The 144,179-nt window shown below is 32.3% G+C and overlaps 3 protein-coding genes and 1 long non-coding RNA gene across 4 annotated transcripts; 3 read left to right on the top strand and 1 right to left on the bottom strand.

The window, feature by feature from the left end:
• Positions 1-5,998: 5,998 nt before the first annotated feature.
• LOC139511299 (single-strand DNA endonuclease ASTE1-like) lies at positions 5,999-12,341 on the bottom strand. The gene is made up of 2 exons (XM_071297923.1): positions 12,251-12,341; positions 5,999-8,356 (listed from the first exon to the last, which is right to left on the bottom strand). The coding sequence occupies exon 2, from the start codon at positions 8,354-8,356 to the stop codon at positions 6,443-6,445; it is 1,914 nt and encodes a 637-aa protein (XP_071154024.1). The 5' UTR covers positions 12,251-12,341; the 3' UTR covers positions 5,999-6,442.
• Positions 12,342-22,777: 10,436 nt separating this feature from the next.
• Positions 22,778-62,036, top strand: LOC139510422 (uncharacterized). Its single transcript, XM_071297004.1, has 14 exons — positions 22,778-22,856; positions 27,101-27,148; positions 36,787-36,824; positions 38,152-38,214; positions 39,362-39,464; positions 40,481-40,519; positions 41,834-41,889; positions 42,710-42,772; positions 46,889-46,991; positions 52,480-52,541; positions 54,549-54,614; positions 55,952-56,021; positions 59,410-60,276; positions 61,885-62,036. Exons 1-14 carry the CDS (start codon positions 22,823-22,825, stop codon positions 62,016-62,018), a joined length of 1,746 nt encoding a protein of 581 aa, XP_071153105.1. The 5' UTR covers positions 22,778-22,822; the 3' UTR covers positions 62,019-62,036.
• An 18,469-nt stretch (positions 62,037-80,505) lies between these two features.
• LOC139510420 (uncharacterized) lies at positions 80,506-133,689 on the top strand. The gene is made up of 22 exons (XM_071297003.1): positions 80,506-80,586; positions 84,257-84,304; positions 91,943-91,998; positions 93,019-93,081; positions 94,284-94,383; positions 98,409-98,482; positions 98,795-98,854; positions 99,235-99,334; positions 100,716-100,777; positions 102,119-102,190; positions 103,183-103,270; positions 104,546-104,625; positions 105,154-105,213; positions 108,233-108,332; positions 109,759-109,820; positions 112,930-112,989; positions 114,017-114,101; positions 128,770-129,036; positions 129,655-129,801; positions 131,961-131,987; positions 132,649-132,792; positions 133,661-133,689. Exons 1-22 carry the CDS (start codon positions 80,553-80,555, stop codon positions 133,687-133,689), a joined length of 1,818 nt encoding a protein of 605 aa, XP_071153104.1. The 5' UTR covers positions 80,506-80,552.
• A 3,965-nt stretch (positions 133,690-137,654) lies between these two features.
• On the top strand, positions 137,655-140,944 carry LOC139511298 (uncharacterized). The gene is made up of 3 exons (XR_011661994.1): positions 137,655-137,785; positions 138,638-138,676; positions 140,786-140,944. It is a non-coding gene; the product is annotated as an uncharacterized lncRNA (long non-coding RNA).
• The last annotated feature ends 3,235 nt before the right edge of the window (positions 140,945-144,179 follow it).

Below are 144,179 nucleotides of genomic sequence, written 5' to 3'. Positions count from 1 at the left end.
CATAACAGGTGCATAGCATTGCTGAATAACTCCTTTTAAAATCGGAATGCTAGGAAGTTTAACACTTTACTTTTACAAATATTGAAGGTGTACATGTGGTGACGGTATTGATTTCAATTACTAGTTATATTGCTCTTTTGGGAGATAATTGAATTTTGTCATGTTTTGGAGTATTATACTTGCATTCGAGGTGCTTAGCATTTCCTTTTTTAAAGTAACACTTTGCATCTGCGGGGGCATCATCAGTATCTCCAAGATATAACAATATCTCAAAGGAAGTCCTTCATTGACTTTGTTAAAAGATCTTATAAAACAGTGAGAATGGAGTGCGGGGGCATTAGGTTGTCTGGTTTAGCTTTGATTCGGTCTGATCTTAGGGTTGTACGGTCGTAAACATGTTTAACACTGCCATATTCTTAATTTAGCTGTTATTAGATCTTGTGATACATTGGATTTCGTTTGTTACTGTAAATCATATTTGTTTTTCGTTCATTGCTTTGCACATACATCATGCCGTTTGGTTCTCGTCGAATTGTTTAAATAGATATAGGAAGATGTGGTGTGAGTGCCAATGAGACAACTCTCCATACAAATAACAATTTAAAAAGTAAACCATTATAGGTTAAAGTACGGCCTTCAACACGGAGCCTTAGCTCACACCGAACAACAAGCTATAAAGGGCCCCAAAATTACTAGTGTAAAACCATTCAAACGGGAAAACCAACGGTCTAATCTATATAAACAAAACGAGAAACGAGAAACACGTATATATTACATAAACAAACGACAACTACTGTACATCAGATTCCTGACTTAGGACAGGTGCAAACATTTGCAGCGGGATTAAACGTTTTAATGGATCCAAACCTTCTCCCTTTTTCTGAAACAATAGCATAACATCACAACAAAGAAAAACATACGATAAAATATCAATTGGCAGACTTAACTCAATCAAAAAACGTATGATTAAACAATGAACGAATAAATTTGATCTGCGATATCTGAATACAAATGCACAGTTAATTAAATATTAGAGACAAACATTCATGACCAAAAAGCTAAACTTTATTATCGTGAGGCCTTTTATAGCTGACTATGATGTATGGGGTTTGTTCATTGCCGAAGGCAGAACGATGAACTATAGCTGATAACTTCTATGTTATTTGGTCTCTTGTAGAGAATTTGTCATATTGGCCATCATACCCCATCTTCTTATTTCTATGCATATTTGACATGCTTGCAATATGTTTACCGACGGCGCGGATTTTTTTTTTATATCATTTAACCAATAGTGTTAAACACTTTAAAGGTGTACACCAACATGTTTTATAAATAAATAAATTAAAAAGACAAGTAAATTAACCTTTCAGTGTTTACCTCCCCTTCATCTTTTAACATAGCTATACTTATATATATATTCCAATCTCATTACTGCAATTGTTATGATATACATTTTGTAGTCTACAATTTAACAGTTTTGATTTCTTATTAAGGATATCTTATTATCGCACAACTTCCTTTTTTTTTTTTTTTTTTAAAGAAAATGATATAAGGTCCATACACTTTGTCAGAGTCATAAATGTCCGTGGATGACCTGTTGCAAGGCGAAATATGTGTCCCTATTCAATATACCATAATTTCCGATTAACCCCCGGACGCCTCTATAATAGAACCTACTACATGTAATTGTATGTATTATAAGTTAGTTTTCGTCCTGAATATCCATGAAATATTTGTCACTTGACGTTCAGCAAGCAACATCAGTCAATCAGATAACGAGTTTTTCATATCGAGGATATCATTATATATCAAAGTGAAAAGATAAATATTTCAGATGCAAACAGCGAAATCACCCACAACGATGAAAGGAAAATAATTCTACAAGTATTGTATGTAGTTCATAAAGATCATTTAATTTCTTTTTTCATTAGTTTAACACATTAAATAGTTAACCGACCAAAACTGACAGGAAACTTCAAAGTTCTATTAATTCGAATGTAAATTAATCATTATATGTATGATATGCAAAGGCTTTCATATATATCAACACAAATATTATATAGATCTTTTATTACTGTTCATATGTATACATTTTCATATTAGAACTGTTCACCCATTGATTCTTATTATGTCTTACAAACACCACCCAGCCCAAAGAATTAAAATGTAAGGAGGCATTGAATTTCTGTTTTCGAATTAAATAATTCAATACGTACACGTATAAAGCAGTACATTGAAATTACTTTGTATTTGTTCATGATATAAACAAAATTTGGAAAACAACCAATCTGTAGCTTGGATGAAGAAAACAAAAACTTGCCCGATTTCGATGAAAGAGGTATTAACGTTTTGTCAAAAATTACTGTAACTATAGAAGAAGTTAAAGATATTATTTTTACTTTTGATCGGGAAGCTGTTGGACCAGACACAATCAGTAATATAATTCTGACAACAGTAAAAAAGGAAATTGCACTTCCCCTATCATATGTCTTCCATTTAACAAACCGCTCTCTCAAAATATATTTCTGTAAGATTGGAAATTGGCATATGCTATTCCTTTATTTTAAAATGGAGATAAGTCAATGCCGTCTTATTATAGGTCAGTTTCAGTTCTTTCTTGCGAGAGCACGGTACCAGAAAAAAAAAAAATATAAACATATGTTCAATCATTTTGTTTATAATAAACTCAAGTCTGGTTAAATACTCGGTTGCTCTACTTTTTATCCCCTAATTCAGATGTACCATTCTATCTTGTATGCTTTAGACAATAAATTTTATACAAGTTTAACTTTTGCTGATGTAAGCAAGGCATTTGATCGAGTCTAGATAAAGGGCCTATTTCTCAAGTTAGAAAGATATGGTATTAAAGGCAATCTGTTACTATGGCTTTAAAGTTACCTATCAAATATAACTCAGGGTAATATTAACAGAGGCGACTTCCGCATTAGGTAATATTAAAGCTGGTGTTCCACAGGGTTCAATACTGGGTTCCCATTTCATTTCTAATATTAATTAATGACATTGCAAAAGATATGATTGGATTAAGTAGAATGTTTACAGACGATATACCAATTGGACATACTGCTCCAGATGAAATTACTCTTCAATCTATGATGAATATCGATGTCGAAAATACTAATTCCTGGGCAAATGATCAATCTAGTTAATGTCAATCATAATAAAACTAATATCATGTTGTTTAGTATCAAAAATAAAAAAATAAATAACTTGATTGTTGATTTTGGTGGAGTTCAGGTAGATACAGTTACTAGTCACAAACATTAAGGTATATTTTTTAGCAGTAACTGTAAGTGGACCAAGCATGTTGATTATTTAATATAAAAGGTATCAAAACAATTAAATGTTCTTATACGTTTGAAATTCCGACTCAAAAAGGAATATTTAGAAAAAATATAGTTAACTTTTGTTAATAGGCCCGTTCTGGAATTTTCTTCTGAAGTTTGGGATAATTGCGGACAGTTAAAATCTGAATGATAAGAAGAAAAAAAACAACTGGAAACAGCACGTATTGTCACTGGTCTTAGCTATGCTAGCACTCAATCACTTCATTTGGAGACGGGACGGGGAAAATTAAAGATTAGACGGGAAGTTAAAAAAATAACTTTATTTTACAAAATAAGGAAAAAAAGACACTCCAGAATACTTATTAGAATTAATACCCCTTACATTTCTAAGTAGCAACATTCCAGCAGCACCTGCATACGGGTATATATCTCCCAATTGATACGATATTCCCTTGCTTGCATTTTCTATCATGATTTTCTTGATAGAGGGTTGCTGCTCACAAGGAAGCTATTAAACCAAGAGTTCCAAATGGTGAAGTTGAAATCATCCCTTCGTAAATTTTACGGACGCCATTACGAGTTGGTTGACCGTTATGGTATAACCGTTTCACAAATGATATCGGATATGTTCCTTACGTCGTAACTACAATCCCCTTCCCTTTCATGAATGTGACCTACCGAATTAGACTATTTAACGGATTTGTTATCACATAAGCAACACGACGGGTGCCGCATGTGGAGCGTTGTAAGTTTGTTTTAGATTTATGAGTTTGACTGTCCCTTTGGTATCTTTCGTCCCTCTCTTGCAGAAACAAACAATTACAATCTACGAGGTAATCAAAATATATACCAAAACTCAAGCAGAATGTCCCTTTATCAAGAATCACTTAATCCATCTTCATGTAGTATCAAACTGGAGGATTCGTTCGATTCAAGTATTAGTATTATGAACTCTCTTAAATATGTATAAATTAAAAATCAAATTTAAAACATCATGATGTAATTCTAAACGTGAAAGCAATAAAAGGAATTGGCAAATCAGCATTACGAAATAACAAAAAAAGGTTATAAAAAAAAAATGTCCAGAAAATTGTCATCTTCAAATTTACGGAAGGCTTAGATTGTCACTTTTCAGCTATATATGTTGTATTTCCATCTGGCACTTTGGGCCCTCTGTAAACATAGAAGACAGGAAGTCTACCGTTAAGTCACGTTTGTATCTTCTTATTAACTTGTTGTCTGCTTAAAATACGACAGATTTTGAGAGATCAAGTGGCTCCCACCTTTGCCCTGCGCCATTAGTCCAGAAATTTCGACAATTTTATCTATTATAAACAGGCGTATAAGCCTTTGAGTTTCTAGATTTGTATACGAGTTATTGCCCATAAAAATGACACCACAGACGTAAATAAACAAAATGGCAGCATTAACGTTACACTTGAAGCCCATCGACAGACGAGAGAAAAAGGCGCTGGACATGAATCTTGTTCCAGCAGCCGATGATATCTCTTATAAAGGGTCCTTTTCAGGGCCACCGATATTTTACAAAAAGATTTTACCTTTCTTGTACATTCGAGAATTACTAGAACACAAATGTGTATTTTCAAACGTCAGCCTGTGTTTGCTACTAAAAGTAAAGAATACAGTCAGTGTTCAAAAGGCACTTCCTCTGTTACTTATGTATTATAAAACAATGGTGCTCCGTTTAAAAGGTGTATACACTACAAACTGCTCAGAGTCTGAATTGACCAGTTTTTGTGCTCGACCAGTAAAATCGAGCACACATTTTACTCGACATTGTCTCGACTGTACTTAACTGTACTTAAGTGTACTCGACTAGGTCTCGACTTTACTTAATTAGTCTGATTCAGTACTTGATGCTCTTTGTGTAGTCTGAAATGGTCTTGACCAAGGCTCGACCTGTCTTGACCTGTCTTGACTAGTCTCGACCTGTCTTGACCAGTCTCGACCAGTCTCGACTAGTCTCGACTCAGTCTCAACCAGTCTCGACCGTTCTCAACTAGTCTTTACCTTCAAATTTAGTTTTGACTGGTGTAAATCAGCTTACCTAACTTAATTAAATATTGATCTTACAAAATTCAAGCTTATTAGGTAGTTTGATTTATTGCTGTGTTAATTTTACAATAGGTAAAAATAAAAATTATTATATAAATTCAGATAGTACACTTTAATTTTTTTTTTAATAACTTTTTCAAATCAACTTGGATTTTCTTCAAACTATGCAGCTATCTAAGATAAATCTAAAGCTTACTGAATCCCATGTCATTTAGTTTTTTGTTGTATTGCTGTAAAATTTATAAGAATTAAAGTAATCTTGTTCTACATTTGAAAATGCCTGTACCAAGTCAGGAATATGACAGTTCTTGTCCATTCGTTTTTTATGCGTTTTGTTATTTGATTTTGCCATGTGATTAGGGACTTTCCGAATTGATTTTCCTCAAAGTTCAGTATTTTTTGTGATCTTACCTTTTTTATGCTTGATTGTGGTTAGTTTCAACACGTGAGATTGTGTTTGATCTTTCAGATACCTGCAACCTATCTGCTGATTTTTGGAATTTTCAAAATGTTTAAAGAACTTTTAAAATTTTTGTCCAACATTACTGGCAGACACATACCTCTTGTTTAAAGAGACTTAAATAACGAGTGGGCAATGACTAAAACGAAAACGAGTGCCTTTTGTGATCTATTTTCTTTTTCAGTTGATATTTTTTAGATTAAACTTTTCATTAATACGAGTTAAAATTGAGGCAACCAAATCATGCAGATTAAACAAATGTACTTCATAAAAAAAAAATCACAAACCTACTTGTCTATTGAGTGAATCCTGTCATTATTTACTATAGTTTATTTAATCTTTACTCTATAACTATTACAATGAAAAAAATATAATGACCCGCCGATGCACATTTGACATCTTCTTTTGATCAATTGACCACAACATGTATAAGGATACAGTTGATATTATAGGTAAACATATCAGTACGAAAACGTGAAAAGAATATGTCATCGATATACATTAGTTCCAAGCACATGTATAATGTATTGGTTCACCGAAAAATTCCATAAACTTTTGTCTATAGTAAAATTGATCCTATTTCATAATTTGGTTGTTTATCTCAGGCTTCAACATCCCTTCTAAGTAGACTAAATATGTTAGAACAGAAAATTCTAGAACCTCTCGTAAAAGGTGACCTGTTGACACTCTGTGGTATTCTTTTCACTTCCCATCTCGCGCTGTTTACATTTTTTTTTATTGCGGATACTAAATCGTCGTAAAGTTTTCCCAAACTTTCGTTATTTTGGAAAATTGTCTTAATTTTTCTGTCAACCTTTTCTTCTTCGTAGTTTTTACAACGTACATAGATATTATGAAGGAAAGTACCATTAAAAACTTCTTGTGGACTTAACAGTGGAATTGGATTTCCTAAAAGCTGATTCAGATAAGTTCCAAAAGCAAAACAAGATTGATATTGCGAAAAACCGTGCACAATATTCATTGATAAATTACTTAAATCTAATGAGAAATATTTTTCAGATCTTCTTAATAGATTTTTCAATTTGTCGCCACATAATTTGTGCATGTTTAACAAAATCTGGACAATCGAGTTTCCAGAATGGTAGTGTTTTGTATTCACAATTGTTCTTGCGGTAAGAACAATGTGACACAAAATCAAACTCTTTATGTAAATTGAATCCACATTCGGTTTAGCGTGCTTTGCCCAGTACGTTAAGAAGAGGACAAACAATTTTGTATTACCACTGAAGTCATCTAAAACCTCTTTGTTTTCAAATCTAAAGATTAAACATAGAATATCTATTTTCTCATGATCCTTTGTTATTTCCTTATATTTAGGCATTTGCACTCGGTCAAGCGATGTCGATGTACAATTAAAGCGCACAAGTGATCCACCATACCGATCGTACTCAAATATGTTTGTATCTTCAGTTCCCAACAACATTGCATATATTGCTTTTCGTAATCGAAGAGTAGATCTGTGTATTGATCTTTTTCTAGAAATGTTTTCTACTTGACACAGAAGAAAAATTTCTTGCAAATTAAGGATATTCTGAGCGCATACAGGTATTTTACCTGTTCGATGTCTTTCCTTTAATTTGCTTGTTGTACTCGTATCCTTATTCGAAAAATATTGAACAAGATCGAAGCTTTCAAAACATTGTGTATCTGAATACATTTTTAGGGATATTTTCACAAATTTACGTAATGTTTCCGGAAGACTCTCTTCCAATCTTGATAGATCATCGTCAAGTGAAGCACCTATAGACCAACGAATCGCTTTCCTTTGAATCACGGTTAGATCTATTATACTAGGATCATCAGGTAAAGTTGAGTAAAATTTATATAAGTTCTTCCTTTTAATGTAATCATTTCCCAACGTTACAGCTAATACGGGTAATCTCGATATTTGCAAACCAGGGAAAACCTTCTGCATGTATTTTGCATAATAGACTTTGCCTATGCAGGACGATTCTGAGACAAACAATGTCTCTAAAGGTATATATCCTTTTATTAAATCGTACACAAAGAAATCACTGTCATTTGATAATACTGGACATTTGAATGCATTTGCAAGAGTTGCAATGTCGTGATCGGCTTCAAAATCACATACCACAAAAGGTATTTTCATTGTACCAATCACCTCAAGGAAAGTTAAACGGGAGAGCATAGGAGCAAATGTAGTCTCAGAGCTATTGATTTCTCTAGATTTACTTATTCTTTCCCTTGCTCTACGTACATGTGTTTCATGTTTTCGTCTGTCGGTTTCGTACCCACCATCAAACACAACATATGGACATATTTGGTTGGACCTCAGAGCACTGAAGAAGGCTTTAATTATGTCAGCATAATTGTTATAATCGCCGCCATGTTTAAGGTTAATATTCCTGTTCTGATATAAGAAATAAACCAGACTATCGCCATCAATTACCAGTTTTGTTTTTATAATATCCTTGTCTTTCAACAAAATCGCTGCATTTTTATTTACAATTGTTGTTAATCCTTGAACACCCATCTTTAAAGAAAAAAAATGTTATATACACATCATAATAAAATACTGTACTCCATAAATCATTAATCGAAAACTATACATTTAAATGTATTGATATTTCTTATAAGATTCCATGCAGAAAAACACCTTTTAATATGATACTCACTAATGCCGGAATATACAATATTATGCACTGAAATTGATTTATTTTAATACAACGACAACCATTTAATTACAGTACTTTGGACAAGTAAATGAAAAATATGGCATGGTTGAAAATATTTGCAGGCGCACCATCTCTCGATGCTTAGTTCAATCTAATTAGTATAATGAAAGAAAATCACAATTGGTCAACAATGATGAGTTTCTCTCAATTGATTGTATTTACTGTAAACTTATTTTGCGTTTATCCTTTATAGTCCAGTTCGCGGCGATTAATTATCGCGATTTGCCTATTTACTTGATGGAATAAGATAAGAAAAGATCCAAGTCTTATATATTCGCGACGATTCATATTCGCTTTATGTTTGTACTCACGAACGTCGCGAATATAAATCGCTAATGAAATTACTTAGTAAGTTGGTTTTCAGTACTTTAATATCATATCATTACGCACCAACTATTGCATTATTTCCTGAAAGGAACATCATATCAAAAGTATAATTGTCTTCACGAGAAAGTTAATAATCAAGGCGATGTCAGTTTATTTTCGTTTTATAAATTGACATTTCCTATTGGTATCCTTCTCTATTTTTTCATGCAAGTTACCAAAAAAATCACGAATGTTGAAATTCGTGACATTTGGTTTATTTATATAGGTATGTGCATTTTAACTTACAAAATATCGAACGTGAAGATAAACAAAAGCAATAAACTTAAGCAAAGAAAAGTATAGACCTGTATTGAATATTCATATTCCTCATCCAAGATGTCCGTTTTTATTCCGCAGTTTACATGTTGAAATGAACTACATTATTTATGTATGTGTTAAAATGTGCTGAGTATATTTGTGTGTACTGTATTCCTGTCACGTAGTGTTGTCATATAAGCAATATTTCATAACCTTGCCATATAAGCGGGAGTTTTGCTAGTCATGAAACCAGGTTTAATTGTCCTGTACCAAATCGGAAATCTGGCAGCTGTTATCAAATAGTCCGTTTCTCTGCATATTGGCGTTTGTTATTGTCGCACTTCAGTATTATTGTTTCTCTGCATATTGGCGTTTGTTATCGTCGCACTTCAGTGTTATTGTTTCTCTGCATATTGCCTTTTGTTATTGTCGCACTTCAGTGTTATTGTTTCTCTGCATATTGGCGTTTGTTATCGTCGCACTTCAGTATTATTGTTTTTCTGCATATTGCCTTTTGTTATTGTTGCACTTCAGTGTTATTGTTTCTCTGCATATTGGCGTTTGTTATCGTCGCACTTCAGTATTATTGTTTCTCTGCATATTGCCTTTTGTTATAGTCGCACTTCAGTATTATTGCTTCTCTGCATATTGCCTTTTGTTATCGTCGCACTTCAGTGTTATTGTTTCTCTGCATATTGGCGTTTGTTATCGTCGCACTTCAGTATTATTGTTTCTCTGCATATTGCCTTTTGTTATTGTCGCACTTCAGTATTATTGCTTCTCTGCATATTGCCTTTTGTTATCGTCGCACTTCAGTATTATTGTTTTTCTGCATATTGCCTTTTGTTATAGTCGCACTTCAGTATTATTGCTTCTCTGCATATTGCCTTTTGTTATCGTCGCACTTCAGTGTTATTGTTTCTCTGCATATTGGCGTTTGTTATCGTCGCACTTCAGTGTTATTGTTTCTCTGCATATTGCCTTTTGTTATTGTCGCACTTCAGTATTATTGCTACTCTGCATATTGCCTTTTGTTATCGTCGCACTTCAGTGTTATTGTTTCTCTGCATATTGGCGTTTGTTATCGTCGCACTTCAGTGTTATTGTTTCTCTGCATATTGCCTTTTGTTATTGTCGCACTTCAGTATTATTGCTTCTCTGCATATTGCCTTTTGTTATCGTCGCACTTCAGTATTATTGCTTCTCTGCATATTGCCTTTTGTTATCGTCGCACTTCAGTGTTATTGTTTCTCTGCATATTGGCGTTTGTTATCGTCGCACTTCAGTGTTATTGTTTCTCTGCATATTGCCTTTTGTTATCGTCTCATTTCAGTGTTATTGTTTCTCTGCATATTGCCTTTTGTTATCGTCGCACTTCAGTATTATTGTTTCTCTGCATATTGCCTTTTGTTATCGTCGCACTTCAGTGTTATTGTTTCTCTGCATATTGGCGTTTGTTATCGTCGCACTTCAGTGTTATTGTTTCTCTGCATATTGGCGTTTGTTATCGTCGCACTTCAGTATTATTGTTTCTCTGCATATTGCCTTTTGTTATCGTCGCACTTCAGTGTTATTGTTTCTCTGCATATTGCCTTTTGTTATCGTCGCACTTCAGTATTATTGTTTCTCTGCATATTGCCTTTTGTTATCGTCGCACTTCAGTGTTATTGTTTCTCTGCATATTGGCGTTTGTTATCGTCGCATTTCAGTATTACTGTTTCTCTGTATATTGCCTTTTGTTATCGTCGCACTTCAGTGTTATTGTTTCTCTGCATATTGCCTTTTGTGATCGTCGCATTTCAGTGTTATTGTTTCTCTGCATATTGGCGTTTGTTATCGTCGCACTTCAGTATTATTGCTTCGTTGTTTTCCTCTTGTAGTCACTATTTGATGTGTGTCCCCTGGTTTTATGTTGTGGCTCGGATTTATTTCTATCTATCGATTTGTGACTTTTAAACAACGGGATACTACTGTTGCCCTCATTAAGATCTATATTGCGTAAGCCAATTTGTCGTTTTTCCCTGATCGGGATTCGAACCCCTGCTTCATAAATATATGTTTATCCCAACAGCACGACAAATGCAGAACAAAAGATTGCTTCCGCAAATTTGCAGATATAAGATCGCTGTGATGATATTTAAAGTAATTGTGAATATAATATGTGTTTTCAGCATTGGATCACCTTCATTGGTGATCCAATGGATGGAGCTGTCATAGTGATTTCACTTGTTTAGACGTATTTATCACTGAATCTTCCTATCCGTTACGACAGATATTTAGCTAATATGTAATCAATTCCATCTTCATGCCTTATATATCATGTACTATCTTACAACTTTACCCTTCCGGAGCACCTGATTTCACTCCCGGCTTTTAGTGGAGTTCGTGTTGTTTCTTAATTATTAATTAATAACTGTTGATGTAAATGTCCTTTGGTTTTGTGAGTCTTTGTTTACTCCTTGGTTTTGATTGTTATTATCCTAGACTCTACTGACGATTAACTGTAACATCGAAAGCTTAATTATTCGTTTATGTAGTTCGTATGATCTTAGTTCTTCATGGGTCAAATTTCGATTATAACGTCGAATTTTCTTTCGTTTCTCTGAATTTCCAAATGTGTCGGCACGAAAAAAGGTGACCACGACTGATGACGTCATATCTTTTTGCACATTATTTGAAAAGAAGGAATAAGTTTGGCTGCATATTAGAGAAACAGATTTCAATGCCTAATTTCGTGTAATACGATATTTATCCCATCTCGACAGTTAAACTTAAAAAAAGTAATTATTGTCTCGAATAGATAAATATCGTACCACACGTGATGTAGTGGTAAAATCTGTATATATATACACATATATATCGGTGCTATTACCTAAATATATGTCATTTCAAACAACATCCAATATTTTTTTTCGAAAAAATACAATACAGAGGTAGTGCGAAACAGTCATCAGCAATCATCTAGTTAGCTACATTTTTTTTTAGATTTAAAATGAAAGAAATAAGTTAATACAGCATGAGAAACAAAATATAAGTAAAGCTTATTGCATTGATTCCTCAATACTTACCTGTTAGTTTCATTTATGAAGTTTTCTTTTAAATGTTCAACCTAACTGGTATCCTTGTTTAAAAAAGTTAAACGTTTATTATGCACACAAGGTTTTCGTTTTATTACTTTAAATCATTATTTCGATTTAAAGTAATGTATTACCTGTTACGTATTGAACTTTGTAGTTAAAAAAATCAATGCATACTTACACCTCAATACTTTGGACTAGAAGGCGTTTTGTTAGACAAAGTAAATGTAGTATAATAGATCTTTCAAGTCAGAAAGAAATAACTCAATAATATTTTTCAATACAATTCAATATAAACGTTAAACGATAAGTATGAAATATCCCTTTAGATATTTACTGCAGTTGGACTACTTCCACAACAATTCTCTACTTATATTTGTGACCAAAATCCGATACACGTTTTGTCCAATTAATGCTATCTTTATATATTCACATTTCTAAACATATCGTAGTTAACCTGAATATTACTCTACTAAGAGATTTATTATCAATTATTTATAAGTGGATAAAAAAGTATGGGTACTTATTTGTCTGCATTCGCTAGGTGAATATAACATATTATAGCCAAGTCAAGTTTGTTTTCTATCATTCCTGAAAACTGATCTCTTCAGATGTTCCTTTCATTTAAAAAACTGTCTTCAACCAACAATTTATCCATGTCGACGTTTCGCATATATTTTATGCGCACAATCAAGGTTGTCTTATCATGGAATTGTGATGGAGTCAATAAGGAGTCGTGAATGGTCGAGTTAAAGTCGTTGACAGTCGGTTGGGTAGATGTCGTAGACAGGATCGATCAAGCAATTGCTTACACTTGTTCGTGGAAAATTGAACAATCGGGATCACGAGTTGATCTAATTGGCAGTGTGAACATAGCTTAAGCTAGCTATTGACCAAAAATATCTATTTGGAATGTCAACACATTTTTTTAATATATTTTCCAAAACTTGTATCTTTATCTTATTTCTTTACGGATATTTGAATTAAACCAGATTTTATCATTAGATCGAATAATTACTTCTATTTGCGGAATGCAAGATTCAGGCACTTTCAAAAATTCGTGCATTAATATATTGCAAGATTCATGGACGTCAATATCATTATCAAGTATTAGTAATTTCTTCCATTAGACCTCCAAAACCTTCAGTTTCATTAAGTTTTAATTCCTTCTTTTAAAGTATCATATTGTACTTTGAAACTCTTGGAGTTACTGAACCCGCTTTTATCGTTATGAAAGTACCTTCATGATCATTTAAATCTCTACTGATAAGAAAATTACCCGAGTCAATAAAATAACTGGAATCAGTTTTTAATACTGGGTCTAATAAGGACAACGAACAAGTTCGTGAATCAATATGAGAAGCATCGTTATTTGTATTAAATATACCATTTATAAATAATATATCACTTATACAGGTAGGTTTAGTAGGAATGTTTTATGTAGATCACCCAAACAAATAATAAGATTAGTTTCGTGTAATGCCGTTTTCAACACCATAACGTACAGCGACCAAATAGTTATCAAAGGTACCAGGGTTATAATGTAATACGTCATACGCGCGTTTCGTCTTCATAAGACTCATTCATGACGCTCAGATCAAAATTGTCATAAAGGCAAACAAATACAAAGTTGAAAAGCATTGAGGACCTAAAATTCCAAAAAGTTGTGCCAAATACGGCTAATTTCTGGGATAAGAAAATTCAAAGTTTTTTTTTCGAAAAATTCAACGTTTTGTAACAGGAAATTTATAAAAATGACCATACATTAATTGATATTCATGTCAACACCGAAGTGCTGACTACTGTGCTGGTGATTCCCTTGGGAACGAAACGTTTACCAGTAGTGGCATCGACCCAGTGGTGTAAATAATTATCAAAGGTATATGGGTTATATTTTAATGCGCCAGACGCGCGTTTCGTTTTCATAATTGAACGATGAAAAGAGTTAAGATCAAAAAGTCATGTTAATCAATATCACGTGCAATTTTGTTTTCAATTTAAACCTCACAATTTCTAGACTATCATGCTGCAAATCTAGGCGCCGCTTTATTTCAATATTAATAGAGAATAATAATTGGAAAAATCTGTATCATATGCCGTATCATCCCGAGATACCAATATCAGTCAGAGGGTCTTTAAGCCCGAGTGATGATATTGATCGAAGGTGATACGGCATGTGATATGGATTTTGCCATGTTTTTTACGCTTTATCATATATTTCAACAGGATAGTATATATGAACTGCTTTCTGGTCCCTAGCACCTTGGTTACCTTCAGTTCTACTTTTGTCTTGTTTTAAAAGCTTTTAAAGAACTGCTCAATTACTCAGCCGACGCACCTGGGTTACCTTACAATATGCGTGCTGTTGTTTTAAAAATATGTTGTTTATTTTGTCACGTCCGAATGACCGTTCATTTATTTTCAAGAATTTTTTTCTAGAGAAGCTTGCATCAATAAAAACGGAGTTAAAAAAAAATAGAAAAAGAAAAATGAGTAAGGGTGTGATAAAGGGTGCGATAAAGGGTAGGGGTGTGATAAAGGGTATGATAAAGGGTGCGCATCAAACTTGCCCGATATGGATTAAACAGCAGGCCATTTATCAAATATAAAGAACTATTGTACACATGTATTTACTACTAAATGTATGATAAAACATAATAATTCTATCTCCATCGGATATCCTGTCTTTCCGTATTGGTGTTAAAAATCCCAGGAATGCTATGTTTTCGTTGGGAAGAATAGGGACCCGATGAGTTTAAGAAAAAGATATGATATCGAAGTATTCTATAACACTTGAAATATAATCCAGTTTGTTTTTCAAACTGCGTATTTTACAGTGGAAAATTGATATACTTTGGTCTGAAATGTCAACTGTATTCGCAGGGCCTGGAATTGATTCAACATCTCCTGTCAACATCACCATATTTACGTATATCAGACAAATAAACAATGGTCGGGTTGTTGTCGCTTTGACACATTCCCCATTTCCTTTCTCAATTTTTTTAGAATGTTAAAATGTTTTTCAGCATGGATAATTGTTTTTCAACTAAGCTACAAAACCATAGTATAAATTAAAATTATATACATCATACATATTGACATGTATTTTTACCACTTTTCTTGTAAATACTCCACTAGTTTTCCGTAAAATAGCCCTGATGTAATTCTATGTGTGATGGCGTCACTACTCATTAAAAAAATTTGATCTGACACTAATGTCTAAAAAGGGCTGTTTAAAAGAAAAGAGATTTAATCGTTGACTTTGAATGGTAAGAATGAAAACATATGAAAATATAAAAAAACAGTGCATGTACAAGGATCACTTGCAAGTATCAAATTTGGAAAAAAAGGTTATATTGGCAATCATACCACATTTTCTTTTTTTCTTATATATATAATATACTTTTTTAACTGTAGATCAAATCAATCTATAAAGTACAGAGCCCCTTAAGTGCCAAAGATGAAATTTAAATCTTGTGAGCACAACTTTTAAACTTGTGCGCACAACTTTTTGAAAAGAGGGACGAAAGATACCAAAGGGACAGTCAAACTCATCAATTTAAAATAAACTGATAATGCCATGGCTAAAAATGAAAAAGACAAACTAATAACAGCACACATGACACAACATAGAAAACTAAAGAATAAACAACACGAACCCCACCAAAAAACTAGGGGTGATCTCAGGTGCTCCGGAAGGGTTAGCAGATCCTGCTCCACATGTGGCACCCGTCGTGTTTCTTATGTGATTACAAATCCGGTGAACAGTCTAATTCGGTAGGTCACATTCATGAAAGGGAAAGGGAATGTAGTTGCGATGTAAGGAACATATCCGATATCATTTGTGAAACGGTTATTCATTAACGGTCAACCAACTCGTGATGGCGTCCGTAAAACATACGAAGGGATGATTTCAACTTCACCATTTGGAACTCTTGGTTTAATAGCTTCCTTGTGAGCAGCAACCATCTATCAAGAAAATCATGATAGGAAATGCAAGCACGGGAATATCGTATCAATTGGGAGATGTATATTCCGTATGCAGGTGCTGCTGGAATGTTGCTACTTAGAAATGGAAAGTTCACAATTGGAAAGCTGAAATCATCTCTTTTGTCGTAAAGTTTTGTTTTCAACCGACCCTCATTGTCAATTTCTAGATGTAAGTCAAGATATGAGGCCGACTTAACTGAGTCTGTAGTATCCTTTATCTCTAGCTCGATTGGATAGATGCATTCCACATAGTTACCAAATTTTGAATTATTTAGTGAAAGAACATCATCTATATAGCAGAAAGTAGAGTTAAAGGATATTGCTAGCTTCTTATCTTTCTTCCTAAGAAGTTCCTGCATGAAGTCAGCCCCATAATAATAAAGAAACAAGTCAGCAAGTAGAGGAGCACAGTTTGTTCCCATTGGAATGCCGACAGTCTGTTAAAAAACACGTCCTCCGAACGTAACAAATATGTTGTCATTCAAGAAATCAAACATTTTGATAATATCAGTTTCAGAGAAATTTTTGTTTGAATCAGAGTGGTCCTTTACAAAGTAGGATTTATCCCTCCCTAAGACAAGATACTTGTATCTACGTTGGCCATTCTTTTTTATGAAGCAAAGCAAAACCAACTCTTTCAATTTGTCTCTTAGTTTGGAATATGGAATGCTAGTGTAAAGAGTAGAACAGTCACATGTTTTAATACTATTACAAGATGAAAGAGAGTTAGATTGTATGTACTCTAAAAGATCTTTGGGATTTTTAAGTATCCACATCTGATTCACGCCCCCTCTAGAATAGGCAGTTTCACAATAACTTTGAAGCCCGTCTTTGATTGCTGAAGAAATAGATGTTAATAATTTTGAAAAACATAGAATGTTTAAGGAGTCCATAGCGGTATCTCGGTAGGTTATCTTCGTTTTTGTTTGAGAATACCAATTGACGTGTTCTATGCAAGAAACGCTGCAAATGTTTGCACCTGTCCTAAGTCAGGAATCTGATGTACAGTAGTTGTCGTTTGTTTATTTAATATATACGTGTTTCTCGTTTCTCGTTTTGTTTATATAGATTAGACCGTTGGTTTTCCCGTTTGAATGGTTTTACACTAGTAATTTTGGGGCCCTTTATAGCTTGTTGTTCGGTGTGAGCCAAAGCTCCGTGTTGAAGGCCGTACTTTAACCTATAATGGTTTACTTTTTAAATTGTTATTTGTATGGAGAGTTGTCTCATTGGCACTCACACCACATCTTCCTATATCTATCTAGCATACATTTTACCGTTCTTGATTTTTCCTATTGGATGAGTTCTACCAAGATCCCTTAATATTATATCAAGACATAATTGCTCATTGCAGATCTGCAAAACTAGAAAAATCAGTATTAATAGAAATGTTATCTCAAACATATATATTCAGATATATATATAAACTGGTCTGCAGTTACTACATATCTCAAAATTAGATGTTTTACACCTTTTTCTGGTTCAAATTTGCATGTCACCATACAATGAAAAGCAGAAATGTTTTTCCTTTTTTTGTCTATATTTTTCAAATCCCAAGTAATATGTTGTATCTTTGTAGCTCTCATCTTGCCATTGAACTGTTGATCTTATCTGTCCTCCCTTTATTTTATCTGAATATCATGTATATGGATTTTTTCATTATCGTTATGGTCATGAGTTTAATTCAAACGTTTTCGTTCTTGTTATAATATTTCAATTTCATCTTTTTTTGTTTAGTTTTGAATTTAAAATGTTCAATAGTTTTCTCTTGATCAGCAGGCATATATGCTGAACGAGTAAGATAAGATGAGATGAGGTACCATGTTTTATGTGTTGTGGTGATATACAGTACTTCTAATTTATTTATATGTCTTACGCGCTACAAAATTGTATTATTGAAATCAGTTTATAAAATAGATTGTTTCATAATGATGACTCTAAATCTTACTAAAAATAAAAAAATTAATGGTCTACTTTTTGACATTTGTATCATAATACCTCATTGCTTACATATATTCTTACCTGCAGCACCACCGATGATATCTTTTTATATTTCGTCATTGATTGATGCATAGACAGGTCTGGATGAATTACAAACAGTAACGGTGAAAAAAAAAATTGGCAATGTCAACCCGGAAGAACATAATTAACGTTCACATAATAAAAAACCAAAAAATATACAATAACATTCACAGAAAATGGGTTCCAGCCCTCTGAGCACCCACCTAGACCCACCAATGATAGAACATATCACATGAGTTGATGAAGTAGAGGAAACAATTGCAATAATTCTGTTAGAAACGATTTGTTGCCGTTATGTTTATTACGCAACTAAATTATAGCGCACAAGTTTGGGAAAAAGCTATTGGAATTTCTTAAAACAATAATCTAACATTGAAAATATCACAATTATAAACAATAAAAAAATGTGCACGAATCTTTGCATGAATTTTATTTTATTTTGTCGTTTAGTATATCTTTCCGCATCTTTCAGCAATTTTCATGAATTTATTTGTCTGATTTACAAACAAGAATATGTAAATTTGTATCAGAGTACATTATGTTCCTTTTGAAATTTAACAAGATCAGCTTATACATTCACATCACTATGATCAGTAATCTGGAATATTTTGGTCTTGAAGTATAGCTTCTATGTACTGACATTGTTAATCCTCTTTACTACTTGTCCCCTTTTGTGTCCTTGTATATTTTAACTTTTATTGTTTATCCATTTTTGATTATATATTTATGACATTGATATGTACTTGTACATCCCGCCATTGTGCTATGGTCAATTTTGTATTTTTGTCTTCCATATCTGTTTATGTACCTTTTCGATCTGCCATTTTGTGTGGCCTTGTTGAAAAAGTTACTTTTTTATATTGATCAGGTTAGAATTATATTACCATGTTGACGGCTGTACCCTTTTTTTGACGTTTCTACCATCATGTTTCTTTTTTCTTGCTCACACATAATGGCATTCTTTTCAACTGTCATACACGTGAGAGGTTTAGCTATTTGAGGTTTATAATTATTGGGCTTTACAGTGGGAAAGCCAGTGACATTGAAGAGCTCCTTCCGGTGGTCACGCGGGAAAGGGGAGATAATCTAAAAATTTCGAGGTGGCGCTGTAACCAGCGTGTAAACAAAAACATATCCTGTGCTTCAGACAATAAATTTATTAAAACAACTTAACATCCATCAGTATTTGAGGTTAATTTTTCATTAGAATAGATTTTGTCACACGACTGCCAAAATAGGTATTAAAATAAGTGCTCCGTTACTGAAATATGATAAATCAAAAGACGTCCTCTGTAGATTTCCAAAAAACCGTGGGTAATCCCCCTGTTTACTAGGAACGGACACAAATGCATCCTAAAGCTTTTCATTGGTCGAGATATAAATAAATGTGACCCAGAAACATATGGGCACATGACTATGTATAGGATTCCCCGTCACTATGAGTCTTGTTTACATAATAAATACTTCAACCGGAGGTCAAAATGCAACACATTTCAAACGTTTTTGGAGTTATTTCGGCGCAAAATTAAGCAAATTATGTCATATACAACAGTTTTTAACCACGAAATTGATTGAGACAATGAAGGGTGATGATGTTTCGAGGATTTTAAATCTATTTAACTTAAAAATGATGATTAGTTGAAGGCTTTACACCGTCATTTGTTGATGTTTTTCATGTTGCTCAAACTCCTCGTATTACATTATCTGTAGTTATTTAATTATGCTGCAGTGTGTAACAGATGTATGTAGTACATTGAAACTGGGTTAATCTATGAACGAAGTTGTCCATATAAATGACTTCAGTTGTCTGGAAGTACCCCCCTTTTTTTCCCAATTTTCAAAAATTTCAGCAAGGGGTAAGTCAAAAGTTATTGTCTGGATAAAAAGCCTACGCAAGTGCAAAGTGTAAGCACTCAGTTAATCTTTGTTTTAAGCCATTTTTTTTTTTAGGGTAATGGTTACAGTCATTCTTTGATTCAGTAAATATTAATCTGGAATCAACTTGCAGGCGCGGATCCAGAAAGGGGGGGGGGGGGGTTCCGGGGGTTGTCAATTTATAAAAGTACCAATCAACAGCTATCAATCTGATGCATCGATAATGTTCACTTGATTTTTAGTCTTCGTTTGTTGTTTATATAAAAAAAACTAAGCAAGTTGGAAGTTGACACTCAGACATGTTTAAAAATGTCTGTCCTGTCCTTATCATGCATATAAAGCCACATATCCTTGATGGTGTACACGAACCATTCATGTTTGAGTGTGTCTGGGCCCTGGGGCATGTTTAACTCTTGAGAACTTGAGATTAACATTCAATAGGAATGTCCAATGCCTAGTACATCCAATTCTTAATACATGTTAGAGCTATATGACCATTTAAACCATTAACAAAATGCATTATCACTTCTAAGGTCTACTTTGAAATTGGCATATGAAAGTCTCACTCTGATTTTGGTGATCCTGTTTTGTTGCATCGATATTAATGCTTGACCCACATTTTTATTTTACACCAATCAATAAGAAAACAAAGCTTGGACACAGGATCTATAGTTTACTCAGAATCATACCATTCCTTTATCTGTGTGCTGATTTTTCTGCAATATGATACTTTTTCACACATTTTACTCCATTTTAAAAGCACACAATTGCAATAATTTGCAAAATCATGTGATTACATATATAGGAAAAGGGCACCAGGACATCTCATTCCTAATACTACACAAGGAGCAGGATCTACTTACTCTTCCAGAACACCTGATATCAATTGTATGTTGTGGGTTCAAGTTGCTTAGTTTTCTTTTTTCTAATTTGAATATTAGTTTAGACTTTTCATAAAAAAAAGTATGAAAAAAGAGAGACTACCGGAAATTAATTATTTAGGTGCAGGGGTTACCACACTTCAGAAAAACAGTGAAAAGTCAAGTCATGATAGGCCATTTGAGAGACCTCAAGATACCTCACCATGTCTAGGAGAACTGAACGATTTTATAACCTTTCTGTTTCAGTCCTTCACACCTAATCAATCATTAAAGACCATCAAGTTGACTTTTTATATCTTTTATTTTTTTTCATATACTACAGTACATACATGTATATGGCTAGGATATCTTATAATTTTTTTCTGGGTTTTGTAGGAAGGTGTCCCAGATAAAAAATTAAATAACCTTGTCAGACGTCATAATTATTTTGACTAGCATGTCATTTGATCTATTCCTTATTACAGTCAATTTTCTCTATTCTTTGTTCCTTTAGTCATAGTTCTCCAATTTTTTATACTTTAAGCCATAGTTCCCAGTGGCGGATCCAGGGATAGGGTTCCGGGATTGGAATCCCCCCTTTTTATGGACAATCAATGCATTTGAAAGGGGACATGTAGTTGGAACCCACCTTTATCCTGGGTAGGCTAGGTAACCCCCTTTTCAAAATGGCTGTATCCACCCCTGGTTCCCTATTTTGTGAACCCTCATCCTGTACTATCTGTAAGCAATGATGAATAGAGGTTTAGGATAAAATTAAACTATACTTATGTAGTTATATTTTTCCTATAATTTTATTTTGTTTGTTTTTGTTTTTTGTCACACACATTTTGGGTTCAATAATAATAATATAAAACCATTTAATTAACCTTTTAACTATTCGAGACAACCAAACAAATCAGCACAAATGCTTTACACAACCGTAATAATTTAATTAAAATTTAAATGCTAACATTGACATGCCAAAATTCAAGTTTTAATCAAAATTGAAGTCGCGGGCTGAGAAAGGGGCGTTTATTTCGTGTGGTCTGTGAGAATTTAATGGATTTCAGCATCGAAAAAGAGGCAAACATATAGCCATAACCCGATCTGATCAATAAATTATGTTATGGATAATGTTCATATCTTTCTACTAACCATTAAAAGTAATAATAGTAGGATTTCGTGAGCTCAAAAACCTTAATCTGTTGAAAAATGGCGTCGATTTATGTGCTTCCTTTTCGCAGCCTCAGTTACAATTTGACAAGGAGTGATGGGTATTTATGCAAATATTTAGGGACTCCTATCATCATAGATACTATTTTTGGTCATTTATATTTAAATAGCCAATAGGATGCGAATGTGTCAGTTATTTTCAGAAGCGGAAAACACCCGCCATATTTTTATCTTCCAAAATAACAACGTCTCTTGCCATTTTCAGATGTTTGTTTCTTGTAAAATAAAACCTCCGAAGAAGAAAATATAGCATAGTCACCTGTAAAACTTACCTATATAACTAATCAATGATGAAATGACACAAGTTTAATTGTCTTTAATAGTATATTTCTTGAAAAATCACACGTACACGATGTGAACAAAGTACCGAGATGGCGCGATACTGTCGCCGTCTATGTAAAAATCGCGATTGTCGACCTTGATTTTTTGGCCGTTACGTCATATGGAAGGAGGCGCAGAACTGCTCCGTGGCTTTACCACTGTTAAATCGTTCGATAAGAAGATTACCAGAATGTAACAGAATGCACAGTCATTGATACAATCTTAACCAATTGAGGTCATTCATATCAAGGCATGCAAGATAATGGATCCTAATAATTTTGTTGTCTTACTTGCAGGTAAGCATGTTTTAAAGGTCATTTATTTAAATTAATGTAAGACCTACGAAAAGATATTTGTAAAAAATCAAAATGCATATAAAATAAACGAATTACAAATATGAAAATCCAAATAATATGTCTTTCTTCAAGATATGTCATCAGGTACACGTAAAGTACACATCATAATGTATTTTAGAGAAAATAAATACTACAAATTATTAAAACAGATAATTCAACTGCAAGGTTATTTTTCAAATGGTTTCATCAATGTAAGATGGCAATTTCAAGGAGTACATTTGAAAAAAACTACTTTGAAGATTTTTTCTTAATCTGCACATAACCAAATAGGGTGATTGTAATCATTTTGGTTTATGTCTACTTTTATAACATTTTTAGGCGTTAACCTTATGTTCGAAATTGAAAAGGAGAAATTAAGATTTTGTATGTACGTGAACAATTAGTTTGTATGAACTACAATTCAACTATCTGTCTTAGATTTATTATGAGGTGTTCTAGTGATAAGAGTAGCAGTGTCAAATGTGTATGATAGTGCAAGAGTGTATGCTATATCTGTGATATAACAGATTTTCCTAATATTTTGTGATCAATGTTATTAACTTCACTACACTCAACTAATATTTAATTGATCGAGTACTGATTCATAAATCTTCTAGATGAGATATGGTCACAGAAATTTGGGGTGTTGTATTGGGTGCTTATAAAATTGATATTGCTGTGAAAACATCTTCTCCAAACGATTTGTGAATCAAAGCTCGATCGCAAAATATTATTTAAGTGTATTGCGAAATAAAAAAAACTTTGAAGAAAATTCAATACGAAGTCCACAATAAATAGCAAAAAGCTCAAACACAAACAGAAACACATCAAACGAATGGATAACAACTATCATATCGCAAAATATTATTTAAGTGTAGTGCGAAATAAAATTCAAAACAAAAAAAAACCTCTGACGAAAATTCAAAACGAAAAGTCCATAATAAATAACAAAATCAAAAGCTCAAAAACAAACACAAACACAAACACATCAAACGAATGGATAACAACTATCATATTCCTGACTTGGTACAGACATTTAAAGGAAAGAAAATAGATCAGACCTTTGATTGTTCCGGATTTTCCTTATCATAATTCCTTGGGTGAATGTTTTGATATTCAAAATTAGCTGTCATTACATATTTAAGTTATCAAGTAGATTTCATAATAGGATTAACAAAGATGAACAATGTTGTTATTGACCTTATCTGTAGGTTTAACAACATATTTGTCAATGAAATAAGACATGTAAATGGCCATTGTTACATTATAGTTCGTTTCTGTGTGTGTTACATTTTGGTGTTGTGTCTCTGTTGTGTCGATCGTTGTTCTCTTACTTACATTTGATGCGTTTCCTCGGTTTTGGTTGGTAGCCCGGATTTGTTTTTTCTCTATCGATTTATGAATTTTGAACAGCGGTATAATTATCAAAGGTACCAGGATTGTTATATTACTACTGTTGCCTTTATTTAACAGCGCTTAGGTATATGCAGATATATGGTACATAATTTTTAACTACTTCCTGTTTGTTAAAGGTCATTATAGGTCCCAATGAACTCAAGTGAAAAGAATAGATTTATACAATGATAAACGTTACAGAAACATAACAAAAAAAAAATTTATTGGAAAATGTAGATATCTTACAGGTGCTGTAAGATTCCATCGGATCTTTCGATCAAAATCAGACAAAAAACAGGAGAATGTAATAAACAAGAAAAAATACTTTATCGTAATTTTGTTGGTTAAAGAGGATATACACGATCATTCGTATTGTGATTATATGCTTAACTTGTTCGATCCCTCGTGTTTTTAACAACGTATTTGATTTTAATGAAAGTCATCTCTGTATTTTTGAAAAATCAATACACTAGTATTTTCGATATCACAAAATAGTACATAAATTGTCAATACAATGGAATTTGATGCGACTGTCATACCGGTGAAAGGTTCAGTGAGCTTTAAAACCAGGTTGATTCCATCATTTTCTACATAAAAAATGCCTGTACCAAGTCATGAATATGACAGTAAAAATTTTCCTCGGAGGTCAGTATTTTAAGATTTCACTTTTTACTAAATCTTATCATCGATACAAGGACATCTTTAGTAAATATTAATCAACATGCAGACATCTTATACGTTCATGTATTTTACATCCAATCTTTTATGACAATGTTCTATACAACCACAAAAATGACAACGTTCACCTCAAAAGGTCACCGAACCTATAAACAGACTTATTCGGAAGGGATAAAGTTATGATACTTTTGTCAGATCATTAAATAATGCATATTTTTGTATTAATATTGATTCATTCGTAGGGTCTTTGCATCGAAATAAACATGATACAGGTTATGGAAATCAACGGGAATCAACTGTGCCCCTCTACTGGAATCAACTGTGCCCCTCTACTTGCCGACTTGTTTCTTTATTATTATGAGGCTGACTTCATGCAGGAACTTCTTAGGAAGAAAGATAAGAAGTTAGCACTATCCTTTAACTCTACTTTTCGCTATATAGATGATGTTCTTTCACTAAATAATTCAAAATTTGGTGACTATGTGGAACGCATCTATCCAATCGAGCTAGAGATAAAGGATACTACAGATACAGTTAAGTCGGCCTCATATCTTGACTTACATCTAGAAATTGACAATGAGGGTCGGTTGAAAACAAAACTTTACGACAAAAGAGATGATTTCAGCTTTCCAATTGTGAACTTTCCATTTCTAAGTAGCAACATCCCAGCAGCACCTGCATACGGGGTATATATCTCCCAATTGATACAATATTCCCGTGCTTGCATTTCCTATCATGATTTTCTTGATAGAGGGTTGCTGCTCACAAGAAAGCTATTAAACCAAGAGTTCCAAATGGTGAAGTTGAAATCATCCCTTCGTAAATTTTACGGACGCCATCACGAGTTGGTTGACCGTTATGGAATAACCGTATCACAAATGATATCGGATATGTTCCTTACGTCGTAACTACAATCCCCTTCCCTTTCCTGAATGTGACCTACCGAATTAGACTATTTACTGGATTTGTTATCACATAAGCAACACGACGGGTGCCGCATGTGGAGCAGGATCTGCTTTCCCTTCCGGAGCACCTGAGATCACCCCTAGTTTTTTGGTGGGGTTCGTGTTGTTTATTCTTTAGTTTTCTATGTTGTATCGTGTGTACTGTTGTTTGTTTGTCTTTTTCATTTTTAGCCATGGCGTTGTCAGTTTGTTTTAGATTTACGAGTTTGACTGTCCCTTTGGTATCTTTCGTCCCTCTTTTATGATCTGCTCATATATTTTATGAGGTATGATACTTAATCCCTAACGGAGGGGGGGGGGATTTTTCTTAGTTTTGATATGATGCAAACATAATCTTTCAATCAGTTTAATTGAGGTCTGGTGCTGGCATGTCAGCATATGCTATTAGTCCCTTTTTAATTTATGTAGATTATTCTGTTACCTGTTCTGACATCGGACTCGGAATTATTTTAAACTGAACTTTACTGTGCTTTATGATGGGTGTTTCGTTATTCGACATGGCTAGGTATAAGGGGGATGAGATATCACAAAAAATGTTTAACCTGCAGCATTGTTGAGCAAGTAGTACACGTACTGTTTATGATAACAGTTGAAACCCGCCTACGTATGCAGGATTTCACTCTGTTTTGAAGACTCGTTCGTGGCCTTGTGTTGTTCTCTGCTCTGTGGTCGAGTTGCTGTTTTTTTAATTCATTCCCAATTTCCATTCTCAATTTGATTGGTCTTTTGGGATATGTATGTAATCGAAACATAATATTCGAAATATCCTTTAACCCATTTAAAATGAAAAATAATTTAGAATGTCATGTCCACAACCATGTATTACTTGTTGTCTTTTAGAATGTCCTGTCCCATCATTTATTTCTTGTTGTCTTTTAGATTATCCTGTTCCCATTATTGTATTACTTTTTTAGAATGTCTTGTCCATGATAATGTATTACTTGTTGTCTTTTAGCACTTCCTGTCCCCAATCATGTATTACCTTTTTATAATGTCTTGTCCCCAATCATGTATAACTTGATGTCTTGTAGAATGACTTGTTACAAATCATGAAGTTCGTTCTGTCTTGTTCCCAATTAAGTATTACTTATTGTCTTAGATTGTCTCGTCACTATTTCAGAAACATGTATAGGCAGACAATGTATTATGTTTTTATACTGTTTGTAGTATGGCTGAGTATTGGATTATCGACTTCATTTCTACTTGATTCTACAGGTAAGTATGTATATCTTCAATATTCGGTAATTTTTTTTAAAAGTCATCAGTAATAATAGTATAACTTATAAAAGTTATGATGAGCTTTCGTCTAAATAAGGCTCCGCAGTGACGCTAAGATGAAAATAGTTAGAAAGCCGAACATGTATGAAGTTCAAGAGCATTGAGAATCCAAAATTCCAAAAAAAAGTGCCTATACGACTTAGGTAATCTTTGCCTTAGAAAAGAAAATCCTAATAAAATTCGAATAATTCATACTTTTACAAACAGTATAAAAATGACCATATCATTGTTATTCATGTCATGATAACATTGTTATTATATTCTATTTCAAATGTTTAAGGCACTATATATACTTGTATATAACTTTTAGTTTCGAAAAACAAACATTCGTTTATTATTGTTCCTTTTATTCAAACTATATATTAGACATATATTCAATAAATACATATCTATTCTTAAACAGACCCTTTTGTCAGTTAGCTGGAATGTAAACACATAATCGTATGAAACGGTGCGTAAGAACCAATAATTAATTCAAAGTAAACACGTATTCATGTTCAGAACCGATAATGTAAAAATACTAAGATAACTATATAATCAAAAAGGCATGTATTTAGGTACAACTTTTGTTTCACCTTTTGTCACAGATAGCGTAATATTTCTACGTGATCTATGTATTCATCCCTGATTTTAAAAACAAAAATGTTATCGTTGTACAATGTATGCATATGATTAAGAAGTCGAACAATGATAAAACAGTAAAATAGTATTACGGAATCTGTAATTGTTTATATCCTTTACTATTCTGCATATTCCATGTACTTCACTTTACAAAAAGAAGGCTAAAGGCAAGGTGTGGCACCACATACGAAATCATGAAATTACAGACCAAATATTTTATATCCTTTTTTAGGCTTATATAATTATATTTTATGAAGCAGATATATACTTCAGCTATCTCATAGATAAAACTTACTCAAAAAACGGAAGTTTAAAAAAAAAAACTTTATTGGGTCAATTTCCTCAGGAAAAGTTGACCTCGGATACGTTTGACTCTTTTTATGTCATTTTTGCTCTGTTTTTGTTTTAATACATTCTTGGTTTTAAAATATGTCAGCGTCCCAGATTAAAGTAATTCAGAAAGGTGCTCTGGCCCATCGATTGTTTAGCGTTATTTAACTTTTTTTATCGTTAAAAAAACAATCATTGAGACTATTACAGAGTTTATGATCCTCCTCTCAAAAATTTTACTGAATAAACGAACCTATCATTTTGTAACATACACAACTGTGTTATTTTTCAATAAATCATCCGAAATATACTAAATAACAATAATCTGTACAGAATGTATCAATAAATTATAAGTAATAAAAAACAGAACTTGAAGAAATTATTAACTCTGCAAATCCTGATATAATCATAAGTACTGAAACTTTGTTAAATCCAAATATACAATCACATGATCTTTTTTCCACCAAACCTTTACAATCTGTACCGAAAAGATAGAACACAAAACAACAAAGGAAAAAGATATGACAGAGTATTAGTTGCTATCACCAAAGAGTTTATAAGCTCCAAAAAAGATTGTGAAAACGTATGGGCGGAAATTAACATCTCTTGCACTAAACAGATATTTTTCGGATGTTATTACCGACCCCCATCAGATGATGGAACATCCCTTGAAAACTTAAATAGTTCTTTAACAAAAATCAAAAACATCTCAAATTCTAACATATGGCTTGGAGGAGAGTTTAACTAAGGCCAAATAGATTGGTCAGTTCAATCTATTATTGCTGAAAAACCAGAACAAAAATTACACCAACAACTCCTAGACATAGCTTTTGACCATAATTTACAACAAATGGTAGACATAGAAACACGCAAAGACAGAACCCTAGATCTGTTCTTCACTAACAATCCATTAAGTGTAAACAAAATGACAACTTTACCACCAATGTAAGGCAGACCATGATATAGTATACCTTGAAATTGACACGTGCTTGAAAAGGGTACGGGAACTACCTAGAAAAATCATGAAACTTAATTAAGCAAATCGGGAGAACATAAAAGCTGATATTACTGTATTATTAACAACATTACAAGAAAAATACCACAAAAAATGATAACATACAAACATAGATTACCTAATAGATATATGTGGTTTCAAATCAGATAAATATAAGACATTTTTGACTACTCTAAAGTTCAATGTAGATAGAGAAATTTTATTTCTTGACTTTCAAAAGAGTGTGATTCCTTGTAATGGGGGTTTGTGTACTGTGCATCAAGAACATTTGATCTCCAAACTTCTATTGTCTACATTAGAAAATGCCTGTACCAAGTCAGGAATATGACAGTTGTTATCCATTCGTTTGATGTGTTTGGACTTTTGATTTTGCCTTTTGATTTTTGATTTTCCTTTTTGAATTTTCCTCGGAGTTCAATATTTTTGTGTTTTTACTTTTTTTTATATATCAAATACAAAGTTTATGAACAAAAGGTAAAAAAAAAACCGTTGTGTTTACAAATACAAACAGAGGATTAAACATTTACAATCAATACATAAGTTAGATCATTAAAATAAATGTAATCCGTGTTAACATGATGTCATGTTACCAAAGAGGAGTTATAGATAGTATCAAAAATACTGTACCACTCTTTTACTTAGACATTATTAAAACTTAGGGAAAAAAACAATTACATATCGATTTCTAAACAAATTTGTTTTTAGAAGAAAACATATAATATTGAAAAATGTCTTATTTATCATTATCACTATTTTACAAAAAAATCTTACTTACTTATAATTCCCTTTTTCAGCCGATTGTCAATAAAATCAACAACGTCGTCATAAATGAAATAGCGATGAACATGTTATCATTGGGACGTACCGGTGTTACATAGCCATTCTTACCCATGGGGAAATTTAGGATCATTGCTGTTCTTCCCCCGCGGAAATTTGGCAAACAGTATACATATAGTCACTTTTCGCCCTGTCAATCTTACCCCCATATGATACATTTTATCAAATGTTATGAGTCGGAAAATTAAATCCAACAGAGTTGGAATTAGTTTTTTTATGCTGACAAATACTAATTGTCAATTTACATTTAAATTATACAATTGTTCGTCAGTCTGTCTATGTGTCCACCAGTCTGTCTATATTTTCACCATTCTTTCTAATAGTCCCTTAGTTTTTCTACATTCTTCACAGTCTTGCTATGTGTCCACAAGTCTGTCGTTATGGTTACCAGTATGTCTGTGTCCACTAGTCCGTGTACATTTTCAACGGTCTGTATTCATCAGTCCGTTTTTTTGTCTTCTGTTCTGTCTACATGTCCACCAGTTCTTCTCCGTGTTCAATACTCTATCTACATGTTTTCCAGTCAGTGTACATTTCCAAGTCTGACAACATGTCCACCAGACTGTTTATGTGTCAATCAATCTGTCAATATGTCTACCCTACCAGCAGGGAATTTCTTCCATACTGTGCCTACATGTCCATCAGTCAATCTATATTTTTACCCGTTTGTAATTTTTTTTTGTGCTGTTTTGTCTGATCGTCCGAATCTTCAACATGCTGACATTTACATGCATTCTTTTGATCTGACAACTTACTACATGTAAGTGTAAAATCCATACTAATACCCTCATGCTTTGAAATGCCAAAAAGTTTTCGTTAACTAAGGATTTTCTTATCCCAGGCATAAATTACCTTAGCCGTAATTGGCACAACGTTTTGAAATTTTGGATCCTCAATGCTCTTCAACTTTGTATTTGTTTGGCTTTATAAATATTTTGATACGAGCGTCACTGATGAGTCTTATGTAGATGAAACGCGCGTTTGGCGTACTAAATTATAATCCTGGTACCTTTGATAACTATTCGTTGGAGTTTATTAGTTAACACCAAAGTAACATTTTTAATATGTTTCGGCACAACAATTCACGTTGCAGGTTTAGCTTTTCTGACAACAGGCTAGTATGATGAGTAAACTTGTATTTCAATGATGCAAGTAAAGCTTCAAAATTAAAACGTCTTCACTGAATTAGTATATATATATATTTGTTAAGGAGCCAGCTGGAGGACTCCTCCGGGTGTGGGAATATCTCGCTTCATTGAAGACCTGTTGGTGACCTTCTGTTGTCGTCTGTTCTATGGTCGGGTTGTTGTCTCTTTGACAAATTCCCCATTTCCATTCTCAATTTTATTATCTATCTCCGATTGAAAAGCTGTCGTTTCACAACCATAATAAATAGACATCTGCTTTTGTTCTAAGTCAGACACCTGATGTTCAGTAGTTGTCGTCTGTTTATGTAGTTCATAAGTGTTTCTCGTCTTTTTTTATATAGATTTGAACGTTGTTTTCCTTTTTGAATGGTTTTACACTAGTAATTGTCGGGGCCCTTTATAGCTTGCTGTTTGGTGTGAGCCAACGCTCCGTGTTGAAGGCCGTACCTTGACCTATAATGATTTACTTTTATAAATTGTTACTTGCATGGAGAGTTGTCTCATTGGCACTAATACAACATCTTCCTATATCTATCTTTTCGCAATTTATGTCTGTCTATGCATGCTTTTTTATATGAACTGAAGCATTATCTCATACATAAAAAAAACAGTCCGATGTCGCCAACGTTATATTACAAGGGTGTAAAATTAGCCTCTCGTGCTATTACGGGGGATGGGGCTGATTCTCTTTTCCCCCTTCTTACGTTGGGGGAATGATTGTATCATGCCAAGTTTTTTCCGGGGGGATTGATCAATCCATATTTTCCTCCGGAAAAAATGGCAAGGGGAAAGACTGGCTATCGGACACATGATCAAGCAAGTAAAATCAATCTCGTTGAGATAAACATCGGAAATCTTTGTTCTTAGAATGACAATATAACATATTGGGAATGATAATGGAAATTAGTTATAAGTAGAAATTTCATTTCACGGTAATTACTAGTATTCCCAAAATATATAGAATCAAAAAGGTATTGCCAAATTAATGGTTAATAAGACTTCTTGTCGATTTGTTTCTTTATTGATATGAGAATGACTTCACAAAGAATTTCTTAGGGGAAAAAAGTTAGCAATATCTCTTTATAGATGATGTCACTTTCTATTTAATTCAAAATTGATTGACTACTAGTTTGTTGCACGCTACTATCCAATCAATTTTGAGATAAATAATACAACAAATACATACTAGTCTGCCTTATATCTTGACCTACAGTTAGAAATTGACAATAAGGGTCGGTTGAAAACAAAACTTTACGTCGAAAGAGATGTTTTCAGTTTCGAATTAATGAAATTTCTATTCCTTTGTAGCATTATTCAAATTCGCCCACATTAGTACGGTGACCGAGTAAAGAAAAGTCGCTTATTTAAGGAGTTTAATTGTCATTCGGACTATACGGCTATAAATCACAGTATTGGTAGATCAAATATTAAACTTAACATTTTGGCTTGTCGTAAAAAAATCGTACGGTGCAATTTTTGTAAAATGGGCTTTGAAGTGCGTAAGTTAACTTAAAAGAAAAATCGACTTCGAAAAGTTTTAAGGTCTACATTGTAAAATAACGTCCATGCTATGATTTCTGTTGTTACAACATTGTTGTTACATCTTATTTTAACGATTTCAAATAAAGTTTAGCAAAATTAATCCGTTATTAAAGAGTTTATGTAAAAAAATTACACTACGAATATTTTGCATTGAATAGAGTGCGTTTCAATTCAATTTCATCATTTTTAACGCAAAATGTACATTAATTAACATTTATTAATATTTCATACCTTTATTAATCAATAATGTTAAATTCATTTTTCTCAGAAGCACTAATTAAGCAATTCAAGCCAAACACAAGTCCTTACGCTCATATGACGGAGCTATTCGAAGCACATATACAGCCTCTTATAAATAAATATAAGCAATGAGGGCTGTATCACTTACATTCAAATACTGGGATGTGTTCTTTGAAGCAGTAGACATTTTGCTGTCAAATGTTAGAGCAGGACGAGAGGGAAATTGGTCACTTCCTTGCGATCGTCATCTCAAATTTAACCTTATGTTTTTTGTAACAAACCGTACTATTTAATGAAGGTGGATGCCAGTTTACATAGTCGATATGCTTCAAATCTTTGCGAATATTCGATCTTCTTTTATGGATGGCTACTTTTCTTAAAGACAGACTCATGGACAATTTAACGGTCAAGGACCGACATGGCAAGAGAAAAGACCGTCATAAAAGCCCCATGGGATCAGGTGGCACTGTAGGCATAACAAATGAAAAGTCTGCGCTTGTTAGATGGACCCTTACTAGACATTTCCTAGGACCTCTTAGTCGTGTAACGCTGAAAATGGCTGGAATTGCTGCAAATAATGCAAATTCACAAGAGGAAACAAGACCAACAGCAATGAAGAGAAACGAAGAACATGTTATTGCTATTGCGAACCATCTGAATTATCCATGACTGATCCCTTTGATGTTGAATCCCAGACTCCATGTCTTATCAATATCTCTTCTAGAAAAGGCATGCTACAAGAGATATTCGAGATTCTTTGCTCACAGCTGTAGAGGAAGGATTGAACATGTCTCAGCATTGTATCACTAGTTCACTTTTCTTAGGTCCTTCAAGGAGTTTTTATAGTCCAATATCAAAGTTAAAACTAAAAATGTTGAAAACATGACCACAAGAACATACCTTAAATATAAATCGGGGGAAATATTTTTAGGTCACATACATCCATAACTTGTATTTAGACGTGCACTGAATGTGGCAAAATATAGATGATGTATCATAGAACATGTGCTCTCGCACCCTGTAGGTCCCATTCCAATTTCCCTTTTCAAGATGACGACACCAGGAGAAAATTATGTAAGTCTTATTTGTTGAAGTAATTAGAATCTGAAGTTCTTTGAGCACTTGGCATGAAAATACGGATTTTTTGTGTTATTAAAATTTACTGTTACAAAATGATAGAAATTATTATAAATTAAGGAATGTATCTCCCTCGTGCAAAGCTCTGATTCCTTTCACGGATTTGGCTACACTTTTTGGACCTTTTGGATTATAGCTTTCATCTTTTATATAAGCTTTGGATTTCAAATATTTTGGCCACGAGCATCACTGAAGAGACATGTATTGTCGAAATGCGCATCTGGTGCAAGAAAATTGGTACCGTTAATTTTATTACTACCACTGGGTCGATGCCTCTGCTGGTGGACTATTAGTCCCCGAGGGTATCACCACCCCAGTAGCCAGTACTTCGGTACTGGCATGAAAATACGGATTTTTTGTGTTATTAAAATTTACTGTTACAGAATGATAGAAATTATTATAAATTAAGGAATGCATCTCCCTCATGCAAATCTCTGATTCCTTTCACGGATTTGGCTATACTTTTTGGACCTTTTGGATTATAGCTCTTCATCTTTTATATAAGCTTTGGATTTCAAATATTTTGGCCACGAGCATCACTGAAGAGACATGTATTGTCGAAATGCGCATCTGGTGCAAGAAAATTGGTACCGTTAATTTTATTACGTACCTTCCTTTGTACCATTACTCCCAACTTACAGTTGGTAAGGCATTGGTTCGATGTATTGATGTTTAAAAAGGTAACCTAAAACAGTCGGTGAAATTGCAGCTGACTATTAAAACATATGTCCCAACGTATTTCTATAGCGCAAACAGTAGCAGATGTTTTTGACCGATATGTCATGAACAACTCTATAAAGTCTGTCGAAAGGGAACGCCGCACAAACACTATAACTACCACCAAAGTGTATCAGATTATTCCTGACTACAAAACTTTCACAAATCTCCTATGATTCCACCTGATGTGAGCTTTGCATAACCAGAACATTTGTAAATTCCGAAATTTTCAAATTATACCAACACTGTTAATGGCTGTCGTAATTTGTTAAGCACTCAAGAGGAGGTCAATAATCGATGTCTTAAACTTTGACACCAAGTTTAGAGAAATGGGAAATGGTGGAAAAACAGTCATACGGATCTTTAATACATATGTGATTGTTCTGTGCGTTCACTACTATAAATATATGACGCATACGAGCGAGTTGTGGGTGCATGTGAGGAACATTAGCAGTGTAAAGGATGGGCGAAGACTTTCTCCTATTCACCAACTATGTGTCTGTCTTTCCCCAGCAATTTGTAAACTATTGCCTGCTGTACATGCACTAACCGGATGCGACATAACTGTCTCTGTTTTGACTAGGTAAACAAACTGTGTAAAAGACTCTGAAGGAAACGCACGACTATTTCGGTGTTTTTTTTTTTTTTAGAGTTTCGGTAATATTGACAAAGATGAAGCCCTTGCTTGGGCATGGAAGTTAATTTCAAACCTTTATGATCAGAAATATCTCTTTAAAACCATTTCATCATAGTAATTATCCAATGCACTTCAAGCTTGCCACCAGTAAAGATGCAAGTTTAGTCAGGTTACCTACCTGTGAGGCAGCACTGAAACAGCATGTTTTACGTACTTTGTTTCAAACTAAAAATTTGGAGCGCATTACACATTGCTAACCCCCTTGTTACGTCAATTTTACAATACGGTTCGCGAAATTTAAATGATATATTACACCCCGTGTATTTAATGGGCATATGTCAGCAGAATTCTTGCAGGATCTTGTGTTTTCATTGAAGGGAAAATGTTTATGTAAAAAATCATGTGTTTTTCACAACAAAACCCTACATGTCCGGAGCTTTACTCCTGTAAAGGATCAGCATTATATAGAAATTGCAAATCATGTTCCTTGACAGATGAACCAGAAGATACTCCTGGCATAATTCTGTTGTGATTATCTCTTTGGTTGGAATTTTGAAATATAACTGTTTTTGTGGTATTGGGTGCTTTGAAGTTTTCATGAATTACATGAATGAGCTTATGCAAAATACGCCTCCATGATAGCATGCTTCAGTTAAAATAATAATATTTATCATTTATTGATAAGTAAGTAAGTAAGTAATCATTATGACTTTATTTAAAGAGGCTGAATGTCAGCCGGTAAGGTAACTACTGAAACTTTATTAGAATATTTGCATAATAGATCAAGTGTTTGAAAAAAGCCAATTTCCAGAATAAATAGATTTCCTAATTATTTTTTTCCCTTCATTTTAGAGATAATTCATTGTTTTATGATTTGAAAATAATTTCTGTATTTGAAATTTTACCTAAATTGTTGTATATATCTTCAAATTTGAAAATTATGGAAGAAATAAATTAACAACAAAATTTGATCTTTGACCCTTTTTTATGCAAAACTGTTACCACATTTCTTTTTGACGACATCGTTATTTCAAAAGTACTCATTTTTCCCGAATCCAATGATATATAATTTAGGCATATAGTATGTTTGACGATTAAATCTAAAAAATATTGGGTCTGGTCACCGTACTAACATACGGAGTAATTATTTCTATTATATATTAAATTTCCATTTGATTTAATTGACTGATAATTTCCTTTATCAGCACAATAAAGTGATATGAAAGTTATAGCAAGAAACTCAGGGTGCACGTGCCGTTGTAAAGGAAATTAACAACGTTATCATAGGTAAAAAAAAAGCAATAAGGTCATCTCAACTCGATTGTTTTTTTCACTTTCTTTTCTTTTTCAGAATTTCGTTGTGGAGATAATGTCTGTAAAAAACATCAGGTATTTGATAACTTAGCGGTAAAAAATATGAATCACAATACTAGAACAATGTAAACCTAGTATTTTTGTATTGCAATGTATATGTGCGACATTCGATTATTGAATCAAATTAATAATAAGTAATATTAATAGAAATAATAATAAAGAAATTCGTTCCATATCAAACATGAACGATTTAAGCATTTGTTAATAATATTCTTTATTGAGCATTATTAATTGTTATCTAAAAACATTATTGAGCTGTGATTTGATTTCCAATGATAAACGATAAACAAGTGACTAAAGAGCGAAATAAATGAACATAGGTAATTGTTCTGTCTTTATTAATTCATGAAACATAAACCGCAATGTACGCTTCAAATGGACAGGCAGAAAAAGAAAATGGCCAAATATTTTTTAAGTCATTTAAATGCATATCATGCATATGGTAGCCAACTATCTTTCACAACCAAAAGATACTTAAGGTGGCTCGGGACTATTCGACTGCGCATAATTTCACGCATGAATTACAAAAGTATTTGTCGTAAATTCGATATAATTTTTTTAAATATTTTGATTGATTAGAAATGTTAAATCATTGTAGTTATGTGACTAATAGAATATTTTCATTTTATCGGTATTTTTTAAAGGGTCAAAATGACATTTCACCCATTTTTACCATTTTCCCGCCAAAATTTGGGTTTTAAGGCAAAATATTTTTTTTTCCGTATCCGTGACCTATGTTTTTAATTGGCCCATTCTTTGAAGCTATATTCCAGCTTTTCATATAACAGTTTTGGACCAATTGTCATAGAACGTTTTTTTGATATTTCAAAAAAAATATGTCAACACCTCTATTTCCCCTATCATTTCATTGAAAAATGGTCCCTTTTACATACCTGTTTCAAAGGAAAATTTTGAGCTTAAATGGTCCGTGACCCCCTATTTTTTTCGACCAATTTAAACCATTTTCTTTAAAGAATAAAACTACCAAAAATACGGCACTTCTGATAGAAATTTCGAATACACCCGAGCCACCTTAACCGCACAAAATAAAAGATTGTTAAAAAAAAAGTTGACAATAAAACAAATATAACAATAATAAAAATAAATAACGAAAGACACGAAGCCCAACCTACAAACATTACATAATCCAAATAGATATATATATATGATAATAACTACATCATGTCAGGAAGAGAGTAATTTTTTTTTGCATCAAACATTATACAATTTCTGTCTTTAGAAACATTTATGATACTCACCATAATCGTGGTGTTTTATATGCAAGCTTCCCAGATATCACCAATACAAACCAAATGTATATTTACAATAATGCCCTTTGTAGAAATGTGTAATAGAAGAGAATAGGCACAAACTGTTACATTTTACATGTGAAGATCATACGGTTGTAAGTATTCATATGTTCACGCATCATTGAAAATATAACAGAATTTGACGACACTGTTGTACAAAGTGAGAGGTTAAGCGCTATAAAACCAGGTTTAATCAACCTTTTTCTACATTTGAAAATGCCTGTACCAAGTCAGGAATATGACAGTTCTTGTTCATTCGTTTTTAATGTGTTCTGTCATTTTAATTTGAAATGTGATTAGGGACTTTCCGATTTGATTTTCCTCTGAGTTCAGTTTTTTTGTGATTTATTTATATCAAAATGATCAACATTGACATCAATAAAGACAAAACAAAGACAGGTTTTATGGCAAACTCAAGAGAAACAAGGACAAGAAAAAAAACCCAATCCAATCTATATATTAAGAAGTGTGATATTCTTAGTGAAATTAGATCAAACTAGAACAACAAAGTAAAATTACGTTTACCTTTGTCTCTTATCCCTCCTTTGTATATTTTGCTTCACACCACTGTGTTAAGCTGTTAGGTTAGTTACATGAAAAGTAAAGTTACAAAAGTACAAAACTACTAGGAAATTCCAAACGGAAAGTCCTTAAACAAATGGCAAAATTAAAAGATTAAACGCATCAAACGAATAGATAACCATTGTTATATTCCTAACTTGGTGCAGCCATTTTCTTATGTAGAAAATGGTGGATTAAACCTAGTTTTATAGCTACAAAATGTAGCTTACCACTCTAAGGTATGATTCGATATTAACTCAATTTTGAAAAAAATAACTTAAGACATAATTTTCTTAATATTTTATTATGATGTAGCTTACTTTCAAGTGGCAAGCATGGGATATAAAATTGAGAACACTTCACAGACAAGTTTATATATTAAATACGGGAAAAAGTACAAAAGTTATAGCATTGGTATTCAAGAACAAATTAATAAATATTGCTTCAATTGAAGTACTATATGATACTGTAACGCACCACATACCTATGTAAAATATTAAACAGAGTTCTTCTTGTGTATCATTCGTACAAGCCTCTGAATTATACTCATGCAAAAATTTAATGCAACGTTTAACATGGAACTATTATTGACAAAATATATATGATTTAGTTGCATAGTCAATACATGAATCATACGGTAAGCAAACATTCTGTATTTATTTATTTATTTCTTATTTTCAGCATCTCCCTCCACATTGTGTACCAAATCTATTAAGTGCTGGTAAACGCTGTTTCTGCCACTCAAGAACTTGTGTCGACGACATACTCAGTTCCCATATTTCAGGTATTGGGATAAAACTATTATAACTTTTTGTATTTTAAATAAAAGAGAGACGGAAAATACCAAAGGGATCATTCCCGAAAATGTTTAATCATTTCAGTACGTTTTATATGCAAAAGGCTCGTAATTGAATTTGAAATCATATCGGAGTAGTAAGGCAGCTCAAAAACTTGCGGTTGAATAAAAACTGAAGTATAAACATATTATTTGGATAGAGAGTTGTCTCATTGGCACTCATACCACATCTTATTATATCTATAAGTCTTTATTCATTGAAAAATGACAAATTAATTTGTGATCCCTTTATTTTAAATATTCAACTTAATATCATTTCATTACTGCTACAATTACTATCATTCGTCAGCTGATTTAAACATGTTAAATTCTTCAATTTATATAATTTCTGAACCCAATTATGATGCTTTGACAGTCTAATTGATCTAACTTATTCGCTTTGTTGATCTGCATTTGTCAGTTTTTATTACATTGACATGATTGAAGCATACAACAGGATTTGAGAATGTTTTGTTTTATTTAGAGTGTAATCTGTGACATGCCTCATATCACTCCATCGGAATTTGAGTCAATTTATGTTCATTCTCATGTTCATTTCTTTACCACTTGACTATTGAATAAGATCGATTGGAAAAGCTCGAGAAGATATTAAAATTAACTCATCGAGATATACTAAGATCGCCATGATAAGAAAAGACAAGCATGTCCACAAACCACTTTATAGACCGAGCAAAACTTACTTATGGAAACTGAACGGGGATAGCGTCATACGCTTTGGAAGAGAAAGCCAATTCTAGTCTACCGGTCATGTTGATTACGGCGAGAAAAACATTGTGTGATTCTAACTCGTAAATGATGATATTGAATCTATCTCTTCTGCACCAGATACTTAAAAATTCGATCTATATATTATAGGACATGATACTACATAATATTAATCGACACACAATTGACAGTATTGTTTGAATGTCTAACAAATTATGTTTCAATTTATTGTTTTACAGCCATTACAACAACAGCTCAACCAGTTACAACAAAAGCAGGTGGGTTTTGTAATTTGTCTTTTAGGGAAATTCCATTAGTTGGTTAAAATAATGTTTTCGTCATAATGATATTCCAGATAAGACTTGTTTTTTTGCTGCAGAACATTCTTATATCAAGATGACGTTACTATTTCTAAATAAGACAAAAAACCGTTTGATAAACGTTAATCTAATTATGTCTACATGATCTAGTCAAATTCTTTATGTGAACATTCTGATTATATAACAAATCTTATTAGTTTTAAAGCGAAAAGATTTTTAAATAAACTTATATGTCCTTTTTTGTGACATATAGCACAATCTTTCCATGTGATCAATGGGACAAACGGTACTATTACATTTCATAGCATTAGTTGTGCTTTCGGGTACAAAGGCAGGTGACGGAAGTCAATTTAGGAGCGCTGTGATTTGATGTACGGGAACAATATATCTTTTTTTTTTATTTATCTATGGATAACTGCAGATTGTATATATACAACATAAATTCTGAAACCTATTGAAATATATATACAGAATTATTCGAAAAGACTTCCACAATTTCATAAATTTGGTGTAAAAGAACGGTAGGCATGGATAACATAAACATTCTCCGTTCGAAGTTGGTCATGATACTAATAAAGTACTAACACGTCTCAACGGTTTTATCCAGGTTTGTATAATAAAAAGCGGTAAATTTAGAAAATGTTAGAATTGTTGCCTATGGCAGAACAGATAGTACCGTTTTCCCTACGTATCAATCCCTGATTTAAAAACTAAAGTGACATCGTTCTCGGTAGAGACCAATCCGGAAATAAGCGAATCAGTGGCACACATATATCAAGTGTACTTTTTATTTACAAGCACTATGTGGACACCACTGTTGGTGTATTGTGAGTCCATGAGGTTATAGTTAGCTCAGTTGTCAATTTTTCGACACAGTAGAATACCATACTAAGTTTTATATTTGGAAAAAAATTGATGATAAATAAAAGAAACATTTCTAAAAGAAGGTCTCAAACAGGAAAAGTTGACCTTCTAATGTGAAATAAATTCGGCCATGCCTTAAAATTAAAAATACGCAACTGGTAACTCACTACACATAAACAAAATGCGAGTAAGAAAATTCAGTAAAGCTGGCCATTTGAGCGTTTTAAAATGTAGAATTTGAAGAATCACAGTACTTTTAACCAGATACTTTTTTTTGCTTGAAACGCATCTTTTATACCATAATTATTTACTAATCTGATTTCAATAAATTAGAATGTTTACCAGAGAAACGATGAAACTCGCTAATAAAAGTATGCCCTTTCTGAGTAAAATTCATTTGTTTTTCAGTTCAAGTTCATAACCACGAATTTCGTTGTGGAGGTTATGTCTGTCATAGGCATCAGGTATCTGATAAATTATCGGTAGAAAATGCTATTACTTGAAACTTGATACTAAAACAATGTTAATCTAATCTCTTATCTTGCGATTTATATGTGAATCATTCGAATATCGAATCAGATTAATAATATCAAGTAATAAATAGTATAAATAAGGAACAATGATATAAGTAGAAATAATGAAAAGAAAAAGAATTTTCTTTCCATATAAAAAAATAACATGTACGGTGTTAACATTTGTTAAAAATGTTCTTAACTGACTAACATTCCCAAATTATACAGTATGCTTTATTGTAACGTGAATGTTAATTGATATGGATAATCGTACTGCCTTCAGCAATGGAAAAAACCTAAACCACAAAGTATGCTTCAAATGGACAGCCTAAAATAATGGGATCTAATTCCAAGAAGAAGAAGAAAATGGCCAAGTGTTTTTTTTCTTTCTAAATTAATCAAACACATATTGTAGTCAGCTATCTATCAAAACCAAAACCTAAAAGTAATACTAATTTTAGTCAAGTAACTATAAATATATTATTGACAGATAGAATATACATATAAAGAGGATGTGTTATGATTGCCAATGAGACAACTATCCACAAAAGACCAAAATGACACAGACATTAACAACTATAGGTCACCGGACGGCCTTCAACAATAAGCATAGCAAACTGAGAATGTTTGTTTTTTATCAAACACTGGACAAACTTGTCTTACAAAACGTGTATGACACTAACCGTAATCTTTTTTTTAAATATGCAAGCTTACTGAATTTTATCAAAATGAAATTATAAAAAAGGTATATGTTCAATTATATCCTTTGCAGAAATGTGTAATAGAAGAGACTAGGCACAAACAGTTACATTTTAGATGTGAAGACCATTCGGATGTAAGTATTCATATATACCAAAATGATAAACTTCGACAATAAGGACAAAACGAAACAGCTTTCAGGACAAAACCAAAAGACACAGGGACAAGACAAAATAACAATAAAATTCCAGGAAATAGAATATTCTTAGTGACATTCTATCACATTAGATAGTTATCAAAGGTACTAGGATTATAATTAAAAACGCCAGACGTGCGTTTCGTATACATAAGACTCATCAGTGACGTTTTTTCAACGAGAAATCAAATTATGAGTTTTGAACAGCGGTATACTACTGTTGCCTTTATTTCTCATTTTTGCATAAAAAGTAAATTCACAAAAAAGAAAATTCAAAAGTCTCTTATCAAATTGTGAAATCAAAAGCTGAAACACATCAAACGCATAGATAACAACTGTCATATTCTTAACCTGATACAGGCATTTTCTTATTTAGAAAATGGAAGATTAAATCTGGTTTTACAGTTAGCTAGACCTGTCGCTTTTATGGTTTGATATTCACTCCATTTTGGAAAAAAGACTTCAGACACAATATGTTCCTTAATATTTTGGTATGATGTGGCTTAGGTTAAATTGGCAAGAACGAGATATATAATTGGGAACGCGTCCCAGACAGGATAAGGTTTTGTTTTACATGCACACGTATAAAAAGTTCGGTTTTATCCAACACAATCATAAGTGTGAACGTTGTTTTCAATTTAGACTTGTTTATATTTTTTCATTGGGCTTGTAATATATTTCCCCTCTTGTATAGATAATCCGTACATCCAGTTTCGACTCTTTAGAATTCAAGCGTCTATCCTAAATTGAGGTAAATTATATGACCTTCCAAATATCGTTTCGATCCCAAACATCACTGAAGAGATATTAATTGTCGAAATCCGGATATGGTGTACTAATTTTAGCACCTCATTTTGTGATATAACATCTTTGCCACAAGTTCATTGTTATCTGTTTGGTATTAGATTAATATTAAGATTCATTTTGTTCCATCTTGGGATCTATATGTTTGGCAATCGTCAATGGCAGTTAGCAGGGTTTAAGAGGGTCAGTTGTTCGACCTTTTAGTCAAATGCGTTTTGTTAAAATATACATGCGCACAAGTATAAAAATTGCGGTTTTTATCCAACACAATCATAGGTTTGAACGTTGTTTTCAATTTTGACTTGTATACATAGATTGAAAAGGGGCCAAGATAAAATGTTTGTGAACTTTTATTGTTTAAATTTGTACTCCCATTGTTTGACCTCAAGAGGTAATGAATCTAATAAATAAACTATGAATAAAAAGCATTAAAGAAATTAAGATGTATTTGTCTGTAAATTTGTCATGGCATTAATTGCAACAAAGAAATACAACCAATTTTTCAATCAACACTTGATGACGATTGAATTAATGAAGTGCGATCCATTATTTCCTGAGCCACTGGATAATCCATAGTAGCTTAAATCAAATTCGGCTCGTCCATTCACAATACATAACAGCATCATACTCAGTGTGTTATATATGATAAGACGCTGGTTCTATGCTTCTGTAAGCATTCTTCCAGAACTGAAACGAGGAATGAAAAGCAGCAGAAAATATTCATAATGGGAAATGGGAGGGCGGGTAAATTCTATAGCTTTGGTAAAGCTCCGTGTAAGGTTTGCATCCATATGACAAAACCACACGAGGTAAATTGCACGGTCTAACATTTCGCGGGTTAAACTAATTATTAGCATATTAGAGTGACAAGTAAAATTTGAATTGAACACACCGTCAATTAAAATCCTACCAAGTTATATAATTACAATTACTGAATTTACTTATTATTGAATTACGTACATTCTGATATTGAATACGGAATAAAAGAGTAAAGTTATAGTACTAGTATTCAACAACAGATAAATAATTATTGCTTCATTTTGTAGTAATTTGTAGTACTGTCAATGTACATTATAAAGACATTAAACAAAGGCCGTGTTCACATCAAACGCCATGTACAGTAAACTTGTTTACAATTAGTTTAATATACTGGACATTGGTTTCACATTAAATTTGTTCACATCTATACACCTTGTTTAATTACCTGTGCACAAGATTTGTTCACACCTGTAAACTCTATGTCATTTAAATGTTTATTACGTAGAACCGAATGCACAGTTTTCGGACAACTTTTCTAGCAGTAAGAGAACGACCATTTGACTTCAAATGTTATGAATATCAATTTTATTCAAAAATTGTTTCTTCCTTAAATATACACGGTGAAACTAATGTTTTAAATGCCTAGTTTTGTGTACACTTAATCTACACAAGGCCTACTTCGAGTATCGACTGCATGTAGACAAAACATATTTTACACTACATGTAAACATTGAGTTTTATCAATGAGAACATAATTAGGTCTTTCCACTTTTCCGTGGAAAGACCTATTGGATTTCTTCTGATTATTATTTTTTTTTTCTTCCGCCTAATTTTTTTCCTTCGCTGTTTTTTATGTTTCGCAAGATGTCGCTTTGATATTTGGAATATGATATCGAACAGTTAATACGCTTTTGAAACCAACTCTGCTTAACTGAATACTTTCCCATATAAGAGTTATCTCCCCGAACACTGTTTTTCTCGTGGCCACTTCTCCTTCGCAACCGTAAAAGATTACAACAAATTTATTTTACCAAATTGCTCGTTATATCCTCAGGATGTTGTTTTATTTTGACCGAAGCCGTATAAAGATTCCATATGAGAGTTAGTTCCCCTTTTGTATTTGAAATTTTGAAATGTATTTTAAACTGGAAAACCATAAGTGATAGAGACCTAGGGTCTTTTGATTTGAGATCCTTGGTCCAAAAAAATGAAAATTAGGTCAATGTCAAAGATCAAGGTCATATTCTAAATTTTGATTTTGGCTTATTTTCACTCATTTTCATTAACCTTATAAGATATCGACAAATTATTTTTACTAAATTGTTAGTTGCGACATGTCGTAACACAACAATTTTGGTTGAAAGGGTGCGTAGACAATAAATGGGAGTTTTAGCCCCTATCACATCTAAAATTATGCGTAAAGTGATATAACTTATTAACCATACATATAAGAGACCTAGGGTCTTTTGATTTGAGATCCTTGGTCCAAAAAAATGAAAATTAGGTCACGGTCAAAGGTCAAGGTCATATTCTAAATTTTTGATTTTGGCTTATTTTCATTAATTTTCATTTACCTTATAAGATATCAACAAATTATTTTTACTAAATTGTTAGTTGCGACATGTCGTTACTTAATAATTTTGGTTGATAGGGTGCGTAGTCAATAAACAGGAGTTTTAGCCCCTATCATATCTAAAATTATGCGTAAAGTGATATAACTTATTTACCATACATATTAGAGTCCTAGGGTCTTTTGATTTGAGATCCTCAGTTTGTGACCTTGAAATTGAGGTCAAGGTCAGAGGTAAATTTGACGTTCTAGATTATGACCTTTGCTTAAAATTCATATCTATACATCATAAAGCCATAGGAACTGACATTTTAGACTGATTTTTAATATTTTAATATCAAAATAGATATTCACTGATGGTAAGACCTTCAATTGTTCTCTGAACAATTGGTTTTTAATTTTGTTTAGTTTACGTGTGAGTTACACTTACACAACACCGAGTTTAGGTCAATGTGAACACGACCTTAGTTCTTCTTGTGTTTCATTTGTGGTTTAGCCGAGGATTAATATCCCAGCAAAAACGTTATGAAACGTTAAACATGGAACTATGTTGGCGCATTTTTGCGCCTGTCCAAAGTCAGGAGCCTCTGTTAGTCTTATACAATTTTTAATTTTAGTTTCCTGTGTACAATTCGGAGTTTAGTATGACGTTCATTATCACTGAACTAGTATAATATTTGTTTAGGGGCCATCTGAAGGACGCCTTCCGGTACTGGAATTTCTCGCTGCATTGTAGACCTGTTGGTGACCTTCTGCTGATGTCTGTTCTATGGTCGGGTTGTTGTCTCTTTGGCATAGTTCCCCATTTCCATTCTCAATTTTAACTATCATTTACTAAACATACATGTATGATTTAGTTGAGTATTTCATAAATAAATCATTCGGTTAGAAAACACTCTGTTTGTATTTTTCCTTTTTTTCAGCATCACACACCACATTGTGTGCCAAATTTACTAAGTGCCGGCAAACACTGTTTATGCATATCAAGATCGTGTGTCGACAACATACTTATTTCACTTGTTTCAGGTATTTAATATTATAATATTAATATACCAAGTGTTTTTGAAATAAAAGAGAGACGGCACATACCAATAGAGAACATTCTTAAGAATGCTTCATTGTTTTAAGAAATTTTCTATGCAAAAGGCTTGTAATTACAATTAAAATCACATCCAAGTAGTATGGCATTTTTTTTTTAAATGCGGTTGAATAATAACCAAAGTATTGACATATTATTTGAAATTCATTTAAGAATAAAAGATATTCAACTAAATATCATTTCATTACTTTTACCATTGATATAATGTCAAATGCTTGGATTAACATAATAGTTTCTGAACGCAATTGTAATGGTTTGACTGCCTCGTTGATTTAACATATTCGCTTTGTTGATCTAAATTTGTCAGATTTCCTGCATTGGCGCAAAAAACAGGATTCTAAAAAGACAACAGTTCTTTTTTATTAGATATAAAAAAAAAAAAAGAAAATGTTGTATTATTGCAAATGAGACAACTCTTCACAAGAGACCAACATGACACACAAATTAACAAATATAGGTCACCGTACGGACTTCAACGATGAGCAAAGAAATACCGCATAGTCAGCTATAAAAGGCCCCGAAATGACAATGTAAAACAATTCAAACGAGAAAACTTACACTTATTTATGCACTAAAAAAGAACGAAAAACAAAAAGGTAAAACATTAACAAACGACAACTACTCAGTCAGGAGTCTACTTCGTCAAAATTATCTCCCCATTACGCCAGTTCATTTTCACAATCGTAGAAATGGAAGCCATTGTAGGGATGACGCGCTACCAATATTGCTCTTGGTGTAACACCACTAATTCAGGCACGGCCAGAAAGCACATACCAGAAAGTAGTACATATTTAACACAAAATAGTTCCTACGCATGGACATAACTTTCAATATATTTAGAATATGTTATTAATTTTGGTATCAAATGTAAGCTGCATGACTGGTGATCATTGCAGAACAATTTTAGACTGATAAATTTGAATAATAAAAAAATGGCATGAAATTTAAAAAGGAGGGTAGATTTTGCCTTTTTGTCAGATCGGAAGTACCTGTTTTGGTACATCCGAAGTTCCGGGAACCAGTTCTTTCTTATATGCAATGTATGTTGATTTTTTCAGTACAGGACACCAGAAGGTGTTGCTTTGACATGCAATGATTGTCACTTTATTTGAACTTAAGATAAAAGAGCTGTGACCACTGGAAATTGAGGAATTTAACATAGAAAGCAATGGGGCCATTAATTAGTGGTGTACTTCCTATTACAGAGAATCACCAAAAATCCAATTTTTAGAAGTTGTACCTATTCCAATGAAAATAAGTCCAATTTGATGTTAGTAATCATGTTTAATCATCTTTTTTTGGTCAACCGTCCTGCTTATGGGAAATTTAAGCTCTTAAATTGGCATACTCAAGTATGTTAGCCTTTTATGGTCATACAGCATGCATGCAGTTAAGACTTGACTCCAAGTTCTTATTTTTGCATTTTTTCTGATTGAAATCAATAAAACAAGTATTTTATGACTTGTATATGGAACAAAATAGCTCTTGGTCAAAATAATCTTATGATTTTTCAAGTTTTTTTTGTTTTTCTTATGGTAGCCTTTTACAATCAAGGCAAATGGTACATACTCATATAAGAATTCTAAAATCTCACTGTACATGCAATTTTGAACCAGTTTAGCAAGTTATCTAGCTGAGGGATATATAAATTGCTCTTATTAATCTATGTTTTACCACAGAATTATGGTATATACAAAAAAAAAAGCCCTTTTCCAGTTTCAAGAAAAAAGGGGGGATAATTTCTCATTTATGTCTTAAGTTTAAACTGATATATTTTTATTTAATGAAGAACCTCTGATAAAAATATGACTATTAGTAAGCACATAGCTTTCCTAATAGAAATTAATAAATAAAACAATAATATTTAGAATAAAAAAGGTATATTGGCCAATGGTAATATCCATATGCAGTTTTCTTTGAATAACCCATATGTTACTACCAGTCCAATTTGAGCTTAAAATTAATAAAATAGTATTTGGACTAAAGCTTTATATGTTTTTTATTGCTTGAAATAGATCATAAAATGAAATAAAGTAATGCTCAAGTCAATATAGCAAGTTTGGTTCTGTTATAGGTGTAACACCACTAATTCAGGCACGGCCAGAAAGCACATACCAGAAAGTAGTACATATTTAACACAAAATAGTTCCTACGCATGGACATAACTTTCAATATATTTAGAATATGTTATTAATTTTGGTATCAAATGTAAGCTGCATGACTGGTGATCATTGCAGAACAATTTTAGACTGATAAATTTGAATAATAAAAAAATGGCATGAAATTTAAAAAGGAGGGTAGATTTTGCCTTTTTGTCAGATCGGAAGTACCTGTTTTGGTACATCCGAAGTTCCGGGAACCAGTTCTTTCTTATATGCAATGTAAGGTATGTTGATTTTTTCAGTACAGGACACCAGAAGGTGTTGCTTTGACATGCAATGATTGTCACTTTATTTGAACTTAAGATAAAAGAGCTGTGACCACTGGAAATTGAGGAATTTAACATAGAAAGCAATGGGGCCATTAATTAGTGGTGTACTTCCTCTTGGAAACCGATAAATTTATCCACATTGCACCATTACGATCCTTATGTGTTAGTTGTATTTTAAAAGACAAATGTATCAACTAGCTAATGACCATCAGTTAATAATCTTGTCTGCATTGATTCAACTTAAAACTATTGTCTGATCGGTTGTCAGGTGGAATTTTCGAAAATTCATAAACATTTAAAAAAATTCTAATTAAATATTTCGTGGAAGGGCAGACTAGATTTTTTTAGTGTATAAAGACTATAAACCCTAGTAATCACACACAAAAATTAGAATTTTCGAAGATATGCATTTTCATCATCCAACGTGAAAGACTGTCGTCAAGTACTTTCAGTAAAAATATAGCTATTCGAACACACCGTCTCTGTTTTTGAGACTCATTAGATAGGTATTTCACTTGACCCATATATTTCATCTTTTAGTACTGTGATTCTTTTGTGTTATAAAGTCAACCTGTAGCTTTAATATATAAAAATGATAGAATCTGAAACAAGACGATGTATGAAATATTCTTACTTTGTACGATATCAAGACAAAATACTCAACTCAAACACGCCCTAACATAAAAAGGTGCACTCGATTTTCTCTTTTTGCTACCCATTTTTTGGAATTTTTTCTTCAGTCACATAATGGAAGGGCAGACACGTAAATTACTGAAATAATAGATTGATATGTTTTCCGTCCGTGGTAATTTTTTCATAAAAATCGGAGGTTATGCATTTTCTTCATCCAACTTGAAAGATACCCATGTCGTCGACTTGATATCTAATTGTTCTGCTTAACTATGTACTAGATAAATTGAAAACTTATGCAAATGGTGTTTTTAAAATAAAACACCTCGTAATTGTGAAGAAAACTGCAATTTTGTTTGTTTCTATGAACTTTTAAAAATTTGTTCAATATAGTAAACAATACAGTAAACATTTATCGCCTTCTCTAACAAAGAGCTTCGATTATTTTGTTCTATTTCAACCTGGTTTCCGACTGTACTGAATTACAGGCTCCTGACTTGCGACAGGATCATAAATACATAATGTGGCGCGGTTAAACATGTAGCGGGATTCCTAGAGTGAAATCCTTATAGCTTCATGTGCTGCATATCCGATAATTCGTACATAAATTAAAATGCATACCCTCATATCACTCTATTGCAGTTAAGTCAATTTAATATCATTATCATGTTTATCACTATAACACGTGACTTCTGCATAACAGTGTGCTTCGTTAAAAAGGATTGAAAGATACCGAAAAATGTTAAAATAACTCATAAGTCGAGATTAACTGAGATCGCCATAGTGATGGAAACGTCAAGCAAGTCTACGGTTAACAAGAATTATGTAATTTTTATTCGGTAATGAAGAAATCTTATTTCTTTCTTGCACCGGATACTTAAATATTCAATAGAGATTAATACATGGCCTTTTCCATATCAGCCTGGGTATCATCCCGAGACCCCCATATCAGCCCGAGACGGAGTCGAGGTGCTGATATGGGTCGAGGGATGATACCCAGGCTGATATGGAAAAGGCCATGTATTAATCGCTTTATCATATACTTCCGACAATAGTTTTATGTAAGGCAAATAAATAAATGCAATAACTAAAACAATCAAAAACTTTATAAAGAAGTTAAATTATGAATCAAATATACTATAATTGTTCAACAACAGCATCACTACCTCCTTATATTTGGTAACATTTCCTATAGAGGCATTTTGAAACATTAAAATTTTGGAAGAGTTTTATGATCATTACTACTCCATGTTTGTTGTACTATAAAATGATTCATAATTGTCAATGGCATTTGTTAGCAAGTACTAAACTACCCAACAAAAGTTCCCGTAAATTTTGACGTCGTCATAAAAAATATCTGACGTCACAATGGAAAAGTAAACAACCGATACCGGAAACACCGGAAGTAACTTTCACGAGAGGCACTATTATGGGTTTTGTGCACGAGATGCCCCTGATATGAGTTATCAGCCCGGGTGGGCAATTATGGCTTGTGTACTTCCGCTCATTACACATATGCAAAAGCTATCATATCAATGCTAAGTATATGATAAATATGTATATTATCAGATTATTACATGTCATTTTTCATATCACATGTATTATCAGCCCTAGGTTCAATATCAGCCCAAGAGCCGCATGGCTCGAGGGGTGATATTGACCGAGGGCTGATAATACATGCGATATGAAAAATGACATGTTATGATCTTTTTATCATATGCTTCAACAGTAGAGAAAAATAACAGATTCATATATTGATCCTTTTACGTGGTTCCCGAAAAGAAGTTGACTGAAGAGTAAAAAGTTCACGGACGTCGGACCCAAAATTAGATACATTCAATATGAAATCTTTCGATCATATGCCTCAACAGAGAGAAAAAAAACCACATTTTAATATGGACGAATCGACAAAAAAATAATAATTCAACAATATACATAATGAACATTGTTTGGAAAAGTCAACTCTTTTAAAGTAACTTTCTAAATCATGTTTCAGAAAAACTTAAAAAATGCATTTATTTAATATATTTTTTTTTTAATTCAATTTTATTATTTTACACAATTTACTTTCCAGTATTCAAATAAATGTTTTGTACACTACTTTGTAATGTTTTTCACTGAAAACGTAGCATTGAGGTGTATTTTCCGGAATTTACCGAGTATCACCGGAAAGCCATGTGATAACGTTACGGAAAGGCATGTGATAACAATCGAAGCATGTGATAAACTTTTCATATCAGCCCGCTAAGCACCAATTCGTAAAATATGGAGTTTACGTTAATTTAATGTTATTATCATACAGTAAACATCATATGTTATTTAGTCTAAGTATATGATAAATATATATATTGTAGGACATGAAGTTTCAGGACTTATTTGTGCAGATCATGATGATCATTTTTGTCATTCAAGTCAGGTAATAGCGTATTAATATCGATGTTCTTTGAACCAGGGGCGTAGCTAGAAAGAAATGATCTGCAAGCAACTACCGCCGAGCGAAGCGAGGCGAAATTTTTTTTGGACCCTTTTATGCAGATTTTTATTTTTTTCAATTTTTGGTCATAGAACGGTTAAAAGAGGAGCTACATGTAGTGATGTAAATAGGACTTATAAACAATTCATGAATGCAAAACTATTTAAAAATCTTGACTTCTGAATATAGTAAAGTATGGTTAATTGAATATGCAAGCAACACATTTTTGTGATACAGAATTTACTTAAAATTGTCCAAAATCCGCTCTTCGGGTCTTAGCAGAAATGAACGTCTATTTTACTTTGGAAACATGTCGAAACATGTCGAAACATGTCGAATTGATGTGCACGCAACTGCGTGTTGGCGTATAGGGAGCTACGCGCCTCATATATCAAATCATTCTACATATCAGTACATGAACATAACTATGGAAAGCCAACTGGGTCAAAATTTTCAATTCGTTAATTTTCAATTTACAACTTCTAGCTGTTTGATTCCAAAATTCTTTATTGGTTAAATGTCAATTCGTATATTGATGTTTTGTAACTTGTAACATGTCGATTTGTATTATGCTAACGATCATTATGACGAGAGATGGCAATCGGTTTCTTCTTCGGTGTTTAATATGTACTTTCTCTAATTTCTGTGCTATTTTCACATTTTCTGAACGATGTGAGAAAAATGTTTCTCCTCACTAGTGAAAAATTTGTTCTCGGCAAGTGATTGGTTGAAATTTAATGGTGACGCTAAATTTTCTTGTTTTCTTCTGAATTTTCTTATTGTGACGTTATGAAAAAAGGCGCCCATGCCTGATAACGTCACATCAAAAGTACACAACTTTCCTCAATTTTTGAAAAGGAAGTATAAAAACCATAAGACAAACAGATTATACCACTGTAACTCGTGCATTACGATATTTCTCCACTCTAGACAGTAAAATATCAGTACATGTACATAACTATGGAAAGCCAACTGGGTCAAAATTATTAATTCGTTAATTTTCAATTTACAACTTCTAGCTGTTTGATTCCAAAATTCTTTATTGGTTAATTGTCAATTCGTATATTGATGTTTTGTAACTTGTAACATGTCGATTTGTATTATGCTAACGATCATTATGACGAGAGATGGCAATCGGTTTCTTCTTCGGTTTTTAATATGTACTTTCTCTAATTTCTGTGCTATTTTCACATTTTCTGAACGATGTGAGAAAAATGTTTCTCCTCACTAGTGAAAAATTTGTTCTCGGCAAGTGATTGGTTGAAATTTAATGGTGACGCTAAATTTTCTAGTTTTCTTCTGAATTTTCTTATTGTGACGTTATGAAAAAAGGCGCCCATGCCTGATACCGTCACATCAAAAGTACACAACTTTCCTCAATTTTTGAAAAGGAAGTATAAAAACCATAAGACAAACAGATTATACCATTGTAACTCGTGTATTACGATATTTCTCCACTCTAGACAGTAAAATTTAACTGTCTCGAGTGGTATCGTAATACACTTGTTGCAGTGAAGGAATCTATATGTTCACTATAAAATAGGGGCAGAAGATACCAGTGGAACAGTTAACTCATATATCGAAAATATACATAAATTGAAAATGTGTATTTAAATTTGGAGCATTAGGCAAAGGACTAGACCGAACGTGTACTGCTATTGTACACTCCAAGATAGCGGTATACGGTGAATCTACATTTCGCGTAATTAAGAGTATTAAAATAACTTTAATTCAATAATATGTTACAAGTTTGAAATAAGTATACAAAAAAAACGGGAATATAACACCATTGATTAAAGCATAGAAGAGAACAAATCAAAATAATGTATGTCCAGTCCCTTCGATAACGATATTTATAGGGATGACTGATAAAGCTATTTGAAAAAAAACCTAAGAAGCGGAATAATCAGTACTGGGTGTATCTTAGCTCTAATGTTTATATCTTTTAAGGTGTGCGAAATCATCCATTCACATAATGGACTTTTTGGAAAACGTTGTGTGGATCGACACCATGGTGTAAGTATTCTATATGAGCCTTAAATCATAACTAGAAACACGATATATTTGTACTATATGCATATACGTGTATTTGGCTATTTGTATGTCAAATATCTCTTCGTGTGTTAACTGGTAAAATTTAGAAAGAATACAGAAACTATGGTTCTTACTCCCTCAAGCAAATTGGCTATTTTAGGACCCTGTTGCTCATATGGTCCGACCGTACGCGTATGGTCGGGCTAATTAACAAGTTTACAGGTAACACGTAACTCTTCATAAGGTATACACCTTGTAGTTGTCACGTCATTAAAAAGATGATATCAAAGGTCATTTCATTTTTATTATAATAAAAAAAGCAGTTTCACTGATGCATTTAATTTTACTCACTAGTCACTATAGTAAACACATTTTATACATATAGTCATTCCCGACTTGTTGTTACAAGTGCATGGCAATATGTCGACATAGGTAGATATTTCCATAATTTTTTAAGTTTATTGATATGTGAAAAAATACCTATATGGTCCAAATACTCATATGGTCCTGCCCGTTAATAACCAAACCAGTATATATACTCATATGGTCCGACCATAAGAATATACGCATATGTTCATGACCATACGCGTATGGTCCAAATACTCATATGGTCCGGAACATATACAGATAACATGAAGCATTTACCGAATATCTGTAAATACACTTTATGTGCCAAAATGTTTAGAATATTGTATGGGGTATCTAAATACACACTTAATGTGCCACAGTGTTTAGAATATAGTATGCGGTATCTGAAAACACACTTGATGTGCGAAAGTGTTTATAATATTGTATTCGGTGTCTGAAAAAACACTTGGTGTGCCACAGTGTTTAGAATATTGTATCGGGTATAACTTGAAATGATAAAAAATGGTAAATAAGTAAAATACATGTTTAAATTATCCTTCAAGTTATTTTGTCAAATGTTGCTACTAGTATTACCTTCAACGTAATAAACGCACTTTATGTGAACCAAAGCGGACAAAAAAGAGAAGACAGTTGGAGCATCCGAAAATAATGAAAACAAAAAACACCATAGCAGAAAACTAAAAACAAATCGACGAACGCAATTAATCTCTCTCCCCTCCCACTCCCCCCGGTTAATAAACAAACACCTAGACACAACACAAAAAAGAAGTCGAAATCAAGTGCTCCAGGAGGGTAGGTTATTTCTCTTTTTCTGCACTCGTCTTGTTCCAGATAAAAAGCTAATAATAAGTTAACAATCGATAAAATGAGGACGGGATCGTAGTAACGACAATTTTAAATCAAAATTTAATGGAAACTTTGTTTACGTGTATTTTATTTCTATTTTTCAGTTACATGAATGTCGACATGTGCCTGATGTTAATGAACACTGCTTCTGTTCTACTCAGGAATGTGTTTTTGGTATATATATTGTTATTCTTTCTTCTATTTAATATCTATGTAATAGGATCATACCACATTTTCACATTGATTTTACTAAAAGAGAAAGGAAAGCTTGTATACAAGTAGAATATATAAATATATATATATCTATAATTTAATTTTAGATGTAACATGTCTTCTGATTGGCTGACAGTGGGTTTTTTTTATCATCTCATAGACATAATGTTGTCATGTGACTGTGACGTCATCCCCGTGTTTTCATGATTTACGCCGGTTTAAAATGGAATTAAGAATTTAATTTTAAGAAATGATTGTAATTTTTTTTCTCTGTCTATTCATAATAACATCAAAAATGTGCGGCACACTTAATAATAACCCGCTACTCGCGTTCTTCAACGCACCACATTTTTAATGATATTTCAGAAAAAATATCACAGTCATTTCGTTAGTCTATACAGGGAGTAACTCTAATGCTTCGACAATAAGCATGGCCTGCATCATTCACAATGATCACTCACAATGCATATTCACTCTCAATTAAATGTCATAATCGGGAAAAGACAACTTTTAACTAAAATAAAACAGGATGTCATGGCTATAGTTTATAACGAAAAACAACCAATTGATTGTTTTTCTTCTTCTTTTTCATTGTTATCTTACTAACATAAAATTTGTATAACAAAAGTAGTAAACAATTACAACATATCCTATTCAGCAGTATTTTGTTAATGTATGTCAATTTAATCTAAATCCAAATAAATTCCGTGTAATATACGTTAGTCTAATTTTGTCGACATAATCTTAACAAATCGTTTGGATGAACATTTTGAATATAGAATAAATCAGGCCACTTTTTTTTATTAGTTGGTTTACGGGATTCTTCTTAAAAAAGGAAGGGTAGGAGGTCGAAAAAAATAAAAATAAAAATAATGAAAAAATACAGGGTAGGAAGTCGAAAAAAAATTGAAAATAAAAATTGGAATTAATACTTGGTTTTTTTTTTAACCAAAAATGGAGAGAAACAAACAATGACGTTACTCTATATAATAGTATTATACTAACCATTTATGCAGATCGTTTCATAATTTGGTATTAATTCTTGCTGTTTTAATTTAAATTAAATGTGTTACAAGGAGTCCAATGTCAATGTAGATTGATGAAAGCAGATATCTGCTTTCATCAATCTACATTGATCTACATATATATATATATGTCCCTGATGAAAGGGAAGTGTCTTTTCCAATTGCATTTCTCTTTGTTCTGTGTATTTATTTATTAAATTTAGATCAGGGAGTGACAAAATTCCTCATAACACAATACAACCTTGCCAGATCTCATAATTATTTGGACTAGTACCTCATATGTGTAATGGAACTAAAACAGCCCCTTTCGACGGGTATCAGACTTTCTGATCAACGTAGGAAGGCGTCCCAGAAAAAAAATAAAATAGCCTTGCCAGACGTCATAATTATTTGGACTAGATCAACACTTGAACCAAAGTTGACCCGCCGCCAACCTCACTGACTGTCTGAAACAGGGGTTCAAATCACTATATAAGAATTTTTTTTCTGAGACAAGTGCCTGTGGTTCAAATTAGCGGTTGTCCGACCTTTTAAACCAAAATTCCAAAACGATCTCAAAAATAATTATCATTTTTATTATTCATGACTGCGATGTTCATTTTGTTCAACCGCTAGATTTACACCGAAAATCTCCAACAATTAATGTGTAAATCTAAGCAAGTATTGTAAAATCGTATCTGGTCCTCGATTTTCAACTGGTTCCTTTTCACCGCATTAGATCATGATGAAACATTAACTGAACAGGGAACCGCCTTTCAACTGGTTCCTTTTCACCACATTAGATCATGATATAACGTTGACTGAACAGGGAACCGCAAGGGATTTTCGAATCCACTCCGAGGGTATTCCGCCTGGAAGAAGAAAGACCGATTTTTTTTATATCATTCATGTTTTTATTTTTATTTGTTCTTCTTCAAACAGAAAAGTGTCGGCGGAATTAAAAAAATCTTCAAAATCGGTTTTATTTTTATTTTAAAATCGTGAAAAACAGGGTCGGCGGATCCCGTAAACCAAGAAATAAAAAAAGTGGTCTCATATATGCATGGTAGTTTTTGTACAATTTGATTGATTATTATTTAAACCTTACTGATTGCATGAGTTCATTATAAATGGAACTGCGTTGCACAATTTATATGTTTTGTTGAAAAGATTATAGATAAAGTTTATGTAATATCTATATAACACCAACTTACTAAATATTATACAAAGTCTTGAAATTTAATTATTCATCTTTCGGTTATTTTGTTGGCAATCTTTTAAATTCTGATTTTGACCGTTCCCATTTATATTCTAACTTTTTTTGTTTTGCCGTTAAAACATACTCGCACATAACTCATTAGTGATATCATGTTTTCTTTCGGTCTAAAAACGTTCATACAAACTGTTAAAAAAAATCATGACAGAAAAAGTCATATGATACTTATACATTATTGCATGGTATTTTCCATATTGGCCCTGGTATCAGCCTTAGACTCTCATATCAAACCAGAGGGCTTGATATGGGTTGTCGGCTGGTACCACAATGACATGTAATAATCTATTTATCACATTTTTTCAAGCAGAGAAAAAAAGATAGCATATACCAAATTATGTGTGATATTTTCAACGAAAATTCAAAAAAAACATTTAACGAAAAAAAAAATCACAGTGAATTAACAAAGTTCGTATCACAGTGAGTAAACAACGTTTTGTGAAAAGTTTAACAAATAATTAACAATTAATATATTAATTCTCGGAATTTTAAATATTACACGACGAATTGTTATATTTCCAATTAAAGATGAGAAATAATACACCATATCGATGTCATACATTTGTACAACAATCACTTTTCCATTGTGGCGTCAAATATTTTCTAAATTCTTAATGACGTCAAAATTTTACGGGATCTTTTGTGATTTCCACTGTTGATTTTTACATTTTTTTCTACTGCAGCAGATTCGTAACTTTCTAAATTTCTTTTCATTGTATTTTCATTTTTCATTTCTTGTATGAATTTACATGCATCGTCATTTGATCTATGAGAAACCTCTCCTGATCGTCTAGCTTCTTCGGATGACAACTTGTTTACAAATAGTTTTTAATTGAAAGGTTACCGGAAGTTAAACTCGAGGGGCTCGATATGGATTTCGACGGCTGATATCGATATTGGCCCCAAGGCTGATAACCAACCTTGACTTCGAGCTATCATTGGCCATGCAAAAATGTACATATCAGTACAAAATATGTGATAAAGGGATAAGTACTACAAGACAATATCGACACACAATTTAGATTATTGTTTGAATGTTTAATTAATTACGTTTCATTCGTTTGTTTTACAGTCCATACAACAGCAGGTCAACCAATAATAACAACAACAGCTAGACCAACAACAATAACACCTAAACCACCAACAACAACAACAGTTAGACCAACAACAACGCCTAAACCAACAACAACACATAAACCAACAACTACAACACCTAAACCAACCACAACACCTAAACCAACAACAACACGTAAACCAACAACACCAGCTAGACCAACAACAAAAACAACAGTTAAACTAACAACAACACATAAACCAACAACAACAGCTAGACCAACAACAACAACTAAACTAACAACACATAAACCAACAACAACACATAAACCAACAACTACAACACCTAAACCAACCACAACACCTAAACCAACAACAACACGTAAACCAACAACACCAGCTAGACCAACAACAAAAACAACAGTTAAACTAACAACAACACATAAACCAACAACAACAGCTAGACCAACAACAACACCTAAACCAAAAACAACAGCTAGACCAACAACACCTTCACCAACAACACATAAACCAACAACTACAACTCCTAAACCAACCACAATAACACCTAAACCAACAACAACACGTAAACCAACAACACCAGCTAGACCAACAACAAAAACAACAGTTAAACTAACAACAACACCTAAACCAACAACAACAGCTAGACCAACAACAACAACTAAACCAACAACACATAAACCAACAACTACAACTCCTAAACCAACCACAACAACACATAAACCAACAACAACAGCTAGACCAACAACAAAAACAACAGTTAAGCTAACAACAACACATAAACCAACAACAGCTAGACCACCTACAACAACAACAGCTCAACCAACAACAACAACTGCAGTTCAACCGGTAACAAAAACGGCAGGTCGGTTTTGTAATTAGTTTTGAGGCAAATACCATTTGTTGGTACTAATAATGTTTTCATCATCATGCATTTCCAGAGAAGACTTGTTTTGTTTTGCAGAACATTCTGATATCAAGATGATACTATTCATAAACAAAAAAAAATCTTTTTGATAAACCTTAATGTATTGATGCATACAGGTACATAACTCAATAGTAACTTTATAATTATATTCGGTCGAAAAGTTTGATACACACTGTATTTTTAAATGACTCATGATAGACAAAACTCATGTGATACGTTTCGGTGCAGGGATTGTTTTGTATTTCAAGTAATTATAACGTTTCAGATACAAGTAATAAAATTGAGAATGGAAATGGGGAATGTGTCAAAGAGACAACAACCCGACCACATAAAAAACAACAGCAGAAGGCCACCAACAGGTCTTCAATGTAGCGAAAAATTTCCGCACTTGTTTTGTCTCAAAGAACAAACCTATATCAAGGTGACGTTGATAGATGTACAAATTATTTAAATTCAAATGTTTTCGCTTATTGCCTCCCAAGTGGTTCCTTTGTATATGTTCTGTCTACATTGTCTAAAACTATAATTATCTAAATTATCTTAGTCGGTTAGTTGATTATAGGTTTTCTCAAAAGCATTTCATGTATGGTTGTTATGGGTTTTATTTGATATTAGCCATGGAGTTCACAGTTTGTTCACGAAAAGTGAGTGTGAATATCAAATGTCAGAATAAATTACATTTCTCAATAGATATAAGGAGATGTGGTACAAGTGCAAATGAGACAAGTGTCCATTCAAGTCAATTTGTAAAAGTAGGTCAAAGAACGGTCTTTAACACGGGCATGGAGCCTTGGCTAAACCGAACAGCAAGCTATATAGGGCCCCAAAAATGACAAGCGTAAATTAAAACCCATATAAATTGCGTTTGCCGTACACTATTTTAACCCTGGTATTTATCATGTTTTTATTTACAACCACTGGGTGGATGCAACTGCTGGTTGGGGTTTCTCTCGTGGGAATAACCTACTCAGTAGTCAGCACTTCTGTGTTGACATGAATTAGCATTTATATAATAATAAAAAAACCTGTTAATTCAACTTTGATACTTTTTAAATACCCAGGATTATCTACCCCATGAATAGATTGTCTTGGCTGTGTTTGTAAAGCTTTGGAACATTTGGGTCCTCGGTTCTCAACAACTTCATGCTTTGTTTGGCCTTTGTAGTTTTGATGATCCGAGCGTTACTGACGAATTTGTCTTTAGACTAAATCGAAAGGTGTAATAGCTGTTTAAGCAGAAATTGGTTGGAACTGTAATATACAGTATTTGGTGCAGATCTTGATGATAACGTGAATCTGTTACTTATATCATTAAGATTGAGTATAAAATGCATTATTTAAATGGTGTTGACTATTGCGGTATAAGCTCTACACATTGTTCAGGGTCGTCCGTTGACCTATATTTGTATTTTAATGTGTCATATGGTCTATTGTTGAGCGTTGTATCATTGGCAGTTCTACAACATATTTTTTTATTCATATGTATATACTGTATCTGACATCATTGAATTTTAATTTGAACTATATAATTTCCTTTTGTTTCAGTGGTTTGCCAAGATAAACCTGGAGTGAATTGTACTTTATTCAACGCAAATTTTTGTGCCAACCCCTATTCAAATGAGATTTGTGCCAAATCCTGTGGTCACTGCACCAGTGTTATGCAGTCTGCACTTGGTTAATATTGAATTTTAACTATACGATGTGTTGTTTTTTATTATGTATTTCATGAAAATTGTGGTGGAACTGAATAAAAGTGCCGAATTGGAGAAGAAAACTATATAGAATATTCTAACTTGACGTGCTTCTTTCGCTTTGTGAACAACACTGTGATAAAATTCTCGATATATAAAAAGTAAAAACACACAAATACTGAACTCCGAGGAAAATTCAAAAAGGAAAATCAAAAATCAAAAGGCAAAAGTCCAAACACATCAAACGAATGGATAACAACTGTCATATTCCTGACTTGGTACAGGCATGTTCTAATGTAGAAAATGGTGGATTGAACCTGGTTGTATAGCCAATTAAACCTCTCACTTGTATGATAGTCGAATCAAATTCCATTACATTGTCAACGATGCATGAACAAAACAAACATACTCAAAGAGTAAAAATGTCAAAAATAGGGGTACAACAGTCAATATTGTGTTATCATCTTAATATCACTATAAAAACAACAAATGAAACGAAGCAGCACAAAAAAGCATACATCAAATTTAACATACTCATATTGCTTTTCTTATACGACTTAATTTATCTATGTAAAGTCTACCCGTAAGGGTAGAAAGTTTTCAGTACTGGTGTAAAATTGCGCGTTTGAATCTGTACTTATCGCAGACTCAGAGATATACATAATAATGGCTGTTACAATATACTTCCGATGTAAATTTTCAAGTATTGGAACATATTTGCAGACCCTTTGCTGATTTTATTGATTTAAAAAGTGCAATTAAAAAAAGAGAAAATAACTGTTATTCTTATTCGGATGCGTTAATAAAAAGCAGTAATGCACAAGAGCTCGGAGAAATCATAAAAATAAAAATGAAATAAAATTCCGCGAAAGTCTATTTTTTTTTCTTTCTATTAATCGCATTTAAGTCCGATTTCAAAACATGACGTCAAACAAATGAAACCGCTAAAGTTCTGTAACGTGAACCATCGAAATTCGTATGATATTGTATTAAAACTGATTTTTTGAGTTCGTTTTTTGTCTATTCTATTGCATTATTTGCATATTTACTAATTCCAGCAAGTCAACATAGCGGCTCCTTAGTTACGAAATTTCAACGTTGGATTTGACGGAAGCTTACGAGAAAATCATGTAAATTGAAAATGGCAAATGTTGGGTTTGAGAATTAGAAGAATTAAACAGTTTTTTTCTAGCGGTTTCACGAAATAACCCATGCAAGCTACGGATTTATTAAGATATTTGAGCTTTATCTAACAGGGAGTAAACAATATCAGCCACACACATACCAAACCAACCCTCGCTTCAGTATTTTAATGACCGTAGTTGTCCTATTAGAATCGAAATAATTCATGGAAGCCATAGATTGTTGGAAATTTACACATGGCCTAGGCCAAGTTATTCGTTAATTTCAAAATTCGAATATCACGGCCCAGGCCATGCGTAAATTTCCAACAATCTATGGCTTCCATGAATTATTTCTTAAATGAGAGATTCTTTTATAAGAGGATTGTGATTAAACTATATACTTCACATTACTTTATATAAATTATCCGAACGTATCCCGGTGTAGCGTAATAAAGCACGAAAATGGGAGCATTCACTGCATTTATGTTATACCTTTTCAATTCACAAACTGTGTTTTATGCCTTTGCAATTCACAAACTGTGTTGGAGTATATGTTATTCAAAACATATCCCATCTTGCTATTTTAAATAATCATGTTCTTGTTTTGCAATTAAATTATAGATGGTTTTATTGACAACAACCTTTAGAGAACAATTATTACATGTACAGGTTAGAAAAACCAAACGCACCAATCATGCCATGTACTTGGGCATTTCATTTAGACTCTGTTAGACGCAACATTTCTATACCTTGGGAAAAACTTTCAATATGCTTGTTAAGCATCAATTGTTATTTAAACTGGGTTAAATACCATTTAGTAAATTACGATATTTTCTAGGAGTGTTACGCAATATTGTTCGTTATTTCACTTTATAAATATTCGCTTGGAATTGCAGTTTTTGGCCACAATGAGCTGTTCTTACGTATCGATAAACATGAAGACCTTAAATGGCACTTTCTGAAAATAAAATATGTTAACAGTGGTATTGCTTGTATCAGCTTATCGAGAATATTTAATAACTCTACCGTTAAAAACTTAAGACCTCTTTTGAAAAAAGTAATATCACAAAAATACTGAACTCAGAGGAAAATCAATTCGGAAAGTCCATAATCACATGGCAAAATCAAATAACAAAACGCATCAAAAACGAATGGACAAGAACTGTCATATTCCTGACTTGGTACAGGCATTTTCAAATGTAGAAAATGGTGGATTGAACCTGGTTTTATAGCTAGCTAAACCTCTCACTTGTATGACAGTCGCATCAAATTCTATTATATAGTCACCGATGCGTGAACAAAACAAACAGACATAATAGGACATAAAATGTCAAAAATAGGGGTACAGCAGTCAACATTGTGTTATCATCTTAATCACTATAAAAACAACAAATGTAACGAAGAAGCACAAAAAGGCATACATCAAATTAACATCCTCATTTTGATTATATTATACGATTATATTTGTCTATGTAAAATGCACCCATCAAGGAAGGAGGGTATGGGTACTGGTGTAAAATTGCGCGTTTGAAATTCGCACAGGTAGACATGAAATAATTTTGTCGTTCAAAGTATGACGGGATGCATAAATACAGTCACGCAAAATAGATATAACAAACATTGACTTAGCAGTTAAAGTAATAATAATAAATATAAAACAATAGTGTGGTTCAAAGTATGACGTGATACATAAGTACAGAGTCACGTAAAATGTATATCACAAAATAAGTTGGTTAACAGTAAAAGTAATATTAATGAATAAAATAATTTTGTCATTCAAAGTATGACAAGATACATAGGTACAGATTCACATCATAAATAATTTTGTCATTCAAAGTATGACAAGATACATAGGTACAGAGTCACATCATAAAATAATTTTGTCGTTCAAAGTATGATGGGATACATAAGCACAGAGTTACGTCAAAAGGATATCTCAAAAAAACAGACAACAGTAAAAGTAATATTAATAAAGACAAAAAAAAGGAATAATATAACACGTAATTAAGATGATAAACAACGTCAGTACGCAAAATCTATACTTCAAGACCATCGTGTATTATTTGTGAAGTTGATACGGAATATTTATCAACAAGTTCTGGGTACCTTCCGATGAACTTTTTTAGAAAAAGGACGAGACGTTCTTTGACATACCCCTGGTTCATCAACTTTCTGCTCAGACACTGGTGACGTTTTACAAAGTCTGAGTAGGAGCTGCAAGCTCTTGAATACCGAATAAGTTGGGAAATGTATATTCCATATGCAGGTGAAGTTGGTATGTTGCTACTAAGGTGGGGGAAATTGATAATTTCAAAATCAAAATCGTCTCGTTTGTCGTTTGAACAATTGAAGGTCTATATTATGTATAAGTTACCAAAATTACACAAAATCCCAGTAAAATATCGTTTCATCTCGTCTTCAGCTTTAAATGCCTTCTTTTTTTAATAAGAATAGCAAGATGATATGCTAATATACTTACTTGAGGTGTGATGAGTTGTTTTAAGTTGTGAATTTTCTCCTTGATACTATCGATGAACGTTTCGGCAACAAAGTTTATCAACAGGGGTTAGATATTCCTAGCGGGATAGCACATATTTTAGAGATGTGTTGTTTACAGTGCCCGGTAAAACTATATTGGATAACTTATCGACCTTTTAAATAAACTATTTTTAAAAGGTTACATATTCAAAACTGTAAGTATAATGGTTTTATAGGTATTAATATTGATTGTGTTATCAGTAAATTTAAAGCAAACTAAATAGTATTTGTATACACATATGCACATTGTCCATTCATGACTCCTTAATCTGTCGATACCTGTATCTTGACACTGCACACAAGCATGGTCTTCTTTAACTATTTATGACGTCTTTACACTAAATGTATTGGACGTTGGGTGTACACTGATTGATAGTTTAGTCTTATATGCATGAAATGTTTCTTAGTTGTAACTGGCTTTGAAATAGCTGTCTGTTACATTTGTACCTAGTGTTTTTTGAAAGATGTTCAAGTTACTGGCCACGTCCAGATTGTGTTTTTTTTTTGAGTTTTTGTTAGACGTATTTCTTTTTTTATCCGTTTGATGAGTAAAGCCGTTTTTAACTGGTTTTTATAGTTTGTCCTTATGTTAACCTTGTACTGTTACACCATTGTCAAATGTATGAGAGTGGTTTGTGCACTCACTAAGAATCTTAAAACCGTCATGTATTGTATAGTCATATCCCTTTACAGGAGCATGCGCTTCTGTACTTGCCGTTCGTTGCTGTGTTTTATATTTGTTTTTCGTTTTCGTTTATCATCTTGTACATGATATAGGTCGTAAATTTTCCCGTTTGAGTTGTTTTACATTTGTAATTTTGGGGCCTTTTATAGCGGACTATGTGGTATGGGCTTTGTCTATTGTTGAATATCACACGGTGACCTATTTTAGTTGTTTAACTTCTGTATCATGTGGTCTCGTGTGGAGAGTTGTATTATTGGTAGTCAAATTACATATTCTTTTTATATTATTTTGATTTAAGCATAGTTAGTTTCATAACAAGACAAGAGGCTCTGAAATCTTTCCTTGAAATATATTCAGAGACAATTTAATGTATATTTAATGAAAGAGTATAATTATTCTAATGCGAAGTCAAGGCGAGGAGCTCTAATTCACTCGTGAAATTTAAACAGAACTACTGGATGTTTAAATATAAGTGAAAACATCCTTAACAAATTAAAAAATAGGCTATTACAATATTTGAATCTAACAAGTACAACCAGAAAAGGTCTTGAACACAGTTTGTTAGACAGTCTTCGGAAGACCTTTCTCCCTCAAACTAATGTTAACTGTATGATATACTTTATCGGATGATGCATATCAAACTATTTCCAAAATGTTACAACACATATGTGCGACTAGTATATAAAATAGAATTTTGTTTGTCACCTTTTGAAAAGAGAAAACATCACTTAGCCTATTTCTTTTCCGATCGTCTAATTAAACCAGCCCACAACATGCACTTGCGTACACGATGCTAAAAAGTAAGAATAATACATTTTGACCATACCCGTTGAAATAGTTGACCAATCATCGTATGAAATATAATGCACATGTAGTCGTTGCTAATGTGATATTAATACCTGACACACACAATGCTGACCAAATTCATAGTTTTTAACATAAATGGTCTTCAGATGTTAATTTTGATATGAGAGCTATCTTCACGTAAATTGTAGTCTTTGTTCGAACGTTGAGATATTCTTTGATAATTTATTTGGTGTTTTAAAAATCAAAAGTGTTGAAACAACAGACAATTCACAGTTTCAGTGTGCCTCATTTTTTGTATTACCTTGTTGATAATTGTTTAAGTAAACATTTTTAAAAAGGTTACCAACTCAACACTATAATTCCACATTTGAATACCGTTTTTTTTGGTTTTGGCATTATTTAAGGAATGACTGTAATATTTTTTTCTGTCTATGAAGAAATAACATAAATAAAAATTGGTCCACACTGAATAACGCGCGTGTCGGGTTATTTAACAGTGTGCACTACTAATTCTAAATTCCATTTTGAACCATAGAAAACCATGAAAAAACGTTGATGACGTCACGGTCACATGACTAAATTATGTCTATGGGCTCATAAAAAATAACGTCAGTCGATCAGAAGACGCGTTACATCCAAAATGAAATTATTGTTACATGTATCAGTAAATTAAAATCATATCAAACATTATTTTGGAAATACATATGCACATTCAAGACTCTACAATATCTTGATATCTTATATGTGCACTGCATAAGGTCATGTATTTCACTGACTGATAATGACGTAACTATACTTAGTTCATTGGATGTTCTGATGGTGTACTGATTGATATTTTAGTCTTAGATGCGTGATTTTTCTTATCAGTTATTGAATTTAAAATTGTTGTCAGTAACTTGGAGTTCTCTCAGATCTGTACTTAGGATCCTTTTGTTGTAAAGATGTACTGTACAGGTGCCATGCTACGTTCACTTGTGATTTCGTTACATTTTTTTAAATTTTTTTTGCTTTGTATTTATTTGATCAGTTAAGGCCTTTACAACTGATTTTTATAGTTTGTTCGTAAGTTGCATTCTATACAACTGTCCAAGGTTAGGTGGTTGGGGCCTTCAAACTAGTAAAACCCCATTACATACGTATATGCTTGTTACAGGGCTGACTTAGTTGTTGCTGTATATCATATTTGTTATTCATTAATATATTAATGATTTTGTACACAAATCAGGCCGTTAGTTTTCTCGTTTATATTGTGCTTCATTTGACATTTGTTGACAATAAGCATTATGGGTTTAATCATAGTTGAAGGTGCGTTAACATGATCGGCTTGTAATATTGCATATATACGATCAACAATTTGCTTAATCTTTGTAAGAACATTTATTTGGAATATATCATTGTAATATAACCAATATTCTAACATGACGTCCTTCAATCGCTTTGAGTACACACCCGTGGTAAAATATGAATATATTGCCAGGGCTGTTCTGATCGTACTCCGACGTCATATGCTTTTTAATACATGATATGGAACGCCACAACTGTCTTGTTATGATCATTTTCATTATATGATGTGCATTTACCTTTACATGTATATGATATTCACTTGTCATTATATGATGTTCATTTACCTTTACATGATGTGCACTTGTCATTATATGATGTGCAAACACCTTTATATGACATGCAAATATGCTTATATTATGTGCAAATATTCATATATGATGTCCAAACATCTTTATATGATGTGCAAATATACTTATAGGATGTGAATATATAATTATATGATGTGCATAAATACTTATATGACGTGCAAATGTTCTTATATGATGTGCAAACATACTTATATGATATGCAAATATTCTTATGTGATGTACAAATATCCTTATATGATGTGCACATATACTTATATTATGTGAAACTGTACTTATATGATGTGCAAATATACTTATATGATGTGCAAACATCCTTATATGATGTGTAAACTTCCTTATATGATGTGTATTTTCCCTTATATTATGTGCAAACTGCAAACATCTTTATAATATGTGCAAACATCTTTATATGATGTGGTTGTGTCATTATATTATGTGCTTGTTATCTTATATATGTGGTTTGGTTAACTTCATTATATGATGTCGAAAAAAGTAAAATCACAAAAATACTGAACTCAGAGGAAAATCAATTCGGAAAGTCCATAATCACATGGCAAAATCAACTAACAAAACGCATCAAAAACGAATGGACAAGAAATGTCATATTCCTGACTTGGTACAGGCCTTTTCAAATGTAGAAAATGGTGGATTGAACCTGGTTTTATAGCTAGCTAAACCTCTCACTTGTATGACAGTCACATCAAACTCCATTATATTGTCACCGATGCGTGAACAAAACAAACAGACACAATAGGTAAAAATATCAAAAATAGGGGTACAGCTGTCAACATTGTGTTATCATCTTAATCACTTTAAAACAACAAATGTAACGAAGAAGCACAAAAAGGCATACATCAAATTAACATCCTCATTTTGATTATATTATACGATTTTATTTGTCTATGAAAAATGCACCCATCAAGGAAGGAGGGTTTTTAGTACTGGTGTAAAATTCCGCGTTTGAAATTCGCACAGGTAGACATGAAATAATTTTGTCGTTCAAAGTATGACGGGATGCATATGACAACATCAAACACTGACTTAACAGTTAAAGTAATGATAATAAATTAAATAATAGTGTGGTTCAAAGTATGACGGGATACATAAGTACAGAGTCACGTCAAATGCATATCACAAAAAAGGGTTAATTAACAGTAAAATTAATATTTATAAATAAAATAATTTTGTCATTCAAAGCATGACAAGATACATAGGTACAGAGACACATCATAAAATAATTTTGTCGTCCAAAGTACGGTCCTACTAAAAAGCGCCCGGAGAAGGAAAATAGCGCCCGGAGAAGAAAATTAGCGCCCGGGAGAAGAAAATAATAATATTTTATAACAATATTTTTTTTCCTTAAAAAATAACTAATCATTGCTTGTTTTGTCCTTAATATAAATGGGGATATGTACGATGCTACATCTAAAGTGTTGTTGTACTTTTACATTTTAGATTTCAAAATTGTATATTAAAGTAAGTAAATAGATATAAATAAGAGTACAGTATATAGAAGAATGATGAAAGACATTGTCCTCGATCAAAATGTATATTTTGTTACTAAAAATAATCGGTACCTGAGGTCTAATATTTTCTCAACGGCATGGTGAACACTTTTTTATACAGATGCTGAGATAGATTTATTATATCTTTTTATAAAACTAAAACTGTTTCAATGGCTATGGTTATCAGGGTTTTAATGCTTAGACTTAAATTTAAACCAAACTTCTGCTTTTTACCCCCTTGTTTTAACTACGGTACATATCGTTTTTGAAAAAACATGTCTTTTGATGTCCTACATGTTATAAATCTTCCGCATAAACTGTGATCCATTATTATCAGTCTCTCGAAATAGTATTCATATATTTTTGTTAAAATTGAAATATTCATACTTGTTTTTGTGCTTTATTACAAACGTATATATTATCTGAATTGGCAAATTACTTGTCTAAAATAAAAAAAAAATCAATTTTCATAACTGAACATAGGTGTCTCATGCCAATAAAATATAAATATATTTTTCCCGGGCACTTTTTCTGTTCCCCGGGCGCTATATTTTCTTCTCCGGGCGCTTTTTCTTTTCCCCGGGCGCTTTTTCTTCACCCGGGCGCTCCCGGGCGCATTTTAGTAGGACCCCAAAGTATGATGGGATACATAAGCACAGAGCTACGTCAAAAGGATATCTAAAAAAACCAGACTTAACAGTAAAAGTAATATTAATAAAGACAAATAAAAGAATAATATAACACGTTATTAAGATGATAAACAACGTCAGAACGCAAAATCTATACTTCAAGACCATCGTGTATTATTTGTGAAGTTGATACGGAATATTTATAAACAAGTTACATACCCCTGGTTCATGAACTTTCTGCTCAGACACTGGTGACGTTTTACAAAGTCTGAGTAGGAGCTACAAGCTCTTGAATACCGAATAAGTTGGTAAATGTATATTCCATATGCAGGTGAAATGAAATGGCGGTATTTAATTGTTTATATTTATAGATTTGACGCAATATAATGTTTTTGCGATGTGTTCGTTGTCCGTAAATATTTTTGTTGCCAGACAAAAGCTTTTTAGAAAAAAATGGCCAAAACGGTACTTAAAACAAGCAATTCTTAGGGTTCTTTGATATGCTGAATCTAGCAATTATATATTTAGATTTCGGATATTGGACAATATAATTATAGGTAATTGCCCAATTTCAACTTTTGAAAATCTTAGACCACATTTATTAAGTGTCACAAACCTATGATGTGTCAGATATTGAATAATAAATTAATTCAAAGTCAACAGTAAAATTTAATAGTTTTGACTCTGTTAAAGTCTTAATCATTATTTTTTCAACAAATAATTTCTTCTAGCAGAGTATGGTTTCATCTGAAACTAGTAATATTGAATGAAGGTGGGATAAATATCAATAAGACCATAACCGGCATATTCAAATTAAATTCAAAGTCGCAAACAACTTCCACACTTGAAGTTCTAAATCTACTATTGACGTGCTATTTTAAACTTATGTAATGCAAAAGGAATTTAATGCGGTCTTTTTTTGTTATTAACAAATGTTTTGAGAAAGGTGTGTGTAATTGTTCTTTAGATAAATAAATATCGTGTTTTTATGCTCATTCAGACACAAATCTAATTAAATTACAGATATTGTGTGTCCAAGCTATGCTTACGCGGATCTGAAAACGCTCCATTCTTTTTTCTGTTTGAAGACAATTGGGATTCTCGGATTTATATACACCTTCAAAAATGTGAAGGCTGAATTTCATTGGCTGATGTAATATTTACTAGAACAGAAAGTATCAAAGGACTGAAGTACTGAACATCGGATGACCGCAAGTTCTCGTGGATGGTCATACGCACTTGTCTAAAAGAAAATCAAATCTCAATACCTGAAAGTGTGGTTAACTTACAGATATATATTTTTTTCTGAGACAAGTTCGTGCGTTGATGATGAATAAATGACAGGGAAATCAACCTCACCGTTATCACAATTGTATTGTAGTGATACAAATAACTATACTCTGGTTTGTTGTTATATATTAAATTAATATTTGTATATAACAGTTACATGTATACATAATTTAGATCCACATGCTATAGCATTCCATTCTACTATTCTAATAATAGTGTAGTGCAAGTGCATAGTGAAAACTCTTCTGTAATAATTCGGATTTTCTAATAGTTTGGATTTATGTAGGCATTCTTGAGATATTCTTCCGCATTCGTTAACACCATTTTTCTGTACGTGTGCATAGATATTACTTACAAATGTATAAATATATTTCTAACGACGCAACATTTTCATATTATTAATTTAATATGTTCTAAAAAAATGTTTTCATGAAGCGACAAGGAATGTTATTTTGCACTCGATTATGTCTGCGTTTTTATACGATCGGTTACATGTACCAGTCAAAATCGAAAGTCAATTCTCGTTTGCGACAATACATCAGAAATGACCTCACGGTCATCGTGATGTAAACATGAAGTGTGGCAGAGGGCGTGTACTTCCTTGTTCGAGGACAAACATATTTTTGGACTTTAATGAAAAAACTCTTTTTTAAAAAATAAGAAGGTTATTTGTTTAGTTTCATTATTGTTTTATTTTTTCTCTTTTTTTCAGTGGAAACAATTATTTTGATTCCCTTCTGAAAAAGATAAAATATCTTTCAAGAAACTTGGAATCAAACATCTACAAAAAAACATGCCCCCCTTTCCCCCGCAATCACCAAAAAAAAATGAATGGTCAGCATGTTAGCCCTGTTTACGGAGTTGTATATCTGAACGGCTTTCTTTTTATAGTACGGGTAACTGTCTAGTAGCGGTGCCTTTAAAGTAGCATGTTAGCCTCTAGTGTTGCTGGTCGTAGGTTCGAATTCCAGCAGGTTCAAAACCAAAGAATTTAGAATTGGTATTTGCTGCTTCCCTGCTAAATTAAGGAGTAAAATCAAAGACGTGTTCGGCTCGGAATCAGAATAATCTGTCCGGGTAAGGTGAAATGGAAGTAGCATGTTACAAATCCGATTCAGGGTGTCGGTCTATTACAAAACAGGGTTAATATTCATTTCACATTAATATGTTCCCATACGAATATGCACCTGTACCAAGCCAGGAGCCTGTAATTCAGTGGTTGTCGTCTGTTGATGTGTTATATACCGGTATTTGTTTTTCGTTCATTTTTTGTCCATGAATTATGCCATTAGTTTTCTCGTGTGAATTGTTTTACATTTGTCATTTCTGGGCCATTTATTGTTGATAATGCGATATGAGCATTGCTCATTGTTGAAGCCGTACGGTGACCTATAGTTGTTAATTTCTGTGTCATTGTTTGTCTTGTTGAGAGTTGTCTCATTGGCAATCATACCACAGAATCGTTTATATATATAGATCAATTTTCCGCTGGACGTCAAGCATACATTCATAATCATGTAAGTGTATATATGCAATAAATGCATGAAAACATAATTAAAAGATGCAAGCAAATGTCATGCACTGAAGGTCATCCAAAATCTCCTTTATTCGTTTTTTTTTGGGGGGGGGGAGGGGGCTCGGTGGCCAAGTGGTCATCTCTTACATGTAGGTTGTGAGTTCGAATCCCACACGACTCCAATCTCAATTAAATAGATTTTCTAGTTTTTCCCAAGTTATTTCCGGGGACTTTGGCTTCCTCCATCTATATAAACTCACTGCCACGAATTAGTATGATAGTGTTGAAAGTGGCGTTTAAAAGCAATCAATCAACAAATTAATCAATCAATCATCCATACCGGTATAATTATATATGCAAGAGAGGATAATTTTACAGCTATCGTTAAAAAAATTGTTTAATCATACGTTTTTTTATTGAGTTAAGTCTGCCAATTGATATTTTATCGTATGTTTTTCTTTGTTGTGATGTTATGCTATTGTTTCAGAAAAAGGGAGAAGGTTTGGATCCATTAAAACGTTTAATCCCGCTGCAAATGTTTGCACCTGTCCTAAGTCAGGAATCTGATGTACAGTAGTTGTCGTTTGTTTATGTAATATATACGTGTTTCTCGTTTCTCGTTTTGTTTATATAGATTAGACCGTTGGTTTTCACGTTTGAATGATTTTACACTAGTAATTTTGGGGCCCTTTATAGCTTGTTGTTCGGTGTGAGCTAAGGCTCCGTGTTGAAGGCCGTACTTTAACCTATAATGGTTTACTTTTTAAATTGTTATTTTTATGGAGAGTTGTCTCATTGGCACTCACACCACATCTTCCTATATCTATGATACGAGTGCCAATGGACAACTCTACATCTAAGTCATAATGTGTAAACAATTATAGGTTAAATTACGGTCTTCAACACGGAGCTTTTACTCAAACCGTACAGCAAGCTATTAATAAGAGTCCCAAAAAATTGTTTTATCACATTTTCGCCGCTGCAGGGAAATTCTTCAACCAGTTCCTGTATTAATTGATCTTAATCTTCCGCCGAAATGAATGAAACGTTAATTTTTGTTAAAATGCAGTCTCATTTTATCTTAAAAATGCAATTTCGCTTAAAAGATTAAAGATCTATTTCTAAAACGTAATAAGTTAACTGTATGCTCATTACTATAGATCCCGTATATTCATTATTGTAGACCCATAAATTAAAATTCATAATTTGACAATTTTCCATCAATATTTGGTGTGATGTTTTTCATCTTAAATCGAGGAACAAACATGTTAAGATTTTTCTCTTTTTAAATAGCTATAGATTTGATCCGGGTTTATATTAGTTCTGCAGAACGGAATCAGTTATGACGTAGACAGTAATCGTTCTAATCATAATCATGTTCATTGACCATAACGACGATGAACGCACATCATATAATGAAGTTTCGACATCATATAATGAAGTTAACCAAACCACATGATTATAAGATTACAAGCACATAATATAATGACACAACTACATCATATAAAGATGTTTGCACATAATATAAGGAAAATACACATCATATGAGGATATTTGCACATCATATAAGTATATTTGCACATCATGTAAGGACATTTGCTCATCATTTAAGTACATTTGCACATCATATAAGTACATGTGCCCATCATATAGGTATGTATGCATATCAAATAAGTGTAGTTGCACATCATATAAAGATGTTTGGACATCATATAAAGATACTTGCACATATCATAAGCATATTTACATGTCATATAAAGGTGTTTGCACATCATATAATGACAAGTGCACATCATGTAAAGGTAAATGCACATCATATAATGAAAAATGGTAATAACAAGACAGTTTTGGCTTCCATAATCCTTCCTGTTAGGGGTTTAGTATCATACCATCATAACATATATGCAAAGAACATAACCCGTGTCAACTGGGTTTTTAAATGAATGTGTTTAGCTCGGATGCAAAAACTCTATAAGTGAATCAATATTAACGCCAAAATATGCAATCTTTAATGACCTGACAACAGTATCGGAACTATATCCCTTCTTAATAAGTCTATTTAAAGCTTTTGTTAGCTTCTGAGGTGAATACTGACATTTTTGTACTATATAAAGAATATTTCCATAAAAAAATTGGATGTGAAATACCTTAACGTATAAGAAGTCTGCATTTTGAGCTATATTACGAATGATTGTCTTATACTGCTGATAAAATTTAGTAAATGTTTTGACTAGTTTGGGATATCGCCAACCCTTGTGTAATAATTTTTCAGTAATATATTAATTTCTCTCGTTTAAATCTAAAACATTGTTACATACACGAGCAAATCGTACAAGTTGAGATATATAAACACCGGAAGAAGTTGACAAGAGAACGTCACCATCTAAGAATGGATATTTAAAAATCATCTCTTTTATCATAAATTTTAGTATTAAGCTTTCCGTTATTGATATAGAAATCAAGATCGAAGAAAGGGCAGTGGTCATTGTTAGTATAAGCTTTATTTAAAGTAAGTTCAACAGGATAAATGTCTTTAGTATACATACTGAAGTCGTCATTATTGAGAGCAAAAATATCATCCAAATGTTTAGTCTTTGTTAAATTATCACTTTTCAAAAAAATTTGCAGAATTGCTCATTGTTACAAATTATGAAATGTTTGCATTCGTAAAGTTTCATCCTGTCAAGTCCTACAGATAAAATGTAATTGCATTTAAGAAAATAAATATCACTGGAATTAGACCAGTCAAATTATTACCTCTTGTTTACCTGTGTACTAGCTTTAAATGTGTAACCATGTAACCTCCTAAGGTTTCCCAATACTCTATAATAACCCCTAAAGAGGTGCTTTGAACAACCCAAGATATATATTTATGACCAAGATTTTGTTTACTGCAATGATAGGCATGATTAACTGTCAGATTCATGGGACTGGTTTTATTCAAATCTTTCTCATACGCAACTGGATGTGACGTACTATGATTTGGTGGGTTTACACCTAAAACAGCTGCCATATTTTAACACAATTTTAAAGCCTTTTTGTTAGAGATACATATGTGTCTGTTAGGAAATATTTATTTAATAACACAACCAATTTCCAGTCAATACTTAAAACAAACTAAGTTTTCCATTTTAATTGTGCCTTACGTCAGGTATGTTCATTAGGTGCAGAATGAAACTTAAGATAATACCATGCTAAACCGATAGGGACAGTCATTGTTGTAACCTTTACCAAGTAAGATCATTCATATCAAGAAAGTGTACGAAAATGGATTTTGACATTCACGGTGTCCTACTTTTAGGTAAGCTTGTCTAAAATTTATTTGTCTTATGTGTAAAAAAAGTCACAATAATGTGATTTGTAAAACTAATACATGAAATAAACGAATTATACAAATTTAAGTAAAAAAGATAGGACTATTTAGAAGATATCTACTCCGATACATGTAAAACTAACAGAAAAATGAAAAGAAATAGAAATAGAAACCAAGTACTTCAAATTATTAAAATAGATGAATTAAAAGCAAATTTTTTTTTCAAATAGTTTCAAGTGGACCAAAAAGTAAGAAAGCAATTTCATGGTTTAAGAGTGAGCTTCTTTGTAGAGATTTTAAAATATAAAAAATACTTCTTCCGAGGGTTTGACACAATTAGGCAAAGATGACGTCTACGATTGAAAATCATAGGCAATAATCCTATATAGCTTGTACATAGGATGGTGTTAATTTAGAATAAGCGTACAGTTACGTTTTTTTTAGCTTTTGGCAATTAATCAGATATATGTTAGTCTCTAATCGACGTCCGTTTCTAAAATTGACCTCTAAATCTGACGTCACATTCTCATATCGATGTCCAATCTTTTGATACTCTAATCTAAATCCAATGTAACGGCATATATTGCCAAAACTCCGCCCAATTGATTGCAGTCGTCTTTAATCGATGTCCAATATCAATAAATAATAAATCACTAAACACAAATAAGGCCTTCTATTTGTCGTTTGAATTGTTTTACATTGTCATTTCGGGGAATTCGAAAGCTGACTATGCGTTATGGGCTTTGCTCATTGTTGAAGGCTGTACAGTGACATATAGTTGTTAATTTCTGTCATGTTGGTCTCTTGTGGAGAGTTGCCTGATAAGCAATAATACCACATCTTCTTTTTTAAATTCATTGTTTACACTTTTACATGTACATGTTTTGAAGGGTAAACATTAATACATACTTTCCATATAGATCTTTTTTCAACCCGAAAAAGGCTTGTTGTTCGGTGTGAGCCAAGGCTCCGTGTGATGGCCGTACCTTAACCTATAATGGTTTACTTTTATAAATTGTAATTTAGACGAATACTTGTCTCATTGGCACTCATACTACATCTTCCTATATCTATCATGAATATTAAAGTTTATCTTGATAATAAGTTTATCGAATAGAACTACATAGAAGTGTGTCATTCCTACTCATGTTAATAAATGACATTCACGTAAGTGCTTGTCAAGGAGAAAGCAACCTAAGGACAAGGAAACCCAAAGTGAAACGACATCTAGGGGCATTATCCAATCTTCAACAGTTATAGACAAAACAAAGAAGTACGCTCAATTGGTTTTTTTTTAGTATTATGATTCGGACTCTGTAAGATATTTTTCAACAAATTTCTGAGTTTTACACCTGGAGTGAAACATATACGCAAGTCATTGGCATTATGTGTTTATGTTGTGCTTTTACACAACTGTTCTAGACACATGCTTAGAGATATCACTACCTGTTTATATATTTGGTGAATTTGTTATAAATCTTTAAAAAAAAAAAACATATTTTTTAATAAATCATATTTGTCACACGTAATATGTTTAAAGGTCTAAAGGTTTCAGCTGTGTCCAAAACAGACTTTCATTAGAAAAGCTAAAAATTAAACGCACATCATATAATGAAGTTTCGACATCATATAATGAAGTTAACCAAACCACATGATTATAAGATTACAAGCACATAATATAATGACACAACTACATCATATAAAGATGTTTGCACATAATATAAGGAAAATACACATCATATGAGGATATTTGCACATCATATAAGTATATTTGCACATCATGTAAGGACATTTGCTCATCATTTAAGTACATTTGCACATCATATAAGTACATGTGCCCATCATATAGGTATGTATGCATATCAAATAAGTGTAGTTGCACATCATATAAAGATGTTTGGACATCATATAAAGATACTTGCACATATCATAAGCATATTTACATGTCATATAAAGGTGTTTGCACATCATATAATGACAAGTGCACATCATGTAAAGGTAAATGCACATCATATAATGAAAAATGGTAATAACAAGACAGTATTGGCTTCCATAATCCTTCCTGTTAGGGGTTTAGTATCATACCATCATAACATATATGCAAAGAACATAACCCGTGTCAACTGGGTTTTTAAATGAATGTGTTTAGCTCGGATGCAAAAACTCTATAAGTGAATCAATATTAACGCCAAAATATGCAATCTTTAATGACCTGACAACAGTATCGGAACTATATCCCTTCTTAATAAGTCTATTTAAAGCTTTTGTTAGCTTCTGAGGTGAATACTGACATTTTTGTACTATATAAAGAATATTTCCATAAAAAAATTGGATGTGAAATACCTTAACGTATAAGAAGTCTGCATGTTGAGCTATATTACGAACGATTGTCTTATACTGCTGATAAAATTTAGTAAATGTTTTGACTAGTTTGGGATATCGCCAACCCTTGTGTAATAATTTTTCAGTAATATATTAATTTCTCTCGTTTAAATCTAAAACATTGTTACATACACGAGCAAATCGTACAAGTTGAGATATATAAACACCGGAAGAAGTTGACAAGAGAACGTCACCATCTAAGAATGGATATTTAAAAATCATCTCTTTTATCATAAATTTTAGTATTAAGCTTTCCGTTATTGATATAGAAATCAAGATCGAAGAAAGGGCAGTGGTCATTGTTAGTATAAGCTTTATTTAAAGTAAGTTCAACAGGATAAATGTCTTTAGTATACATACTGAAGTCGTCATTATTGAGAGCAAAAATATCATCCAAATGTTTAGTCTTTGTTAAATTATCACTTTTCAAAAAAATTTGCAGAATTGCTCATTGTTACAAATTATGAAATGTTTGCATTCGTAAAGTTTCATCCTGTCAAGTCCTACAGATAAAATGTAATTGCATTTAAGAAAATAAATATCACTGGAATTTGACCAGTCAAATTATTACCTCTTGTTTACCTGTGTACTAGCTTTAAATGTGTAACCATGTAACCTCCTAAGGTTTCCCAATACTCTATAATAACCCCTAAAGAGGTGCTTTGAACAACCCAAGATATATATTTATGACCAAGATTTTGTTTACTGCAATGATAGGCATGATTAACTGTCAGATTCATGGGACTGGTTTTATTCAAATCTTTCTCATACGCAACTGGATGTGACGTACTATGATTTGGTGGGTTTACACCTAAAACAGCTGCCATATTTTAACACAATTTTAAAGCCTTTTTGTTAGAGATACATATGTGTCTGTTAGGAAATATTTATTTAATAACACAACCAATTTCCAGTCAATACTTAAAACAAACTAAGTTTTCCATTTTAATTGTGCCTTACGTCAGGTATGTTCATTAGGTGCAGAATGAAACTTAAGATAATACCATGCTAAACCGATAGGGACAGTCATTGTTGTAACCTTTACCAAGTAAGATCATTCATATCAAGAAAGTGTACGAAAATGGATTTTGACATTCACGGTGTCCTACTTTTAGGTAAGCTTGTCTAAAATTTATATGTCTTATGTGTAAAAAAAGTCACAATAATGTGATTTGTAAAACTAATACATGAAATAAACGAATTATACAAATTTAAGTAAAAAAGATAGGACTATTTAGAAGATATCTACTCTGATACATGTAAAACTAACAGAAAAATGAAAAGAAATAGAAATAGAAACCAAGTACTTCAAATTATTAAAATAGATGAATTAAAAGCAAATTTTTTTTTCAAATAGTTTCAAGTGGACCAAAAAGTAAGAAAGCAATTTCATGGTTTAAGAGTGAGCTTCTTTGTAGAGATTTTAAAATATAAAAAATACTTCTTCTGAGGGTTTGACACAATTAGGCAAAGATGACGTCTACGATTGAAAATCATAGGCAATAATCCTATATAGCTTGTACATAGGATGGTGTTAATTTAGAATAAGCGTACAGTTACGTTTTTTTTTTAGCTTTTGGCAATTAATCAGATATATGTTAGTCTCTAATCGACGTCCGTTTCTAAAATTGACCTCTAAATCTGACGTCACATTCTCATATCGATGTCCAATCTTTTGATACTCTAATCTAAATCCAATGTAACGGCATATATTGCCAAAACTCCGCCCAATTGATTGCAGTCGTCTTTAATCGATGTCCAATATCAATAAATAATAAATCACTAAACACAAATAAGGCCTTCTATTTGTCGTTTGAATTGTTTTACATTGTCATTTCGGGGAATTCGAAAGCTGACTATGCGTTATGGGCTTTGCTCATTGTTGAAGGCTGTACAGTGACATATAGTTGTTAATTTCTGTCATGTTGGTCTCTTGTGGAGAGTTGCCTGATAAGCAATAATACCACATCTTCTTTTTTAAATTCATTGTTTACACTTTTACATGTACATGTTTTGAAGGGTAAACATTAATACATACTTTCCATATAGATCTTTTTTCAACCCGAAAAAGGCTTGTTGTTCGGTGTGAGCCAAGGCTCCGTGTGATGGCCGTACCTTAACCTATAATGGTTTACTTTTATAAATTGTAATTTAGACGAAGACTTGTCTCATTGGCACTCATACTACATCTTCCTATATCTATCATGAATATTAAAGTTTATCTTGATAATAAGTTTATCGAATAGAACTACATAGAAGTGTGTCATTCCTACTCATGTTAATAAATGACATTCACGTAAGTGCTTGTCAAGGAGAAAGCAACCTAAGGACAAGGAAACCCAAAGTGAAACGACATCTAGGGGCATTATCCAATCTTCAACAGTTATAGACAAAACAAAGAAGTACGCTCAATTGGTTTTTTTTTAGTATTATGATTCGGACTCTGTAAGATATTTTTCAACAAATTTCTGAGTTTTACACCTGGAGTGAAACATATACGCAAGTCATTGGCATTATGTGTTTATGTTGTGCTTTTACACAACTGTTCTAGACACATGCTTAGAGATATCACTACCTGTTTATATATTTGGTGAATTTGTTATAAATCTTTAAAAAAAAAAACATATTTTTTAATAAATCATATTTGTCACACGTAATATGTTTAAAGGTCTAAAGGTTTCAGCTGTGTCCAAAACAGACTTTCATTAGAAAAGCTAAAAATTAAACGTCGATTAGAGAAGCCAAAAAATGGACGTCGATTAGATAGGCATGAAATTGGCGGTCGATTTGGAAGGATATTTTATTGTGAAGTCAGATGGGGACGTCGATTTGAAGAACGGACGTCGATTAGAGATCGGACGTCGATCTGAGTCTTACATATATAATCATATAAAGTATATCATTAACACGAATCAGATATACAAGAACATTTGTATTCAGCTAAACTGTTTGTTTTGTTCCTCTTTCTGTTGATGTGTTTTCCTCGGTTGGTTTAAGTTTGTAGCCAGGATTGTTTTGTCAATGGAATTATGACTCTTCAACAGCGGTATACTGCTGTTGCTTTTCTTTATCTAGCCGAATGGATATAAGTGTAAAAAAAACATAACTCGTTTATTTTGTCCTGCTTCGTCTTTGTCCTCCACAAACAAAACCCAAAACACCACAAAATATGTTCCTTGTAATTCTTTACGCTTATGTATTCTTAAGAATTGTGGATTTTGAACCTGTTCATAAATGAAAGTGGATGGTTTAAATATTTGTACGTACGTGCATCAATATCTTTTAATAGTCATTCTGTCTTGACGACTTTTATGATATAGAGCACTTTAGAAAACTAATAATATAACGCTGTTTGTAGGACACTTTATAACATGTTGGTACAGTGAAGGAAGGAATATATCAGACTTAAGCTTGTTCCGTGTAGTCTCCCTTATTAATTTCATGGGTGTATGTTTTAGTTACCAAATGATCAGTCAATATATAACCACGTTATAAAGATGTTGTGGTAATGTATTTGACAAGGTTCAATAATGTGGTTCTTGGCCTTATCAGCGGGGTTAACAACACGTCTCACAGTGCGATAATACATGAATTGCACAGCGTGTAGTTATATGCAGATATATGCTACACGAGTACTCAGGTTTTTTAAAATAAATTTGGGTCAACACCCTAACAGCTCTAATAAATACATTTAATATTGAAACAATATTTAAGGTGTGTCGCCGTAAAACATATAGAATCGTGTTAAGAGTTTTATTTATTTGCGGTATTTGAATTGAGATTAGGATTATCCAGCTAAACTGACAACTAATGATTAAGTATATTGTTGCTCTCGATAGACATTTATATTAAGTGTCGGTTGGTAACAAGGCTTCTTCTAATATCTATAAAAACGACAAAGGAGATGCTTTCAGTTTTCAAATTGTAAATTCTATATTACTATATAGTAACATTACAGTATATCCTGTTTACTAATTATATATTTTCCAGTTGATTTAATATTCCAGTTCCTGCATTTCCTATCACGATTACATTTTATTTGTAGAAAATTGTACTGAAAACGAAGTTCGGAAGCGTTCTTAGCAGTGAAGTTAAAATTTATCGTTCTCCACTTTTAAAACAACAATCCATAAATTACTTTTCTCACGTATTACTTATTGTGTTTTACAATGTATTGTTCCAATCATGTATTACTTGTGTTTTTTTTTTTACCAATTATGCTTTACTAATTGTTTTGTGGTATGTCCTGTCTCTAATCATGTTTTACTTGTTGTCTGTTAGAATTTCCTGTGTCCAATCATTTACAACTTGTTGTCTTTAAGAATGTCTTTCCACCAATCATGTATTACTTTTTGTCTTGAAGTATGTCTTGTCCCTTTTCATGTTTTACTTGTTGCCTTTTAGAATGCATTGTCCCCGATAATGTATTACCTTGTTGTCTTTTAGAATGTCTTGTAACCAATCATGTATTTCATTTTTTTTTAAGAATGTATTGTCACCAATCATGTATCAAATATTGTCTTTGAGAACGTCCTGTCCCCAATCATGTTATACTTTTTTTTTTAGTATGTCTTGTCCCCAATCATGTAACTTGTTGGTTTTTTTTAAAGTGTACTGTTCCCAATCAAGAACTACTTGTTGTCTATTAGAATGCATTGTCTCCGATCTTGTTTATTTTGTTATCTATTGATAACTATTGTATTACATGTTGTCTAATATTATATCGTCAAAATTTCAGAAATACTTTATAAGCAGACAATCTATTATTTTCTATACTTTTTGTAGTATGGCTATGTAATGGATTATCGACTTCATTTGTACTGAATGCTGTAGGTAAGTATGTATAATTTCTAAGATTAGTTCTAACATTACTTTTGATACTTTAACCCTGTAAACCACCATTTCCCATGTAAAATTATAATGTTTTTGAAAATACTTTAAACGACAAAATTATATCATTTTTCTTCCTATGTGACGTTTATATTTTCTGACGTTTTACAAAGGAAACAATGAATGTAGTTGTAAGTTTTGATAGATGCTTTTTGTGCTTTTTTGTTACATATTTCTTTGTTTGAGAGACTGTGACACAAAGATGACTGCTATTTAGGATTTTAATTTTTTCAATATGTAGTCATTCATTAAGGTCATCAGTTAGAATAGTATAATTTATAAACATTGTTGTGACATGTTATGTCAAATGATCAGAATTATTCGAAGACCCTTTTATCAGTTACCTGTTGACACGTTTAATTAATCATCAATTAAAAATATAAGCTTATTAAATTTAAGAGCCGATGATGTACAACTACTTGACTAACTTTATCATAAAATGGGAAATACATTTTCAGATATAAATTGTATGTCTTTTTTCTAACATATAGCTCATTCTTGCTGTGTGATAAATTTATTCAAACCTATTTAAAAAAATTACGTGTTCTTGGTTGATACCAAGTCAGAAAAAAACGAATCGGACAGACAAAAAATTCCAAGTGTAGTTTTTATTCAAAAGCACTATGTTGACATTACTGTTGGTGTATTGTTAGTTCTTAGGGTATAATTATCTCAGTAACTCAAAGCTTCGGCATAGACATAAGTTAAAATATACTAAATTTCGTATTAAAAAAAACTCGATGATTAATAAAAGCATAAACAGAAAAAGTTGACCTACAAATGTAAGATAAATTCTACTAGGCCTTAAAACTCATTTTTTGGGTCATGAACTCCTACCGTTTCTGCATATATATATGTAACACTCCCAAACGTATCCTTCCCCCCGAACGTGTCTGATTCCCCCAAACGTGTCTATTCTCCACAAACGTGTCCATATTATTCAATATTCCCCAAACGTGTCCGATTTCAGAAACCCCAAACGTGCCTGATACTATTGTTATTCGCCCAAACGTGTCCACTTTTAATTGCCAGATAGTCTCGCGTCTTTTAGCGCTAATACATGTCATACACGCGACATCAATAACGTTCACATCAGTTCTATGATGGGGGACACAGTTGATGAAGTGGTAATTTATTAGCATTAATTTGTTCAATGTCGGTTGTTAGTGATTATCATTACTGAAAATTTAATATGTAACATATGCATTAACTTTTGACTGAATTTCCTTATTGTCCAGTTGCAAGTATGTCATGCTCATTTAAAGCGAACATACAAATAATTCTAGAACAGTTGAATTAATCGTTTACTATGTAAATTATTTTATACTTATAAACTCCGATGATGCCTTTTATATTAATCAAAATATTGCACGGCGGGCTTTCATTCGAATTGACCTCCCATCTTTTTTTAACAGTTCTAATTTTTGATAAATTTTAGGTTACGAGCGTCACTAAAGACACACGAACAAGAGAAATAACGTCCAGTGCCAAATATTTCATTCGTTATTTGAACGATATCATATTAACGATATGTACTGTAGATAGGTTCTATTATCAAACCGGGAATTTAAAATTGGGCATTAGTTTTTACGGTTATCTGGGATGACCACTAGTTGGGATTTTAATCTAAAAAAAATAAATGCATAAGAAACTACCTCAATGTCTGTTATGTAATATAGAGGCCGTTTCAAATAAAAGTTGCAGAAATTAAAAAAAAAAATTTGCCTTCCAAAATACAACGTATGGCACATTATAAAGAGAGAAATGCTACAAACATTTTAATGCGCATAGAAAAAGACTTTAAGAAATTTAATGAAATAGTAAAATATCGTAAAATGAGTATACAATAATAATAATAAAAAACCAACACAAATAACCTACGTTTTTATAATATGAACACGAATGATAGTTCCAGTAAAATAAAAAGCTTGATATGGACACGTTTGGGGGATTGAACACGAGTGGGGGTTTATTAAAAATTGGACACGTTTGAGCGTTTATACAAATGACACGCTTTGGCGCCCTTTGACAACTAGACATGTTTTTGCAGTTCAGTGACGTCGATGTGGACACGTTTGGGGGGAATCGGACACGTTTGGGGGGAAGAACACGTTTCTGAGTATTACATATATATATATATATTGAAGAAGATAAAATTTTAAACTTGGTAAAAGAGAGTAAATAAAAAAACCGAGGAAAAGACGTTTTAAAAAACAGAAACACACAGTTCAAGATAAGTTAGTTGTCAATCTGTCATCAATAGAACTAACTACCTCTGAAGAAACACTATTGAGTAAAGGCCTTAATTTCTGTCCAGCTCCAGCAACCGTCGATAATTTACAACTTGAGACAAATGTAGAAGCATTTGCCAGACGTATTCGGTTGAAAGAACATTTCAACAGCAGAAAAATTTAAAAGAAGCCAGAATGAATGAATCTGATTATGAGAGTGATGAAGGAGACATATGCATCCCAAAATTTAAAAAGGAAAGTAAATGGAATCCCCCTAAAAGCAAAAACGACAATTTGGAATCATTCATTACATCAGTCAAAGCTGAAGTCAGATCTTCAATCAGTGGTAAACAAGTCAGAAATATTTCAAAGTCAGAAAGTCAAGCCATGATAAGCTTGAAAGACCGTGACGAAATTGTTATCAAACAAGCTGACAAAGGAAGTGCCGTTGTAGTGATGAACAAGACAGACTACATCGAAGAAGGAAATCGTCAACTCTCAAACGCTAAATTTTTATGCTGTTTTCTCGTTTGAATTAGATTAGTCACTTCGGGAGTTTTTACAGCTAGCTTTGTGGTATTGTATTTTCTCATTGTTAAAGGCCGTACCGTGATCCCTAGCTGTTAGTTTCAGTGAAGAACGAGTAATCTTATTACGTGACTTTTAATTGACTATCAAAAAGTGTTTGATTTCTTGTAATGGGAGTTTGTGTGCTGTGCTTTAAGAACAGTTGGCCTTATAAATTCTATGATAAGTTGGATTCAGACTTTAAACACACATACGTAAGGATGTGTATTACGCAATAACCGTATAATTGTTAGAATTTAAATTAGGACAAGACAACAAAATGAAAAGTAAACATAAAAATTTTGCTAAAAACACATAGTTTGATTTTCAGTCAGCTCGCATATTACATTATAAGTTAAATCTATGCAAGACTCCTCCGGATGCGTGATTTTCTCGCTGCCTTGAATACCTGTTGGTGACCTTCTGCTGTTGTCTGTTCTATGGTAGGGTTGTTGTCTCTTGTACACATTCCCCATTTCCATTCTCAATTTTATGAAATGTAAAACAATCATTATTATAAAAGTAATATTTGTTTTCGTTATCTGACCTTTTACTAGATAGAGATAACAATTAAAGTATATGAGTTATCATTTTAAAAGAGGAGTAAAGCTTAACTTTATTAATATAAAAATATTATTATTTGTCAATAAAATCAATAACATTTTTAGTAGTATGGGAAAAACAAAACTTTAGAGGGCAGATAACGAAATCAGATGAAAAAATATCAAGTATTGTTCTAAACGCAAGCGTACTACATTACTGTAAATAATTACTATAAAGTCTTACATAGCTCCTAACTTAACCAATGTAGTACCAGCAGCAACAATCAATATCAATTGAGAGAACATATCTAAATTGAACTTTATCTAAAATAATAAACGAAAAAATTTTAACAGATCTGTCGTTTTGACAAATTATACAATAGAAGATTTAGACATGTAAGTAAATAAGTTAAATTATTACAAATTGGTGAAATTTAATGTTAACAACGATGGTGTGATACCGACAAGAAGATATAGAGAGTATTAAAAAAGTAAAATCTCACAACAATACTGAACTCCGAGGAAGATTCAAAACGAAAAGTCCCTAATAAAATGGCAAAATCAAATAATAAACACACCAAACGTATGGACAGCAACTGTCATATTCCTGCCTTGGTACATACATTTTCAAATGTGGAAAATTGTGAATTGAACCTGGTTTTATAGCGCTTGTGTGACAGTGGCATCAACTTCCATTATATTTACAACAAAACAGGGGTACAGCAGTCATCACCGTGTCACAATCTTCACAAATTTTATCGATGTCTTTTACAATGTTCTATCATCTCCACAAAACGTTTTTGTAAACGTCATTGTCAAGTTAATGTAACATTGGCAACCTAATGTTACACTCTGTGTTGTATTTTGAAGTTATCTAAACATCCATTTTGTATGATAATTGTTTATATTTCTGTTAAATTAACACAATTGAAAGAACAACCCAAATAGACGTTTAATAGGTAAGTGTAACAATAATAGGGAACTAGCTGCCAAAACTGTGTAAAAATATAACAGAACTGAATCAAATAATCCACTCAAACAGGCGAATACATTTAAAAAAGAAGTATTGTATTTTAGAAAACTTGACAATGACGTTAACAAAATTTTTTCGAGTAGTCGATTAAATTTGTTTCGTAGTTGATTGTACATATCATAAATAGTATACACTCTCTCTCAAACAGTATGCATTAAGTAAAATATAAATTGAAGGGCAGACAACATGTAAACAACACGTATTGAACCTGTACGGCTTAATTGATAGAGAAAATAATGCCTGATGGTCTTGATGTATAGATTCTGTGTATTGACGATGTTTATCATCTTAACTACGTGTTATATTGTTCTTCGTTCAATTATAAACATTACTTTTACTGTTTGGTCTGTTTTTTGGGATATCCATTTGACATGGCTCAGTACTTATATGTGTTTGTATTATCTTTCAGTTTTGCTGGTGTGTTTTGTATATGCGACTTTTTGAGTTTTTTTTGGTTATTATAACGTTACTCTGTACTTTTAAAGACCCCGTTATTATGTTATTGTTCTTTTATATGTAATTATGCTATTGTTCTATTATAAATTTGATAATACTTTGAACGACAAAGACAAAATTGAGTTAACCACGGAGTGGTTTTAACAATATATGGATTCCTAAAAAAATATAAAGAACTTATGGATAATTTTAAATCTCGGGTTGTTTCTAAAAAAAATTTCTTACATAGCTTTTGATTGTTCAACCCTGCACACCACAATCCCCCATGTTAAATTATAATTGTTTTGAATATACGTTGAACGGCACATTTCTTTCTATGTGACCTTAACATTTTCTGGCGTCAAACACGAGAAACAATGAATGTCAGGCGCGTAGCTACGTTTACGTCAAAACGCCCGGGCGTACACTTGAGTTTTGTTAAAAAATATATTTTAATCTAAAGAAAATAAAAAGAACTTGTTAAAAGCACATCAGCTTTATAATTCTTTCTTCGTTGGCTTGTAATTTTGGATAAAATTGACGAAGTTTACTTTTCAGTCAAATGGTATCATAATATATATTTGTTCATTTTCTGTCAAGTCTGAAGCTATTGTGAGTTCTTTAATCCCTTCCATTTTGTTTAAAGCAATTCATTACTAGTATCTGCTGAGATTCTTTTTGTGGTTTACTGTTTTGTCGAGCCTGTGACGTCATACATTTGTATTTATGACGCCAAAGCGAGACATAGCGATGGCGGCGTCAATATCTAAGTTTAGTATGTTGAGAAACTTTTTTTTAAATAATTAGAACTTTGCCAAACCTTTGTGAAATTTTCCGGAAGTTGAACAGAAACTGTTTATGGTCAAAAGAGTAAATCATTAGAGCATAATATTGAAGTTAGTTTTCCCGTGTTATACGGACAAATTAACGGGTACAAAAAAGTTATAGTGTGGGGTTAAAAAAATTTACACAACAACTTCATTGTCAAAACTTCAGACACAACTTCATCGAATTAAATGAAACTTCAGCAGATTTCAATTTCTGTCTGAAGCAAAGTTTTGAAAGTAAATTATTTGTTTATTCATTTTTCAGTATTATACTGATAGACTATATGGCTTTTTATAAATTATCAATGCATCAATCTTCATAAATTGTCACGAAACTTATGCCGAAACTAGTATTCCAGATCAAGAAAAATATCTGAAGAAAATGTTGGACTTTTTAAAATCCTGTAATGGACTAATAAATGGATTCACTTTTTGCGTGGGAAATCCCAGACAAAAAAGGCTTCCACAGAACCCTTTACGATAACTTATATTGCACCTGAACATCTCTGAAGATTAATGTTCCTTTACGAAATTTGGAAATAGAAAGGTGATTTTGTTGGTTAATTGTTTTACCCCACAGCTCTTTTAAGCCATGAAAATACGGATTTTTTGTGTTATTAAATTTGCTGTTACAAAATGGTTAAAAAATATTATAAATTAAGGAATGTATCTCCCTCGTGCAAAGCTCTGATTCCTTTCACGGATTTGGCTATACTTTTTGGAACTTTTGAACTATATAGCTCTACATCTTTTATATAAGCTTTGGATTTTACATATTTTGGCCACGAGCATCACTGAAGAGACATTATTTGTCGAAATGCGCATCTGGTGCAGAAAAATTGGTACCGTTAATGTTATTAAAACATATTGTAAAGCTACTGGTTTTTACATTTTCCCTGAATCCAATGGCCATTATATTTCAAATTAACAAAAATTACAGGGATTGCATCCATTCTCGACAATTCGTTAGCTACCGGGGGCCTTGCTCCCTAGATCCAATCCACTACTAGAAATTATTTGACGTGGACCAGTTTAGGGTCCTCGGACCCCTCGCCGAGGTTCGGGCGTACACGTTAAAAATACCTAGCTACGCCACTGAATGTGTTATTTTAATTTGATAGGTGCGTTTTGTGCTTTTTTTTGTAAATGGTTGTTTGTTTTGAGATTGTAACACAGTGATGACTGCTGTAACCATATTTTGACTATTTTACAGATTATGTCTGTTTTGTTCGTGCAAAAATAATGAATTTGATGCGACTGTCATACAAGTTAAAGATTTAGACCTATAAAACCAGGTTCAATTCACCATTTTCTACATTTGAACTTGCCTTTACCAATTCAGGAATATGGCAGTTGTCCATTCATTTGATGTGTTTTATCATTTGATTTTGCCATTTGATTAGCGACTTTCCGTTTTGAATTTCCCTCGGAGTTCAGTATTTTTGTTATTTTACTTTTTGATAAATCTCTGAACGAAGAAAAGAAAAGGGGGTAGATCTTATAAAAAAAGAACTATTGCTCCGTCATGTGACATTACAAACCTGAAACAAAGTAATTGTTATGTCCACACAAACAGATACAAGTAGAAGCAGTTGTCAACGACGATTTGTTTATGAGTTACAACATTAATTATTTACTTTTTCCTGGCAAAGCCACATAGGTCTTTTTTCTTAGCGTCTAAAAATAAATTCAATAATAGTGTATTGTAACATTAGAACTGGTTTATTATATCAAACAAGAAGATCAGCGACTAACTGCTGTTTCTTTCTATGTCAATGTAGAAGTTTTAACATAATAGTACTTTTAATCTAGTATTAATTTATTGGATGGAATTTTTCACATGTATGTCTTTTAGACAAACATTAATAAAATGAATTATGATATAATGTTCGTATGTACGAAAAGAATTGCATGAGTCAAACTCTTTTTTTATGTTTTTTTTTTAGTTCAACATCATACCCAGGAATTGCGTTGTGGAGATCATGTCTGTCATCATAGACAGGTATCTGGTTATGCATCCTTAGATCTTTACTACTGCTTCTATGAAACCTTCAACAAAAGTAGAATATTGTGGACAAGAATTTCTGCTAAGCTACAGTAATATAAAGATTTGATCAGAATAAAGATCAGTGATATGCGTAAATAATGATATAAATATTAATAATAAGAAAAAAAAATCGTTGACAAACCTGTTCCGTGCAAAAAGAAAACAAACTATTGATTTACAAGAGTCTGAAATGAGACAGGTTTATTAATAATTTAACATGTTAAATTGGTTGGGTACCTTCTTCCATCCCTTAACCTTTGACGGGGATTCAACAGTAGTAGAAATATAACAATTATACGAAAAGGACTTGACTCATCAGACTAACTCTTCATGTTGATAAATCGGATTGAGTCCTCAGATTTGGAATATGCAAATAAAAAAATAAACAAAACATTAGTTTTAATAAAGGCAAGAGTAAATAAAAAGTAAAATCACAAAAATACTGAACTTAGAGGAAAATCAATTCGGAAAGTCTATAATCACATGGCAAATTCAAATAACAAAACGCAAACAACAGGAACTGTCATATTCCTGACTTGGTACAGGCATTTTCAAATGTAGAAAATGGTGGATTGAACCTGGTCAATCTCATCATGTAAAATACCGCTGTTCATAATTCTAATATCTATTGAGAGAAAACAAATTTAGGTTACAAACTAACACCGAGGAGAACACATCAACTATAAGAGAAAAACAACGAAAATCAGAACACAGAAGTGCAACAAATGAAACATACATAAACCCGAACAATTAGATTGCCATTAAAACGCTACACAATACACACAGCACGCACCAAACGTCTACTCAAATTACGTTTTATCAAAATAACGGTCAATACCACATTCCTAGAAAGAGAGTTTACAAAATCATTCTGAGCACGTTTATGATATTTGCCAGAATCGTGTTTTTACAATAATGCAATCTCCCAAGATAATATGAATACTCGATTCTATATAAATATTATGTACTTTGCAGAGATGTTTAATAGAAATGCGTAACGTCACTTATTTACGTTTAAGATGTCATCACCAAAGTCATGTAAGTATCCATGTTAACCAATATGAATTACTTCGATAACAATAAAAACCAAACAAATCCTCGTTCAAGACATACTTAACAGACATACATTAACAGTGAGAAAAAAAATGGAAGGAAATGACACACTCTCAGTACCACACAAGTATAACTTAAACAAAATGTCAATAATGTTGTTATTTATCACTCTTTTCTAACTATGTGCTTTAATCCCATTTCCATTCTCATTTTTTATTTAATCGAAAAACAAAAGGATATAGGGTATTCATCCATGACACAAACAATTTCATGGATGGATACACCACCATGTGAAGCTAATATTTGCTTTCGATATGTTTAAATGATAACTTGACAAATATCTTTCAGTCAGTTTAGTTGAAGTCTGGAGCTGGCATGTCAGTTAACTGCTAGTAGTCTGTTGTTATTTATGTATTATTGTCATTTTGTTTATTTTCTTTGGTTACATCTTCTGACATCAGACTCGGATTTCTCTTGAACTTAATTTTAATGTGCGTATTGTTATGCGTTTACTTTACTACATTGGTTAGAGGTATAGGGGGAGGGTTGAGATCTCACAAACATGTTTAACCCCGCCGCATTTTTGCGCCTGTCCCAAGTCAGGAGCCTCTGGCCTTTGTTAGTCTTGTATTATTTTAATTTTAGTTTCTTGTGTACAATTTGGAAATTAGTATGGCGTTCATTATCACTGGACTAGTATATATTTGTTTAGGGGCCAGCTGAAGGACGCCTCCGGGTGCGGGAATTTCTCGCTACATTGAAGACCTGTTTGTGACCCTCTGCTGTTGTTTTTTATTTGGGCGGGTTGTTGTCTCTTTGACACATTCCCCATTTCCATTCTCAATTTTATTTGATTCATTGTCTTCTTATAAGGGTATGATTCTACTAGAGGGAAATATAGAATTTGGAACACATTCAAGACATAATAATAGATTCAATACAGAAGATGAGGATTAAAATTTCAATACGAATATTCAAGGCTCGATCAACAACTATTTCTCGATGATGACGACATTTATAATGCACTGAAGTTCAGCGTACTTTTTTTATAAAAGTGAACGAATAAAGTGCAAGAATGAAGTTTATGCAACGGTTAAACATAGAATTCTTATTCACTAAACAAAAGATGTAATATCATATTTCGCTCAAATAACACTTGGTATATAACTATGTTCTTATATTTTCAGGATGACATACCTTGTTCACCAAATAGTTTGAGAAGTAACCATCGTTGTTCCTGTGACACAAGAACTTGTGTTGATCACACACTCATTTCACTTGTCTCAGGTATGTTGTAATACTATTTATGTCAATGTTTATTTGAAATAACGAGGGCCTAAATAGTTTTCCTCGGTTTATTTTTGTGAAATATGTTTTATTTGCAGTGATCTTGTATTTGAATTTGTACTAAGAATAACACCAAAGCATTATGACATATTATTTCATATCGGTTGAGAATAAAATTCTCTTATTGGATTAAAAGGGGTCACATAACATTCATTATTCTTCAGTAATAAATTCCATCGGTCATTAACAGAATAAAACGGACCAGAAAACCGGTCGAACTTTTACATGATAATGACCGGTGGGGCGTGCTTTCCGTCTGATAATGACCGTTGGGACGTGATTTCTCTGTTAGTAACCGGTTGAGCGTGGTTTCTCTTTTAAGAGAGATGTACCTTTTATATAAAAAATGTTCTTGTTTTTAATATATGATTATATTTAAGTTGTTGAATTGTTTATTATATGTTTTCGTTAATTATAAAATTAAAGATAACTTGATTAATAAGTATTTATATATTTAAAAATTGCACTAAAATGAATGGCAGTATTACTACGACTGATCTTCACTGTTTGCCATAGAAATCGTACAACAACTCGAGTTCGCTGTAGGCATTTTGAACTTATGAGAATTTTCCTAAACCTGGTTTCTCAATGAAATAAACATAATTGTTCTTGAAAAACTGGTCATTATCGTGATATATGGACTGCCCACAGGACAGTGGTATTGACTAAGATAGTGATAATGAATGAGCCGAAGGACTATTATATAATTAAATATAGTTGAGTACAAATAAAACATAAGCTAAATAAATTATTATTAATCATATCAAATGTCCAGGATGTTTTTATGATGTCAACAATAAGGACTCTGTTGAATGTACAAAATGTTGTATGTGGTTACATAAAGAATGCAGTAATCTTACTGAAGAAGAATTTAAAAAACCATCTGAAAACGACAACTTGACATATACTTGCCCATTGTGTGAAAACTTAGAAGATATATTTATAAATGAGAGTTTTATACAGTTTGAACTAGAGAACTACCGAGAGGGAACGAACACACCTCTAAATGTAACATTCAATATTGAAGAAGAAGAAGAAGAATGTGTACACATAGATACAAATAATAGCAATCCACAACAAGAAAATGAATCAAAATCAAAAACAGAAGTGCACGTATCCTATAATCAAGGATTCAAACAGGAACAACTGGTAAATGATATTAATCAGGAGGAAACTAAAGTGAAAACTGTGGGGCCAGATGAGCTAAATCAGCACTCACCCATTCACGTAATCGACCAACCTTAAACAAAGGCCAAAAAAGGGAAAAAGAAAGAAACTATAGAATTACAACAACAACTCACAGCTAGCAGAGCTAGAATAATCATGCTAGAGGAGCAAAACAAGGACTATGAAAATACAATCAGTCTCATTCACTGTAAATGGAAACAACAAACAACAGGCAAAGAAAGAGGTGAAATTCATCATTGGCAAAATTCTGCCTTACAGGACATAAAAACTAAAGTGCAAATGCTAGAAGAATCAATATCAGCCAAGTTTACAACAATGAATATGGAATTGCAGCATAAATTAGACATTCATGAGATACAACTAAAGCATGACCTGGAGATCAGAGACTTGAAAACTGAAATAAACATGATGAAGCTTCATGATAATAGACCGAACTATAAACAACATGAAAGTAAATGTGCATGTAAAAATCATATTGAAATAAAAAAAAAAATTCCCGCATCTCGTACAGATCAATCCCCTAATACTGAGCTTAAAAACACCCGATCCCGACGTCCCGAATAAGTCCTGCCTCCCTCTAATCTCTATCCTTCTTTCATTTTGGCCAAATCACTACTTTCACTTTCAACAATAAATTTTATGACCTATTTATCATGGGAATTATGTTTTCTAGTCTCTTCGTCGTACCGTTCGTTCGTCCATCCTTCTGTCCGGCTTAAGGTTAAAGTTTTCACTTTCAACAATAAGTTTTTATGTTCCATTTATGGGAATTATGTTTTCTAGTCAGTTCGTCCGTTCGTCCGTCTCCTGCTTCAGGTTAAAGGTTTTGTCGAGGTAGTTTTTGATGAAGTTGAAGTCCAACCAACTCGAAACTTAGTAAATATGTTCTCTATGATATGATCTTTTTAATTTTAATGCCAAATTAGAGATTTTATCTCATTTCACGGTCCACTAAACATAGTAAATGATAGTGCAGATGTGGCATCCGTATACTATGGACACATTCTTGTTTCCACATGCTTTTCTTTTTTCAATATATATGCAATTGGTATGACCCTCCAGATAGTAAATATTTCAGAAAAAAAGTAGTCAGAATATAGAGTCTCTATATTATAGTAGTATATTCGTAGTTTACAGGTGGATAAACGCAAAACATAATTGTCTCTAAGGAGGTATAATAGTTGTGGTTCTTGCGATCTAAAAACCACGATATGGAGAACGCTCTGATTGGCTTATTTATTTTTCATTTTTGCAATCTATCATACGATTGGTTGTTCTTGTGCATGTTTAAAACCGGAAGTCGTATCTATGGCTAAAAGTCAGTCTGATAACGGAAACAATACCTGAACACCTATTTTGTCGTTTTTCTCCCAAAATAACTGAATCTGAATAATCATAAGAATGGATGACAAATGCGACAATGCAAGTTACCTTAAGAACACAGAGGCATGATGATTAATTTATTGAAGAAGGAAGAGAAGCGACACACAAAATGAGGTCTTCTCATTTAATAGTATAGATACTGTGATTTTAAAAACAAATGTTGAGATCTTTTTATAATATTAACAACAACAAAAAACGGTGTAGGAAATGGACATGATTACATTTCCGGATGCGGGAAGCGGTAGTATAATAAAAATAAAAAAATTCTGTTTTGAAAAAAAATAGGTGCGGGCGGGTCCGTCGAACAAGGAATTAAATTGGTGTGGTCTTATATTCAATATAATGAAATATTATCCCATCCTTAATTATGTTGGTTGTGTTGATAATGATTCTCTTATTGCTGTAAGTGACTGGAAAACGTGTTTACTCTCATATATTTGCAGTCTCTGATGTAAATAGCTATATAACCTATGTATATTTTAATCTGTTTAGAATTGTACACGTGTCTTAACTATGATGTTCGGTTTTGACTGTTTTATTGTTAAAACTTCAAGATTTTTATAGTTTAATCAAAGTAGTTAGATATGATTCATTTTACATCGTGATCACACTGATGAAGGATCTGTGGCCGAGTCGTCTAGCGTGTCGGAAACAGTGTAAGGCGAATCGGTGTCACGATATCTAAGTAGCATGAGTTCATATCCCGGCGAGGGAACGGCAAAAAATTTGCTTTTTACAGATCTAACATGTTTGGGCTGAGGTCTAAACGAATTATATTTAATTCTATTTATATATGATGCTAGATTAAAACTGACGAAGATAGGTAGCATCAGGTCACCGAAAGCTTTATTATTAGTTAGAATCCCGTCGAAGGATAGAATGCGTTTTAACATCAGACCAGCAATGTTAGATCTGTAAATTTGCTTTCGCAATTTTTATGTTCTTCCTTCGCCGGTATTCGAACTCACTCGGTAATAACTGGGCAGTTTCAGGATTTACTTGTATTAACTAAGTGCATCAGGAATACATGTAATCCCTAAATTTAAGTTAGTACAATCTTGATTTCAGCTATTTACTGTAACAAATAGACTGATGTGTGTTTTTTTCTTTTACAGATTTCATTCATATACGATCCCCACCTCTTGTATGGTAACATATAAGAATAAATCTAGAGAACTAGGATAATGTCCTCAATCGTATATATTTAACACTGCATAAGTACACATTTCTATTTCGGGATCAAATGAGTCCCACCTTAGAATGCAGGGTTTCCCTGCGTGGCTGACTCATTGGTTGCCTTCGGCTGTTGCCTGCTCTTGGACGGGTTGTTGTCTCTCTGGTATATTCTCTATTTCCTTTTTATATTTAATAACCGATTTCACTTATACTTACAGCAGTTACTACACCTACTATTGCAACCAATCAGAATGGCCTGTTGTGTGGTGATCACGTGTGTAAAGGACATCAGGTAAATACTGACAAATATCATCTGTAACTACCGGTCAATTTAACGTATGCATTCATAAATGTATTGCAGGTGTATAGAGCTATCTTTTTACCAAAGAATACAAATATTATGTTATACTGAGTTTGTCTTTAGCATGTAGATATTGCATCGTGTGGTCAATGAAATGAAAAATGATATGTGAATAATTTGATGTATACATAAACAAAATGTATATAAGAATCAAAACAGATCATGCTATAACAGACAGGAAAAAAAACGCCACATCAGCCTTAAAACAAAGTAAAAAATGTAAGAGGTATCTTTTCTTTATAGTTTTGTATCATTGAAGAAACACAAGACAGTAAATTGCATCCTAGATGTGCAGATGTACATGTAAGTAAAGATTTCACTTATTGAGTAAATTATGTTGTTTCTTTGGTATTGGTGTTTTGTCCATTTGATTTCTAGCTTCAAATGATCAAAACATTTTGCAGACGTTTAGCATTCAAACATGTTAACGGACTATTGGTCCATCTCCTATAACAAACTATTTCAAACCAAATTAAACTCTTTTTGCACCACATGACGCACATAACTGCCCGATAAATGTGTATGAAAAATACAGGTCAATTTGTAAGTGATTATAATTTATAAATGTTTCTGTTTCATCTTTTACTATATAAAGCAAAATATGCTATGATTGCCAATCAGACAACCCCTTACAAGAGACCAAATGAAACAGATATATAAACAAATGAATAACTTTATTTTAGAACACACATCATTGTCTGCCGAATCTGTTGAGCCTTGGATCTTCGTGCTTTTGTGACACTAGGACATGTGTAGATCATACTCTTATCTCCATCGTTGCAGGTATATTACATATTATTAAATAGTGCATTGTGTTTTCTTACTGTCAAACAGTAACTTGATATTTATGAGTGAATGCTGAATTCTATTAAAACTAAAAATCTTAATAGCCACAGTCTTGTTTATCACAGAAGGTTTCGGCCATATTTTTTCATGGAATGCAACCCCACCTTTTAATTTAAACCCAGTGTTAGTCCAAGAAATTAAAGTTTTTGTTACTATTTTAAATTTGTCAATAATGTTTGGCAATGTGTAAAATTTAGTTATTTTTAATAAATAACATAAGATCTTTTTATGTTATGACGTTTAGCGTACGCCTTAATGTTTTAGTGGGACAAGTTTGCAGGCAAAACAACTGAAACTGCGAGCTACTACTCACTAATGATATCCCTCCAATACTTAACAGTAAACGGGAAATTGTTACGTGATGATTCACACACAGTATGGCCGTCTTATATAAACCCTGAAAGTATTTTTCAGAAATCCTTGTAATATATTTCCTGAGAAAAATGTGACGAAAATTTGTAACTTATCATTTGTAAAATTATATAAGTGTTCTCACATAAACCATGACACGTCTGAGAAAGATGCAGCAAAACGTATTGATGTGACGGACGGACGGACTGGCGAATGGATGGATGGAATGACGGTCTGATGGCAACAATAAACAGTATACCACTCCTTTTTAATTATTAAAGACAACCTTTATTATAACTATAGACGTAAAAAGTTGTGTATTGTGTTTTCACTTATTTTTCTAAACCAATATTTACTTAAGAATTGGTGTGAAACAATGAAATAAAAAAATGTACCAGGTTTATGGCCCTGATAATGTTTAATGTGAAACTCGATTTTGTTTTCTGAAAACTTTGTATCTTAGTGTCGTTAGAACAAATTTTAGTCTGTGTATGATAAACTTTCCAATTTGCATTAAAGCTTGGGTCAAATAAGGACCCTGTTGTCTCTACTAAATTGGTTTCAGCCCTTTTAGTTGAAGGTAAATGCATAAAGTGCTGTAGCAGAATCAGATTAAAAGTGTTACAAATCAAAGCGAGACAGATAAACATAATCCATCACGTTTACCTATATAAAACAATTATGCTTTTTGGTCATGCAACTAGAATTACATTCCAAAACTACATTTTGCCTCGAACATACTGCTTTATTAATTTTTAGAAATACAAACATGTTGTTGTTCAGGATAAATAAAATCATGATGTTTGTTTTGTTATGCTTGACGCATATTTCCTTAAAACTTGATATAGATAAGTCATGTTTTAAATAAAAAAATACCTATCTTTCTGAAGAAGAGTCGAGTGATTTCGTCAACTGTTTAAACAATTTTGTTATCTCAAAATATACAATGCATACAATTTTTTTGTAGGACACCAAGTTGCAGCCCTCATTTGTTCAGATCAAGATGACCACTCTTGTCATGCAGACCAAGTATGTAGGAAAATAAATTATGTTTATTTAATGCCTTTTTGTTATAAATGTTAAAATAACAGTAATGGGAATATTGATTAGTCGGGTTCTATTTTTAGATCATTAAGTGAGTACCATACCACTTTGTAATAAAACAGTCTTTATGCAAAAACTTCAAAGTCAGGTTTAAAAAGAATTTACGTAGAATTGCTTAACACCAAGAAGTATCAAGACTGGCATTTACCCTTACCCTTTTGAATAGGGATTTTTTTATTCGTTCGTTGCTAAACAATGGGGAAAAGATTGATACATGTTATACAATGATAATAACACAATTGGTGTGTCGGGAATGATAATCTGAATTTACCTTCAACATGAAAATTTGACATAAACATAAGACATACAGCTTATTTAAAGTCGGTATATAGCAATACCAGGACACACAAAAGTTCTGAAGAAAAAAACAATAATGAATATTTGGAATATTGTCAACATGACCTTAACTGACTATAAAGGTGCTAAATTTCTCTCCGGAGATCTAGAGCTTAAGCAGACGATGATTTACACTTTTTTTATAACGTATCAATATCAAAACATTAGCTATTACGCTGTTAATACCCTCGGGGACTGAAAGCAGTGATTTCGACTAAGTGATTAACAATAAAATGGCATATAAATGGGTTGCGTCTGAAGTGATCTCATGGATTTACCTAAATCATGAATGTTCAAACAAAAATCTTGTGTTGACATCACATACAGTATTGTTAATCATAATGACTTATAAACACTTGCCCGATAAGTTACAAATCAAGAACAATATCTATACAAAGTATACAAACTACTATAAAAAAAAAACGTGCATCCATATTGCACATCCGAACCAACCTGCATCAGGAATGCTAAAGGAACTTGGAACATGTTTTTCTTTTCAACATATTGATATAACATTAGCGGTAATACTTCACTCCTCCAGAGTCTTTTCACTTCAATGTTCTCAAACAATTGATCTTCAACGTAAATTTTCCAATTAAACATCATGTGCGCGTAGTGTGTGAATTCCTTGAATATTTCAATAGTTGTGCAAATGAGCCAATTGTCTTATCTTATTTATCCATTTTAGACTTGAATGCTTCTTTTGAAATTTCATTGGTATGGTTTTGCGATGAACGATGTTCTCCCGATACTAAAACTTCGCGCGCGCGGTCAACATTTTAACACTCCTATGCCATTACAAAAAGAAGCATATGTTAATTTGTCTAAGTAAAATGCCTTCTTATTCTTGATCCGCAACGAAATAACACAATAGTGTTGAAAGTAACGTCATACACAAGACAATCAATCATATACTTTATTTCTTAATAGGTTTGCAGGTTACACAACACAAATGGACATCTCAATGGTCAATGCATTAATAAACATAATGAAACATATAAAGTAAGTATCAGAGAATATGTGGTTGTAAAAGATGAATAGTGAACACGTCGCAGAATGAAAGAGAGAGATTTTGAATTAAAGAAAAAAACATTGTTTGTTCAAAATTATTTTTCATATGAAAAAAAAGCTGTCGTTTATAATGGGTTCATTTTGATATTCATGAGGAGAGGTAGCAAAAGGGCTGAATAATTTTTATAGCAAAAATACAAAACAAAATAACATTTTATTGTGTTATAAAAAACTTCAAATGATGAACAAACTGCCTAAAAAATATTAATACTCGAACTGACGACTAAGTCTACGGTATTTAATTTTACGCACAGCATATATATACTTTTTTTTGCAGACGATTTTATTTGAAATATTACGACACCATCTTAAGATAGTCTTCATGTTTACTTATGTGAGGTGTAAATTTGCTTGGCGACTAAATCATGCATCAGGAGACATTTACTAAGTCGACAAATCCGATCTTCTATCTTTAGAGTTCCCTCTTTTATTTGTGACCTTGTTTTTTATCTTCCTATTTATAACCTCTTTCGATTAAACTAACTCATTTATTTATGTATGGTAATAATGTTATTATTTTTGTAAAATAAAATAACTAATAGCTGGCCTTGTCTCGGTACTAATGAATAAAGTCAACAGTAGTTTGCCACTGTTAAAAAGTCATCAATCGATTTAGAATAAATAATTCTGGGTTACAAACTTACACGAAGTGGAACATATCAAATATAAGAGGTCTACAACGAAACAACAGAACAATGAAGTGCAACAACAACAGAAAAGGACAATGAAACTTACATAGAAATGAACTATCAGATAACAACTACTGATATTGCTACAAAAAACTTTAAAACTCACTCAGAAGAATATGTGTGTGTGTGTGTGTGTGTTTGTGTTTTGCAAATAAAAATATTAGGATAGAGTGCATTGAGTTATTTGTTTTTCAAACAAGTTAATATCTGCACAACTTTTATCTTTATTAAAAGCAGGCGGATCGTGATGGATGTCCACACATTTTAGGCGAGGGCCATGAGTGTTTCTGCAATAATAATGATTGTGTGCAGCAGACACAAGGTATTATTGATGTATAGCATATGTTTTATCATACTTAATTGGAAAGTTGTATTCCTTGTAAATCATGATTTACGTTATGTATGTGCCTTTGGTTAAGCTAATTACATGTATGAAGTTTTGGTTGTTTCTGATTGTAAAAGGTCGTACGATTACCTATAGTTGTTAACTTTTTTGTAATTTGGTCTCTAGGGAGAGTTATCTCGATGTCAATCATACCATTTCTTATTCTTATTCTACAATTTGTATTTTGTGTACTTCTACTCAAATTTATGAGGAAAAAAATAAAAGTTGATCTATATGTATTCTACGCCTATAGTCAAATACTGACATGTAACTTGGCTAATCAACGATCTACATCTGCAGCACTTCAAAAAATGCAAAATACATGTGTCAAACAATAACTATATTGTCCTAAGAATTTATAAAAATATGTTAGTCAGTGACATAGTAGTAAAACATATATTCAAGTGTTGCACTACATGTAAGTGCATTGGAATAAAACCTTAAAAGAGATGATGTGTACTCATATATCAAGACATCTCAAACGTGTTATTCACTAAAATGTATCCGTTTCGCCAAAACGTGTTCATTTCATTCCAATATATACTCAACTGATTTAATTCCATTTTCATTGAAATATACATGATGCGTAATATTAATTTCAGTTTTTTATGCAGTTGCTTATAGGAAAAATGAAAGGGAATAAATCAAAAATAAAATGATCTACATACATAAATTTATCTATGCTTGTTTCAGTTTTCTGCATACGTTTGAATGTTAGATTTGATTGTCTACTGCTTACGTTTAGTTCAATTGGAGATGACACGTTAGTCGAATATCCAGCAAGGGACGAGCATAGTTTAGAAAAAATGTCGAGTATCATTAAGATTCTATAAATATTCAAATGGTCACAATCATGTCAAGAACTAGTTCAGACTTGTTGGAGTTCAATCGATTGAAATTCAGACCAATAGAGAATGGTCGAGTAAAATAAATACAGTTGATACCAAATTCTGCTATTAGCGGACTTGTTTGTTGTGTTGAGAGAACACCATTTTATTTTTATCTATTCTTAATAAATTAGTATAGTCCAGTCCAATTGCTTTATCACATAAAAATATTGTATTGTATTGTATATAGCAGATTGCATTCATATTGATCATGATTTAATACCAATAAAAGCCCACTACAATGTTAACTAACAGATGAGAATGAAACTCGCGATTAGATTCGATCGTTCGTGGTACAATGTACCTACTTTAATTATACTTACAGCAGCAACTGGAAACCATACTGTTACTACAACTAATCATAATGACCTGGTGTGTGGTGATCACGTGTGTCATGGACATCAGGTACGCATATATAATATATTCTTTCAAATATCATCTGTAACTACCGGTCAGTTTAAATTATTCCTTCAAACTGATATTACATGTGTTAGTATAACTAAATTTATTTAAATCAAAACTTATTAGCACAGAAACCTCAACATAATTGATTAAGATGTTGAGATTTTGTTTGATTATAATTTGCTAATTTCGTTACCTTTTGTGAAGATGTACTGCAAGTGTAAAAAGCTATATTGATTCCAAAAAAGAATACAAATATAAGGTTATATATAAATAAAGGCATCAGTAGTATATCGCTGTTCTAAAGTCATAAATCGATTGAAAGAAAACAAATCCTCGGTTGGTCTTTAGCATGTAGATATTGCATCGTATGGTCTATGAAATGAAAAAATCGAAATTTATTATGTGAATATTTTTTTTCTATAAATACATAAGGCTCAAAAAAGATCATGAACAATAGACATGAACATAAAAAGGCATCTTAGTTTTAAAACAAAGTACACATGTAAGCTATATCTTTTCTTTATGTAGTATTGTATCATTGAAGAAAAGCAGGACGGTAAATTGTATCTTAAATGTGCTGATGTACATGTAAGTACTTAGTTTCACTTCTGAAGCAAAATATGTTGTTTCTCTGATGTTTTTTTTCTAGTTTCAAGCTTTTTACGATCCAAATCAAGATTTCGCAGAAGTACTTCAATTCAACCGGAATTAAACTACAACTTTCAAATTTAAATACTAATAAAGGCAACAGTGGTATCCCGCTGTTCGAAATTCATAAATCGATTGAGAAAAAAACACAAATACGGGTTACAAACTAAAACTGAGGGAAACGCATCAAATATAAGAGAACTACGACACAACAGAAACACAACATTAAAATGTAACATACACAGAAACAAACTAAAATGTAACAATGGCTATTTTCCTGACTTGGTATATGACAATTGTAGGAAACAATGGTGGGTTGAACCTGGTTTTGTGGCATGCCAAACCTCCCGCTTTTATGGCAAATGTTAAATATAACAATAAATGACATCATAACATGACAGGACTACAATAAAAATAAATTGGAGAGCATATAGGACAAAGAAACACACGAATAATAGCTAACAACAGGTACCAGGTTTAAATTTAATACGTCAAACGTGCGTTTCGTCCAAACAAGAATAACTAGTGACACTCAGATGAAAAAACGTCGAAAGCCAAATCAAGAACAAATTTGAAGAGCAATGAGGACCAAAAGTTTCCAAAAGTAGTGAAAAGTACGGCTAGGGTTTTATGCCTTGGATAAGAACATCCTTGTTATTTAATAAAACTGTAAACCAAATTTATCGTATAAATTTCGTTGATCCAAACTTAAATCTAATAATTGAATTGGGTGATTAATTATCTCCACCACAACACACGAATACAACAGAAAAAAAATAGATTTACAACTACAAACGTTAAGACAATTGACAAAATCCGATAAGAACTTTTTGGGCATCTGGTGCAAGAAAATTGATACCGTTAATTTTATAACTATCACTGGGTCGATGCCTCTGCTGGTGGACTATTAGTCCCCGACGGTATCACCAGCCCAGTAGCCATGAAAAAACGGATTTTTTGTGTTATTAAAATTTGCTGTTACAACATGATAGAAATTATTATAAATCAAGGAATGTATCTCCCTCACGCAAAGCTCTGATTCCTTTCACGGATTTGGCTATACTTTTTGGACCTTTTGGATTATAGCTCTTCATCTTTTATATAAGCTTTGGATTTCAAATATTTTGGCCACGAGCATCACTGAAGAGACATGTATTGTCGAAATGCGCATCTGGTGCAAGAAAATTGATACCGTTAATTTTATTATAAAGAACTATATTTTTAACTAAATCCATGAATTTTTCGTCTTATAGCAATGCGAAGTAACACTCAGCAAAACACTCATAATAGTCGGAAATAAAAGAGGGACGAAAGATACCAAAGGGACAGTCAAACTCATAAATCTAAAACAAACTGACGCCATGGCTAAAAATGAAAAAGACAAACATACAAACAATACTACACATGACACTACATAGAAAACTAAAGAATAAACAACACAAACCCAACCAAAAAACTAGGGGTGATCTCAGGTGCTCCGGAAGGGTAAGCAGATCCTGCTACAAATAAGTCACATTCGGTTATTACCATCAGACGACGTAATGACAAACCACAATCTAACACGTGGTAAAAATGTCCGTCGTAGGTATGGACAACGACACATCGTTTGGATCAACCAATTCGTGATTGTGTCCGTAAAATTTACGGAGTGTCTTTTTTTATCTGTCCTTTTCATAACTTTGTTGGAGCAGTTTCTGCATTAGGAGCACACTCCTGTATATGAAGTCTGTATGGAATGAAAATGCACGAGAATAACGTTTAATCAATTGAGATATGTAAACACCATATGAGGTGACAGAAGGTTTGTTACTGCTGAACAATGGGAAATTGAAGTCGTCCATCTGTGTCAATATTGAGAAAAATATGAAGGTACGAAGTAGTCCTTCTAGTATCAGTAGTATTCTTTGGTAGATTCAGTGTGGTTTTTCACAAAATATAAATTATTGTAACACAAAACAAGAAATGTGTGTCTGCGATTCCCATTTTATAGAAAAAGCTCTGTTTAATGAGATGGTGAAGTCGATCTTTCAACTGAGCATGGGGAAATGTTAAATGATAGGTAACGCAATGTTTAAAATAATATATTGCATGCTTTAATTTAAGATATTGACAAATAAATAGATACTTCAACGAAACTCCTAGTGTATGACTGTGTCAATGTCAATTTGCAGATATACAATAATCACAAGTCATGAGCATCTGGTCTTTGTTAGTCTTGTATATTTGTTAATTTTAGTTCTATTATGTTTTGAAGTTTAGTGTGACGTCCATTTGCAATGAAATAATACACGTTTTGTTTATGGGCCGGCTGAAGCCCGTCTCCGGGTGTGGGATTTTCTCGCTGTGTTGGAGACCCACTGATGGACTTCGACTGTTTTCGGGTTGTTGTCTCTACTACACATTTACAATTTCATTTCCGTTCTCAAATTAATTTGATTATTTTGTTAGCTGTTAATTAAATTATCTACCCGGTATACACTAGGAATATGTATTAGCTGTTATTAGTCAGTTCAAATGAATCACAACAAAATTAACTAAAGATAGACTGATAAGTATTTGATTGATTTGTATTGTATTCACCATATGCAAATAAGTGAACAAACTCTTAACGATTATCTAGTATAATTTATAAACATTCAATACTATTTTTATATTTCAGTAGCATTATTCGTGCACTAGTTAGTGGTAGTTTTTTTTCTATTTTATTTTGACTGTTAGAATATTGCAAGTTCAAGTGAAAATATTTGGAATATAGTAAACTCATAACGTAATGATGCCTGATTATAATTTTTTGGATTTTAGGTTGTATTTCCAGTTTATACTTATGGCAATGGGTAACACGCTTTATCCAAAAATAAAAAAAGACCTTGAAAGGACATTGCGTTAAACTTGTATTTAAACACGGTTTTTTAAATTTTTTAATTGGTTCTATTTTATATCTTTTATCCCTTGATTTTAGAATACACAGCACTGTCTTCCACATCTGTTGAGTCTTGGATCTTCGTGCTTTTGCGACACTAGGACATGTGTAGACCATGCTCTTATCTCCATTGTTGCAGGTATATTATGTATTATTTAATAGTTCATTGTGTTTTCTAATTGTCAATCAGCAACTTGATATTCATGAGTGATAGATAGATTCTTTGAAAGCTAAGATAACAATATCCTCAGGCTAGTTCATTACAGATATATTCGGTCATACTTTTATAGAATACTACCCTACCTTTCATGAATACTAAGTTGTTGCCGCAACAAAATAATCTTTTTGTTACATGTTTTTCAAATTTGTCAATCATATTTGTCAATTTATAAAAAAAAAATGATTAATGACTTATATTTGTTAATGTTATAACGTCTCGATTTTTCCCTTATATCCACCGTTAAACCATGTGGCAAAACTATTGCAGACAAGAATTAATAACATTGTTTCCTTATACATGTAGCTGTAGACATAAAAATAAATTTCTCGGTGTGCACGTACTTTTCTAATCCATAATATTATTAAATATTGATGCGAATCAAGGAAATTAAACAAAAACAAGTAACAAATATACAAATTCGTCATTGTTTCTTGTCATGGTAGTATTTTAATGTGAAATTTGTATGGCAACAATGTGTAACAAAAATTAAAACAAATAAAAACCTTATTGTCTGTGCTCCGTTATTATTCAATCCGTTAAGTTGAAGGTAAATGCAGAAAAGCTTTTTAACAGAACCAGATTTTGAAAGTGGTAGAAATTAAAAGAACACAAAACAAATGAACATAAATAGGTAACTTTACAAAAATATGTTAAATCCGTTCGGTCATCCAGGTAGAAAATTAAAAAACTACGATATATAAAGGCAACAGTAGTATACCACTGTTCAAAACTCATAAATCCATGGACAAAAAACAAAATCGGGGCAACAAACCAAAACCGAGGGAAACGCATCAAATATAAAAGGAGAACAACGACAGAACACTAAAATGCAACACACACAGAAACGGACCAAGCACTAGACAAAACACCACGAGAACAACAAACATAACATCAAAACTTAATACATGAACCTGGGACAGATAAATACCGTGACACGTCTTATAGTAATGTGAATTCACACTCAAAAATAAGAGAAAACAAACAACACAACGGAAACACAACGTTAAAATGTAACACACACAGAAACGAACTATAATATAACAATGGCCATATTCCTGACTTGGTACAGGACATTTTTAAAGGAAAATGAAAAATGTTAACACAATGTTTTAACCATTAAATGAAAAATATGTAGTTGTTCAGGGTTAATAGTGAAAGGTCATAATGCATGCCCCGACGCACTTTTCTTTGAAACTTGGTATAGTCTAGTGATCTTTTCATTGGAAACACATATCTAACTATATATATATAACTTAATATAGGTATTTAAAGTCAGCCCAATGCCTTCGACAAGTATTTAAACAATAATAATCACATATTATATATTGATTCACGTTTCTTGTAGGACACCAAGTTGCAGGCCTTATTTGTTCAGATCATGATGGTCATTCTTGTCATTCAGACTATGTAAGTATGAATATGAGTTTACTTTATTTTTTTTTTTTCTAAAATGATGAAATTATCGATAATTAAGTGGTTTTTAAAATAGAATTCTGAATCTTATATAAGTCGAAAGAGCATAGTGCTAACATATGATCAAAAAAGATTTCATCTAAATTAAGAATATTAAAGTACAATGATAACCATCACTTTGTAATAATACAGTCATAATGTAACAATCATAAAGTTGGGTTCAAATGGAATAACATCAAGACTAATATCAGGAAAAGATGAGACTGACATTTTTTGACAATAACCCTTTACGTTTTTAGTAAGAATAATTGAGTGATTTGTTCAAATATGTTATCGGTCCCATTCTCCATCCCATACAATGTCAATGTGATATCGCAGTCGATAAGATTATCTCCAATAGGTATGAAATCACAAATTTTGAAAGCGTTGTTTTGATAAATATTTGCTTTTTAGTATAATTTACGATAGTGACTATAAAAGAACCGCCATGTTATGACTTAGGTTAATTCAGCCTCAAACAGTTTGGGTTTTAAATTAAATCTAAATCTCAAAAAGGAGAGTTTAATAATTTATCAGCTCAGTAGTCAGTGCTTCGTTACTGACATGATTTAACAAACTTTACTAAAATTGTCTGTTTATTTGGCTATTTATTTTAGGTATTTTTGACATAAAGCTCTTCAACGATTTTCGGTACTTATACATCTTCGAATTTAAAATGTTTGGCTTTGAGCGTTCCTGATGAAGGTAAATCCAGAAAAGCGCTTCGGACGCAATAAATTATAAAACGTGTTGTTTTCCATTTTTTACATCACTAGGTCGATACCTCTGCTGGTGGACTATCAGTCCCCGAGGGTATCATCAGCTCAGTAGTCAGTGCTTCGGTACTGACATGATTTAACAAACTTTACTAAAATTGTCTGTTTATAAATTTTGAAATTATTATGAAACTAGGGTTTCAACTCCCTCAGGCAAAGTAGCTTTAGATGAATTTGGCTATTTATTTTAGGTATTTTTGACATAAAGCTCTTCAACGATTTTCGGTACTTATACATCTTCGGATTTCAAATGTTTGGCTTTGAGCGTTCCTGATGAAGGTTAATCCAGAAAAGCGCGTCGGATGCAATAAATTATAAAACGTGTTGTTTTCCATTTTTTATGACTAACATAGCTGTTAATCGTGTCAATACAGAAGAATAACCTTCTGAATTCATGATACCCTTCGGAACAAAAAGTCCAACAAAACTATTCTCAACCAAGTGATATAGAATACAAATGACACCGTATAAATTGGTTATATTGATTTACTTTCCATCATTTTACTTATCCGTGAACGTTCAAACTGAAAACATCAAAAGCCATGATCGTATAAATACTTAAATACTTGTAGAGATACAAAACCAAAATCTGATAAATTTACTTCTGCCTCAGGAATTTGGAACCTTAGTCAAATGATAAAAGTAAAAAAACGTAGAAATTAATTTAAAATATAATAGAATTGTGTCTACATCGTAGCACCAAAAACTGAGGTAGTAATACTTACGACAACTGTGGGTATATATCTCCCAATAATTACGATAAGCACGTGCTTGTTATTCTTATCATGATTTCCTTGATCATCCCTTCGTTAAATTTACGGACGCCACCACACGTTGGATGACCGCTATAGAATAACCGTTTCACAGCTAATATCGGATATGTTCCTTACGTCGTAACTACAATCCCCTTCCCTTTTCATGAATATGACCTACCGAATTATACTATTTATGTGTTTTTTTATAACATGAGCAACACGACTGGTGCCACATGTGGAGCATTGTGTCATGTGTACTATTATTTGTCTTATAGTCTTTTTTTATTTTTAGCCAAGGCGTTGTCAGTTTATTTTCGATTTATGACTTTGACTGTCCATCTGGTATCTTTCGTATCTCTGTTTTAAGTCCATTAACAGTGTTGTCGAAGGAATGCTAGAAAATGAAAACAATATATTTGGTACTGTTCTGGAGCTACAATTTTGATGAACGCATACAAAAAAATTAAGAGTTATGAATGCATGAATACTGGAATACTGGAGGAGATATTACACCACAATTGATAAAAAAGAATGACAAAAAATAAACTTAGGTTCAAAATTTACCTTTGTTTAAAGTCAGAATCAGAAGTAACTGATCGTTGCATTACAAAAAAGTGCACATGATACTGTTTTAACTATGTTAACTTGCATATGCATAGACCAGACCATATGATTGTGCATAAAATGACATTCATCATATTTACCCAATAAGCAATTGCAGCTTCTTAATTAAATAAAATATTACAAAAGCAGTAAAAGTATTGAATTTAAGATAGATTCTGAATACATATAGACAACGTAAATTTTCAAGTCAAAATAAGATTTCAAACCTCCCCTATACCTCTAGCAAATGTAAACAAGTTTAACTCAAAGGTTTTGTATTCTTCCTAAAGGTAATCATATAAAGACAAATGCATTTCTATGATATACAATTCACCTACGGGTATTAAAGAAATTTGGTTAATCAAACCGACATTTCTTATTGATGATTATTTTCTAATACAGATGAATAATACTCTAAAAATAACATGAAAAACATAGACATCTTAACCAACCTTTAATCTAATTACCATCTTTGTTGAGCTGATGTCGGCATTAAATAAACCAAAGTGTTAATCTGTATTTAAACTTGTTAAAAAGAAGTATAGCAGAAATGAGAACCTTCAATGCCATTTCAGAAAGGGGATGTCAACAAAACATGCCTGAAGATAAATTAAATGTTATCAGCCAACAAAACAGGTGGATAACAATTGTGTTCAAAAGAGTATGTCGGCATTATATAGAAAGTCAAATGCTAATACATATTGTCTACAATTTCAGGATTTGTGACAAACACCATGGTAAAAATGGACCACACATCTGTCGTTTAGTTGTAGTTAACTGATATTACTATTCTTTAACATTTGTTAAGAAGGAATTTAACCAATATAAATAATTGGCTATTCTCATGATTGAAGTTAACGCAAAGTTTTAACCTTAATTTGAACATAATTTGTTGATGGAAGCACTTATTAATTTCATTTCCATCTTTAGGTGTGTGAAATCTCGATTGACAAAAATGGAATTAAAAGACATTGTGGTCATGGATACCACGTAAGTAAAGATTTCCATGAAATATTTTTTTCAAATGTTTTAATCCCCATCAGTTGTGCATCCATACATCTGAAATTACGTGGTTTTACTATTACCTCAATACCTGGATATTTTCTCACCTTCAATTAATTCTTTCTATTTTCTCTCATTAATATTCTCATAAAAGTACAGTGGACAAGAATATATACTGGTGTACTTGTATTCCTTTGTCAATAATTTCACAAATAAACCAATCCTTTTGCTGACTGTGTCTTCAATCACATTATTTATTTTGCAGGAGTTTTTCCCATAGTTATAAGAATCAATAATCTATTTAACAAATAAAAAAAAGCGTTCGGTGACATAGAGTGAACAATAATGACGATACCAAAAATTCGAAATCACATAAAACTGAACAGCCTTTTTAACACAATTTCGTCTGCTTATCGCAAATATGTTTCGTCAGTTTTTGAAAGTATTTACCCAGCTTCCAATCTGCTAGAGTTTCAATACTTTATTGACAAGAGAGAAAGATTGCCATATTTAACAGATTCCTAACTATTTCACTTTATTTCCTCACGATTCAACTCAAATATGGTGGCGAGGCATATTTACACATATGAAGATACTTTTATCAAGTCATCTGTCAAGCAGTTTGCAAGGGATGATTGAATGCCCATTCTTTAACACAATTTTTGTCCGCTGTTTATCTGGATAAGATAAAGTTACATTATTACAATTTCTTTTCATGTGTATAAGCGATAAAGCTATTTATGTGTTATGCGTATACAAACAATAATATAAATAATTATGATAAATATGGAAAACCTACGGACATAAAAAGCGCATTTCTAGTATTTTATTTAAATAAGGTCTTAATTTTAATGTCTTTTTTGTGTCGTAGTTCTCCTCCTATATTTGATGTGTTTCCCTCACATTTAGTTTGTTACCCGGATTTGTTTTTTTTCTCTCGATCGATTTATGAATTTCGAACAGCAGTATACTACTGTTGCCTTTACTTACATAAATGATTTTGCGACTGTTTCAGATGACGCCATGTACACAGCTGCCCGTCAACTCTCATGAGAAGTGTTATTGTATTACACAATCATGTGTTTTTGGACACTTCAGTGGTAAGTATATATAATATAATCTGCGTGGTGCAAACTGATCAATTTTGTGTGATTTGAAACTTAAAGGAATCCCCCCAAAAAATATCTCTTGAATAAATGCTCGACTTTTACTAAAAAATAGATATAGGAAGATAATTCTGATTACTTGATTTTGACTTCTAACCATGAATCAGTATGCTACGGGGAAACCTGAGCGTAAATGATGTAAATCAAGACCCTAATATCATTATGTTCTATTATAAATAACCGATGTTCTAATCTTGTTAATCGATAAAGAAGAGACAAATCATCTTAACAAACAATAACCGTGTCTGGAAAGATCGTACACGATCGGAAAATAACAATTCAGACTACTTTACTGGTAACTTAATATTATAGCGACACATTGTCATGTTGTGTCGTCGTTCGTTTCACTCTTTTGAATCAGTAATTCTTTGACAAATGTCCTACAGAATTTAATCAAACACGTTCTTCTATAATTTTGCCATTCCGGAACACTTTTAGAAGTTTATTCATCGTGCGTAAGGTTTTTTTTTCCAACAAAACACTGAGCAATATTTGAAAACGACAGACAACATACATTTTCAAAGAAAGAATCACATTTTTTGCATTGATAAAAATCAACAGAAACGTATTGATTGCGTCGTACGTTTCACGTCTTTCTCTTCTGTTCACACACCTTGTAATCTCAAATACCTCCTTATTTCAAAGATCAGTCTGTACCAATCATTTCTTATACCTATACCGAACCTATTGCAACTAAAATGTTCAATTACAAACACGTTTTGCATGATATCAATATTGACGACTTCAAGTCTAAACTTCCGGATTGCACTTGTTCTAGTTCCCAATTCACAAATAATCCTGCTGGTCACGTTATAACCGGTGACCTCAACATTGTTAATAACACTTTCCTGTGAAATGAGTTATCGAAAGGTCCGAAATATCGTGAGCTTTAATCCATAATTTGGAAATTCAACTTCAAAATTTTGATGGACTCAGTCGCGGATTATGCCAGGCAATGGGCTAAGCGCGAGAAGAAAGACGTAGACACTCTTTCCGAATGGATTAAGGCTGTGAGGTCGTTGATACAAATCAGAAATAAAAACCTGAATGGGTCTATCAGTGCCCATGCTACGTCAATCTTTGAAGACCCAAATATTGTAAAAGACTTATCCTACCTCCATGACAAATATGTTATTGTTCCGCAGATAAAGCCCTAAACAACGTCGGTTTTTGTTTGATAAACGAATTAGATATTGACAATTCACTCGAAAACTCAACATATACCCTCACGACACTTACCAAATAGGAAATACTGGATAATCATATGTCTGTTCTGTGTTCCTTTGGAATTTCAAGCAAAGATGAAGAACTGGATCTTTCATCACTGTATTGGATACCTAAACTACATAAATGTCCTTATACAACGGTATATATCGGGGTCTTCCAAGTGCTCCACGAAACCTCTTTCGAAATTATTAACATCTGTTTCATCAGCAATTAAAGCTTCAAAGTTATTGTGAAACTCCCTGTTCTAGAGGTGGCGTGAACCAGATGTGGAGACTTAAAATTTCCAAAGATCTTTTAGAGTATATACATTATACAACTTTTTTGCAGTTCATCTTGCAATAGAATTAAATCGTTTGACTTTTGAACACCTTGCACAAGTATTCCACATTCCAAACTAAAAGACAAATAAAAAAGTTGGTATTGCTTTGTTTCATAAAAAAAGGCCAACGTAGATACAAGTATCTTGTCTTAAGGAGGGATACATCCTACTTTATAAAGGATCACTCTGATTCATACAAAATATTCTCTGAATCTAACATTATCAAGATGCTTGATTTCTTGATTGACAAAATGTTTGTAACGTTCAGAGGACGTGTTTTTCAACATAATGTCGGTATTCCAATGGGAATCCATTGCGCCCCTCTTCTTCCCGACTTGTTTCTTTAATATTATGAGGCTGACTTCATTCAGGAACTTCTGAGAAATAAAGATAAAAAGTTAGCAATATCCTTTTACTTTACTTTCCGCTATATATAGATGATGTCAAAAAAATTAAAATTTGGTGACTATGTTGAACGCATCTTCCCAATCGATCTAGAGATAAGGGATACACCAGATACAGTTAAGTCGGTCTCATATCTTGAATTACATCTAGAAATTGACAACGAGGGTCGATTGAAAACAACACTTTACGACAAAAAGATGATTTCAGCTTCCCTATTGCAAACTTTCCATTTCTAGGTAGCAACATTCAAGCTGCACCTGCATACGGGCTATATATCTCCCAATTGATACGGTATTCCCGTGCTTGTATTATCTATCATAATTTTCTTGATAGAGGGTTGCTTCTCACGAGGAAGCTATTAAACCAAGAGTTCCAAATGGTGAAGTTAAAATCTCCCCTTCGTAAATTTTATGGACGTCATTACGAGTTAGTTGACCGTAATGGAATAACCGTTTCACAGATTATATCGGATATGTTCCTTACGTAGTAACTTCACCCCCTTCCCTTTCATGATTGTGACCAACTGAATTAGACTATTTACTGGATTTGTTATAACATGAGCAGTACAACAGGAGAAGGATCTGCTTACCCTTCCGGAGCACCTGAAATCACCCCCAGTTTTTGGTGGGGTTTGTGTTGCTTATTCGTTAGTTTTATATGTTGTGTCATGTGTGCTATTGTTTGTCTGTTTTTATTTTTCATTTTTAGCCATGACGTTGTCAGTTTATTTTCGATTTATGAGTTTGACTGTCCCTCTGTATCATTCGTCCCTCTTTTGTCAACATAATGGAATTGTATGCGACTACCATAAAATTGAGATGTTGATCTTGCTATAAAGCAAGGTTTTATTCACAACATCTTTTTAATGAGCTTTTGTTTTGCCATTTGATAACAGACGTTACGTTTGAAATTTTCATCGGGGTTAAAATAAAGCAAGCAAGAAAAAGAAGCATAATCAAGCAAATAAGAGTAATCAATTAGTAATAATTTAAAGCTAACTGTTCAGAGAACAATCGAAAATCTTTCCACATCAAAAAAATTTTGAAAATAAGCTAGTTTCTTCATACTGATGCGATAAATAATGGATTTAATATACTTTCGAGTGAAATAAGGATGATTATTTGCTACTTCCGGTGAATTTAATGTCACTTCCGGTCTTATATGATAGCTTCTTTCACACTTTTTTCAAAAATATATAGTTTTAAATACTTCAGCATGTAAAACAGGAGGTAATTGACCACTTCCGGTCTATCGAAAGTTACTTCTGGTCATGAGTGAGAAATTTATGTATCTATGTTACAAAATATATTGATTCTGAGTACTTTTCCATGAAAAAATTGCAAACATAGCTACTTCCGGTTGTAATTTTTCTAGGTCATATGTCACTTAACCTTTTGTAAAAGGTCATACTGCTTCATAAGGAACCAAGTTGAAGTTATAATCAATTCACCTAATAATTAGACATTTCAGGGGCACTTACTCCTATAAGATTCCATGAGATTGTATCAGACCAAATGTAACAAATCTTCATTACAATAGAGCAAAAATTGTGCAATGTTCTTTTATATATATATTTGGTAAAGGTAGATAGCTCTTATAAAATTTCATCGAATCGCTTCAATCCAAATTAGACCAAAAATTCCTGAGGATGTCACGAATAATTGAGAAAAAGAATTTTGTCGATATCTTTTTTTTGTTACGAAGAAGATGCACACATTTGTTAAACAGTGAATAGGGAGATAAATATTACAAAGATTAGAGTTCAGCTTAACAGGGAAAAATTTAAAAGCACATACACTATACAATACTATATGAGAAATATCTAAGCGACATATTGCGAAACAATTATTTATCGCAAGAACAAAATTTTGAGAACGAAAATAAGAAAAAAATTAAAAACCAATTGTTCAGAGAACAATTGAAGGTCTTTCCATCAAAACAATGTATTTTGATATGAAAAGTTGTGAAACTAAGTTTAAAATGTCATTTCAATCGTCAAATGATAGCTCCTAGTAAGCTGATTCCAAAAATATATTGTTTCCATACATTTTTTTTTAAATAAGGGAGATAATTTGTTACTTCGGGTTTGAAAAATATTACTTCCGATTATATTTGAATATTTACTTGACACTAATTCCAAAAATATCTGGTTCTATATACTTTTATATTAATAAAGTACAAAAAAATAGCTACTTCCGGTTTACAAAAGGTCACTTCCGGTTGTTTTTTTCAAGGTTAAATGGTTTGATACCTTTTTCTAAAAGTTGTATATCTTTATCATGTATACATATAGAATAAAAGCAAAGGTCAAAATCTAGAACGCCAAATTAAGCTATGACCTTGAGATCAATTTCAAGGTCATAAACCAAGGACCTCAAATCAAAAGACCATAGGTCTTAATTATATTTAGTTAATGAGTTATATCACCAAACGCGTATTTTTAAATACAAGAGGGGAGAAAACTCCCTTTTACATTCAACGTACGCTTGCAATTAAAATTTACATCTTACGACATGTCGCAACTAACAATTTAGTAAAAATAATTTGTTGATATCTTATACAGTCTTTGGATATAAGTGAAAATAAGCCAAATTCAAATATTAGAATATGACCTTGACCTTTGACCTTGACCTAATTTTTATTTTTTGGGACCAAGGACCTCAAATCAAAAGATCCTAGGTCTCTATCACTTATGATTTATAAGATAGAAATTCATATCACTTATATCAGATGCATAAGGGGAAATAACTCTCATATGGAGCGGTCATATCGCTTCGGTCAAAACAGGACAAATCATGCCAAGAATATAACGAGCAATTTTGTAAAATAAATTTGTCATAATCTTTAACGGTTGCGAAGGAGATGCGCTAACAAGGAAAACAGTGTTTGGGGAGATAACTCCTACAAAGAAAAGTATTCGTTTACGCAGGGTAAATTTCAAAAGCGCATAAACTGTTCGATATCATATACAAAATATCTAAGCGACATATTGCGAAACAAATGTTTATCGCAAGAACAAAATTAGGCGGAAGAAAAAAAAAAAAAAATTAAAAACCAATTGTTCAGAGAACAATTGAAGGTCTTTCCACCAAAACAATGTATTTTAATATGAAAGGTGTAAAAATAGGTTTAAAATGTCATTTCAATCGTCAAATGATAGCTTATTGTACGCTGATTCCAAAAATATATGGTTTCTAAACAATATTTTTTTAGATAAGGGAGATAATTTCTTACTTCCGGTTTGAAAAACTCTATTTCCGATAATATTTGACTATTTACTTGACACTGATTCCAAAAATATCTTGTTTTTTATACTTTTATGTAGAAAGTCTTATAACAACAACACTTGAGGGACTGCTGCATAAAATGTAATAAAGTACAATAAATAGCTACTTCCGGTTTACACAAGGTCACTTCCGGTTGTTTTTTTAAGTTTAAATGGTTTGATACCGTTTGTCAAAAAGTCTCATGACTTTATTATGTATACAGATGGGGTAAAAGCAAAGGTCAAAATCTAGAACGTCAAATTAAGCTATGACCTTGTGATCAATTTCAAGGTCATTAACCAAGAACCTCAAATCAAAAGACCATAGGTCTTAATTATGTTTAGTTAATGAGTTATATCACCATACGCGTATTTTTAAATACCAAAGGGGAGAAAACTCCCTTTCACATTCAACGTACGCTTGCAATTAAAATTTACATCTTACGACATGTCGCAACTAACAATTTAGTAAAAATAATTTGTTGATATCTTATACAGTCTTTGGATATAAGTGAAAATAAGCCAAATTCAAATATTAGAATATGACCTTGACCTTTGACCTTGACCTAATTTTTATTTTTTGGGACCAAGGACCTCAAATCAAAAGATCCTAGGTCTCTATCACTTATGATTTATAAGATAGAAATTCATATCACTTATATCAGATGCATAAGGGGAAATAACTCTCATATGGAGCGGTCATATCGCTTCGGTCAAAACAGGACAAATCATGCCAAGAATATAACGAGCAATTTTGTAAAATAAATTTGTCATAATCTTTAACGGTTGCGAAGGAGATGCGCTAACAAGGAAAACAGTGTTTGGGGAGATAACTCCTACAAAGAAAAGTATTCGTTTACGCAGGGTAAATTTCAAAAGCGCATAAACTGTTCGATATCATATACAAAATATCTAAGCGACATATTGCGAAACAAATGTTTATCGCAAGAACAAAATTAGGCGGAAGAAAAAAAAAAAAAAATTAAAAACCAATTGTTCAGAGAACAATTGAAGGTCTTTCCACCAAAACAATGTATTTTAATATGAAAGGTGTAAAAATAGGTTTAAAATGTCATTTCAATCGTCAAATGATAGCTTATTGTACGCTGATTCCAAAAATATATGGTTTCTAAACAATATTTTTTTAGATAAGGGAGATAATTTCTTACTTCCGGTTTGAAAAACTCTATTTCCGATAATATTTGACTATTTACTTGACACTGATTCCAAAAATATCTTGTTTTTTATACTTTTATGTAGAAAGTCTTATAACAACAACACTTGAGGGACTGCTGCATAAAATGTAATAAAGTACAATAAATAGCTACTTCCGGTTTACACAAGGTCACTTCCGGTTGTTTTTTTAAGTTTAAATGGTTTGATACCGTTTGTCAAAAAGTCTCATGACTTTATTATGTATACAGATGGGGTAAAAGCAAAGGTCAAAATCTAGAACGTCAAATTAAGCTATGACCTTGTGATCAATTTCAAGGTCATTAACCAAGAACCTCAAATCAAAAGACCATAGGTCTTAATTATGTTTAGTTAATGAGTTATATCACCATACGCGTATTTTTAAATACCAAAGGGGAGAAAACTCCCTTTCACATTCAACGTACGCTTGCAATTAAAATTTACATCTTACGACATGTCGCAACTAACAATTTAGTAAAAATAATTTGTTGATATCTTATACAGTCTTTGGATATAAGTGAAAATAAGCCAAATTCAAATATTAGAATATGACCTTGACCTTTGACCTTGACCTAATTTTTATTTTTTGGGACCAAGGACCTCAAATCAAAAGATCCTAGGTCTCTATCACTTATGATTTATAAGATAGAAATTCATATCACTTATATCAGATGCATAAGGGGAAATAACTCTCATATGGAGCGGTCATATCGCTTCGGTCAAAACAGGACAAATCATGCCAAGAATATAACGAGCAATTTTGTAAAATAAATTTGTCATAATCTTTAACGGTTGCGAAGGAGATGCGCTAACAAGGAAAACAGTGTTTGGGGAGATAACTCCTACAAAGAAAAGTATTCGTTTACGCAGGGTAAATTTCAAAAGCGCATAAACTGTTCGATATCATATACAAAATATCTAAGCGACATATTGCGAAACAAATGTTTATCGCAAGAACAAAATTAGGCGGAAGAAAAAAAAAAAAAAATTAAAAACCAATTGTTCAGAGAACAATTGAAGGTCTTTCCACCAAAACAATGTATTTTAATATGAAAGGTGTAAAAATAGGTTTAAAATGTCATTTCAATCGTCAAATGATAGCTTATTGTACGCTGATTCCAAAAATATATGGTTTCTAAACAATATTTTTTTAGATAAGGGAGATAATTTCTTACTTCCGGTTTGAAAAACTCTATTTCCGATAATATTTGACTATTTACTTGACACTGATTCCAAAAATATCTTGTTTTTTATACTTTTATGTAGAAAGTCTTATAACAACAACACTTGAGGGACTGCTGCATAAAATGTAATAAAGTACAATAAATAGCTACTTCCGGTTTACACAAGGTCACTTCCGGTTGTTTTTTTAAGTTTAAATGGTTTGATACCGTTTGTCAAAAAGTCTCATGACTTTATTATGTATACAGATGGGGTAAAAGCAAAGGTCAAAATCTAGAACGTCAAATTAAGCTATGACCTTGTGATCAATTTCAAGGTCATTAACCAAGAACCTCAAATCAAAAGACCATAGGTCTTAATTATGTTTAGTTAATGAGTTATATCACCATACGCGTATTTTTAAATACCAAAGGGGAGAAAACTCCCTTTCACATTCAACGTACGCTTGCAATTAAAATTTACATCTTACGACATGTCGCAACTAACAATTTAGTAAAAATAATTTGTTGATATCTTATACAGTCTTTGGATATAAGTGAAAATAAGCCAAATTCAAATATTAGAATATGACCTTGACCTTTGACCTTGACCTAATTTTTATTTTTTGGGACCAAGGACCTCAAATCAAAAGATCCTAGGTCTCTATCACTTATGATTTATAAGATAGAAATTCATATCACTTATATCAGATGCATAAGGGGAAATAACTCTCATATGGAGCGGTCATATCGCTTCGGTCAAAACATGACAAATCATGCCAAGAATATAACGAGCAATTTTGTAAAATAAATTTGTCATAATCTTTAACGGTTGCGAAGGAGATGCGCTAACAAGGAAAACAGTGTTTGGGGAGATAACTCCTACAAAGAAAAGTATTCGTTTACGCAGGGTAAATTTCAAAAGCGCATAAACTGTTCGATATCATATACAAAATATCTAAGCGACATATTGCGAAACAAATGTTTATCGCAAGAACAAAATTAGGCGGAAGAAAAAAAATTAAAAATTAAAAACCAATTGTTCAGAGAACAATTGAAGGTCTTTCCACCAAAACAATGTATTTTAATATGAAAGGTGTAAAAATAGGTTTAAAATGTCATTTCAATCGTCAAATGATAGCTTATTGTACGCTGATTCCAAAAATATATGGTTTCTAAACAATATTTTTTTAGATAAGGGAGATAATTTCTTACTTCCGGTTTGAAAAACTCTATTTCCGATAATATTTGACTATTTACTTGACACTGATTCCAAAAGTATCTTGTTTTTTATACTTTTATGTAGAAAGTCTTATAACAACACACTTGAGGGACTGCTGCATAAAATGTAATAAAGTACAATAAATAGCTACTTCCGGTTTACACAAGGTCACTTCCGGTTGTTTTTTTAAGTTTAAATGGTTTGATACCGTTTGTCAAAAAGTCTCATGACTTTATTATGTATACAGATGGGGTAAAAGCAAAGGTCAAAATCTAGAACGTCAAATTAAGCTATGACCTTGTGATCAATTTCAAGGTCATTAACCAAGAACCTCAAATCAAAAGACCATAGGTCTTAATTATGTTTAGTTAATGAGTTATATCACCATACGCGTATTTTTAAATACCAAAGGGGAGAAAACTCCCTTTCACATTCAACGTACCCTTGCAATCAAAATTTACGTGTTACGACATGTCACAACAAACGATTTAGAAAAAATAATTTGTCGATATCTTAAACGTTTTTTGGAAATGAGTGGAAATGAGCCATATTAAAAAATTAGAATATGACCTTGACCTTTGACCTTGACCTAATTTTCATTTTTTTGGACCAAGGACCTCAAATCAAAAGATCCTAGGTCTCTATCAATTATGGTTTACCAGTTAGAAATGCAATTCACTTATATCAAATGAATAAGGGGAAATAACTCTCGTATGGAGCATTCATATCACTTCGGTCAAAATAGGACAAATCATGCAAAGGATATAACGAGCAATTTTGTAAAATAAATTTGTCATAATATTTTACGTTTGCGAAGGAGTTGCGCTCACAAGGAAAACAGTGTTTGGGGAGATTACACCTTCAAAGAAAAGTTTTCGGTTACGCAGGGTAAATTTCAAAAGCGCATCAATTGTTCGATATCATATACCAAATATCTAAGCAACATATTGCAAAACAAATGTTTATCGCAAGAACAAAATTAGGCTGAAGAAAAAAAAAAAAAAATTCAGAGAACAATTGAAGGTCTTTCCATCCTTTTTGATATGAAAAGTTGTGAAACTAAGTTTAAAATGTCATTTCAATTGTCAAATGATAGCTCCTAGTAAGCTGATTCCAAAAATATATTGTTTCCATACATTTTTTTTTAAATAAGGGAGATAATTTGTTACTTCCGGTTTGAAAAATGTTACTTCCGATTATATTTAAATATTTACTTAAAACCGATTCCAAAAATATCTGGTTCTATATACTTTTATATTAATAAAGTACAAAAAATAGCTACTTCCGGTTTACAAAAGGTCACTTCCGGTTGTTTTTTTTCAAGGTTAAATGGCTTGATACCTTTTCTAAAAGTTGTATATCTTTATCATGTATACATATAGAATAAAAGCAAAGGTCAAAATATAGAACGTCAAATTAAGCTATGACCTTGAGATCAATTTCAAGGTCATAATCCAAGGACCTCAAATCAAAAGACCATAGGTCTTAATTATATTTAGTTAATGAGTTATATCACCAAACGCGTATTTTTTAATACAAGAGGGGAGAAAACTCCCTTTCACATTCAACGTATGCTTGCAATCAAAATTTACATCTTACGACATGTCGCAACTAACAATTTAGTAAAAATAATTTGTTGATATCTTATACAGTCTTTGGATATAAGTGAAAATAAGCCAAATTCAAATATTAAAATATGACCTTGACCTTTGACCTTGACCTTATTTTCATTTTTTGGGACCAAGGACCTCAAATCAAAAGATCCTAGGTCTCTATCACTTATGGTTTATAAGATAGAAATTCATATCACTTATATCAGATGCATAAGGGGAAATAACTCTCATATGGAGCGGTCATATCGCTTCGGTCAAAATAGGACAAATCATGCGAAGGATATAACGAGCAATTTTGTAAAATAAATTTGTCATAATCTTTTACGGTTGCGAAGGAGATGCGCTAACAAGGAAAACAGTGTTTGGGGAGATAACTCCTACAAAGAAAAGTATTTGTTTACGCAGGGTAAATTTGAAAAGCGCATAAACTGTTCGATATCATATACAAAATATCTAAGCGACATATTGCGAAACAAATGTTTATCGCAAGAACAAAATTAGGCGGAAGAGAAAAAAAAAAAAATAATCAGAAGAAAAACAATAGGTCTTTCCACAGAAAAGTGGAAAGACCTAATTAAAAACCAATTGTTCAGAGAACAATTGAAGGTCTTTCCATCAAAACAATGTATTTTGATATGAAAAGTTGTGAAACTAAGTTTAAAATGTCATTTCAATCGTCAAATGATAGCTCCTAGTAAGCTGATTCCAAAAATATATTGTTTCCATACATTTTTTTTAAATAAGGGAGATAATTTGTTACTTCCGGTTTGAAAAATGTTACTTCCGATTATATTTGAATATTTACTTGACACTGATTCCAAAAATATCTGGTTCTATATACTTTTATATTAATAAAGTACAAAAAAATAGCTATTTCCGGTTTACAAAAGGTCACTTCCGGTTGTTTTTTACAAGGTTAAATGGTTTGATACCTTTTTCTAAAAGTTGTATATCTTTATCATGTATACATGTAGAATAAAAGCAAAGGTCAAAATCTAGAACGTCAAATTAAGCTATGACCTTGAGATCAATTTCAAGGTCATAAACCAAGGACCTCAAATCAAAAGACCATAGGTCTTAATTATATTTAGTTAATGAGTTATATCACCAAACGCGTATTTTTAAATACAAGAGGGGAGAAAACTCCCTTTTACATTCAACGTACGCTTGCAATCAAAATTTACATCTTACGACATGTCGCAACTAACAATTTAGTAAAAATAATTTGTTGATATCTTATACAGTCTTTGGATATAAGTGAAAATAAGCCAAATTCAAATATTAGAATATGACCTTGACCTTTGACCTTGACCTAATTTTCATTTTTTGGGACCAAGGACCTCAAATCAAAAGATCCTAGGTCTCTATCACTTATGATTTATAAGATAGAAATTCATATCACTTATATCAGATGCATAAGGGGAAATAACTCTCATATGGAGCGGTCATATCGCTTCGGTCAAAATAGGACAAATCATGCGAAGGATATAACGAGCAATTTTGTAAAATAAATTTGTCATAATCTTTTACGGTTGCGAAGGAGATGCGCTAACAAGGAAAACAGTGTTTGGGGAGATAACTCCTACAAAGAAAAGTATTCGTTTACGCAGGGTAAATTTCAAAAGCACATAAACTGTTCGATATCATATACCAAACATCTAAGCGACATATTGCGAAACAAATGTTTATCGCAAGAACAAAATTAGGCGGAAGAAAAAAAAAAAAAATAATCAGAAGAAAAACAATAGGTCTTTCCACAGAAAAGTGGAAAGACCTAATAATCAGAAGAAAAACAATAGGTCTTTCCACAGAAAAGTGGAAAGACCTAATTAAAAACCAATCGTTCAGAAAACAATTGTAGGTCTTTCCACATGAAAGATCTTTTGAAAAGAAGCAAGTTACTTTATACTGATGCAATACATAAGAGGTTTCGATATTCATTTGAGTGAAATTAGGGAGATATTTTGCTACTTCCGGTAGAGTACAAGTCTCTTCCGGTTCGTATGATAGCTTATTTTACATTTATTCCAAAAATATATAGTTTCTATTTACTTTTGCCTTTAAACCAGGAAATAATTGGCCACTTCCGGTTGATCAACAGTCATTTCTAGTGTTAAATGATAAGCTTATGTATCTAAATTACAAAATCTATGAATTCCGATTATTTTTTCATGTATTAATTGCAAAAATGGCTACTTCTGGTTTTCTCAAAGTCACTTTCGATTGTAATTTTTATGGTCATATGTCACCTTACCTTTTGTAAAAGCTCGTATTGCTTCATAATAAACCAAGTTGAAGTAGTTATCAATTAACCTTAAAATTAAACATTTCAGGGATATTAACTCCTATAAGATGCCGTTGAATTGTTTCAGACCGAATGTAACATATCTTTATTACATTAAAACAAATATTTGCACATGTTCTTTTATATATATCTTTAAAAGTGTTGGAGAAAATGCAGAAATAAGAAAAAGTCCAAATTAAGAACTTGACCTTGACCTTTGAAATTGACCTCATTTTAGGACATAGAAACCTAAAATCGGAAGGTTCAACGGTTATACAGTTAGATGTTTACAAGTTAAAAAAAACATACCAACAAATATATTTCGTAAAGGTACATAACTTCTATAAAATTTCATCGAATCGCAACGATCCAAATTATTCAAAAATTCCTGAATCAGAACCAAAACAATAGGTCTTTCCAAGGAAAGGTGGAATTACCTTATAATCGGAGCAAATACAATAGTTCTTTCCACAGAAAAGCGAAAAGACCTTATAATTAGAACAAATACAATAGGTCTTTCCACAGAAAAGTGGAAAACCCTAATAATAATAATAATAATAATAACAATAATTAAAACAAATACAATATGTTTTTCCACCGAAAAGTTGAAAGACCTAATAATACGATATGATATAACGGAATACAATTTGTATATATGTGGACGAAGTATATCATTTTCATCCGATCAAATAGTGATAACATGGATAATGGAAATTACATTTCAAGCACGTTTATACATAATAATTCACTATCATACTTACTAATGACTTGGGGTTCCAGTACATGTTATAATCATTAACGCTCATATTTTTCTAAAATTAAATTTTCTTTGATATAGTTTTAAGTTCCTCATTATGAGGTTTTTCCTCTTGCATCTTTGATCTGAATATGAAATATTTTACTAGTGAAATATCTTTTTTTTTTTTATAAAATATAGTGTATAGCTAACATAAAGACCAAACATGACTATATCCACATTTAGTGGAATTTCAATATGTGTTGCTTTCTGGTTCTTCCTTGCAAAATGTACATAAATTACACTGTACAAGGTTTATTTTTAAAATTTAGTATTACTAACTAAAGTACTGTGAATAATTCGGTATTGAAACCAACAGAGCTTGGATTTTTTCCAATATCCTACGACGTTATTTGATACACCCTTCCATTTTTGCTCAGCTGCTGTTACAACTGGTATCGCACCTTGATTTAAAATACTATACAGGTCTTTAGAACCTTTGTTTGACTTAAGAAAATGTTAATATTTAAAGTTAACAAAGCTTGTTGTTTTTTCTTCCTTTCAGAGTTGATTTCCACAGATTGTAACCATTTTTCAATGCTACTTTAATACCATAAAATGTGGGTTTAAAAGTATATCGCAGTTCAAAATTTTGATAAGACAATATATTTCCTTGCTCATTTAGAAGGTCATTCACAGTCCATATCCCGTTTTGTGCTAAACTTCTTAAAAAAAAAAAACACTAACGTTATTAGTTTAAATGTTCTCATTATTCCATATAGATGAAGATATGACTTCCTCAAAATAGCGATACAGGCACAAATGACTTCTTTCAAAAATCGTTATCTAAGTTTGAATTGTTCCGAAATAAGTCATCTCTATAAAATGTAAATTTCGTGTAGCAGTAAATAATTTGTACCACTTTCCATTTGAATTAAATAATCTGCTAACCATGATCAATTTTTAGCCCTTGTATAAAATTTCTCAAATTAATCATTTTTCAACCACCTCTGTAGTATTCTTGACATAAAACCTCCCGATTTACATTGTCGGGTTTACCATCCCAAATGAAAACATATATTATACTATTTTAAAGTTGTCGTAGTACATTTTCATCTGGACCTGGGATGGATAAGAACAGCAAAAATCTTACATAGGATATTATAAATTATTACAGCACCAACAACAATGTCAACCATTTCTAAACCGACGACCGCTGTACCAACAACTGCACCAACGACAATCCCACAAACAACTGTGCAACCAACAACTGTGCAACCAACAAAAGCCCAATCAACAATGGTCCAACCAACAACAGTCCAACCTAGCACTTCAGTGGCAACGACTGGCATTTCAACCATCACAGTAGCTTTAACAAACACTTCAATGGTCCAAACAGCTTCGTCTATTCCGACGACCATTGTAGTAACAGCTGTTTCATCATGTAAGTCATTTTTTCAAGTTATTTGTGAGTCGTGCATATCCCTTTGTTCTGCTAATTTTTCAAATTCTTTTTCCTTCGACGAAAAGCTACTGATGCATTTATCATGTATTTTGTACTAATACGGAGTTATTGTTAACAATAGGTAATTCTTTAATAAAATTACTACAGACTATAAAATGTTCAGATGAAATGTGCTTCATTGAAAGAATTACCTGTGCAAGGTCATTTTCGTTCGCTTACCAGTCTTTCATTCATCAATTATGACACCTATCTATGTGTTATACGACAGGACTAGAACTCAGAATATGTATTATCTATAATTAAGGAAAAATATAATTTGGCAATTTACTTTGTCTTTTTTGCATGGATTGGGTAGCAGAATTTATAATCTCACTCTTAAAAAAACATTTATGAGTTTGACAGTCCCTTTGGTATTTTCGTCCCTCTTTTATGACCGACACTTTCGATGATAAACAAGTATTGACTACACTGCAACTATGTTTGGATTTAAGATAGCCTCCTTCAGCTGTTTGTTGAAAATACAAGAAGTATTTGCTGTTTTTCATAAACATTTGTTGTATATTCCATTAATTTTTAATTTATTTTGATACATTTTAGCAACAAATAATACATGCACTGATGATGAGGATTCCAATTTTTCTTGTGTTGTGTACGAAACGATGTACGGTTTATGTGCTGCTACTACTGGAACACTGTTTAATATTGCTCAAAAAAGGTGTCAAGCCTTTTGTGGAATATGTGCAGGTAATTCAATATCAACATTTATAACTTTGACAATGTGTTTTAACCTTAGTGATGTCCAAACAAAAAATTGTGTGGTTGTATTTGATTTAATTATTTATTTAACTTATTTATTTTCCATCATTCGTCGATTTTAACATAGATAACAATATATTTCTATCATCAAATGTGTAAATGATTATGGAGTACTATTTAACTGGTCTATACAAAGCATGAATATCTTTCTTCAAGTACTTTGCCTGTCAAAAAGTTCTGATGTTTCAAAATGGAAATAAAAAACAGCGTTTGCAGAAAAACGCTATATGCAAATAGAGAAACAATCCATAACATTAACCACACGAACCTACAAAATAGAAAGTAGCTAAAATACAAATCGTTCTACTGATATATCGATAAGTTCTGAATAAAAGTTTTTGTATTATTTTTTTGTGTATTTTTTGTGTTTTGTTATTAAATTTTTGTTCCTATAAAAATAGCTATGTTTTTTATTCAAACTAGTAAAGAGTCTTTCTAACCAAAAGTTTGTCAACGTTGTGTGGCGTTTGTTGTTGTTTTCTAAACGCTACAAAAGTAGAAACAAATGCATCGTTTAATTAGTGTTTACTGACCCTGTTTGAACTTTCAATAATGCATGCATATGTGGTTGGTAAACAGACTTGTTTTACAAACGTAGTAACAAATACATCGTTTAATCAGGTTGAAGTTAGAAACAAATGTAGCGCTTGTACAAAAAAACGATGAACGACAAACTGTAGACCCAGTTTTAGCGAGTGCATAGTTTGTCAAAGTTTGTGTAAACTTTGCAAACGTATGTTAGAAACAAATGATTAAAACATGTGCGCGCTTAGCCGTTTGCATCGTTTGTGTTAGAAAGAAATGCACTCATAATACACAAGTGACTAATTGCTACCCCATTCTTATCACATTTTAATAATTGTCGGTAAGTTTATCTTGATTTAGTGATTTAAGGTATGCGATTGGTGTCACTGGTTGACTGACTCTTGAAAACCAACAATGTTTAGACATGCCTCTTTTGTTTACTGAACAACAATGTTTAGACATGCCTCTTTTGTTTACTGAACAACAATGTTTAGACATGCCTCTTTTGTTAACTGAACAACAATGTTTAGACATGTCTCTTTTGTTTACTGAACAACAATGTTTAGACATGCCTCTTTTGTTTACTGAACAACAATGATTCCAATTTTTACCAACTTTCAAACTTTTCCTTGGTCATGATTTGCATAAATTAACTGGGAGTTGTATTTGTTTTATAACAACCAGTGTTCGTATTACGAACATATTCTATAGAACAGCTATAGATCACCGTACGGCCTTCAACATTAAACAAAACCCATGCCGCCTATGCAGCTAAAAACGGCCCCGAAATCACAAATGTAACACAATTCAAACGAAAAAACTAACGGCCTAATTAATTTACAAAAAAAACCTAACGAAAAATAAATGTGTAACAGACTCAAACGATAACACCTGAATTACAGGCTCCTGACCATGTACGGTCACGAACATACAGAATGTGCAAGGTTAAACATGATAGCGGGTTCCAAATACTCCCCTAACCTGGGACAATGGTGTAACAGCCCAAAGATAAGAAATACAAAAAAAATTGAGTTAAAAAAGGGCTTAGCTCATCAGATGGATACAAAAAGAAATACATATAACAAAAAACATGTTAACGTGATGGGTACTTGTACATACCAACACCGAAAATATATTTAGTACAGATCTGAGACTACTCGCAGTTACAGACAGCTACTTAAAAGCCCATCACGATACTAAAATAAAATTCAGAATATATAGAATTGTTTGAATATCTACTAACATGTGTTTTGTTGCAATACAGGTACACACTTTTTTGTTTCTTCTGTTAAAATATCGAGAATCAAGAACATTTTTTTAAAGGGAGAAGGCCAAAAAAACTGAAAAGATCAAATGTTGGACAGAATCAACCAACGAAACGGATGTTAAGTCAACTGTCATGTTGCTGACTTGGTACAAGCATTTTTTCGAAGAAAATAGTGTGTGTGTGTGTTAAACCCGGTTTTAGATCTAGTTAAACTCCCGTTTGTACGCAAGTTGTTTCTTTAAGGTGTCTTCTACATGTTGATATATTACAGTAAACTTTATAGAACTTTTTACAGGGAACAACACTTCTGGAACTCCACCAGGTAAACATTGTACATTAAAACTTATTGCAATGGTAGTTTTATTATTACTAACAATATTCGTTCGGTCAGTTTATAAGTATTATAATTGTTTTAACACTATCAACATTTTTTTAAAACTTTAATTCATATTAAGCATACAAAGACAATGTCAACAATAACGAATAAAACACAGTCGGTGGGTATTAAAGAAAATACTAAAATGTTTGCAAATTCGTATTTCTTATTTTGAATAGTGAAAAGTTTTTTTTAAGATCTTAAAAACACAAATCTGTATCAGAAATTTGATTCTATCCACTAAAACACAAAACGATACGCGAGTTTTCTATTCGATCATTTGATTTTATTGTTTTAAGATATCATCATTAATAAACACCTAAACCATAAAAAAAAATTAGCATATGCATTTTTTAATGTTTAATATACCTAAACCGCCAGATAACGTGTATATACAGAATTTTAAAACTCCACTTATAGATGTGACATAATCACGTTTAAAATATTTTCAAATGTCGGTTAACTATTTTTGCCAAAATGAGACATTTTGATAAACACAGATGACTATTTAGAAAACAATTGTATATTTTGTCTATAGAAAAAAAAATATCCGAAACTGTAGAAATTGCTAGCAATGGAATAAATTTATTGTTATATGCTATTACAGCTGCCTTACCTACACAGCCTACATGTATAGACCATGATGCAAGATGTTCTCAGTTCAAATTTCACATATGTTCATCTAATGTGTCTCAGAATTTTGTTATCTCTACATGCCCAAAGTCATGTAACAAGTGTGCAGAATATCTGGGTAAGATTGTTTGGCTATCAATTTAATTCAAAATATCTTTACTTGCAAATAGCAACTGTGAACGTGGCGGTTTCAAAAATCTATTATCGAGATAGCCAAAAGAGTTAAATTGTTCAATCTTTCCACAAATTTATAATATATACATCAGCTTAATATATAGGATGATATGATCTAGAAGATTATGAAAATAAATGGCAGTATAATACGGTAGATATATAAAACTTGACATATTTGAACAAAACTTGCATATAGTACATAGCTTACCAATGTTGTATTTCGTACACAAAACATATTACCCGATTTATGAGTAAAACCTATGGAAGTTGACATTATGTAGTTTAAAGTCTCCATCAAGAAGTTGACCGATATAAATTGTCTGTTTCTCAATTTACAAGTGACAAGTTTTCGAGGTTTTAAAAAATCCTTGTACTCCCTAACAGTTGTATGATCTTTTTTTTTGCCAGAACTCATAAAAAAAGCTGAAGAATTATGAAATAACTGCACATTACTGACTGATATGAAATTATTTGCAAAGTAGTCAAACATTTAAAACAATACATAACTTTTCACAGACTACATGAACATGCGATTAGTTGTCATCATAAAATGTATTTGTTTGTGAAATCTTGCTTGATTAAACGACATTGTGATGTGGGCATTTCATGTTAACGAAACCGCGATACACTGATTTTACTTGCAATGTGTGTAATATAAAGAAACATTTCAACTGTGGTTTGGTATCTCAAAATAAAATCTAATGAAAGATCATTTCATTTAAATTGATGTTCAACAGCTAAACATTCGATATAAGAATTTGTGAAACAGAAAAGAAAATGTGCATTCAATTAAATTAAACTTTGTTTTACAGCATCTCTGAATCGTAAGTACACTGTATAACACATTTGTCTTAATTATGTTCTTAATGCTGATGATCTTGTTATGCTTCTGAATCTAAAATAAAAGGAATGCCAATCGATTGTGAAAATTGGGGTTACGAAGTTAATATACAAAAAAACGAAATATTTAGGTTTGAAAACATCTGGTCGTATTAAAGGCGTACAGCTTTTATATAAAGACTCATTCATAAAAAAAATTACACTTATCATGGTGTAACATTAAGTGCCTCTGGCAGCTATTCAGAGGCCAAACATATACAGAAAAAATTACCACACGAACTTCAATAATTTGTTATATTATTAATTCGTATATTTCAACAAATTTGATTCGTTTAGGGATAGTCACATGTTAAACTGTAATTTCGAAGGTAGAGAGAAAACAGCGGATAACAAAAAGCATATTGACCTGCAAAAAGCATATTGCACGTTTTTTTTTAGAATATCTAAAAACCAATCATACTTTGTGACGTCATGTAATGAATTTCAGGATAGTGTTTAACGTTTTGAAACACATGAAATCTGTGATCGATTATTTGACGAAAGAAATCTTCAAATACATAAGAAAAAATGTAAGATGTCGAAAAAAAAAGTAAATGAAATAGCAACTAATATGTTGTTATTATCAAGGAGACAATATAATATCTATAAAATTCCAACAAACCTAAATGACGATGTTGATACAAATATGGTCAGAAATTAATAATATAACAAATATAGCCTTTGTATGAGGTCAATACAGGATATATCGACCCAAAGAAGTATATCGACCTCGGACTTCGTCCTCAGTCAATATACTTCTTTCAGGTCAATATATCCTTGTATCGATCTTATACAAAGGCTATATTTGTATAATACATATGGAGATATAAGTAACGGCATTCTCTGTTTTAGTAAAGATGTAAAGATGTTAAACATATTAAGTTTCATTCTACTGTTTTATAGCCTCAACAACAGCTCATCCAGTAAAAAATCAGCAGGTTTTTTTTTTTATACAAATCTCTTTCGGTGGTACAAATTAAGTTGTCTTCATCGTGACTTGTCAGATATATATTGGGAATGGAATTGGGGAACTTGTCAAAGAGGCAACAACGCAACCGAAGTGCAGAAAACAGCCGAATGGATGTTCAAAGAGTATGAAAATCCCGCACCTTGAGTCGGGCCTCAACTGACCCTTAAATACAAATGTACACTAGTTCAGTGAAAATAGACGTCATACGAAACTTCAAAACATATACATGAACTAAGATTAAAAAAATACAAGACTAAAAAAGGCCAGATGCTCCTGACTTGAGACAGGCATCATTTGTATCACAGAAAATCATATAAACAAAGTGACTTTGTCATAATTTGTAAAATCTGTTTGTCAGTTTATTAAACGTTCATTATAAGTATTCACCTATTGAGGGTCGGTTGAAAACAAAATGTTACGACAAAAGAGATGATTTCAGCTTCCACTTGTTACCATTTTATTTATAAATCAAGAGATCTAAATTATGAAGTTGTAATCATCACTTCGTATATATTACGGAAGCCATCCCGAGTTGGTTGAACGTTATGGAATATTCCTTATATAGATTGTACGACTGCTACAACATTTGGAGCAGGATCTGCTTCCTCTTCTGTAGCACTAATATCATCCCTAGTTTTTGGCGGGGTCCGTGTTGTTTTTGTATCCTTATTTGTAACATTTTGTTCATGCATCATTGTCAATATAATTGAAATTGATGCGATTGTCGTACAAGTGAGAGGTTTAGTGCTATAAAACAAGTGAGAGGTTTAGATCTTTAAAACCAGGTTTAATCCGCCATTTTCTATATAAGGAAATCTGTATCAAGTCAGGAGTATGACAGTTGTTATCCATTCGTTTGATGTGTTTTATCATTTGAATTTGCCATTCGATTAGGAACTTTCCGTTTTGAATTTTCCTCGGAGTTCAGTATTTTTACTTTCAACGTGGTCTAAATAAAACGTTTTGGTGAGAATATTGATTACCTAGCAAACCTTAGTCGGGTTGCTGTAATTGGTTTGATATAATTCAAACTGTATTGATTTCATGAAATCTGTAAATGACTTTCCAATAATATGTCTCTTAAACATTTTGAAAATGCCTGTACCAAGTCAGGAATATGACAGTTCTTGTCCATTCGTTTTTGATGCGTTTTGTTATTTGATTTTGCCATGTGATTATGGACTTTCCCAATTGATCTTCCTCTAAGTTCAGTATTTTTGTGATTTTACTTTTTTCTTTTAGCCTTCATTATGTGTATGTACAGTGTCACCAGACAAAGGTGGTCAAAAGAGTAGCTACACAATTCAACGTTTTATTTTCAAATCACGAAGAAATTAAACGTCACTTATACCTCATCCTATGTGTATCCACACACACAAAAGCAAAAAATCATTAGAAATAAGATGAGGAAATAAATAGTTCAAAAAGTTAACATTTCAAATTCTGAAAGATTATATATTATTATATTTTGAAACACAAATCATTCATAAACATGCTTTGTTTTTAAGTGTTTACTATAATTTAAACACTTTTTATAAATAAAGGCAACAGTAGTATACCGCTGTTTAAACTCATAAATCCATGGACAAAAAACAAAATCGGGGTAATAAACTAAAACTGAGGGAAACGCATTAAATATAAGAGGAGAACAACGACACAACACTACAATGTAACACACACAGAAACGGACCAAGCATCAGACAAAATCCCACGAGAATAACAAATATAACATCAAAACCAAATACATGAATTTCGGATAGACAAGTACCGTGACACGTCTTATCGCATTGTGAATTTACACTAACAAATAAGAGAAAACAAACGACGCAACGTTAAAATGTAACACATACAGAAACGAACTATAATGTAACAATGGCCATATTCCTGACTTGGTACAAGACATTTGTAAAAGACAAAATGGTGGGTTGAACCTGGTTTTGTGGCATGCCAAATCTCCCTCTTTTATAGCCATATGAAATATAACATTGAAATGACAACACAACACCACAGGACTAGAATATAAATAAATTGGAGAACACAATTGACAAAGAAATACTCGAACAACAGCTAACAAAAGGCAACAAGTTCAAAATTTTAATACGCCAGAAGTGCATTTAGTCCACACAAGATCTACTAGTGACGCCCAGATACAAAAGTTTGAAAGCCGAAACAAGCACAAAGTCGAACAGCATCGAGGACCAAAAGATCAAAAAAGTTGTGCCAAAAAACGGCCAGGGTTTTCTGTTAGTTACCAGAACATCCCTATTATTTAGAATAATTTATACTTTTGCAAACAGTAAATTTATAAAATTATTATACAAAATATGTACATGATAAAACTGAAGTATTAACTAATTACAGGAATTAACTGTATAAAACAAGGCCCAGGAAAACTTAAACCGTTTTGTGTCGTGATGAAAAACACTATTTAATTTTATATCTTTTCGGACTAGAATAAATATCAATAAGCTGTATTGCGTCTCCTTAAAAGAGTGTGTATGAATTTAGAATGAAGGTGATGCTTGCTCTTAAAGAGCGCATGCGTTCATTACAAATAAAGTTGTGTTGCATTATCTATGGGTTTTATTGAGATGTTAATGGATAAGCAAAAACTGAAAAATCATCTTTTAAACAACAAAAATAGGAAATCGTGAAATGATATATTTTTATCTTTCGATTATCATGTTGATAGTCTTTTAGATTTTTGATTGTATGATTTCTTTTTTATATGTTATAATTTTTTTGCGTCGCCACTGACAAATGCAATTATATAAATCAAAAGTAGCTTATGAATTCATTTGATTACATTTTTCATACAAACTGGTTTTTTTTTACATTACTCAAGATAGACAAAAGTCACGTGATACGTTTCAATGATGAAGGGATTGATACTCCAAAATATTAAACGACATTAGTTTCTTCATTTAAGGTATTGTTTGAATGTTAATTATATTATCTTTCGTTTTATTATTTTATACAGCTCAACCAGTAATAAATACAGCTCAACCAGTAACAACAAAAGTTCAACAAGTAACAACAACAGCTAATCCAATTACAACAACACCTAAACCAGTAACAAAAACAGCAGGTTGGTATTGTAATTTGTTTTGATATTTGGTACGCATAATGTTTTCGTCATCATGATTCCAGATAAAAGAGGGACGAAAGATACAAGAGGGAGAGTAAAAAAAAATAAACTGACAACGCCATGGCTTAAAAAAAAAGACAAACAGGCAAATAATAGTACAGAAGACGCAACATAGAAAACAAAATCTAAGCCACATGAACAAAGACTTGTTTTGTATAACAGACCATTCCTATTCCAAAGTAACATTGTTATCATTTATTTGTAAAATTCTTTCTTCGGTTTAAGATATGTTTTCGCCAATTTACAACCAAATGATTTCCTTTTACATAGTATGTCTATATGGCTTGGTAAAACGTGTTGATGAAAATTTCTGATTATCTAATAAATCTTTATGTTTGATTAGTGTTCCAACCGTACACAGGCAAATTGTCCTTACGTGAAATTCACGTTTAAAATTTTACGTGTCGTCTTCCTAATGTCATCAGATTTGAGCTGAGAGATTAAATAGTTTTAAAAGTAAATATTTTAAATTGTATTAAGTTATCATCAGCAACTCAACAGCAAAACAAAATAATCTTGAAATGTTGTTATTTATCTTTCTGTTATTATGTTGGCAGTCTTTTAAAATTCCGGTTATGTGATTCCTTATTGATATTTTATCACTTTTTGATATCGCCACTGTCGCATACGCGCACAAAACTCAATAGTTTCCTTATTTTGTTTGGCATACAGACTGTGTTTTAGAATTACTCATGTTTCAGTGATGAAGCGATTGATGCTACGAAATATACGTAATTTTTTTAAGGAATAATTTGAATGTTAAATATTATGCTTCATTGTATTGTTTTACAGCCCCTACAACAAAAGTTCAATCTGTAACAACAACTACAGGTTGGTTTTGTAATTTGTTTTTATTCAAAACCATTAGTTACAAATAAAGTTTTCTTAATCATAATTTTCCAGAAGATAGTAATTTTGTATCACAGACCACTTTTTTTTTATCAAGGTGACATTGTTTTTATGTGTTTAATTTTTTAGATGGAATATATGTTTTCGTCAATTGAAATCCAATTGGTTTCTATTTACATGCATGTATTATGTCGTCATGGTCTAGACAAAACGTGAACAATTTGATTATACAACAAATTTTTGAATTGAGAATGGAAATGGGGATTGTGTCAAACAAGACAAAAACGCGACCAAAATGTAAAAAACAGCCGAAGGCCACCAATGGGTCTTTAACACAGCATGACAATCAAGCAACCTGAAGCGGATTGCAGCTGTCACCTACACAAAAATGTCTATTTGTTTAATACTCAGTTTACATGGTTTACTGAAATTAGTTTGATCATAATAGGATTTTTTCAAATGCTTTTATTGTATGATTGATAATTCTTTTTTTTTTCTTTTTTTGCGTTATCAGCCATGGCTTTTTCTGTCTGTTCTCAACTTATTATAAGTGTGAATATATTCCGCTTCTTATTTATTTATAGCGTGGAATAACTTAGATTCATTTTCTGAAACTCATATAAATTTTGCCTTGGTTGAGTTTGGACAACCATTCAGTATTGTTGGTCCTCAATGCTCATAAACTTCGTATTTTGTTTGGTTTTTTTTTATTATTATTTTTTAGCGTTACTGATGAGTCTTTTGTGGACTAAACAAGCGTTTGATGTACAATATTTTAATCCTTGAATTGATGATGAGTTTATTTACAACCACTTGGTCGATGTAACTGCTGATTTAGGTTTCTCTCGTGGGTAAAAACTTCCCACGTAGTCATCTCTTATGTGTTGACATGAATAGTAATTTATATGGTCATGATCATCAATTAAAAACTATTATAAAAAACTTAATCAGGATTATCTATCCCCGAAATCAATTAACTCGGTTGTGTTTGGCAAGAACTTTCGGACATCTTGGTCTCCTCGATGTTCAACAAGTTCTTACTTAGTTTGGCCTTTTCATGCCACATTTATGGGCATTATATTTTCTGGTCTGTGCGTGCGTGCATCCGTCCGTCCGTCCGTCCGTCCTTTCGTTCGTTTGTCCGTTCCTCAGTCTGTTCGTCCGTCCGTCTGTCCGCTTCAGATTAAAGTTTTTGGTCGACGTAGTTTTTAATGAAGTTGAAGTCCAATCAACATGACACTTATGCATGTTCACTATGATATGATCTTTCCAATTTTACTGCCAAATTAGAGATTTTACCCCTATGTTCACGGTCCACTGAACATAGAAAATGATATTGCTGATGAGGCATCCGTGTACTTTGGACACATTCTTGTTAACTTTTTTAGTTTCGAGCGTCACTCATACTTGTTTTGTAGACGAATTGCGCGTCAGGCGTACAATACTGTAATTCTGGTATCTATGATGGTTTTATTAATAAATGTAAATCTTAACTTAGAACGAATGGTATAATAGCTTGTTTTAGCAGAATTTGTTGGAACTGTAATATACAGTATTTATATATGATGAAGATATTGATGTTATTGTGAATCTGATGGTAACACCTATTGTAAATCGTATAATAAAATTGGTTTTGAATACTGTTGATTCATTATTATTCGTTGGATACCAATATCGTGGGTTTAGTTGGTACAGTTGGACCACGAATTGAAATGGTCAACGAATAACATATTTTCAATAGGCTTTTAATACGGAGATTGGCAAAACGAAGAATTAAAATATACACGAAAATGCAAGTTTTAAGCAATCCTCAAAAATTGATACCCTTGAATATCAATGAATCAACAATATTCCTTCTATAGCTGAACATGTGGTATGGACTGCACTCATGTTTGAAGGCCGTACTGTGACCTAAATTTGTTGATTGCTGTGTCGTTTGGTCAATTCTGAAAAGATGTCTCTTTGGCAATCATAACACATCTTCTTTTTAAACATATGTATATATACTGTTTCTCAATACATCGATAAGCCGTAATGCTCAAAGTTATTAAACATATTTAATTTGAACTTTATGACTTCCTTTTATTTCAGTGGTTTGCCAAGATAAACCTGGAGTGGATTGTAAACTATTCAACATAGATTTTTGTGCAAATCCATATTCAAATACGATTTGTGCCAAATCCTGTGGTCACTGTACCAAAGTTATCCAGTCTGCATTTGGCTAATATTAAAAATAAACCGTAAAATGGTTTTGCTTGTTATAATGTATTTTATGAATACCATGCTGAAATCAAAGTACAAATAGAAAGTGCTAAATTTTAGAATTTAATTTTATATAATCATGAGTGATCTCCTTAATATGAGAATCATAATTACATATTCAGTTGCATGAGCCTAGGAATAGCAAGACGTGAAACAATTCAAACGTTCACAGTTGAAAGTACTATTGTCCTTTTAATATCAAACAACTGTAGTAGTTTTAGCCATTTGCTGTTATCATTCGGTATTTGACAAGTGAGTTTTCATTAGTTATTCTAAAATTTCGCTCCCTTGTTTAGCCTGTAACAGTACATACAATATAACTTTAAAAATGAACACAATAATTCATAGTATATTGCGTTGTTCGGAACACCAAAATCTCTTGCTTTATTCAGGTTTCATATGTTTCAATCACAATAAGGTTGGCCTGAAAAAAGAACTTAAACTGGTCAATTGTTTATAGAATAACTGGAAAAAAAATATTATAAAACAAAACAATTTTCAATATGAACCAACTTTTTTGTGAGAAAGTCAGTATAACTACATGTACATCCATGGCCAGTAAATTCGATCATGTTTACAGTAAACAAGTGTTTTTTGTGTTACATTTTACAAGTTTTAAATGTCGTCCCTCTTCGCATGAATAGCTCAAATAATCAATGTATATGTAAACAAATTTATAATACATGGTTATGTAGTGTGTTGGTTGTTAACATGTGGTAAATAGCCATAATTTCTATTGGAAACTTACCTCAATCATAAACTCTAATTATTGGTGTCATAGGTTATGCATTGGATTCAGATATTGATTATAAAACTTGTACCTTTGATAACTATATACACCACTGGGTTGATGCCACTGATGGTGGACGTTTCGTCCCCGAGGGTATCACCAGTCCAGTAGTCAGCACGTCGGTGTTGACATGAATATCAATTATATGGATTTTTTTATAAATTTCCTGATACACAGTTTTGAATATTTCGAAAAACTAAGGATTTTCTTATATCAGGAATAGATTATTTTAGCCGTATTTTGCAAAACTTTTCGGGATTTTGAGTTTTCAATGCTCTTCATTTTTGTACTTGATTGGCTTTATAATTTTTTTTATCTGAGCGTCACTGATAAGTCTTATGTAGACGAAACGAACGTCTAGCGTCTTAAATTATAATCCTGGTACCTTTAATAACTAATTGCAAATAATTATTACTCATATTCATCAAGATATATTGCTATGAAAAAAATCTCAAGTCTATTGTCGAAAACGGTGTCAAGGGAGAGACTTAAATGTAGTCTCTGAAATTTCTCACCGGAACGGTTATCGAACCAGTAACCTTCGTGTATGTAGTCTGATGCGCTAACACCTATACATCCTCGCTTGCCTAATAAGTGACTGCAATGATAGTTTTTTCAATGTTTATATTCATAGTGCTGTATACTAAAATGTCTAACAACTGTATCATGTACACTTCAAATCAGGTTTTGTTACTTTTCGGATAAATTAAAATTAACATTTCATGAGATAATTAGTTTAAATATTGTATTTCAGCATGGCACATTTATCTCACTAATTTGCTAAAGTTTATATAGGCTTCTAATTAAGAATTGAATGCTTTTGTTGTCACTTTATTGGGATGCAAAAACGTTGCAGAAGTACATTTTGTATGAAGCGCATCATTATAAAAATGTGCGCACGGTCAACGCCTTTACAATCTTATGAAGTTACAAAATGGAGCTTGTGGTTAACGTTTGTTTATGTGTTACATATTTGTTTTTTGTTCATTTTTTTTATATACATAAGGCCGTTAGTTTTCTCGTTTGAATTGTTTTACATTGTCATATCGGGGCCTTTTATATCTGACTATGCGGAATGGATTTTTCTCATTGTTGAAGGCCGTACGGTGACCTATAGATGTTAATGTGTCTCTTGTGGACAGTTGTCTCATTGGCAATCATACCGAATCTTCTTTTTTATCTTCACTACTTCAATTTTTTAGCTAGGATCATAAAAACACGATTGTTATAAAGTTTTTATTTAATTTACCTGTGCACTTTGTTATGGGACCTCGTGTTATTATGAATGGTAAATTTTATTGTGTAATGAAGTTGCTTAAGGAATATAACGCGAGATTTCAATGTAGCCAATCAGAATAACATATTATAACAAGTTGCTTTTTAAAAAAAAAGTCAATACGTGAACCTTAGAACTTCTTTTTTTATGCAAATCTTATTTCAACTGAATTGTAAATTATATCTCAGTGTTTTCATTATCATGTGTGTGGAGGACAATATTTTCTTTTTATTGTAAATCATGACAATTTGGGTATGTTGAGAGTGGTGTTAAATATAAAATGAGAAGATACTTAATGTTTTTATTTCGATATCAATGTTTACCAACGTGAAAGGTCAAAATACTGCCAATGGATGACCCTTCTATGGTTAGTATTGGTAGACGGAACATTTCACTTAATTCCAACAGCCATTTTACTTACTTTTCTGTTAAAAAAAATATCAAATAGATATAGGAAGATGTGGTATGAGTGCCAATATGAAAACTCTCCATCCATATAAAAGTAAACCATTATAGGCCAAGGTACGGCATTTAACACAGAGCCTTGGCTCACATCGAACAGCAAGCTATAAAGGGCCCAAAAAATGCTAGTATAAAACCATTCTAATGGGAAAACTAACGGTTTATATAAAAACGAGAAACGAGAAACACGTATGAACTACATAAACAGACGACAACTATTGTACATCAGATTCCTGACTAAGGACAGGTGCAAACATTTGCAGCGGGATTAAACGTTAAAGTACGTTTATTTTGTTTCATAGAATATGGAATGTTTATTCCTACCAATAACACAAAAGCAACTTGCTAAACATTTGTTTTTGCATGCCGTAAAACCCTGTTCCACATTAGAAATGGGTTTGGATCCAGCAAATACATTCAATTCGCTGCTTATACATGTATACTTAATATACCTGTTCGAGATCAGGAGCCTGTTTTTTCTTTGTTTGCTTATTATCATGTCTGTTTGTCGTTGTTTAGCATAACAAATTACCATTAATTTGATGCAGATATGTACATAATGGTAAAAATATACCACCCATGGGCGCTCTTATAACTTGTTTGTATAACTGTCCATTAAACCCAAATTCATTGTTTCGTAGAAATGATTTAACAAATACAATTATAAACTTTTTTTGTTGGGAATCTTTGAAGAT

The sequence above is a fragment of the Mytilus edulis genome, chromosome 2 (genome assembly GCF_963676685.1).
Source record: "Mytilus edulis chromosome 2, xbMytEdul2.2, whole genome shotgun sequence".
Taxonomy (NCBI): domain Eukaryota; kingdom Metazoa; phylum Mollusca; class Bivalvia; order Mytilida; family Mytilidae; genus Mytilus; species Mytilus edulis.
Note: the sequence above shows the minus strand (reverse complement) of the source record. Positions and strands in the feature narration are given on the sequence as shown.

Excerpts from the sequence above, each read along its gene's own strand:
- LOC139511299 (XM_071297923.1), bottom strand. The coding sequence starts at position 8,356 with ATGGGTGTTCAAGGATTAACAACAATTGTAAATAAAAATGCAGCGATT.
- LOC139510422 (XM_071297004.1), top strand. The coding sequence starts at position 22,823 with ATGGATCCTAATAATTTTGTTGTCTTACTTGCAG. Across the intron at positions 41,890-42,709 it reads ATGTCTGTCATAGGCATCAG|AAATGTGTAATAGAAGAGAC; the intron begins GTATCTGATAAA and ends TATCCTTTGCAG. Across the intron at positions 52,542-54,548 it reads ATTTTTGTCATTCAAGTCAG|GTGTGCGAAATCATCCATTC; the intron begins GTAATAGCGTAT and ends ATATCTTTTAAG.
- LOC139510420 (XM_071297003.1), top strand. The coding sequence starts at position 80,553 with ATGGATTTTGACATTCACGGTGTCCTACTTTTAG. Across the intron at positions 91,999-93,018 it reads ATGTCTGTCATCATAGACAG|AGATGTTTAATAGAAATGCG; the intron begins GTATCTGGTTAT and ends TGTACTTTGCAG. Across the intron at positions 109,821-112,929 it reads ATTCTTGTCATTCAGACTAT|GTGTGTGAAATCTCGATTGA; the intron begins GTAAGTATGAAT and ends TTCCATCTTTAG.